At 47.6% G+C, this 144,179-nt stretch overlaps 4 protein-coding genes and 1 long non-coding RNA gene across 11 annotated transcripts in view; 2 read left to right on the forward strand and 3 right to left on the reverse strand.

Moving 5' to 3' along the window:
• Positions 1–1,450: 1,450 nt before the first annotated feature.
• On the reverse strand, positions 1,451–22,148 carry LOC149335284 (uncharacterized). Of its 2 annotated transcripts, none has more exons than XM_089551950.1 (8): positions 21,841–22,136; positions 17,576–17,800; positions 13,662–13,804; positions 9,872–9,977; positions 8,887–9,041; positions 6,270–6,365; positions 4,921–4,975; positions 1,451–1,862 (listed from the first exon to the last, which is right to left on the reverse strand). In XM_089551950.1, exons 1-8 carry the CDS (start codon positions 21,887–21,889, stop codon positions 1,759–1,761), a joined length of 933 nt encoding a protein of 310 aa, XP_089408076.1. In that variant the 5' UTR covers positions 21,890–22,136; the 3' UTR covers positions 1,451–1,758. The 2 variants fall into 2 exon arrangements, with proteins under 2 accessions (XP_089408076.1, XP_089408077.1); XM_089551951.1 differs by lacking the exon at positions 1,451–1,862 and adding an exon at positions 4,245–4,345 and having other exon boundaries at positions 21,841–22,148.
• Positions 22,149–38,969: 16,821 nt separating this feature from the next.
• Positions 38,970–62,074, forward strand: LOC149335285 (uncharacterized). Of its 4 annotated transcripts, none has more exons than XM_089551952.1 (8): positions 38,970–39,180; positions 44,618–44,833; positions 46,900–47,045; positions 50,688–50,793; positions 53,277–53,434; positions 56,629–56,686; positions 57,883–57,921; positions 60,366–62,074. In XM_089551952.1, the coding sequence occupies exons 1-8, from the start codon at positions 39,129–39,131 to the stop codon at positions 61,082–61,084; spliced, it is 1,494 nt and encodes a 497-aa protein (XP_089408078.1). In that variant the 5' UTR covers positions 38,970–39,128; the 3' UTR covers positions 61,085–62,074. The 4 variants fall into 4 exon arrangements, with proteins under 4 accessions (XP_089408078.1, XP_089408081.1, XP_089408079.1 ...); XM_089551955.1 differs by having other exon boundaries at positions 57,883–57,932; positions 60,366–60,567; XM_089551953.1 differs by lacking the exon at positions 57,883–57,921.
• Positions 62,075–72,767: 10,693 nt separating this feature from the next.
• On the reverse strand, positions 72,768–75,739 carry LOC149335286 (uncharacterized). The gene has a single exon (XM_089553782.1). The coding sequence runs from the start codon at positions 75,358–75,360 to the stop codon at positions 73,150–73,152; it is 2,211 nt and encodes a 736-aa protein (XP_089409908.1). The 5' UTR covers positions 75,361–75,739; the 3' UTR covers positions 72,768–73,149.
• A 25,301-nt stretch (positions 75,740–101,040) lies between these two features.
• Positions 101,041–144,179, forward strand: part of LOC149335287 (uncharacterized) — a 52,628-nt gene continuing 9,489 nt past the window's right edge. Inside the window, exons 1-2 of the long non-coding RNA XR_016284032.1 lie at positions 101,041–101,255; positions 124,380–124,642. This is a non-coding gene — a long non-coding RNA (uncharacterized LOC149335287). The remainder of the gene's footprint in view (positions 101,256–124,379; positions 124,643–144,179) is intronic.
• Positions 127,801–144,179, reverse strand: part of LOC149335288 (uncharacterized) — an 18,708-nt gene continuing 2,329 nt past the window's right edge. For 2 of the 3 annotated variants that reach the window (XM_089551956.1, XM_089551957.1), the window contains exons 3-8: positions 143,954–144,054; positions 141,352–141,457; positions 140,609–140,763; positions 137,849–137,900; positions 136,088–136,132; positions 127,801–129,023 (exon numbers count right to left, since the gene is read on the reverse strand). In XM_089551956.1, coding sequence (XP_089408082.1) covers positions 128,869–129,023; positions 136,088–136,132; positions 137,849–137,900; positions 140,609–140,763; positions 141,352–141,457; positions 143,954–144,054 — 614 coding nt within the window. In that variant the 3' untranslated portion in view covers positions 127,801–128,868. Of the gene's footprint in view, positions 129,024–136,087; positions 136,133–136,736; positions 137,901–140,608; positions 140,764–141,351; positions 141,458–143,953; positions 144,055–144,179 lie in introns of those variants that run through there. The other variant, XM_089551958.1, reaches the window with a different exon arrangement.

Below are 144,179 nucleotides of genomic sequence, written 5' to 3' on the forward strand. Positions count from 1 at the left end.
CTACATACGGTAGCAATACTTCCGTCTGCAGTCTCTCCTGAAACCTTAATTTTGAGCGCCTAGAAATCTACGGGAACGTTTCCTTCCCAACGACGCAACAACCATACCTTCTTTCCTTCCTTTGTGCCTAAATACGAGCTTCTGCTTTAAGAACGATAATATCCAGCGTCCAGGAGAAAAATAGGGCACGTTGAGCTTTTCAGGGTGATTATGCTACATAGCATTCGTTTTCGGTTTATTATGAGCCGGTAGTCATGATTATGTGCCGGACAAATATTAAACTTAAATATTCCACCGGCAAAGGTAACACTAAATATAGAGGTTCTAGTTGATCGGCGAAACAACGACACTAAATAAGCATGTGTTTGTGTGTTCAAAGAGCACAGGAAACAGCAAAGAAAAGCGTAGTTCATGGAATGTTGGAAGAGCACACTGACCACTCGCTGCAGAAGCAGTCTTGCGCAGTTCATAACCAAGGTAAAACTTTTGGAGTCCCTTAATTTTGCTAAGGGCGGAATTTATAAAATAGTCAGTAAAACAATCGTTAAGCAGAAGGAAAGAGTACACTGAAAAAAGGACAACATTAGGAAGGAAGGAGGTGCGATTAACTGTCTCAATACGGATGACCAATAGAAGAGCGTCGCAAGGAAAGGATGTAGGAAGACAAGCAGGGGAAACGAACTTGAGCTCTGGAACGCGGAGTAGAATTTCCCCATATGTCCCGCCCTGCAGACGGCCCTGCCTGTATTACTGAAAACAAACCGGGCTGAGTAGCTCGATGTGCTTCTTTGTGTGACGCCGCAATCAAGTCACAAAGGTCAGTGGCTGAACTTCGAACTACACTGAATGACAACGTTCAGGAAACACATTCGTGAAACATCAATCAAAGACAATCTTTGTTCACGAACCACGAACTGGACGTACGATGACACACAGGTCTCTGGGAGCAAGAAGTGTTCAGCACTCGGAGCACCGTGCACGGCCCGTCTACATGCATGATCGACCTACACTGTTAAGGCGAAAGCCTTTTTGGCTCATGCTCGCGGTGTCCGTCCGTGCGCTGGAATCGGGCCAGCTGTGACCTCTCCTCCTCGCAGCGGCGCAACCTCTTCCCCTCCTTAACAACCGGCGCACCGGTGGGGGCGCAGCTGTACATAGCAACTATGACGTCACACAGTAGCGGTAGAACGGGCTCGCGCGCGTCGGCGGTGGCAGCTGCACCGCCGCTCCTTCGCCAGACGTCTCGTTGCAGTCGAGTGAGTGAGACGCATGGCTCTGAAGCGGCCCAGTGATTCCGCGCCAAACGGTTCGGGGAAGCAGCAGTGGCTTGACCACAAGGCTTTAGCCCAGCACACTTTAGAATTTCCAAAGTGTCTTCGGTATATTTTTTTACCGAAAGTGCGATAGTTACTGCGCCTTCCCTTTGATCGTAATCTCCTCTTCACCGGGCGCGTGATCATTGTTACCTTTATTTCAGGGTCACCAGAAGATATAATCAGAACTAAAATAAACAATGGCCAACATTATGCTTGATTTATGGTGAAGCAGAACTCTGCATGTTTGAGTAATTTGCGTCTAAGTGACAAGAGCCGGCAGGAGAACCTATAGCTCAAAACCTTTTTTGAAACACATAAACCTAAAAAAAATCCAGGGTTGTCGTTTAGGAACAATCAGTGGGGTCAGTAATCTCGCATATGAGCACCGCTGGAGTCTGGCGTAAAGTGCTCCGTCGGCTTGTCATCGTTGCTGCTTGGTGGTTCAGCCGCCGAGGCTGGAGATGATCCTACTGCGGCGGCGAGTCCACCAAGACACCCCGATGATGACGGCCAGGATTCCCAGGGTAGCTCCAATGCCTGCGAGAACTGCGATGGAAACCGAGTGAGTTAAGCCCCACCTCGATGGACACTTCCGAGGCGTACACGCGAAGCGCCTACGCGCACGGGCGTACGCTGGAGCCTGTCTGCGCATGCGCAAGGCGCGACGCGCGAGCAGGCGCGAGCGGGGCGCAGATATGTGTGCATGTCAGATATCGGCGCCTGCGCACGGGCGCTCGCGCGCGCGTCGGAAGCGGGGTCCGGTTTACAACAATGGGAGGACCGCGGGAGTCTCTTTTCCAGCGTTGTCCTGTGTACTTCTCCTTGTGAATGCGTCCTTTTCGCTGGTTTTCTACGTACGTCTCTGTGACTCTTTTATTCATGGCTTGAGCCTCTTTCGGGTTCCCCGAACTTTTCTTCGCGGTTTAATTGGTCCTTTCAGCGCCCCCCAACCCCTTTTCTTCACGGCTTGACATTTTTTCAGTCGGCTCGCGAGGGGGAGCGAGCCAGCACCAGGGACATGGAGGGACATGCCACTTTCCGACGTCCGTCGCGGCGCGTGCTGGGCGCGCAGGCGCTCCGCCCGTACGCCTCGGAAGTGTCCATCGAGGTGGGGCTATATGCACAACACAATAAGTAAGACTGTTATGCACCGCTTCTAGGACAAGCACATATTCTCTCAGCGAGTTCGAGATACTTCATCTCCGAACACAAGATAAAATGGGCAGGCAATGATAGAATAGGTTTGGGGTTGTCCACGAAACTCGTTCGTATAGGCACCGTTTTCGGAGATGGAAGATACTCTGCCGCATTCTTGAGCAACCATAAAGGTACGAAAAATCCCACACCCTGGCAAGCGTACGCGGACGTTGTGTTGTCACATCTAAATGTTCCTACATGAAATTATCACCTGTCATCAGGCCATACTAGAGGAAAAGGGCGACAATCACATCTCCCAACCTGTCTAATCCAGACTTCAGAGTGCTGAACATGGTGGTACGTAATACGTTACCGCTTTCCGTGATAGTACAGTGACAAAAAAGCGGCCTTGGTTGTGCGCAGTTAGTTTGGTCGCCGACGGCGCATGCGCAGTGGAATCCCTACATGCATTATATCTGCCAGGCTTTAAAGTTACAAACTAAATCAAACCTTCTATGCGAGACCATCTTACATAACTGCCACAACTCTACCGATTTCATAACAACCCTGTGGCGTAAATAAGGGGTGGTGACGTATCGATGAAAAAAAAATGTTTTGACGTTGTAGTTCGATTCAGAAACTGGTTGATCAAATTTTTATGCTGAAGGCATTGTACTGATAATGCACAGCTGACTTAAAGTCATTCACCGCTTCACAAAAGTGCCATGCACAAAAAGCTCACCACACAAAGCATGTGCAATAATTGTCTTAACTAGGAGGAGCAGCTGCCGTCTCAGCCTACCGCAGGAAGAAAACCTTTCCCCATTTCATTAAAGGAGTAGCCGGCATATAGCTCTTACCATCATCACTCCACATGGTGCTGCCTGTGGCAAAAATTCTGTTCACTCGGTATTGACTGCATCACCTTTTGCCGGTTTCTATTATTCGAACATATTTCTAGTTGGGCATGTTACACACCACTGCAGACCTAATAAAATTATCTAAAACCGAAAGGGCGTAAGTCATTTGTTAAGTTTTGCCGTTAATGCACCGCAATTCTTTTCATTTGAGAAGAAATAGCAAGCATTTGATTTTGTTTGCGTGCCGTATCCATTCCAAAGAGCTCTACCGGACGTTATTCACTCAGAATTTCTCTTTACGAACTCGTTTCAAACATATCAAAACTCTTAAGCAATCCTTGGTGAACCGTTTGAATAGGTTAGCAGCCAAATGTTCGTTACATCCAAGGTTTGCACACTAAATTTCATTACATCCGAGGTGCTACACTTAGGGTTGGCTATATCCGGGTTCAGCACATTAATTTCATTACACCTGAGGTCCAGACACGAAAGTTCGTTGTATCCGAGGTGGCATGGTTAGGTTCGTTATATCCGACATAACAGACAAAAGTTCGGTGTATCCGAAGTTAACACACGTAAGGTCTTTATATCCAAGGTGGCATAGTAAGGCTCGTTGCATCCGAGGTAATACACTAAGTTCTTATAGGCAGTATACTAATGTTCTTTAGTGACCAGTGGGCAAGCTGTCGCCTACCTGCCTTGGCAGGTGGTCCGCCTGCAACTGGCTGCTAACAGACGGCGGTAGCCATTTCCGCTCGCACAGACCTTCTAATGTTGCCGCATTTATCGAATACAATTAACGCTTCGTTCTCCAAATATTCACGGCTATTTGACTGGCAGGAAATTGTTGGTAATCCGAACGCTTGGGATTATAGAATGTTTAGACCCCGCAGACAATTTCCATGCCCCTCAGCGGCCCTCCACTCACGCAGCGAGCAACTGTGCACTAGTAACCATGACAACCGCTCACGTGGCAGCGTTGAGCGTGCAGATATTTCGGTCCAGCTTGTGCCTTGTACATGCGCGGCTTCACTGCAATTTAACGCGCCATATTTCACTGCTTGTCGTTTGATCTTTTGAGACAGTTTAGCGGAAACCCAGCACTCGTCACAGACGTAAATTGATTTTTTTTATTTTCTAGGGCGTCCTGCAGGGCATTTGTGATCACTGGAGGGCGCAAGCAATTACGTCTCAGCATAGCAACCCCTTTTACCATTTCCAATTATGTTCACTCTATTTCGAACTTCTCGTAATTCGAGCAAACTTTTAGTGCCCTTTATTTCGAGGTACAGAAATCTGACTTAATTACAGTGAGCTAGCTAAGGTATCCGTGGATTTTTTGTTCAGCTGAGAAGAAATGGGGTCGTATTGATAAACTGAGCAACTTCTCTCCAGCTCTTCTGGATGCACACTATTTATGCTGATATCTATTTTAGAGTGCTATGGCCAATATCTTCTACAATGTCGTTAAACGATCAATGCATCCTGTCTGAAACGTAACTGTCCATGCATAAGTCATCCTGTGAGTTTCCTTTCAATGGGTAGAGATGAGGTCGTGACATACACAGAGGCCACCGTGTCTGTATAAAGCACATAAGATCACTGACCTTTAACAGCAATCGACAACTTCGTGGCAGCATCTTCCGGTTTCTGTTGCTCCTCCTGAAAAAAAAAATGAATAGACTGGTAATCATGTCACAAAACTATTATATCGCATTACCTACGAAGTAACGCAGCTCCCAAAGTTCTTTATGAAGGTTCACACCAATCGGATACAAAAATGTTCTGACTGAAATTCTCCAAAGAGGAAAGAATGGTGAAAAATGGCGGTATTGAAGATTGAAGTGGGAATTGTTAGTATTAAGCTGTGTTGCGATTAAAAAAGATTCAGTCACACGAAATGACTTTTCTGGTGCTTGTGAGCGACCAAGGAGAGTGTAAAGAAACAAGCAACGCTAAACATCAACAATATTTTTGCTTGCTTGAACAAGCGAGACATGAAACACATTTTTACTCGCTGCAAACAGAATACTACATCGTGCTGGGCTAGTTGGTAGGACATTGTTGAAACTAGGTTTAGCGCAAAAGATGGACACAGAGTAAGGAAACGTTCCATGTGTGTCGTGTCACTACTTTGTGTCCGTCTTTTGCGGTAAACCTAGTTTGAACAGAATAAAACATGTTATCGCCAACTTGAAATGCATTTGATGGCGGCCGATGGGTGTGCTAGTTTTTTATCTCTTCCTTTGTTACATAACATCTGGAAAAAAAGCATTTCGAGTCTGCGCATGAACAGCCATGGAAAGTATATATTGTTGGGCACGTGCCTAGCCGCGCTGGCACGGTGTAGTCACAAGATAAACGAAGTCACACTAGTAAAATGTTCATTATGCCTGCAGCTCTATTAAGCACCCATTAATAAAACAACCATATCACAGGAAGGTACAGTCAGATCAAGTGCCGTGCAAGTCGAGCTATTTAATTAATACCTCGAAAAAAATAATCCTGTCGTTGTCGTTACAACTGTACGCACACGCATTTGAAAGCAGGTGTCTCAACATTCTTGGGATGTCCTAACAGGTGGTCCCTTCTACCGTGTTACTCAGAAATAAAATGAAGTTTACTGAAGTTCACTCCTCCTTAGAAGGCACAATAAGCAACTCTTCACAGTCTGTGGCACGAACGGAAATGTAGCTTTAGCATGCTGCCTTTGTAGCCGGTATGCTGCACACAAGATAAAGTTCCAGCCGAGGCCTCTGCACTCCGAGTGTGTACCAAAGGATGGAGAACCAAAATCTCAAAATGGTGGTACAGCTATGGATAACAGGGACGGAATCAGGCTGATAATTCGTTGACTTGTGGGCGATAGATATGGTTCTTCCCTTCCCATGCCGGCCAGAGAGAATTTTTCTGTCGGCGATGTACCATTACACATCAGCCACTTCGATCAACTTACATCCATTTTCTTGGGATACTCGTGGTCGCTTACTTTGGTGTCGCCGGCAAGGCCCGAACGCTTGTCATCCTCCGCTTTTTTGCACGAAGACGGCACCTGAAAAGGGGGATCAGCCCGCGTCGATGTGATCTACCTTGCACAGTTGCTCTGCATGCGACAGTACACCTCTGGCAAAAGAGCTCCCATTACATCTTCACATTTGCGATTCCGGAAAGATGTTCAGAAGCATATCTGCGGCATCACTAAAAAACATTTACGGAATAAACGTATCCCTTCGTATCTTTTAAAGAGTTTCACGTTAAAAACCAATTGTAAAATGAGACACGAGAGAAGCCGTTCAGCAATGGTGTGAGGAGCTCGTGGGCCTTAATAAACCTCTGCAGGCTTCGCAGAGAGAGAGCTTCAAAAATAGAGAACTTATTTCAAGAAAGGCTATTTCTACAAAGTACAAGCATTTTTATGCTCATGAACATCTCGAAGTAGGCTTCCTACACTGTATAGAGATTGAATACATAAAAAACAGATCTCATAGTTTCAAATATTGGTTGCAGTGTGAGCGCACGATTGTCAAAAGTCGATTTCTAACCTTCCAAAACTATTCAGAAGTCGCGTCAATTCAATTTGAACGACATCTGCAAATTAATTACGGCTGCAGTATTCATCTGCCCCTTATATGATACGACAGACCATTCAGGGACGAGTGTCTCTTCGGCCTACACTATCCTTCAAAGGTATCCTCGGGCCGAAAGCGAAAAGCGATCCAACACTTTCTCCGTTTCAGTGTCAGCCAGATCAGACGAGTTCATCAAATGACGCCCTCTTCAAGTTCTCTTTCTTACGGTTTCCAATTCGCCAGCCGTAACTGCTTCTCCGTACGGGCGATAACAGGCAGGAAGGTCTGTATACTGAGCTACCTCGGGAGAAATCAGGGAACCAATACCAATGCATTATATCTGGCATGCTTCAAGGGTATTTCTAGGGAAAAAAAAATTTTTAAGGAACGGAAAGTACGCAGTAACTGTCATAATCGCAGTGGTCACCCCAACCACGTCACATCGCACAGCGCACGTGCTCCTTTTGCATTTCGCGTCCATCGAAACCCAACTGCCGCCTCGTTATGAATTCTAAGCCAAGCGAACTTCCTTCATGTAATAGCTAGGGCCCGGAAATTTAGGCACTAAAGAACCCCGAAAGAGGCAGGCATCTAGGCTCTAAAAAATGCCGAAATAGGCGCTGTAAAGCAGAAATAGGCGCTTTGAATAATACTCTTTATTCATAAGTACAAGATTCGCCAGTCAATCACGGAGCGTACACAGTCCTCAACTGAAGCAATAAAGCGCATTCTCAGGTTTTCAAACTTGAAGCGCCTTCGGTTTTCGCTAAGCATAGCTTTGTACTTTGTAAGGCTTTTTCGACGTCAGATGAGGTTAGTGGCGCGAACCTAAAACATGAGTTGATAAGGTGATGTGGCCGTATCGTCTCCGCGTAGAAATTCTCTGATTTGGGAAATTATTTCTAGGCATCTATTTTTTCTACCAATTGTTGCATTTTCGTAGAAGCAGTAGCGCCCTTTACTTCCAGTCCCCGAAGTGCTGCTGGTACTTCTGCCACTACCTTCAATGATTCATCTATTCAGTGCCCAGCCTTTTCCAACTTTGTGATCCTTTCCGTTAGTGTTGAGTAGTTTGCACTAATGTATGTCAGGCCTCTTTCCAAACTCGCCTCTTGGTACACTTCGAGAAAAACATTTCGTTGCACTACGTTCACGCTACACTTCGAGAAAAACGTTCGGCGAGACCCGCGCCTTTTGTGAGTGCATAGGCGCGCTCCTTTCATCATACTTAGACAGATGTCTCAAAATTGAAAAACGGCACCGAGGACCGAAATGCCGGATTTAGGCATTTATAGGCAAAAACTACGGTTAAATAGTAAGTATTTCCTACAAAATGGCAAAAAGGCAGGCAAGTGCAAAAATCCCGCGTTTAGGCATTTATAGGCATGTTTAGGCAAATGCCTGAAGTTCCGGGCCCTAGTAATAGCACATTTGTCCGCGTGGTTCCAAATTTATACCTTCTTCGTTGTTTCTTTTTGCCTCGTGTTTTTGAAAAGAAGTCGCCGTTGTAATTTCTGACAAGATGTGCTCAGGCAACCAGTTTGCACAATGCAGGTAAGAAAAAACTTTGAGATCACCGCGGCGACCCGCACTAAAGCCACGCGAAAGCAAAACGTCCGTATACTATATCGATGTCCGTGACTATTCTGACTTCCATTTACTATATCGACTTCCATGGCTATTTTGACGTCTGAGAGTAATTTTCCCGTTTTGTCGAGTTTAATTAATTACCTATTTACGTCTTATCAACCAGATTTTTCCCACGGCAACATTTTATCACACACTATCTGTCACAATCACTTTCACACATTTATCTTCAGAGGATGACGTAATCGTGCGGACAAAATTTGCAGACACGTTTTTTGGACACTTTTTGCTGACGCGGCATAGCCACATAATGCTTTCGCATTAATAATACTTTACTATAGTCATGATGCAATGACTCCTGTTCCTAGCAGTAGCTGCTACCTCTAATTCTTGCGTGTGAACCCGCCTTGATCTTACCTTGAGGAGAGTATGGTTGAAGACTATGGCAGCATCACTGAAAGAATATACAATTTTCTGGTCTCCGCACTGGACTACGGCCATCGAGGGCAGGAACGGACAACGAGCTTTCCTTGGAGGGTGCTCTTGGCAGTAGTGCGAGATGTCGCTGCGCCCTGTGTGGAGGAGGCATCAGAGGAACCCATTTGCCAGCAGTGCGCCGCACAGGAAAAAGAAACGCTTCGAATAATAAAATTGGCCGTTCTTTTCAACCACGAAATTGTCATAATGCAATAAAAAGAAAAATAGATTCAAAGAAGAATGCCCAAGGAGACCGAAAGTGATAACTGATAAGGAATAACGCGTCAAGAAAGATCAAAACGCTGAGGTAGCGTATGAGTATCGAGCGTTAGCAATATCAAACGAATATTGCGTCATGAGCCATCTTCGGTATATCCGGTACAAATTTTTCGTTATATCTGAATATCTACTTTTTTGGTGTCAACGTATACAGCGCGAGAAGACAAATCGTTTGACGCTACTGCGAATGTCCTACGTCAATTATTTGGCCGTAATGGACGTTGGAAGTTTCACGAAGTCAAAGTTTGGGGAACCAAAGGTGGTCGGTGCGAATCCCTATTTTATACTACGCTTCGATTCGACTAGTAACTAACCTTATGTTGCGTAATGCGCTCAACCGTTTGGTACCACTCCGAACATTCTACGCCAGTTAGGTGGTCCACAATCTGTGTACCAACGGTACCACCCACTGGTCCCACTTGAATGACCTGGTGTTTCATACTAAAGGGACCTTGAGTAATGCTAGTATTAGAGCTATCGCTCCACAAATAACGAATGTCGTATCTTGGCGCAGAGCAAATAACAGCCCGCTAAGAAGGTGTGGATCTGGTTGGACAACTATAGGTTCAAAAACAGCTCATTTTGAATTCCGCAACAGAACCGAAAGCACAGAAGCATCATATATTCAATCAAGGTCTCCACTCACTCCTCCACGTCACGGTATTCTTGCACCACACATGCTTGTCCAGAATGATGACGGTGACAACATTGTCCCATTCTTCTGTATCCTCGGATATCTTGTTGGTTAGCGTCTAAGGAGAGAAAAGACATGGTGTAAGCGAGAGCGGTGTACACTCTGCCCACCTCTGAAATATTAAAGACATTTAAGAATAGGGGAATCAATCTTAGGAGCCCCCTATCCCTGCTGCGTGAGGCGGCGACTTTACAGCGTATACTGGCAGAGCATAAGAACAGGATGTGCGAGTATGTCAGTGGCTCGCACATCCTCTTCTATTCTAACATACTCCATTGAAAAACACTTCCACCATACCACCAAGCAAAGCAAACTCCAAACGAGTTGGACCGTTCCCGCCTTACGTACGGCTGCATTCAGCTATTGCCAACTATTCTAGATCTCACCAGCACGCCCAGTACAAGCTGCGATTGCGGCTTATCCGATGGTCCCACGTCTGCGATGGCAAAGTAGCTGCACGGCCCACCCCGAGGATTGGGAGGAATAGACTTGTACTTAGTTCTGAAGATCTCATACGCCCCTCCCCCCTCCTTCCGTGTGGAGCCCTCACAGCAATTAGCAGTCGAGCACCATAACCACTGAGTCACAGCGGCGGCTTGCCAATAGGGATTGACGAAGGAATTAATGAGCGCGCCACCTCCTCTCTCAGCCGCACGGAAGGCGAAGCGACCACGGCAGACACAGGAGCGCTCGTGCTGTACAGTGGTGAGCAGCCTTGTCTAGAGCGCTCGGGCGGTGCACTTCCTTGCAAACAAATCCAGATTTTGTGGCAGCCTCTAGGGTCCAGCTGCAACGCTTGCACGGAAGTAGCGCCAGATAGCCTCGTAAACAAAGCAGGCACGAAAACTTTGCCCTGTAATGAGGGGCTGCTCTCTAATTTCGGTTTTTGTTACCAAGTGCGCACTGCTCAAGCGCTCTAGACAAGGCTGCTCACCACTGTACATGTGCCCCTCTACTGAAGCCCACCGTGGGTGCACAGCGCCAGCGTAAAAGCCCTTCGCTCTAAAACGTGCCGACGCCGAGCCTAGCGCCGTGGCTTCTCAAGTGAAACGAATGCTAGTTTTTCCATTCTAGAAACATACTGGATACAATTCCGTCGCTCGCCGCGCTTTTTTTTCGTAACTGGTAAATAGGCACCTTCAGCATACCGTGCACCGCGTTACCGTTACCGGCACCAAAGTACCGGCAGCCCGCACACCGCCGGTGAGCACGCGCTGATTGGCCCCGATGCTGCCGGCGCGCGCACAGCTTCCGGGTACATGGCGCATCTAGCGCCATCAAGGCGATTTGCGCATGCGCATTCGCTGCTCGCGGGATCCCGGTACTCGGTTATGTGTCATTAACAAGCCGCTCTGGTCCCTGATTTACTTCATTGAACACAAAACATTTCTCACGTGTTCTTACGGTAAACGAAGTGTTAAAGCGGTTTAACACTTCGCGACTGCTGCTGCGCATTTCCTTACATCTAGTAATTCCTACATGGACACGCAGAGAACAGCCATGAGACGTTTTAGAATGCTAGGAGGCGTCTTACTACCGCATGCCCTACGCTATGGCGATGAAGGTTTCACGATGCGCAACAGGCCCGGCCTGAGTGCACGGTGTGGTTTTTTTTTATTATAGGGGAAGAGCAACGCGTTGAAATGTGATCACGGATGAGCACGCGTCCCACCCGAAGGCGACAAAGGTAGCTTGAGGCACGTGTGACGAGTTGCCATGTGATCGGTTACGGTAAAAACAATCCCAAAGATAAAAAAAATGGCTGAGGCTTAACTTGGTTAAGCCTGGAGAATGCGAAGCATCATCGTGTCGCGTAATTTGGAGGCGCACAACCACAGCGACGGCGCGCGGTGGGCCCCCGTTTCTCCACTGTCGTGACGTCATCGTGTCACGTGGTGTGACGTCATGTATCACGTGATTTGGAGGCGCACAACCACAGCGACGGCGCGAGGTGGGCCCCCGTTTCTCCGCTGTCGTGACGTCATCGGGCCACGTGGTGTGACGTCATGTATCACGTGATTTGGAGGCGCACAACCACAGCGACGGCGCGAGGTGGGCCCCCGTTTCTCCACTGCCGTGACGTCATCGTGTCACGTGGTGTGGCATCATCGTGTCACGTGATTTGGAGGCGCATAACCACGGTGAAGGGCTGAAGTGGTAGCTAAAGTAGTATGCTTCGCATAAAAAAAGAGTCATGAAAGGCGGCGCTCTGAAATGGTAGCCGATTACCTGACATAAGCACTAGCTGGTTCATAAACACAATGATGTCGCCATGCATGAACGTACGACCATTGTGTTAACGTTTTAGCAGCATTAAAATTGGTGATTCAGAGTGTTATAAAGTGCCGGCACGAAACTTGAGGATCTTGTAGCATACCCCGTCTGTGGGGTGCGTTCCGAATGCGTTCGTTAGAGGCTCTGCACGCTGCACGATAGTGTCTCTAGATCTCTGGCCCCCCGCATGGGTGCAGTATTGAGATTGGCGATTTTATGACATTACAAGGCCTCTTTACTGTGCACTAATTGCTACCTCACACTACCGGCTCTGCCCCGGCGTGCCTTCATGTGCGACTGACGAGGGACAAAAAAACGCGCCGAACCTCAGCGAGGAAACCAGGGTACACAGTAGGAAGTTGTGCTCCCTTGTGCATTTATACACTCCATTATTTGGATTTTGTTTGTGTCTATGCGCCTTCGCCAATACCGCGTTTTTTGTGATCAAGGAATGAGCGTCTGGCGCATGTCTTGATATCACCTGGTCGTTGATTTCGGCGAGGAATACCTCCCAGCCATCGACGGAAGGATTTTTTGACAACCCTATTTCCTGCTGAGTAGAGGCTGTGGTGATTTGTGCTTGACTGATTGGGTATGGGATTGAAGGAGAAGAGTGAAAAATATATCCCAGTGTGCGAAACTCACTTCTGGCGACGATACAATGACGTCGCTTCCATGGCCAAGTAAGTTATGCACGTAGGACAAGAGAACTTAGTAGCAAAGGTGATAGACCCTACCGCAACGGCGTCCGTCCTTGCGACTTCGTTCGCGTTTCTTTATATTGGGCATTGTGTTGAAGCAAGTTCATCGACGACCTAAGGCACGAGTGCTGCTCTGTAGGTATCCGACACAAATGCGTTATTCCTATTGTTTTTGGTTTAGATAAAATGTTTCGGGTCTTATTTTTTAGTGGGTTATTCATTTTGCCTCCTGCAGGTTTCTCTAGAGGAGAAGCCACCTCCCGGGCCGGAGGGTGTTCGGAAGGTGCACCGGTACGCCAGGGGCGCTGTAAGGTGGACGCTTCCAATAGACACACAAACCATGATTTTTTCGCCAGACAAGGACTATACTCCTAGTGAGTAAAATAGTTTTACCTAAGTTAGGGAGGAAGAAACCAATGCGCACCGCAACAAACACACCATTGAGCTACAATTATGCTTCCAGGCGAATGAGGTGTTCGTCTGTTTAACCCAATATCCCGAGATCTAATCTCAGTCGCGGTTTCTGCATTTATGCGATGGTGAAAAGCAATATGTATGACGTCAGCGCGCATTAAAGAACCGCTGTTAGTTGAAAACTGGGGCCCTCCACGCGACCTCCCTGACTACCCCCGTGCAGCTTTGGGACGACAAACTCCGCTCCCCTTTCACAAACTAACCCTGCTGCTAGTCCTTCTAGGGGCTGATTTAAATTGCCGAGATAATAAGGGCCTCTTCAAAAGGCAAGGAAAGGGAGAGGGCGCACAAACCTTGTCGCTGCCATTGAAGAAGATTAGCGAATGTGGGTCAAACACGGGGTGCCCGTTCGATTCGCCGGTCACACCTGGGATACACGGGTCATTATTTGTCCACTCTGTAATCTTCTTGATGAACTTGCACTGGTGAGTCTCACCTGCGATAAGATGTTAAGAGTAAATAGGTGCTTGGGCTGCATAATGGAAGGGAACAGGCGTAGTACTTGCTATGTGCGCATGTGTGCCATTGTTATGCATGGTCTTTCTTTTTCATGAAAGTTATTCACCGCCACCACCCATATAGACGTGACGCAGGACAAAAGAGAGAAAATAGAAGATCCCGACACTAGATCTCTTCGTAAACTTGATAAAATATTTCTAGTAGTTTCTTAATGAACGCTGCGACATTCGTTACCTATAGTGTAAATATTTTATATAAAAAAATCTTAGTACTCTAGACTCTAAGCTTTTGGCAAAGTGCGCCAAACCAAATCGCGGTCCTGGCAATGTTTCAGCTCGAGCTGGTCGACTGGGGCATAATCACACCGCTTAAGTATTTATCGGCTTTACAAAAGCTTTCAGGCCGTCATAGAAATTACACGCCATCTCAATTTTCGCTTGCCCTATTTTAGCCGACGGAAGCTTCTCGACGACAAACATTTAGATAGACGACATATCGGTGGAGAAACTTCTAAAGAATGCTTGAACACTTTTTTTGGCATAAAATGAAACATAAAAACATTCGTATCTAATTTTCTTACTGGAAGCGAAGAAGTAACATCACTCAGCCCAAGAGAGCATGCATCTACTCATTCCCAGGCCCTCACGGCCATCATAAACCCAGTTCACTTCGACTACTCGACCTTGCCTATTATACAGACCCTACATAACACAGATCGTCCCATGTACGTACAGGGTCGGTCAAAAGTTCCTAGGCCACAGGTCAGATTTTGAACAGTATAGTCAGGAAGTTACGATATCCCCGAAGCTAAAAAAATATCTGTACGGGATTAAAAGTATCGTTCTAACCTCTGAGAACTTTGATAGTTATATCAGCATCCTAAGTGTCAGGATATGCCGATGAAAAGCAAACCCTGTGACCTGGGAACTTTTGACCAACCCTGTACATCTGCTGTGTATTAAAGGTGCACTGAAGAGGATTCTGAACTTGTCTTTTTGCCGCGGGAACTCGATCTACACGTTCCTAGCATTCTTAGAAACAGTGACTTATTGCCCTGTGTGGCCGATTTCCCCAATTAAATCGATTTAACGTCCGGCTCCCGCCCTTTTTTTTGAATTCTGCCTCGTACGATGGGTGGAGTCGACCAACGCGTGAAGTTCCTTTCAGCCAGCTCCGTGGAGGCTTTGCTTTCACTTTATTTTGTTTTTTAGGTTTCCATGAATAAGTTGTTTCATTCGAAGATAATATAGCCGCAAAATAAGCCCGCAGAAATAAAAATACGCGCGGACTATTTGCTACTACGGACTACTACGTATTACTCCGCCGATGGCAGAGCGGCAAGCCGCCACGGGACTGGGTGAAACGCACTCCACGCGTTGGTCGTCTCCGCCCACCGTACGAGGCAGAATTCAAAAAAGAAGGGCGGGAGCCGGACGTTAACTCGGTTTATTTAGGGAAATTGGCCACACAGGGCAATAAGTCGCAGTTTCTAAGAATGCTAGGAACGTGTAGATAGAGTTCCCCCGGCAAAAAGACAAGTTCAGATTCCTCTTCAGTGCACCTTTAAGCACCCTGACATTTCCCCCAACCCACAACCGAAGTAACATGCTGCCCACTTTCAATGAGCATGCCTAATCCCATGCCCACAAGTATGCATGCCCTCGTGAACATTTTAGTGCGATAGCATCCGCAGAAGTAGCGGCGTGCCTCATGAAATGCGCTGAATGGTCGAGAGAGGTCCGGTGATCTTGTGACGTCATCACAACCTGCCGACCAAGGCAGGTGGCAACCGGCCCACCCTAGCAGGTGGAAATTAACGATTCGTAGGCAGGGGTCGCTTGACCTGGTGACGTCATCACCGCCAGCATCCGGAAGAAAGAAGAAAGACAAGAAAGACAAGCAAGAAAGAGAAGGAAGAAAGAAAAATGGCAGTAAAATCCGGTTAAAAATAGTTCTTGGTTTTGGCTAGCAAAGAATGCACTCATCCGATCCAACCTCATCTGCTCATTCATTTTCCGTGGTCGAAGTGAAGCAGCTGAGTGATGATGAGTGTCTCAAGAGCAACTCCCAAACGCAAAAAAAAGGGACACAGAAACACCGAAGAGAAACAATAGGGATCTCTAATCATATCGCATTCCAAAGGTATATTCAGTGTGCCCAGAGTTTTTCATAGGCCTCAGGTTAGCGCCGAAGATCACTCAGAATGACCAATCGCTGCATATGCAGCGATATCCACAGAATACTCAGGTCCCATAGTCACTGCTAAGGAGTTACCAACGAGTGTTGCACTCATTTCACAGCACTACCAACCCCATTTAACTGTTACTCGCATAGCTAAGGCACTGGAGATTTTATTGCGAAAGCAATACTATTTGCACTTTCAGCCCGTCGCGTAGCGAGGCCGGTAGCTACCATATTAGCATATTGTATTGTATAGAGGCTTATCGCATTGTAAAGAAAGCTGAAAATTGTATCAGCACTCCTTCCCTGACCTTATCACGCAAGGAAATTGCTTACCTTGATGCCTGTTCACGCTAAACACACTTGTGATAAAGCTGATTCATTGCTTGGTTTATAATTTGTTTCCGCCCTCTCTGTATATGTATGTATGTGTTTTTTCCCGAGTAAAGAACTAGTTGATGTCAAGCGTTTGTCCTGCGTGCTTCTTCTTGTCCCTGTCTTTTTATTGCGCTTTGCTAAGTTCAACATGTATTACCAACTCGCCCAACTTTCTGCATTGCTTGTATTGTATTGTATTGTATCACCACAAGTCTAACCACAAGCACCACCACCAGCTACACTACCAGCTGAACCATGGCGTAGCTACGTATATTAAGGCGGAAGCCTTTAATGCCTCATCGTTGTAAGCAGCAGTTGTCAAATGTCACGCTTTTCAATTGGTCGAAACGGTCGTGACGTCACAGTGCTCGAATTTCAAACGGGGCTAATTGTACTTTGGCTACTAACCATGCAACCAATTAAAGGGATCGTATAGTGATGCTCCAAGTAAGTGGGACTGAGTTTAGTTAATTGCTTTCTTAACCAATTAGCCTAATTACCCTTTCTAGTCAGACCAGATAAATAAATAAAACCGAGTAGGAAATTGGCCGAGCTCTGGAATCGAATCCCGGTCTCCGGAGTGGGAGACGAGCACGCTACCACTCCGCCATGCCAGCTCTTTTTTTTTATTAATTGGCTCCGCCATGCCAGCTCGATGGTTTGGAATGAACAAAGGCGCGTCTAGTGAATACGGTGTCTGCGTCCACTACCATCTTCCTCCCTTCCCGTTACGGCGAGGTTTAGGTGTCTACCGAGATATGAGAGACATATAGATTTCCTTTCCTCAAAAACCAATTTACCGACGAGCAAGGCGTAGAACCGAACGGGCGATGGCGTTTTATGGACTCCCTGGCAGCGTTGCAAGACGCTGTCGCGTTCCGCTTTTAGAGGCGAAGCTTAACATCTTAACCACACATCAGTGACACAAGCAGCAACACTGCGCTTAAGGCTTTCGCCTCACCGCACTTCAGGTCAACAAAGTGCCCCCCTGAATTTTGCTTTCGCAATTACCGGGCTTAACCAAGCTAAGCTACAGCCATTTTTATTTTTAGGGGTTTCGCACCACCTTCGAAAGACGTTTTCACGTTTTGGCCTGCACGATATAGGTGTACGGTTGTTAGGCAGAAAGCTTGAATTCTCTATTGACATCAAAACCTCAGTCTCATGTTTTTGCTCGCGCACAGCTCACCGTCGATCTCGTAGAGCACGTTGTTATCGATGTCGTACACCCTGGTCCAGTTGGTGTTCTCCGTATGACCAGAGACATAGAGGCGGTTGCGTGGGGGGTCCTCCTCACTCATGTAGGCAATTGTGGAGAAGATGACAGCATTGTGAAACTGTGCCCTGCATTCCATGTTGAACTTGAAGATGCGCGGCAACTGCGGCGCCTTCGGATGATGCTGCTGGTACGGGGCTGCGAAAAGGAAAACAAACTCAACTGATACACCATGTGTGGCGCCAAGTACACATTGTGATAAAGTGCACGCGAGCAGTTTATTTCACAAGACCACGTTCATGTAATCGTAGTTGTTTGGTGCTGCAGGTTTTCCACCTAAAAAAGAACAGTGAAAAAACAAATACCGGTGAGAAAACAAAAAGAAAGAAGGCTATGACTGCAGAAAAAGAAAGATGTCGACGGTCAGTTGGCAGACAATGACAATTCTAGCTACAGGCAGAGGCGATAGGGAGAAGGGGGGGGGGGCAAAAAATGCACTTATGATGACTACAGTGTCAGCCGAAGAGATTTTCACATATAAAAATAAGGCGGGCAGGATAACAATGCAAACAAGCACACCTTACCGAGAGGCTGCGTTCAGCGGAACTTTGACGGTTTCTCTGGACATTGTGAACATCGGCTTTATTAGAACTACTGCACCTTATTTGTGTTTAAGCATTTCCTAGAGACCAAAGTATGTCAATGACACTTCAGAGATTCGGGGAATATTTTTTATTCGCGCCAGAGAACGAGACTGCACCGTACAAAAATGAGCGAGCACGGTTGTCTGTTTCCCATAGTCTCGTGTTCCCGTGAGTTTAAGAAGTGCAAGTTATGATATGTATGAATACTTAAGATAACGTTTATATAGTCTAGTGTGGCCTTTTCCCTCCTCTATTAAGCCTTTAGCAGAGCAGAATAAATAATAAATAATAATAAATAATAAAAACTTTATTCACACCAAAGAAACAATACAAGACGCGGACGCGCCAAAGCCTCAATTGGGCTTGTAGGGCGCCGTCCGGCAGCAGCAACAACCTCTGTTACCAAATCAATTCTTTGTTTTGTGTACATTAAAAAAAGAAAGATGTCTGCATCGTCATGATGGCATTTATGCCCATAAAATGTATGTCCACTGGGTGAAGATAAAAATGGCTAAGTTCAGAGAGGACTACAAATAACGGTATCAGAGCAACTAGTGCCTCCATCATTTCCAAGCCCTGATGTGCAAAAAAGAATAAAAATAAAAAACTGAAACTACGTCGTCATATGAACGATGGCACAAACTCGGTCGTTCGACAGGTTGTTAAAGTACTGGATATATTAAAACTACTGCTAAAGTGCGTAATTAGGTAAGAAAAGACATCAACAGTACGTCAGCGAACTAAATTTCTACAGACAGATGGCGCAGCTATCTCTGTGTCTGCCGGGGCCAGGGAGGGCGAGCGGGAGAACTGTGCACGGCCGGACTATCCTGGTGGTTTCTACGCAAGCGGCGCTGACCGCCACCGCTGCCGCCTCGCTATCAGAAATTGTTATCAAGTGGAGTTTGACGACGTCAGAAGAATAAGCCAAATATAGCGATGATCGGGAGCACTTGTGAACGTCTTGTGTGGGCCGCAAACAGACGCGATCAGATAACACTGCGTTAGAGATTGTGGAACTATCGGTAGGTATACGCTCAGAAACACTATCGCATGTGTTTGTGAGCATATATCAACCTACTTTTACCAGCATAGTGAAGGATCAAACGACGTGCAAAAACCAAGCCTAGTTACAGGAATGGAAAAGGCACAGTTTGCTTTCCAGGCAGCGTAATACCAATGTTACATTGGCAGGTTCAATTGTCGTTCGGTCTAGCGCCAGTTTCGTTTTCCGACTTAAACCGGATAGAGTGGCAATCGGCTGCAGCTATACAGCACGTCGCGCGTAGCTCAGTTCACCATAGGAATCACTTTGACACACCATGTCGTGGTGATTTATAAATAATAAAGTGTTTCTTTTTTGGTAATCGTGTGCTTTATTGATTCTATTCATTTTATCATAGTGTTTCAATCTCTGCGCAACTTTTGTGCGTTTGGTTTACTGCATCTGAACACCACACAGAGCCAAGACAATCCAGCAGAGAAACCGCAGCGCTGGCCTATTGGCATGAGCGTTCGCCTCGCACGAGGAAGGAGCGGGGTTCGACGCCAGTGACGCCGGGTACCCGGCGGTGATACAATGAGGATACAGCCCAAGAACGAATCTACAAATTCCCCTAGAGTAATTTCACCAGCCAATGACGTCGACCGATTCTTCCCCTAGACCGATACTCTGAGACCTACTAGTGTAAAAGATCGGGGGTAGCAGACGAACGGAGAATAACCAGGCTTAAACAGATAAACTACGACGCAACGAAAATCGGTGGACGCCATTGGATGGAGTTCCTTCTTTGAGGGGCATCTACAGCTTCGTTATTGAGTTGTATCTGACTATAGCCAGGACAACAACCTCTCACTTGATTTGAGAACATATGGCACTGGGCAATGCCGCCGACTCGGTGGATGCAACCGTTTCACTGACCGCGATATTGTCAGTCGACCGGTTCAACTGTGGCCACCGACCTCAGTCGAACTTGAACTGCCGCTAAGATGTCAACGGCAGTTGGCCCCGCCGTTTAACACCGCTAACTGCGGTTCATTTCCACTGACGGTCAACTAAACTGCGTTGAAAATGGCTGTGCAACAGGTTTTTAAGGATACCTCACAGGATGAGGACAAAACACGAAGTGGTAACCGCACAAGTATCGCACACACATAAAATCCAATCGAATTTTTCGCTGGCAGGAGACATCTGTTTCTGCAAAAATATCTCTCTTTGAACTGGCATCTCTATTTACTGCCATAGAATACTGTATCATGTCCAAAAGTCTGGTACAAAAATTTCGAAGATTGGAAATTTATCAGATACTGTTACTGAAATACTGGAGGTAATTGTCTATTCTTATGATATGCTGCAAAATCATTCTTTTAAAGTGTTTCCATCGATCGCATCGAACAGTTGAGACTGCCATAGAAAACCAATAAGGAACGCTTTTGACGATCGCGAAAACGTTAATAGCAAAAAAAAATGCAAGACTGCCGTAGGGTGATCTGCGGATATATTGACTGTTATAGTGAAATCTTACATTATATGAAAAAAAAATGTATTCATAAATAATTTCGTGCACAAAAATGCTTTACGCCGCCGCGGTGGCTCAGTGGCTATGGTGCTTGGCTGCTGACCCGAAAGACGCGGGTTCGATCCCGGCTGCGGCGGTTGAATTTCTTTGGAGGAGAAATTCGAGGCCCGTGTACTGTGCGATGTCAGTGCACGTTAAAGAACCCCAGGTGGTCGAAATTTCCGGAGCCCTCCACTACGGCGTCTCTCATAGCCTCAGTCGCTTTGGGACGTTAAACCCCATAAACCAAACCAAACCAAACCAAAAATGCTTTTCCCCAGAATTGTTCGTCATGACACGCTATTTAGAAAAAAAGAAATGGCTATTTAAATACACATTTAAGAGTGACACCTCCATTACAGTATCTTTGTCGAACAGGAAGAGATTGGAAGGCCCTACACAATTATCGTGCGCGCAGGCGTCGCCTCGGCAATTTTCACTTTCAAGTTGGCAGTTATCATTCGCGATGCAGGCGTTGCACTTTGTGTCACATTATCTTCCTTCTCGTTACTTCCTCTTTGCGCAGATGCAAGTCACATATCACCTTGAATAATAGAACCCTACAGATTTTCTTCACGCCACAGTCCCTATTACTGAAGCACTGCACTTTGTTTACGATTTATTTTTGTTTTCCTGAGCAAGTTGTGAAAACTCTATCTTCGAACTATGTTCGAACTATGTTCGAAGATGTCTTTCTTCGAACTATGAACTTTGAGAATGTTTGCCTCACCTACTGAGTAGCTACAGCTGCCACCACCTTCCTCGGGCTAGCCCAATACACAAAAGCAAACAAGTGAAATAGGTACGTAAAATAAGAGGGCCTTCATAGCACCAATTGCTTAGGTGATGTTGCCTCAAGTTTAGAAACATTCGCCTGACTCGACTGCGTGGGCTTGTTAATCGACAGTAGGTAAATTACAGTGAAGTTACTCGTACAGTGGAAAAAACGTGATGTATTAAGTTCTCAGAGAACAGTTGAGGTGCTCATTAAACAGGCTCGCGGAGCACTAAGACAGGCAACAACCATAAGAGGTACCTGCTAAAAGAAGCAGCAGGAAAAGTCGTAGACGAAAATCTTGCGCCATCTTGTCTTCGCTCGTAGTTGTAGTGCCGGCGGTAAAAAATCCGAGCTGTGGCCTCCACTTCACTAAACTAGCACTAAGGTTGCATAAATGCTGCTAGTGTGCAATGAAGTCCAGGTAAGTACAGTAAGGCGGCACTAAGTAATCGCAACTAGATGTGCCGCCTCCTATGAGGCATAGCGCTTTCAATCCGCCATGAAAACCGAGCGCCCCCTAAAGAATAGTAACTAATAATACTAAGTACTACCACTCTACCTAAGCTAGCTTTATATGTGCAAAGTTTTTCTACATCGCTGCTCGTAAAAAATTAAGATATGGTAGTGCTGGCGGTTTTGTTTTTCACACGCATGGCTGGAGGACATCAGGTGTAACATATCTTCGCTACGCTAACAGATAGCGCCACAGGTACTGATGTGTGCTGCTTGGAGGCAAAGTGCGGCTTTTTTCAAATAAAGATATAGACAGTTGGCACGGCGAAATATTCCTGGTACTGCACACAAACCAGCAGGTACGCAGAGGCTAACACATGTCCTGCTGTAATCTGTGCAACCGACGTCCAGAAAAGCGCCAACCGGAGTGAGGACGGATGCACTAAAACGTGTGTCTGAAGAAATGCGAATTTTCTTGAACTTTTTAAATAATATTTTCGCTGTACATGCAAGACTGCAGAACGAATCCGCTCCGATAAAATTCACAAATCCTGGGCAACGGCAATGAGACGATTCCATAAACTCAAAGCTCTCGCGCATTCTACGATCTGCTGTGAACAGTGCACAGTTGGGCTGGTCTGCGGATCACCATTTCTTGTATTTTGCGGCTTCTGTGACTAGTTGTTTCAGTTCAAAGATTGTGGACGTGGCAGCCGATGGTCTCCAGTTTCCGGCAAAGCAATGAATGCGAAGTTTATTTTTTTTTTTTAGATTGCTGTATCCCTGCAAAAATGAACAGATAATTGTATATCCTGCAATATAAACAACCTTACCCCAAGAATTGTTATAAACATGACATTTCTATGCAGCTGCAGCCGTACGCTGCATGATGCAGCACTTTTCGCAGCGGCCGCACCAGGACAAATTTTGTCTTTTTCGGCCAGGATTTTACAGAGATACCTCTCAAAAGCCGGACTCTTGTTTATGCCATGGGGCAAAGATCTTGGCCAGCTTTTTTACGCCCGTTTGGAGCTTCTGAACTGCCAATTTGTTCCTGAAGACAAGAAATAAGAGTTAGCTGTGAAGAAGCTAATAAATATGGAAATCTGGAGAACAGCAAAAACAGCAGAATAGGCCATGCGGATGTCCAACAGCCCATAGTTGGTTTCGGTGTGCTAGGGCCCTGCCTCGCATAAACGTTTGACCTTGAGTGAAAAAATACGGCGTGTCCTAGCCGTCTGAAACCAAATGAGGGTTGTTTAGAGTCGCCTGACCTAGTCTGCAGTATTTTTTTCGTTCTTCAAGGTTGACTAAATTAGTCAAGCTTAATTAACTAACTTTTTAATCATTTACTTGAGGAACAAAGTGTCAATGGGAAAGTTGTAGATCGCTTTGAGAAACATCTCACTGAGACATTCGCAGTAAAGTAATATTTACGTAAAGTAGTTTTTTTACCGGCCTTTAACCATAGCCCACACAATAAGGAATAGCTTCCACATGACAACTGTGCCACTTCAACGTCCCAAGACGCGCCTTAAGGAATAAAATTCGTTTTTTCTGAAGTCCTCTCCTCGATGAGACTTTGGGTGCACATTGGGGCAGAGAAGTGAGCGAGCAGCTGGTCACGTGAGAACTTTCTTTAAAGGTCAATAAATGACGCTGTGTAAATCGTAACTTGACGGAAACAGCACTACTAGCGGTTTTTCGAGGTGATCTAAAACTTTTGGATTGACACTTTCTTCCTGAAGTCAATAATTAAAAACTTAGCTAATTAAGCTCAACTAATTAATTAACTTTGAAGAGCGAAAAAAATACTCAAGACTAGGCCACGCAACTATGAACAACCGTCAGTTGGTTTCACTGGACTGGGACACTTCGCCTTTTTAAAAGTTTGGTTACATTTAACTGGGACACCCGGAATATATATATATATATATATATATATATATATATATATATATATATATATATATATATATATATATATATTGAAGAGGGGTTTATTGGCAAGTTCGAAGGACTGGCAGCGAAACGGTGGCACAGGCTGTTCGAGTAGCGGCGGCACCAGAACAGAATCAAGAGCGAGCTCGAGCTCTCCACGCGCACGGCCGCCGGAATCGGAGGACGCACAAATCGCTTCGTCGTCGTTGGTGCTGGCGCTCTGCCTTCTTCATTGCAACTGCCCCGGCGAAAACAGGGAGCCATCCTGGCGACTCAGGGCGAGCAGATGACGACAGGGTCGTAGTACGGTTTTAGCCGGCTCACGTGAACAATTTCGCGGCCGCGACGGCGGGTGGTCCGAGGAAGGCGTGACCGGTTCGACTATGTAGTTCACAGGTGAAGTGCGCTGCACGACACGGTAGGGACCGAGGTACTTAGCCGCAAACTTGGATGCAGCCGGCACAGACAGCCAGACGAGCGAGTCAGTTGGAAAGTCATGGGTGGGCTTGCCTTGGTCAGTCTCAGATTTGCGGAGGCTTTGAGTGGCGGATGTCAACGAGCGAGCCAGCTGGCGGCACTGCTCGGCATGACGGGCAGCGTCGGAGAAAAAGGTGCATTCAGAACTGTCAGGGTTGTAAGGAAGGATAGTATCCATAAGACAGGAAGGTTCACGGCCGTATAAAAGAAAGTAAGGAGAAAATCCGGTGGTGGCCTGGGAAGCAGTATTGTATGCATAAGTTACGAATGGTAGGACTTGATCCCAATTAGTGGCGTCAGAGGAAATATACATGGCGAGCATGTCACCAAGAGTCCGGTTGAATCTTTCAGTGAGGCCGCTCGTTTGGGGATGATAGGCGGTGGTCGTGCGATGAACGGTGTGGCACGCAGCCAGAACCTCGTGAACGACTTCGGATAAGAAAACGCGGCCGCGATCGCTGAGTAGTTCCCGAGGGGCCCCGTGGCGTAGGACGAAGTGATGAAGGAAAAAGGATGCGACGTCGCGAGCAGTAGCCGAGGGCAGGGCGGCCGTCTCCGCGTATCTTGTGAGGTGGTCCACGGCTACGATAATCCAGCGATTCCCGGCAGGCGTGCACGGGAGCGGACCATACAGGTCGATGCCCACGCGATCGAAGGGACGAGCTGGGCAAGGCAATGGCTGCAACGGGCCGGCGGAAAGACGGGGAGGTGACTTCCGCTGCTGACAGGCGGTGCACGAGCGTATATAGCGGCGGACAAAAGTGTACATTCCGCGCCAGTAGTATCGCTGACGCAGACGCTCGTAGGTTTTCAGCAATCCAGCATGTGCACATTGTGTGTCGGCATGGTGATGCATACAAACATCAGAGCGAAGGATCGGTGGTGAAGTCAGAAGACGACGGAGCGTATTGAAAGCATCGTCGCAGGTTGAGTTCCAAGCAGATAGCTTGGTGGGACCATTCAAAAGCTTTGTAAGCGGCGCAATGAGAGGCGAAGTTGCGCACAAAACGGCGGAAATACGAGCACAGGCCTACGAAGCTTCGCAGCTCTTTAACAGAAGTCGGCTTGGGAAAGTGCGTGACAGCACGTAGCTTCTCTGGATCGGGCAGGACGCCATCCTTGGAGACAACGTGGCCGAGTATGGTCAGCTGGCGGGCGCCAAATCGGCATTTCTTTAGGTTCAGTTGGAGACCGGCGCCGGTGAGACAGGTCAGTACCCTGTGCAACCGCGTGAGATGAGTCGGAAAATCGGGCGAAAAAACGACAACATCGTCTAGGTAGCATAGGCAAATATTCCACTTTAGTCCACGCAAGATATTGTCCATCAATCTCTCAAACGTAGCGGGAGCGTTGCAGAGTCCGAATGGCATGACGGTAAACTCATAAAGGCCGTCAGGTGTGACGAAACCGGTTTTAGGGCGGTCAGACTCAGCCATGGGCACTTGGCAATAGCCGGATCGGAGATCCAAGGAAGAGAAGAACTCGGCTCCTTGCAAACAGTCGAGGGCGTCGTCAATACGTGGTAGCGGGTAGACGTCCTTGCGCGTAATTTTGTTCAGGCGGCGGTAGTCAACGCAAAATCGAATCGAACCATCCTTCTTTTTGACCAGCACGACGGGAGACGACCACGGACTAGAAGAGGGCTGAATAACGCCGCGCTGCAGCATGTCGTCAACCTGCTCAGCGATGACGCGGCGCTCCGGAGGCGACACACGATAGGGCCGCTGGCGTAGAGGGGCATGGGTTCCGGTGTCGATGTGGTGGACGATAGTGGTCGCGCGGCCCAGGGAAGTTGTCTGGTGGTCGAATGATGAGCGGAACTTGTTAAGCAGGGCGAGGAGCTGCTCGCGGTGAGGTGGGTCGAGGTCGCTGGCAACTGAGCGGTGAAAAATCGCCGAGGACAGCGGGTCGCAGGTAGCGTTAGGCAGCGTGAGGGCGGCGATTGGTGTACTTTCGGAAAGAGCATCATCGTCGAAGGGTGCGATCAGGTCAACGGGTTCAACATGTCCAAGGCACTCTCCACGGAGCAACCTGAACCCAGAGGGTGAGGGATTCGAGACGACGATCTCGGCGGCGCCGTGGCGCATGTCGACGACGGCAAACGGAAGAGGAAGGTGTCGGCGAGAAGCAAAGATAGGCGAAGGGGCGAAGAGTACAGGCTCGCAGGAACCAGAAATTGAGGAAAGGGAAACGAGCACGGCACTGCCGGGGAGAACATCGGTGTCGGCGGCGACAACGCATTTGGCACCAGAGCAAGGCGGCTCTTCGTCGACGGGCGCATCGCAGAGCATGGAAAAGGAGACGTGAGCACGGGCACAGTATATGACGGCATGGAGCTGCGGAGCTCCACGTTGGTAGTGTACTAGGCGAAGCCGCACCTCCACCAAATGAAGAGGGGTTTATTGGCAAGTTCGAAGGACTGGCAGCGAAACGGTGGCACAGGCTGTTCGAGTAGCGGCGGCACCAGAACAGAACCAAGAGCGAGCTCGAGCTCTCCACGCGCGCGGCCGCCGGAATCGGAGGACGCACAAATCGCTTCGTCGTCGTTGGTGCTGGCGCTCTGCCTTCTTCATTGCAATATATATATATATATATATATATATATATATATATATATATATATATATATATATATATATATATATATATATATATATATATATATATATATATATATATATATATATATATATATACAGGGAATGCCGCCATAATGTGCGTGAATCTTATAGCGATCTCTACTTGCAAGTTGCAAGGCCAGGATCCTCTTCTTCTATCTCAAAAAGAAAATTGTACCGTTTGAAGTCAGCGCCAGTCCTGTCCACTTCTTCGTTTGTCCTAGACTTTTCGCGCCGCATTCTTTAAGCATGATCACTGACCAACAAGCCCAAACAGCCACTTTAGTTCACCAGAGTCTCGCCTCCTTGTCCCAGAGAGCCGCTATGTATCCATGGGTTTGGCCCTCGTCTCTACCTCCTCCGGTGTGCTATTACAGTGGAATTCGTGGCCATATTGCCGGTGTTTGTCGTCGGCGTCAGTGAGACGAGCGTGACCGGTATGGCGAACTTCCGCCCCGACAAGTACTGGTAACGAGAGGAGACAGAAGTAACGAGAGTATTAGAGAAAACGGAAAGGCGCGAAGACGCTGAAATTCAGATGACTACAGATAACTCGGCTTTTAAACACTGCGTTTAAAAAAATCTTTGATGGAGGATATTCGTGTAGTGGCGTCCTTTAACATCCAGGCATACTGGAAGTTTATGAAGCAGTCTTCAGGACCCCTTTAAGAAAAGAAAAAAGTTCCCTTCGTATTTGCTTATGGTTGGTTTATGGTTTGTGGGGGTTTAACGACCCAAAGTGACTCAGGCTATGAGGGACGCCGTAGTGAAGGGCTAGGGATGTTTCAACCACCTTGGGTTCTTAGACGCGCACTGGCATCGCACAGTACACGGGCCTCTAGAATTTCGCCTCCATCGTAATTCAGCCGCTGCGGCCGGGATGGAACCCGCGTCTCTTGTGTCAGTAGCCGAGCGTCATAACGAATGAGTCACCGCGGAGGATGTATGTGGTAAGGCATTATTTATGAATTTATGTACATAACAAAAATCCAGTCAAAGTTGTACACGAAATACCTCACTTTTTAAGAATTTCTTGACGCTCGCTTATTTTGCATCAAGCCACAAAGTTTGTGACGAAAACCCAGAATCACCATCATCATCAACTTTTGAGAAACGCTCAGTAAAAGAAATTTTCCGCCAAAAATCTTACGCAATAGTGCTACTCCCCGAGCACCAAAATGAGCAAAATTTTCATATGTTTCTGGTACTGTCACCCGTCACGTCTGGCACATTTTATTTGGAACGACCCATCGGCGGTAGGTCGCTTCTACTCCTTACAAGATGCGGGATGCCGGTATCGCTCTTCGAGCGCCCCTTCCACTGCGCAACATCTAGAATGTAACCCTCTTGGTTATGAGACAGTAATTTGTCAGTCTAGCATAGCCTCTTGCGACGGTGATGCGTCTCTGCAGTGCCCTGTAAAACAGTGCATTTAGAACAGTCCCACTTTGGTAGGCGTGAATTTCTGTTTTTTTTTTTTCAAGTTTATTTAGGGCGTGATCCGACTCCATGTCTAATGATCATGCTTGAGATTCTTTTTTAGCCACCGGATTCGGCCTTATCACTGCGTATGCTTGTCAGCAGCGTTATTGTTCGCATGCTCGTGTAGCGCGATAAGAATGATTTAAAATGCAGCTCCTACAGCGTGGTTGTGCTTGCAGCTATTTCTCGTTATCCCGAAGTACCGAGTGCTCTGTGAAGGAATCGCCTGTGGCTGACAGCGACAGTCTGCCTGAGCCCGACAGCGACGAAGCTATCTGCTATGCTGGCTTTTTCTTCTTATTGTGAAAGAAGTTAATGAAAAACAATTAACTGGAGCTTACTTATCTCTGGTGTATACATACTGTGAGCAAGAGCTATTGTACAAGCGGGGAAGATTGTAAACCTATTTAAAAGCACAACAATCATTCAGAAAACAGTTGCTGTCAAGTAAACATATTTGTATGTATGAAATGTTTTTTTTTCTTGATCATATTTAAATTCTCGAATGAACTGCCCTTCTGCAAAAGTCCTGAAACAAAAGCTTATCTGCCTTTGTAATTTTTTTTAAGCCACTTGCCTTCATGGCTGTTGGGCGAGATTCAGTGGTCGCAACCACCAACCTCTTTCTTCGTGCCCACATTTCTTCTCTCAGAATTCTTCCTTTTGAACTTTTGTTTTCTTTCACGTTCGCATAATTCGTCATCTAGCGTCAAACGGGCTGTCTCCAGTCATGGCTGGGAAGTAAACACTAGCTGTTCGTGAGTGTGACAAGGCACGTGCACGCTAATCATGCTGCTACACAATATTCCGCCTTATCTACTACAAAGCATGATATGAAACGGATAGCTTACTGGTGGAAAGGATACCACACGCGTGCAGCACTTATCCTAAGAGTGAATGTGGTATTTGCTGATAAGCATCGTTTTGACAGTACCTGGCGGCAGATTTACCGTCTCCAAGGGGTACAGAGCGAGTGTTTAAAACCGTACCTGCCGCAGAACGCAGAGTTTTACTCCATTACAAGACTTCTCCGTAATTACGTGCTACGGTACACTATTCTGCCGATTAATTAACGTTCACAGGTACCGTAATTTTAAGGGATCTTTACTGCATTGTATCATCATGAGCCTTGCTAAGCCAATACAAGACAAAGGCCTCTCCCATATCTCCCCAATTACCCAATTAATGACCAAAAATTTATTTTGCAATCCAAGGAAGTAAAAATATTAATACAATTTGAGTACACACAAACAGGTAAAAGAAAAATTTTTCTTTATCAATTGGGGAGTAATGAATTGCTGCTCCTGGGTAACATCGGGCGTTTGAGCCACTACTGAGCACAGCTTGAATAACACCATCTGTCGGGCTAGTTGGTTGCGATCCATATGTATCAGCTCTTTTACCTTCTTCTCCTTCTTCTTCCTGTGTGGTGTTCGCGCTGCTGATACATATGGATGAGCACAGCTGCCGGGTGGAGCGGCAGGTCGCTTTTCTATGCAGTATCCATAGCGGAAAAGCCTCTGTGCTGCCAGATCCCGGTGGTCTTTATTTTCCTTTCTTCGTGTCCCTGGTATTTAGAGTAGTGCCCGAGAGAACTAGTGACGAACCGCTTGGTGCCCTGTTATCCTCGTCCTCCTCGTCCTCTGGAGCATTGTTGTTCTGAAGATTCGCAACGAATTAAAGTAGGCAACGGTCAGCACAAGCGTTACCTCGCCTTGGGCCATATTCTAGTCGTCCTAGTCGCTGTCGATGTCAGTGTCAAATTTCCTCATCCGACCAAAAAGTCATCTTCTGGACCTCCTCGTCTGTCGGTGGCCTCAGTGATCTTGAACTCTCCAACTAACTATAAAGAAGCATACTCTCACCGTATGTAAACACAAAAAATGGTAAAGCGAATGCAGTTCTGCACCATGTAAGTAGAGGGTCAGTTCTCAGAGCTCACCTGTTTTGACATACTCGTTCTTACAGAGTACCCATAAGTGCCCGATGTTGGTCCTGGGCGATATTGTTTGCGCGCCTTGCGCAATGAAAATACACTTTTTCTCATTTCTATTGCACGCGACTGTAGCCTGTCTCAAAAATGAAGGGTTGTATGCAGTCATTGGTTAAAAAATTGTGCCCAGTTTTCGTTAGTAAACAAAATATTTCACCTTGCGTAGCTACGGTGCGTCCATCCTCGGAGGCCAAAAAGTGGCCCGCTGCCGAGCAAGAATAGATTAGTACGACCTTCTCTTTCTTCAGTTGTTCAGACACGGGCTTCTCCATGTTTGCATACATGGCGCTAACTGAAAGCGCACGATGCACCTCAGAAAAAAAAAATTGACTTGTTGCCGTTGACTAACATTTGGCAATAAAGGCACAACCCTGCCCTGTGCCAGCTGCGGTCGTTGGTGTAATCATATAAGACGTTGTGGCCAAGTACTACACCTGAGTGTCTAAATCCTGCAGTGGTGAGAAAGTGCATGCATTTATTTATTTAGTTGTTTATTTTTTATTTTTTATTGATACTGTTGACCCTCGCTTGAGGGTCGTTACAGGGAGGGTATACAATGGAATGTATAACATCAAGTTGGGCGCCCCCGACACAAAATATCGACAGAACGTTCGAACTTGTGCACGTCGGATTGCTCGACAACTTCAACAGGCAAAGCATTCCAAATTTCGATCACATCAGGAAAAAAAGAGTAATGAAAAACATCAACACGTGAGTCGTAAAGCTTGAATGATCGAGTGTGGTTTGTTCCCGCGCTCCGTCTTCCCGGAGGCTGAACATATCTATCTGCTTTTATCTTAAAGTGCCCTTGAATTATTTGAAAGAAAAGCTTTAGTCTTGATTTTTTCCTTCGATTTTCAAGTGACTCGAGCCCACATGAGTTTAGCATTTCCGTCACTGAGTCCCTTCTTCTGCATCTTGACGAAATAAACGAGCGGCCATTCTTCGAATTCGTTCCAGTTTATCTTTTATAACTTTTTGGTGCGGTCCAGACAACACAAACGTACTCCAAGGATGGGCTGATGAATGTTTTGTAAGCTATCAATTTGACATCCTTCGTTGCTTGTTCCAATTTCTTCCTCAGAAAGTTAAGTTTTTGGGAAGCTGTCGAGCACACATTATTAATATGTTTATGCCACTGCAGATTATGTGTAATTGTGACGCTTAAATACTTGAAGGTATGAACATTTTTTAGATTATTTTTTCCAACATTATATGAAAATAACTGCACAATCTTATTAGTTATATGCATAAAAGTTTATTTTGTGTAATTAATTTCCATGCCCCATTTTTCGCACCAAAGATGCAAGGAATGAAGGGCACAGTTTATTCTAATCTGGTCGGCAACTTGTGTTATTCGAGAATAAATTAAACAGTCGTCTGCAAAAACCTTCAGTTCTACGGGAGACTCGGTAACCTCGTTAATATCATTAATATAAATTAGGAACAGTAATCGAGCTAAAAGCGACCCTTGAGGAACGCCAGAAAACACTTCTAATGTAGAAGAGAAACATTCATCCACATGCCCAGGGACCCAGCGGAGGAAAACGATGAAAGGATGCAGTGCGGAGACCGCTCGTTCGACCTCCTGTTGGAGAGAAGGGGTCAGGGTGAGTTTCTGTATGTGGTGTATAGCGGCGTGTGAGTCCGAATAGACTGTGTACTCTTGGAGAGAGGGAAGGAGGGCAAATGACTGGAGGGCATGCGCAATGGCGAGGACCTCGAGGGACAATGCGTCTGGAGGGTGTAGATACGGCCCGCTGGTGTGGGTTTCAGGAGCAGGGAGGTGTGGATGGTACAGGGCGTAGCCGCAGGAACCTCTAGGAGCCACGAAGGCGGCATCCGTGTAGGCTACACCCTGGGTATCAAAGAGAGGGGAATGGTGCTGTGCGGCCGCATGACGACGTCCGGCGTGCAGGACGGGGGACATGTTGGTCGGGAGGGGAAGGATACGAAGATTGGGAGCGGGGGTGGGAATAGGAGAGGTAAACGGGGAGATTGGAATGGGCGAGATACCCGCTTGAGTCAATAACCACTGACCCTGACGGGTAAGAAAAAGCCGGGCAAGCTGCGAGTCACGATGGAGACTGAGAAGAGAACGAAGAGGATGGAAGAGGCCTGTGGCAAAGAGCTTAGCGGTAGAGGTAGTGATAGGGAGGTTGAGAGCTGCCTCGTAGATGCCCACAAGCGCAGTCTCGAGAGCGTTAAGTTGAGTCTGAGGGAAGGAAACGTAGGGTGCAAAGGACAAGACTTTGTTGAGGGCCAGCCCGTGGGCAACTCGGCACGCATGAGCGACGCTGAGCGTCGAGTGACCACGCGCCGCAGGAGGTGAGTTACCGAGTGGCAGGTGGTGACAGCGCGGTGGAGGGCTTGTACGTTTTTGGCCGCATGCAAAGGGAAGCCAAGAACTTTGCACTGTGTGACGACAGGAATGGGAGAGCCAGAATGGTGGAGAGAGACGAAGTGGTTGTGTGAGCGCTGGTAGGAGGAATGGTTGAGAAGGAGATGCTCGGATTTCTCAGGAGCGGGAGAGAGGCCAGCGGCGGTGAGAATGGAGTCGATGAGATCTAGGCCACGTTGCAGGGTGTCCTGTACGTGACCGGGAGAGCCAGACGAACACCAGAGAGTGATGTCATCGGAGTAAAATATATGATGCAGGTCGGGAATTTCAGCTAGGTCGGGAATTTCAGCTAGCTGGGAGGCGAGAGGGGCCACAGCGAGATTGAAAAGGGTAGGAGAGAGAACAGCACCTTGAAGAGTGCCACGGATGAGGTGGTATGGGTCAGACAAATGGGTGTCTACTCGAAAGCGAGCCACACGTTTAGAGAGGAATGAGCAGATATAAGAGTACATGCGGGAGCCACAGTAAAAAGAGGCGAGTTGAGAAAGGATGTGATCGTGGCAAACACCGTCGAAGGCCTTGCGAACATCGACGGTCACAAGTGCGTAAATTTTAGTGGGTATAGGTGACAGGAAGGTTTGCTGGAGAATGAGAAACATGTCCTGTGCACAGACGCGGCGTCGGAAGCCAATGAGAGAATGGGGGAAGAACTCCCGTGCCTCAAGAAAATTAGAGAGGCGAGTAAGAGCCATTCACTCAAGGGCCTTACCAACGCACGACGTCAGGGAGATTGGGCGGAGGTTAGAGAGAGAGGGAGGTTTGCCCGGCTTTGGAATCATAGAAATAAGGGAGGATATCCAGGAGCTCGGCAAGCAGCCGCTCTCCCAGGTCTCATTGTGGGGTTGAAGGAGGAATTCTTTGGCGCAGTCAGGAAGGTTACGAAGTGTGGTGTATGTAATGGCATCCTCACCGGGAGCCGAGCGTGTAGCATTAGCATCCAGAGCAGATTCGAGCTCCCGGAGACTTAAGGAGTGTTCCAGATCGGGGTTAGGTCCACCTGAGTACACCAGGTAGGAGGGTGCCAGAGGGGGCGGGAGGTAGAGAGAGGCGAGTTGATCAAAAACTTCGGAGGGAGTCCACTGAGTGAGGGCTTTAGCTATAGTGGGAGCAAGGGCAGGCTTAGTGCGAAGGAGGGATTTAAAGAGAGACCACGCGGATCGCGAGTGGAATGCAGAGTCAAGGCCATCACAAAGAGCACTCCAACGGGAGTGCTCGAAGGAGGCGCAGTGGGCGACGATCTCGGCCCGCAGAGCAGTGATCCGGGAGGAAAGTTGGGCATTGTGGGGTTGGGAGCGAAAGGAGGGTTGAAGACGTTTACAGCGACGCCATAAACGGAGAAGGTGAGGATCTGGGTCTGGGATTGGGTGACGAGAGCGAACGCGAAGTTCGAAGATATTCGGGCGTTTGGCTCTCAGATGCCTGGTGTGCCTTCGCAGCACTTCAGCATCGAAGCAGTTCCTTTCATAACTTGCGTAGCTGCTTCCAAACGTCTTTGATTACGTTGTTGGCATTGGTTTCTTCTCTGCAAGAAATACCAAGGCCGCCAACACGGCAGTGGCAGGCGTCACCCAACTCCATACTTGATCCGATGGCGCAGCGCTCTTTAGTGCCTGTTGCAAGAGATTAAGAAAAACATTGAGTTGATTTTAGTAAAGCAGAAACCAATAACATCATAAATATTTGAATAGAGAAGAAGCAATTCAACTGGTTCTTATTCTACAAGTAGCCACTGTTTTGTGAGGCAAAGGAAAAGAAATATCTGCAATCATCGTAAAAGCGTAACCTGACGGTGAGCGCCTCGGCTCTTACGTGGCCCAAAAGGCAGAATACTGGACCAATATAAGGGATTATTACGACCATGCGATATATTATAGAAGCGATAAATACCGTAAAGAATGGATAAGGAGGAATGTCGGATGACAAGGAACACGCAGGTGGCGGCTCTGCAGAGCACGATGCTCATTCCTGAACGCAATATATTGTTAGCGTGACGTGGACCTTATTGAGAGTGTTTTGACCTAATAATTTTGGCCGTCTACCCAAGCAATAACACTTAATCAACCACAAGCCCCGCGGTTGCATTACTGCGTTTTTTCCGTTCTCGACTGCACATGCTGCGCAATTATGTCACCGGCACGAATGCACGTTGCCTCGTGGCAATCAGAACGACTGCTCCCGTGGAAATTTTTCAGTACATCTAGGCAACCCAAAGGAAATTTGAGCGAATTCTACTTATAAAGCAGTCCATTAGAGGGCGGTCCCTACGCGATGCAGAGGCAGGCATCACAATAGTGTGCTTAGGCTCAAGACGCGGCACTACGCATATATGAAAGCCACTTGCAATGCAGAGATGAGGCTACGTTGCTAAGAAAGAACTGCGCATTCCTCTCTTGAAGTGAGCAATCAGTCCCCGCAGCAAACCTATTAGAGCTGCATGGGCTGCTCGTCGTAGCTGACTATTTTCCGCTCGTCGGCAGGAAGCCACCTGGAGCCGCAGTCGGGGGAAGAAACGGGCCACGAAGTCGTTTCACAAGCAATGCCAGGACTCCTTTAGTTACAATTTCCCTGTATCTACAACTATTCTGTCTGCGGCTCCCCAACGAACTCACGACTTTGCCATTACCTGTCCACTCTACGCTGCAAGAGCCGTTTACGAATGACGACGCCACTGGATTGCAGTTGTGTCCCAGCTGTCGCTGGAAAAAAAAAAATTCAGGGGGCACTTTGGCTATACTTTCGCTCTCTAAAGTGCTGCAAGGCGAAAGAAAGCCTTTCCTGGCACACTGTTTGGCATTGACTGCAAGACTCTATGAGGTATGTGATGTGGTCACCTACGGACGCCTTGCGCCCCCTGTCGGAGCGGTTACAACTATTTTTGATTAGTTGCCCTCTGCTCCAAAAGGGGGCGCCAGGCATCCGTGGGTGAGCTTATTACTTTGAACCCCGCACTCTGACGTCATAATCATTTCGACCAACCGAAAAGCGTGACCCCTCTGCTGACAACCTTCTGTCGACAAAGGTGAGGCATTAAAGGCTTTCGCCTTAAAAGAGCTCACTGGGACGCGTTACATTGCTGCTGCATTTCGCCTAACATTGTCGTGACCGGGAGGACTCTTTTTCCACTCCGAGGGGGATTTTTTTCACCGACAAAGGTCCGGATTTCTTTCCACCACTACATGGCACATTACGAATCCGACTCTGTTGCGCGGTAAACAGGCAAGTATGTGTACCTCTGTGCCTCACCTCAAACCGATGACTGAATTGGGATCAAAGTGCACGCGTCCGTCGACCCTGTGAAATGCCAGTGGCATGCAGGGATCGTGCTTCTCGGACTCGGGGATTTTCTTGGTCACCTTGGCTGGGCCGCCTTCGCCTACGATGAAGCGATAGGCGCATGCACGTCAGATTTGTTGGGAGCTTTGCAGAGCACAGCTCTGAACTTCTTCGCGCACATAAGAAGCAAAGCACTGCACAAAAAATGAAACTGAGTATAAAAACTGGCTCAGCGATTGCTTCCCGCTTCTCAGAAAATTATGCCTTAACCTTAACAATCTCCTCCTTAGTTTCTTATTTCCATTCCTCAGCTGGACTAGTGTAGTGTAGTGTAGTGTAGTGTAGATAGAGTGAGAGTGAGTGTGTGTGTGTGTGTGTGTGTGTGTGTGTGTGTGTGTGTGTGTGTGTGTGTGTGTGTGTGTGTGTGTGTGTGTGTGTGTGTGTGTGTGTGTGTGTGTGTGTGTGTGTGTGTGTGTGTGTGTGTGTGTGTGTGTGTGTGTGTGTGTGTGTGTGTGTGTGTGTGTGTGTGTGTGTGTGTGTGTGTGTGTGTGTGTGTGTGTGTGTGCGCGCGCGCGCGTGCGCGCGCGCTCCCGAGTTAGGCGCTTTTCTGCTTAAAAGTCGTTTCAAGCACCATAAAAGTCCTTTTCGGGGAAGTCCTTTTTCAAAGGTGTAAAACCTTGAATGAGGTAACGTCTGCAAATCCGGTCGGAGCTGATGTGTGCACCCTTTTTTGTTAAAAAGTGTTCCGAGCGATATGTATGCAACAGCATACGTTCCAAGATAATCAATTCCTCATCTTATATCTGGCACAAAAATTTATTTTAATGATGTATGATATGTTCGCGGAGCTTAAATGTCATACAAAACGTGCTGAACTGGAATTAGATGATTATATTAGCTTGTGATTTGAATGGAAATATGCATGTCTGTTTTCACTCCTAAGTATAGCAATGCTTCAATGCCTAACAAATTATACACTTCAAATGGGGTTCCTATTCCCAGGAGCCCGTACCTATATCGACGCCACTCCCATCCTGCTCGAACAAGCTTCCCTGAGTTGCTGAGCCTGAGTTGCTTTGGGACGTTAAACCCCCATAAACCACAAACCAAACTTAGACGATAATTTTTGAAACCAAAAATCCTGATTCACAGACAACGTTTTCATTTCCTGCTCTGCCAACAGAAGGGGTAAGTGCGAGGGAAAATGAGTCAATCTACCTCCGTTGCTTTCTTTAAAAGAAAGAGGGCGATGCCTCTTAATCTGCGTGAACCTGAAGGCCCAGAGGTTACCACAAGCTTTAGAGATCGAGTGTAGAGGATACATAGTTTTCGAAAGGGTACATTCGTTGCACCATTGTACCTGTTTCGACCTGCTCCTCGCGTTCGTACCCATACTCTGAACACAAAAGGAGAGCGAGTATTTATTTAGAATAAGATACCAGCGCTGTTGAGGGAGGCGATCATGGTGCCCTTGAGTAAATAGAAATTTTGTATTCACTGCTTTATTGGCTGCTCTAATTGTGTACATTGAGCAACTTCCCTCTGATACAGATGAAGTAGTACCCCCCCTCCCTTTCCTCTTCGAAAAAGAATGCGAAAATGCTGTCTGTGAACGAGAGTTTTCGTTTGGAAAATATGCGCCATATTGTAGAGGGCGCTCAATATGTTGTTGTTAGTGGCTATTTATTAGTAAAAATAACAATGGAAGGAAAAGACGTTACTAGCGGCGGCACCTGCAGTCGAAACCTGAAGCACCTGAGCTGCTCCTAGCGGGAACAAAAAGACAGAGAAAGGGAAAGACAGGGGGCCGCGATAGTAAGAAAGGATATGGGTAGGGCGGCAATATACACAATACAAATACAAGATATGGAAATACAGTTTAATATTCTGCATGTTGCCAATTGCGCAGCTCAACCTGGACCTAAAGATTCATTTTATTTGTGAGCTCACCTTTAACGCTGCCAGTAAAGTACCTTACTCGATAATGCCGTGAAAAGCTAGGACGGCTTTCGTACTCGTCGCTGGCTTCCATGTATTTCACGGGAGCGGCTCCATGGGAGCGGCTCCATTTACACAAGCAGTTGTTAGGAAGCTCACCTTTCCCACCATGAAGTAAGGAATATTTGAAGGAAAGGCCGTCACGTGACATTTTTTGAAGCCGGAAACGAGCTCGGCGCCATGTTGTCCGGGCGCACTCTTGTTGACTTGTCTCCGCGCGCGCGTTTCAAACCCAGCGAAGGAGCTGGCCCGCAAAGGGACTCCAGTGCGAGTGGCGCTGGGTTTATGGCCGCTGTTCATGTACGGGAGAGCTCGGAAATATTCGCGCGAGACATTCGGCTGATTCCAGTTATTGCTTCGGCCAATCAGACCGGCGCCATTCACAGTCCGGCCTTGCATGGTCATAATCAAGTAGCATTCGGCGAAGACGCTCCGACTAATGGCGTGCTCTTCTCAAAATATTCTGACATTGTGGAATTACTTCAGTTCGTTCATATTTCCCGCGCCACGTCGAGAAGCGGGTAGGTTTTGGTCGTGAGACGCTTGTAGAGAAAAACAAATCAGTTCATGAGACACCTTCCGTATAAGGATATTGACACGCGACGACAAAGATAGAAGAACAGAACGACCAGAAAGGAACTGCGGAAAGAAGGTGCGTGATAAACGTACGCTTACCTGATGCGTGTTGCGAGCAGGAAGTCGCTCGATAAGGCAGCTGCTCACCAGGGAAGATAACCCACTCGATGGAATCGTTCTGTGCGCCTCGCGCCTAGGAGCGGACGGCACAAACGGCTCTCGAACTACCCTATCGTCAGATCTCACAGGCAGTGAAGGCATGTGTTACTCACGCGCTGTTCTGTGGCCTCTGTTAACTTCTACGTGACGGCAGAAGTTCAGCGAAGCTTCCACAATGGTGGCTGGCATTCTCAGCCGTATTCTGCTGGTCGTGGCACTGGGATATGGTATGTTTTAACCATTACTCCGCGTCTCTCATAGCCTGAATCGCTTTGAGACGCGAACGGAATTATGTACTCTCCGCGTGAGAGGAAAGCCTCAGGGAGCTTGCCAATGTTTCGACAAGAGGACTTGCCTTCGTCTGGGCAAAGCGTTCATCATTGGGAGGTTTAAGTAGGGCCTTCTCAAAGCGTTCATCATTGGCGTGGTGATGAACGCTTTGCACAGACATAGACAGGTCCTTTTGTCGAAACGTTCGCAAGCACCCTGAGGCTTTCCCCTCCCTTGTTCACTTGGTGAGTGTCAAAAGACGATCTGCCTGCCCTAACATAGCCCAACTACACACCGTTGTCAGAAGCTCTAAAAAACTTGCTGTGCCAGTGATGCCTGATTTCCGTAAAGAAGGACAGAGCAGGAAAAAAGAAGAAAGGAGGGGAAAGAATAATCATTACTCCACGACTTAAGAAAATGGTCTTCAAATCAGCGTTAAAAATATAACCTGCAGTCTCATGATTGCCGCGTTAGCTGAATGCGTGCCGATTGTCATAAAGCGAGCCGATTCACCTTTGCCATGTGTTCCGTGCAATGAGCCTCGTATAACTTTTCTGACACTCGCGATTACAAAAAAAAAATTGCTTATATCTTTAGGGGGCCTTTGTGTTCACTGCATGAGTTGTTTTCAAATGCTCGCTGGCAGAACTGAATATAAATTTCTGACCTACAAAAAAAAAGTCAGAAGTCACCATTTACATGCGAAATCTCTGCTGAACTTGGATGACTCCAAGAAAGCACTGCATAAGTTCCTGTGACCTCTGTGAATGCTGTTCAAATCTGCTGCCTAAGATCCCGTAAGCAACATTTTTACCGCTCTAACAAACAGCAGTCCCCTATGCTTTGTTGGTTGCATTTACTTAGCTTTTTGTTTCGTGTACATATCCGAACGGTCCCCTAACATTTTTTACCGCTGTCTTCTTAACGCCCTTCCAATATATTAACACTGCCAGAGCAGTCGTTACCGTTATTTAAATTTAGCAGGCTGCATGTCAAGAAGACTTTTTAATGATCGCAATACATACTATGTTTCAAAGACCACGAACATCAGAAGGAAAGTTAAAGACTGTCAAGTAGTGTTAATACTTCAGATTTCTTCTAGCTGCGTAATGCAGCACAAACAGAACGGCTCAACAATGTTGTTTACGGACTGATATGGTACCAGCAACTTTGCGAGGCTGTAGGCCTTATCGCTTTGTACGCATATAGGTCCACGTCTCTGAACTTCGAAACGACGACCGCTCTCTTGTTTGCTAGGCTGTGTGGGAGGTTCTTTAGCGTGACACATCATGGAGTTCTGGGTTCTTGAGCCAACGGCGCCATGTCAGCTGAGTTTACACGTTCTCAGCACTGGATTAAGGGGGGGGGGGGGGGGGGGGGCTTCAGCCCAGGGCCTCACCTGCGGCAGTAGGAGAGGGGGGCCATTTATTCTAACCTGCTTAGTATAGGAACCACAGGCAACGGAACTTCGAGCGACATGCACGAAGCGAGAAAACCAGAACGAGGAGACGAGCTCCCACCTGATGTAACTTCGTTTAGCCGAATCAGTTGGGGAGAGCTTGTCGAGCTGCAAAAATACGAATCCCCCGCCCCCCGCCACCCCGGAGGGGCCCCTTTTGCTTACGAAGCGATGTGCGTTCGCTTACGGATTGGGGAAGGGTTGTCGTTGTTTCCCGTTAATCCCCCCGTCCAATGGCGTCCGAAGGTGTAATGTTGAAGGTGTAGGTGTTAGAGAATCCTGGCGTCGGCATGACATCTGCTTTTACAGAGAGGCGAGGCGGGATTCCCGCCTCGGCGCCAAGCATTCCGCTAGAGTTGCTTTCTTAATGCACTAAAAATGCAATACTTTTATAACCACAAATATATCTGCTAATACGCAATGTGGTGCTTGATGTGAAAAATACTTGTATTCAGCCGTTTGCATGGCAGGAAATGCAACCCTTTAGTGTCGCAGCAGGGTAGGCAAAACGAAACCAGAATGCGCAGCGGCGTTTGAAGGCGTCTGCGTGCGCGAGTATCATATGCAGACAGTTGAGGGAATAAACGTGCGCAGTAGAATGATTTTCTCAGCTACACCGGTGGATTGTTCGAGTTCAAATTTCGCACAGGTATGGTATTTGGTCGTCAGAAGTGTTTTATGCAACATCGGCTTTTTGCTTTAGCTTTACCCAGTTCAAAAGAAAGTCAGGCTGTGCTAGCTTCTTGGAAGACCCACAGTTTCTCTTCGTGTTCCCGCAGCCACTAGGAAAGCGAAACACTCGTTTATTGGTTTATGTTTAGGTTTATGGGCTTTAACGTCCCAAACCAAGTCCGGCTATGCGGGACACCTTAGTGGAAGGCTCTGGATAATTTCGACCACCTCGGGTTCTTTAAAGTGCACTGATATCGCGAAGTACACAGACCTCTAGTATTTCGCCTCCAGCGAAATGCGACCGCCGAGGCCAGGGAAGTTATTTTGTTCGTTCTTTTTTCTTGGGATTGGTTTCGTACAGCCAGGTGAAAAATTTTAATTTTCGTGGAAATAAGAGGCGCAGCAGCTGCCTTACTTCTAGGCGGTCAACTCAACCGCGTCTTGGGGGGAGAGAGGAAGGTGTGAATGAAAGGGGAGAAAGAGGTGCTGTAGTGGAGGGCTCCGGAATTATTTCTGCCACATGGGGATCTTCAACCAGCCCTGACATCGCACAGCACACATGCGCCTTTTTTCATTTCGCCTCCATGGAAACGCAGCCACCGTGCGGCTGGGTTTGAACCCCGCGGCTTAGCAGCCAAGCGCGCTAACCACTCAGCCAGGACTTAATTTCTGCTGTTCAAATGTGACCCACCAGGGCAGTGAAAAGTTCGTCGTATAATCAATATAATTTTAATAACTTTTAATATTACCCTCTCGGGGCACTGATTAATGAGTGTTTCTACTCCCTAGTCGCTGCCGGAGTACCCAGCTCAGCTGTAGGAAACAAGGAAGCTAGCTCAGCCTGCTTTTGCTGCGAAAGCAATACTACTTGCACTTTCCAGGGTGACCACCATCGTGCCGCGGCGGTGACCACCATTGACCTTCATTTGACCTTGATTGCATTAGTTGGATTAGATTGGATTGCATTAGATTGGATTGGACTGGACTGTATTTGATTCGATTTGATTGGATTTGATTGGATTTGATTCGTGTACTGTGCGATGTCAGTGCACGTTAAAGAACCCCAGGTGGTCGAAATTTCCGGAGCCCTCCACTACGGCGTCTCTCATAGCCTTAGTCGCTTTGGGACGTTAAACCCCATAAACCAACCAACCAACCATTAGAGTAGAGTAGATTACATTGGATTCGACTGCATTGGATTGGATTCGATTGGGGCGGATTGGATTGGATTGGGTGGGATTGGATTGGATTGTATAACCGATGCATCACCACAAGTCTAACCACAAGCACCACCACCAGTTACACTACCAGCTGTACCATGGCGTAGGTACGGATATTGCTTTCGCAATTAGCGGGCTTAACCAAGCTAAGCCACAGCGAATTTTTTTTCTTTGATGCGTTGGCATTAAAACAGTGCTGCAAACGAAAACCCGTCTGTCGGCTTGTGTACGGCGTCACTGAAAGAGGAGGGGAGGCGACGCGCGCTGCAATGCAGTCCCGCAAGTTGTCGGTCGGCCCACGTGGCTCTTCCGTGGCGTTCGGCGCTCGGCCACGGACGGAACGTGTCGCACATCCAAGAGTCGCGTTGTGTTTTGCGAGCTGTAAAATTAGTGCTAATGCGTTACTTTTGCATGAATCCCATTGATCGCACTTCGCTTTTTAAATATGTTGGAATTAAAATGAAAAATTGGATATATTCCAGTAGTGTAGCAGGGGGCGGAGGGTCAGTTAAGGGAAAGGGAGAAGGGCCTACATGCGCATTAGCCCAGGGCCCACGTTTTTCTTAATCCGGCCCTGCACACTCTCATGTATACGGACGTTATATCTTTACGGCTGGTGGTGGTGGTGAAAACATTTATTTCGAATGAACTGGAGGTATGTTTGGATCAGCCCGTAAGGGACCGATCCTTACAAACACTAGGTGGAGGTCCCTAGTATGGGACCCCAGTGGCGGTTGCCGCCGCCCGGGCGCGCCCGACTAAGGCTTGTTGGGCCTGTAAGTCGTGGCAGCCGAGCAGGGTCGCCTCCCAGTCCTCCCGGGTTGGGTTGGGGATGGGGGGAATAGCGGGGTTGGAGGGGCAGGCCCACACCATGTGATAGGTGTCAGAAGACACTGCACTACAGTGTGGGCAGCTGCCGCTAAAGGAGGGGTCAAAATGTTTTAGCGCTGCCGGGCACAGCAAAGTATTGGTGAGAAGGCGGAGAAGGAGCCGCTCATCCGCCTTCTTCAGGCCTTTACATGGGCTAGGGTAAAGGCGATGACAATTTTGATAATATGTTGTAATATCTTTGAATGTATAGACCGGATTAAAATCGGGTTCCTGATCGGATGGGGAGGAGAAAACAGCCCGGTGAGAGAACGGCTGGCAACCGGTGGAAAACTTCGTCGGCGAAATTCACTCCTTGATGTCAATCTTGCTTGGTATGAAAGCACTTCGTCCTGTCCTTTATGTTTTTCTACGTGTTCGTCTTGTGGTGTTGCAACACAACAGAGAGCTTTAGTATAGCGTTAGTGTGATAGCGAACCTAAGGAAAATTACGTTAGCATGCCGTAAGCAACTTATTCCCACAGACACTTTTGTAGTACAGCGTTCAGAAGACGTTAAATGCGATTTGCTTGACATGAAGGCAAAAGGTCCTTCCAAAATGATGGATATTTCCGCTTACTTGCCGAAATTACGAAGAAAAATAAATAAAGTGAAATAAGGAACGTAAACAGTGGCGCCACTTAGTCAAGGCAATGCTAAGAGCAAACCGTTCGAGCAAGATTATTTTCTATCACACAAAGGACGGCTTCACAAAGGACGCCGAAAGGGATGACGAGACACGGACGCTGACTAACAACTGAAGGTTTATATCTCCGACACTTCGGTAAGTATACCGAAAGCATCAAAACAGCAATGCCAATACATGAGTGATAAACATCGGAAGCAGGAAATGGGCAGGGAATCATGATCGCCGAGCTGTCGAAAGGAAACGAAATTTCTTACCCAGAAGAGCAGAGGAGCAGAAGAGCAATAAACCTTCACTGTTTAGTCAGCGCCTGTGTCTCGTCTTCCCATTCTGCGTCCTTCATGACGTTCACGCTGTTTTCATTGTGATGGACAACTAACTAGCTCGTGATATGTTCTAATTATTAACGTAATGTTGAATCACTACAGCGTTCAAGGCTTGTATAACCGTGTTGAGGCCTACTCGATAGCTCCCCGTGCACTGAATTTGCCTCCCTGCTAAGGTCGTTCGTTCCTTCTTTCAATGTCCAGGCATGACACAGCAGACTGCGCCGTCCCTGCCGCCAGATTTCCAGATTGATGTGAAGTGCAGAACATGGAATGATGACAGCCCGAGGCAATGTCGGCTGGCTTATACCCGCAAGGACCCCGACCTGGGAAACCGCCTGTACCAGTCCTGCTCGTTAAAGGGTGTCAAAAACATCAAGCTTTATGACTTTGACAATGACCTGCTTTTGGCCAACAACGGTGAGCGGTAGCGCCGGATCTCATAAAGACACCTTGTAGTCTATGTGTTAACTAAACGCAAGTAATAGTTTGGAAGTGATTTTGTTCGGCAAACGGCGTTGAAATGTAACGGTCTTTCCGGCGAGCGATCTCTCTGATGGTTTTCCGTTGCGCTTTATTAAAAAGAAAAAAAAAACGCCATGAGTGGCGTCATAACGATCGCTAAAATGCTTGCATGTGCATATGTGTAGTGTTGAACTTTTGACGTTTACTACATTTTCAGTAAAGTGTCAGGCTCTTACCAAGATGAGGAAGTGAGTTTATTTTGTGTTAAAAGGTGTGCGCTGTTCTCTGTTCACTATCTGTGTTCGCTGCAGTACGCCTATATGATGAATGTGGTAACTCTTGTCCATGGCAGAACCTGCTGAAATCAAATCAGTGATAATGATCTGGCCGTGATTTCTCAAATAAGATGTGGCTTAGAATATAAGTTCACCATTTCTTTTGTTTTATTAGTTCCTAATAGTTCAAAGTTGCTAACCTCGTCCACTTTGAGATTATTTGGTTTGGTTTTGTGGGGTTTAACGTCCCAAAGCGACTAAGGCTATGAGAGACGCCGTAGTGAAGGGCTCCGGAAATTTCGACCACCTGGGGTTCTTTAACGTGCACTGACATCGCACAGCACACGGGCCTCTAGAATTTCTCCTCCAAAGAAATTCCAGCCGCCGCGGCCGGGATCGAACCCGCGTCTTTTGGGCCAGCAGCCGAGCACCATAGCCACTGAGCCACCGCGGCGGCCTTTGAGATTGTGAAGAGGCAGTTCGCCCCGTACCTGAAAACAAAGAGGCGGAAGAATGATATATATTGCTGGTGTTTCCTGAAGAGTTCGGAATTTAGGGCAAAAGAAAATATATATCAAACTGTTATCAAGCTAACAGGAATGAAGCGAGCGATGAAGAGAAAATTCATACTGCATTCTTATGAGATTGAGAGAATGTCGCGCTTAATTGAAGACGAAATGCTGCTTGGCTGTATTCTACCTGCTAGTGAAAACAAATTCATATGGGCAGAACTTGCAATGCACAGCAATGGCACACAGCGATACGTCACAGGCTCATTACAGACTCCGTGACACGTTAAGGAAGTTCTCTTAGCGTGGCTGGCGTGAAGAAAAAAAATAATTTGAGGTCACTGGGAGAGCTTTGTCATGACTCGACTAGGCTCATGATAACGCTATTGATGAGTAATATCCTCACCATGTTGCCCTAGTTAGCGCCTGCAGTGATCATATTGCACATTTGTTTCCAATTATCTCAAGTGTGCTTACCTTATTTATTGCGTGAAAATCATGTGCTGCGACTTAACTCCGTCGTAAATCCGTGACTTTATTGTTCTATATTATCTCTTTCTTGTTAATTTCTGATTATAACTCAATTATGTAATGCCCCACCACCCAGGGGTCTTTAAGGGTCAATAAATGATGATGATGATGATGATGATGATGATAAAATTTAACCCTTAGCTGGGCTAGACTGAATTTCCCGAATATATCTCAACGGAATTTCGCCTCACGTTCTGGCACATAAGATTGAAGCACTGAGTGAGATTTACTTTTGGAGTGAAAGTGGTTCTGGAGGTTTCAAGTGAGGAGAATTTATGTGTGTGCAGTCATCAGCAGTGAATGTACAGATACCTCCAATATTAAAGGGAACAGAAAGTTTCGCACGCGAGAACAAATTCTCTTATTACTTCTGAACTGAAATTGAAAATATTCGCGGGGCATTATTCGTCCAGCGGAAAGCTATTTAAAATGAAGGAAAAAGCGTGCTCCTAACTTATGATTATTGAGTAATCATTGGATGAACTTGGATTTGTTCTCTTCCACATTGGAGCTACCTCGACCTGATGCGACGCGTGTACAGAATAACTGTAGATGTATTTTCCTCAGCTTCTGTAAGGGCTTGTTTATTATATTTCCCGTCGAACCATACGATTAAAATCATTCTCCACTGGTATTCCGCAGATTTCCGTAGTTTTTTTCAACACCAGACGTAGTACGGACGTGGTACCCTTTTGGTGACATGCAGGAGGGAGTAAACCATGGAGTAGAACCAAGGGGATTCCTGAATCCGAGAAGTACGACTCGTGTTTCCCGGTGAAATTCCGCAATGAAGGGAACAGAAAAACTTTCGATGTCCCCGATTCACTCTTCCACTTTGATGGAGACGGAAAGGTAAGGCACGCAGGCACAGGAACTTAATTACGTGCCACAATAGCTACTTGAGCGCGCCGGGACGGTAACGGAAGTGAATCAGTGGGTTCATGTATGTTCATATCTGTTTCCTTAGTATTTATAACACGCTCAAAAATATTAGTGCTTGATATGAGATCTGACTGAATCTATATTCAGCAAGCGAATTCCTTGTTCCTAACGCGTTGACTGCAAGCGAAGTCGGCGATGACTCCCCACTGCTTGTGGAGAACAGCACTGAGGGGCCACAGTGATATGAGTTGCACCCTTTTTAACAAGCCCTGTTGTGTGCAGGGCGAGTTGGCAAAAGAAGAGGGGGACAGAAGGTAACAGTGAATATTTCTCCACAAAGTGCTTATGGCGCACTTGCGTCGAAGAGCACCAAACCGCAAACAGTGGTCGGGGCCCCCTATCGTCGTTTCGACCGCCTCCTTCTCGTAGTTCTGAACGTATTCAATAGCAGCCGGAGGGGAATACGTCATGGTGAGAGGAGGTTTTTCGCACGCTCTACGACTGTATGCTGCAAAGTTGCATCTGCTGCACAGAAAAGAGAGATAAAGAGATAATACCTGATGATTTGGCTCAAAACGGCTGGCAAACAATTGTTCTCAGCGCTTCGCGACGCGACTCGGCAAAGAATCGGCAGCTTCTCCAGTCGACAGATTGCTCCATTCCGCAGGACTGTTAACACGTCTAGATAGGAGATTGCATCAAGCATCTCGCTTAGCATGTCAAAACGGGAGATCGGCGGTACGCCGATGGGCCCCCGGAATAAAAAAGAAGTCTTAGGCGATCCTCGGTGGATAGTTTTAATGCGTTAGCAGCGGAACGTTCGTTAAATCCGATGTTTTACACGCTAAAGTTCGTTATATTCGAGGTAGTACACTTAGGTTTCGTTAAATCCAAGGTCAACACACCAAGTTCGTTACACGCGAAGACAATACACGAAAGATCGTTATCCGAGGTCGTACATTTCGGTTCGTTATATCCGAGGTCAACACACCAAGTTCGTTACACGCAAGGACAATACACAAAAGTTCTTTATATCCGAGGTGGCACGTTGGTTATATCCGGGGTTAAAGCACTAAAGTTGTTATATTCGAGGTGGCGTAATAAGATTCGATATTGTGGGATTTTAACTGGGGACATAAATACGCTCTCCCCGTTTAACCGCGGCTGACATAGTTCAAAACAGCGCGGATCCCACCCTGTGGTCGCGTACGCTACCGAGCGCACGCCGACCACGGTTGGCCTTGTTCTGAGGGAACAAAGGAACGGCACTCTGGCTGACACAAGCAAGGCATTTATTGCTACAGCAGCAATAACGCCAGCTAGCAACAAAATACGCTGAGGAATCGAGGACGTCCGACTCACCAGCAAGGTTACGAGCGAACGTTCGCCCATGCGAAGGCAGGGGGAAATTCCGAGGCCGGACGGGACGAGCTGACGGGAACAGCAATACTTTGATTTGAGCTAGTTGGTTGTAGCTTGACATGTTTACGCAAAAGGCGTACTGGCGCTAAAAAACGAAGACAACACACACAACAGGACAGGACTGGCGCCAGTCCTGTCCTGTTGTGTGTGTTGTCTTCGTTTTTTAGCGCCAGTACGCCTTTTGCGTAAACATGACGGGAACATGTTTCCCACCACGAGGCTTCGCGCCAGCCGGCGAAGAGCGGAGCCACGCGCCGAACGTCAGCGCGCTTTCCAGGCCCGTTCCCAGCCGAAGAGACCCGTCTCCACCACGCCCGCGCGCAGCAAACACGCCATCCGTGGCGCTCTTGTCGCTGCGATGCCAGCGCCCTCCTTGTTAGTTAAAGTAACACGACTAAGGAGGGTGCACTGCGGCCAAGCGAACCACCGGGGATGAGTTGAGGGTGCACTGCGGGGAAGCGAACCACAGGGGACGAGTAAAGCGCGTCCCCACAATATATACGAGGTAGTATACTAAGTTCGTTACATCCGAGGTGGCCATGCGTCTCGCGTGACGGCGGTCGCCATTTCCGCTTTCACAAAGTCTTCAATGCGGACGCAATAATATATATGAAGGAAGGGAAAAAGACTGCCGAACAAATTTTCGTGACATTACATCTCACTTAGGGAAGCATTGGCTCGACGCCTAGAAAAAGAAAAAATAAGCAAGGCTATGTTCGGTGAGCGAACACAAGATTTCCAATTTTCTTTTTCAGAAATGCAATTGCACCATGCCAGCACACGTATTGCCTTAGTGCGCATGCATGTAGTTATTCAATATTGCCGTTTTCTGTGAAGTACGTAGTCATAGTGAGTTTAACCAGTAACGTACATGATATAATGAACTTCTTGTGCTGTAATCTGTTTGGGATATGGACACGAGATATGGTGAAAGACTATCGATGTGCAAAGTTATCTGAATATGTTCTGGGAGCTTTTACCCCAACAACACTATGTAGATTTTATAGATTCAGTTGTGTGCTTTAGGTACGAGTTGGACGTCAGTAGCCTACTTCAAAAGAAAGTACAAAGCAGGAGTGCTAAAGCGTAGTTTCACACAGCTGGGTTCAAAGAGGAAAAAGAGAAATAATTTGTTTCCGCCTTGCACTGCTGAGCGCAGTAAGTGCAGTGACACGGGCAGTCAAAAATGAGTATTTATTGTTAGATTCACAGCTTTTCTTTGTGGGGACGCCTTCGTCCCCTGCGTTCGTTTTCCCTAAACTCACTAGTTCCCTGTGGTTGGCTTCCCCGCAACGCACTCCCTTTAGTGGGGTCACTTTTAACTAACAGGGGAGGGCGCTCGCGTCGCAGCGACAGCAACGCCACGGATGGCGTGTTTTGCCGCTCGCGCGCGGGGGAAGGCTCGCTCTCTTCTGCTCGGGACCGGGAAGCGTGTTGGCCGTTCACGCGCTTAGCTCCGCTCTTCGCCGCGGGCGTCCTCGTGTGGAAACATGTTCCCCTCAGCTCGTCCCGTCCGGCCTCTGAGATATTCCCTCTGCCCTACCGTGGGCGAACATTCGCTTGTAACCGTGCTGGTGAGTCGGACATCCTCGATTCCTCAGTGTATTTTGTTGCTGGCTGGCGTTATTGTTGTTATAGCAACAAATGCCTTGTTTGTGTCAGCAAGTGTGTCGTTCCTTTGTTCCCGCAGAGCAAGACCCGCCGTGGTCGGCGTGCGCTCGGTAGCGCTCGCGACCACGGGGTGGGGTCCGCGCGGTTTTGAACTGAGTCAGCCGCGCTTAAGCGGGGAGAACGTGTTTATCTCCCCCTATTTTAAACCCCGCATCTTCTTCCACTGCTTTGTCCTATGATAATTACAGGACATCGCACGGTAACACTCAACAATACACCATTTGCAGAGGACCTCTTGCAGATTTTTGTCTGCTCTGTAGTCACGGGACGAACAATGTCGATCGGTAATTGTTCGGATGTTACTTACACCGAATTTTGATGTTTTCCTTCATCTTTGATGGAGCTAAGAGGACTCGACTCACGGTGAAGATGAAGTGACCTATGGTGAAACAAAACACGCCTTTACACTCATTTTGGTTCGCATGGGGAGCAGCATTACTAAAGCCCCCAAAATGTGTGCATGGTTTGGTGGGTGGCGCATAAGCGCCTTTTTGAACACCTCGCTTCTGTACTCAACAGGAGCCATCGCAAACCTCACTTCCGGAAGGTAGTGAGTGGGAGGTTAAAGCCACTGTCACTGTCCAGGGAGAGACCCACGAGTGCATCAACCATTTCACCTATACTCGTGAGTAGCTATTCCTCGGTCCAAACCCTGCGGGCAACATTTCAATTTTGTGAAAACTCTCTCTGGCTTTATTTGAAGATTAGCAATGCATGAACTATGTGAGACGTATGCTGTATCTACCTGGTAAAATAATACTCCTAATGTCTGCTGCTCGTCCCGAGCTTACTGATTTTACGTTGTTTGGACTGCAGTGGTGCATGAAGGGGTTTAAATATTGTATGGCTGCTAACATGAGGAGCTCTCACTACTATGCGAATGGTTTAGACTTTATGGTGTTTAACTTACCAAAGCGACTCACGCCATGGTGGGCGCCGTAGTGGAGGGTTCCGGACAATTTCGGCTACTAGAGTTCTTTAAAGTTCGCTGTAATCGCGCAGTACACGGGCCTCTAGCGTTTCGCCTCCATCGAAATGCAACCATCGCTGTCAGCATCGAACCCGCTTGTTTCGGGTCAGCAGCCGAGTGCCGTAACCAGCTGAGCCATCGCGGCGGCTTATTAAGCGAAAGACCTCTCGTCGGCGAGAGTTATTTTTCTGACGACCGCCAACACTGGTAATACTATGCTGAAAAACCATTTTTTACCTCAGAAAACCTACTTTTGAGAATTACCTATCTTTGAGAAGTTTTCCCTGAAACACATGTTAAGTGCAGTGCAAACTATTCAGCGTGGAGATTGCCTCCATTCTTCTAACTATAAGAGGCAAAGGAGATGTGAGCCAACATAGCAACAGTGGATACGTGCCTTCAGTAGGCATTATATACTTTCTCAATATGTTCAAAACGCAACACTTCAGTTGTTATCTACTTATTGCTTACAGATACGCAGCACGCCAACATTTTCCGACTTGTTGCGTTCACATTTCATTTTATCGTTTATCGCCGGGTTTAGCAAGCGGTTCAGCAGCTGATAACAGCGAACAGTTGGATCATGTCGCGCACATGCATCGACCTCTTGAATACATGGGCTCAATGAGCATCTCTCCCTCTAGTCGGTATAATAGCGCTTTGGGTGGAGAACGGTGCGACCCCACTGACTTTCGTGAATATCTCGAGGCGCAGCGGGCTGTGTGTGCTGCCCATGTGGCACTGTTCAGCGCACCGCAAACCCGAATTCCACGAGCTTTGGCGAAGATGTACATACCTGTCGGCATCAAAGCTTCATCGCTCCGAAGCCGAAGTGGGGTTCGCTTGTGGTTCGTTATATCCGGTTCTAGAAAAGTTTTGCTTCGTAAAAACGAGGTTTAAAACGCACGAGTTTCTGCGAGAACATCTAAGGGGAATAGGAACTGATTTGTTATATACATTGTTATGTTTTAAACCTTTTTGCTATAGCGAAGTTTGACTGTGCCCATGTGACTGCAGGAACCGGGAAGGATGTCTGGTTAACTACGCTTGATTTAGTCGGATTCATTTGTATTGATTTGCTATACACGTTCGGTACGCTTATTATTATTCGGTGTTCAAGAGAACGACTCGTGAGAAGTACCATCCTTTTCTGATTAACAGACTGTCGTCATTGCACACACTTTTGAGCATTTTAACGAAGAAAGAAGCCTTGGAAGCCGGAGTGTCAGGGTTCGATCCCAACCGCGGCGGCAGCGTATCGAGGGAGGCGAAACGCCGAAGGCGCCGGTGTGCTGTGCGATGTCAGTGCACGTTAAAGATCCCCAGGTGGTCGAATTATTCCGGAGCCCTCCACTACGGCACCTCTTCCTTTCTCTCCTTTCACTCCCACCTTCCTCCCTTCCCTTACGGCGCGGTTCAGGTGTCCGCCGAGATATGTAAGACAGATACTGCGCCATTTCCTTTCCGAAAACCCGATTTAGAAGCCCTGCAAAAACTGCAAACCCTGTCTCGCTCACTTTAACACAGCATCAATAAATTATACGACAGGCTGATAGAAAGTTTGTCTGAAACCTACGCACAAAAATCTGTGCAACAATTATGTGTACATGGAATATTAATCGTGCAACACAAATGCAGGACCCGTTCGTTATGTTGCCTGGTGTGAATTAACCCTTAAATGCGAATGCTGCTTATATACAATCGAAGCCGGACATATCGAACCCGACTACTTCGAAATATCGTTTATATCGAACAGTCAGGACATCCCCTGGAAAATGGCACATAAGTACAGCACTACTGCATTTATTGAACTCACGTACCGCGAAACATACAAGATATCGAACGGCTCCGCGCCCCTGAAAGCAGGGCTGCTCCTAACGGCTGTCTTCGATCGCTTTTCGCGCGTGGTGATGGATCGGCTGCGCGGCATTGGGCTCCTACTGGCAGTTCTAGCGTCGTGAAACAGGTGACGAGTTGAAGCCAGTGTGTATTTGAAGGGGGCCTTCAGTCTTTTTGCAATATTCTATTTGCAATATTGAGTCGATTGTTTGTGCTGCTTGGATGCGGCCTATCTCAAAACCACACTGCTGCAGAGTCCAGCTGGCGCGGAGTTGTACAGGTTAAACACGAACATGCAGGAAAGACCAACGTGTCTCCATACTGCGAGGAGGGTTCTTCAGCCCGGGTCGACTGCCCACTCGTTCCTCACTTTGCTACTTTGATCTGCGGAGCGGGCCGGATCATGCGATACTGGTTCGACGGATACATGCAAGACTATGACCGCAGTGTGTTCCAGGTAAGTGCGAAAGGCTGGACCAAGAAAAGCAGAGTTAAGTGAGGCTTGAGAACAGAAAAAAGAATGTCTCTGAAGCCGTGCCACATGAATATATGGACTGCTACCAATAAAAAATCCTAGTACGGAAATTGTGGGCATTTTAAACAATGCCTGTGGCAAATAAGTAGAAAGCAAGAAATAAAGGGAATTTTAAATATACTTCACGAGGGTACAAGTGCGGCGTTGTGGTAATGCCTTCTTATAGATTATTAAGCTTGAACCTAACGTTATACGTAATAATAACTACCACTGTTGCTCCTGTGCTATTTGAGCCATGTTGGTGTGTTCGACTTCTCTTAACGCTGAGACATATTTTAAAGGCAAAAAAATAGTTTGAGACGGAAACAATCCGCTTTAGTCCGATTTCCGAATATATAATTTAAAGTGCAATCGACGGACGCTGAAATCCTGAAGTTCACGTGTTGCTAAATTAGTTCGGTTATCATTGGATGGAGCTCAAGGAACAACCAGAGAAATTCACGTTTTGGTTCAGCGCGAAAGCATAACTAGTCCCATTGCGATAAAAGCCAGCGGCGTGTGTGTGTGTGGGCACTCGCAGATGATGCAGAAAACCCCAGCGATGGCAAGAAAAACAGGGGCACGTCACCAAGCGGCCGTATGACGTGCAAAGCATGCCGAGCACCGCCACTTCAGACAATCTTACACACGTCTTTCGTCTATACTATATAGCCGCCACTGGCCGACTTCTTTGTGGCGCCGTTTTCGTGACATTCGTACCAAACTTTTGGTGCAATCGTTTGTCGTACAGCGCCGAGGGTGGTGTCATACGATTTCTCGTTACATATAGCTTGCATGTGCTAGTCAAGTTGGAGGCTGGCTTGCGACAGGGATTCGCACCGAGGTTATATGCACATTCAATTTTTATGTCTCCCAGACTTTCGCATCATAATTGTGATATAACCGTTCGTCGTATAGCGTTCCGGGTGGCGTTATACGCGCGCGAGAGAGAGTGTATGTGTGTTTGTGTGCGCGCTCGAGCGTTCCCGGTGGTGGTGTGTTCGTCGTCCGAACGTTTGATGTCTAATGCACAACTAATGCGCAAACGCATAAACTCAGAGAAAACAACTTTAATACATGTAAAAACATCATGCATAAACCATGCACCCAGGGAGAGTAATGCCTTCGCATTCCCTCACGTGAGCACGGTGCCGAATTCTTTGTTGTTGTTTTTTTGTGAACAATATATAGGCATCCCCGAACTGTGAGCCTCAGCGGAGAATCGGTCGACGAGCACTGAATGTCGAGAAATATTTTTATTCGTGGGTGAATTTGGTCTGCTTGACTTTTGTGGTGGAACAGTTAGGAGGAGTTGTCACGTTTAACAGTACGGGCATTACTGCGAATAACTGAAGATAAATTTAGCCGAGAAGGTCGAAACGTTTTGTCAAAGTTCATAACGCACGGCCGTGAACAGCTGGATAAGACCACACCTTCTGAAACAACAACGAAAATATGACTAGATAGTTTGTCCGTAGGGATTGGCAGACTGACAGCTCTATCTAGATTCGGTGAATTCTGGTGCATGGCCGTTTTTAGTTTGTGGAGTCATCTGGTCTGGTTAATTTCGATAAGGAACGAGGCTGTTCGAGGTTCTGGACTATTAAACAGATGCCGAGCTCCCTTCACCTTGCCACCTTCAATAGCAGACATAGCTAGAGTAAGCAACAAATCTTTTAAGGAGAGGACGGAGTAGTCAGACTCGAGTTGCCGCCACTGCCGTGTTTGTGCTCTTTGTGCTACTTTTCACTATGATTATGAATTGTATTTCATGGCGAAGGTAAGGGAGGACGGGGGGGGGGGGGGGGGGGGATTACGCATGGCTACTCCTTCAACTCGCCTTACCGGCAAGGAAGAAATAGCTAAGGTAGTAGAATAAAAAGAGCTTTTCTCATCAATACCGGTTTTGCCCTCCTGTCCATTTTTCGTGTTTCTGCATGCTGCTAGCCTTCTACCATGGTGGAAATTTTGTTATCCTTGCTTAGAGTAGCATATCAAAATTGTCTCGCTGATGCTCGAAGAATGCAGGAAAATACGCTCGCAATCTGCCAGATCGTAACTCATAAACTGTTGTCATAGCTGTCTACGATGACCACGTTTAGTTGACAGTGAAAGTGATCTTGGACTCTAGACATGAAAAATTTAGTCCGGGTGCACTGAACCAAAGAAGGCCTGAAGCTTGTTTGGGAAATAACTTCTTCGCCTTATTAACAGTGATCATTCGCATAAAATACACTAATCAGTTAAAGAAACGAAACGTGTAATTCTCCAAAGCGTCAGGTAAAATAATTTTACGGGCGACTTAAAACTTAACTTCACCACTATGCAATATCTGAGGGCATTCAGCGTGATTTAGATTGATGAATCACCTCCCTCGGAGCTCATGCAACAGTCCAGTTATCTCAATAAATTTGTTTCGCTATTATTTATCGGAATATTAATTCGGCGTTAAGAGAGGGAAGCGTTTTCAGGAAGACCTAAATGGATAACATGCCACAGCGAATCACCTCGACGTGCTCACGTTACTATTGTCTTAACACCAGCTTTGCCAAGACTTAGCAGGGGACTCAAATGCCGAGTGCTGACGTCACGTGACGCTGCAGTGCTTCAGAAAGATGTGAGATTGCTATATTACCGGCCGTGTGATCGTGAACTGCTCACCTTCGGGTGTCAATGCATTGCAGCTGACGTGGGGTTACCTTTGCAGGATGTGCTCCAAGATTTCTGCTAGTAACCCCAGACTACGTCACCGACCACTAGCCCGATAGCGTTACGTCACCGCCACTAATGACCAGTAGCTCAATAGTGTTCGGCATTTTTATCTTGCCCTTTAGCCATCCCATCTGCTTCACAATCCGCGAGAGCTCATGTTTGTCTGTAAATGCTTGTAGAAAATTACTATTACAATTATACAAATTACATTGGATTCGATCTGAATGAGAGACGAGATACATTCACGTATCTCGGGCCGTCATAATGTTGTATCAAGGTTCGGTGGCTCGAAGAAATGGGGCAGCATTTTCAGTAATGAAATCAATTGGGCTCAAGGTTTAGCAATTATGGCTTACTGCCCAGTATGCAGTCCACGCGAGTCGTTCATACTCGCTCGAGAAAAGCAATAAACTTTTTTTTTTCAGTATGATCAAAAGCAAGTGCACCTCGAAGACGGCACCACTGAGATTCCTTTCTGCTCACGTGAGTGTTTCTGGAGTCAGTACAAACGTCTACGTCCCTGCATTCCGAAAAACCACGCCCGCCTCTGCTTTAACTGCGCATACTGTTTTTGATCGATTCACGCAACACGAGCCTGACTTTCTTGTGCCTTTCCTCTTAAATTACATTGAAAATAATAGCCTCGCTTTAAGACCAATCCACCTATTGCATGCCTAAGTCTCGCATAGACTGGGGGGCTCGATTCTCTTGCAGCCAATTTGCTTGTTGCTTGTACGGCAGTCGAGGGTCAAGCTGCTTGCATGCGGCTTTTACCTCGGCTTCTTCCACATGGGAGAATGGGAAATGAATGAATGAATGAATGAATGAATGAATGAATGAATGAATGAATGAATGAATGAATGAATGAATGAATGAATGAATGAATGAATGAATGAATGAATGAATGAATGAATGAATTACACTAAGGTATTTGTTTGGACTAGTCGGTACATTGTTACAACTGAAGGCACAGCGCACGAAAGACAGGACTCAGGTAGGGACAAACACAGCGCTGACTTGCGACTAAAAGGCTTTATTGCTCGCACGCAATAAATAGACGAAAAAGGAGCACAATCAACAGATACAGCAGCATCAGTGAAGATTGTCAAAAACACACAACAAACAAAAACACACAATCGCACCCTACACTAGCGTACTTAACTGCTAAGATGGTCAATTTCTTTACGCAGAAAGACGATTACGCAGATTACGCAGATTACGTAAATTACGTAGATTACGCAGATTGCGCAGAAAGAAGAGCACCGGTGCTCTTCTTTCTGCGTAATCTCTCTCATGCTTGCATTGGCAGTTCCTGCATTGGGCACCTGTGTGGGAAAAAGAATCATTTTTTTTCTTGTGTTCTCATGCTCCAATAGACGCTTGTTGACACACCTGCCAGTTTGGCCATTGTACACGGCACCGCATGAGAAGGGAACCTGATATACCACCCCCACGTCGCAGGGTACCGACAGGTTTGCATTATGTTACCTCACGAGTGCACAAGTGCTTGTAACCTTACACTGTTTATCGCTTCTTCCATGCCATGCCGTTCACGTGGGAGGGCTTTTCAACACCCTTTCGCAGCTGCTTATGCTGCTGTTAATGCCACCGTCACATGCGGCGGTAGCGATTTCTCATTACTCTCAATGCTTCATTATCGTCGTCCTTCTCTTTTACAGCGCGCACTTGTGATGTGCAAGCCAAAGGCCTACCACCAGGTGAGATTACTGTACGTGCACGGGGTTTGTGGAAAATGTGAATGCATGTTTCCTTACAGGGGCGTCTCTTGTGCGGAGGCATTTGACGTGTTGCGCCAACACGCCAACACGCACGCCAACACGCACGCCAACACGCACGCCAACACTCACGCCAACACTCACGCCAACACTCACGCCAACACTCACGCCTGCAGGAACGCACACAAAAGCACTTCAAACTGTTTAGAGCGCTCACAGACTCCTGACCCACCTAGGATATGACGGAGAGAAACACTAAGTAATGGTTGTGTATTTTTTTGTTTGGAATTATAGATCAGCAAACACGTATCAACGCATGAATTTCGCCTGAGCCCAGCAAATATTTTACAGATAATAACAAAATAATAAATTTTACAAATAATAAAGATGAAGCAACGGTTGCTCGCACATAGCAGTTTTTTTTTGTACGTCTCATGTGAGTTCAACCTTGTCTCAACACCGCTGTGACGTCACAGCCACCGTTAGCCTGCAGAAACCGAAACAGACACGACATCAGAGAATTGAGCGCGCGTTGAAAGTTTCGTGTTGAGAGCCATGCAAATTAATATCTCACATGACCTTACAAAATAAAAAGAAAACGCAACTCATTCGTGCAGGCAATGACCGATAATTTAGTTTGTCATGCAACAGCTTAAACTCCCTCGATTTTGTTCCCATAATATTACTCGTGGAAAAAGTAAATTAACTATCAATTAAAGGAGTAACATAATACTTTTCAGTGGGGTAATGGCGTAGCACTCTCGTTTGAAACATTTTGAGCACTTATCATAGTGTTTGCCAAGTAGAGCATGTGAAAGTTCACAAGGTACAGCAGCTGCCTGGCCTCTAGGTGGACATCGGAACAGCGCCGCCGCGAAAGAAAGAAAGAAAGAAAGAAAGAAAGAAAGAAAGAAAGAAAGAAAGAAAGAAAGAAAGAAAGAAAGAAAGAAAGAAAGAAAGAAAGAAAGAAAGAAAGAAAGAAAGAAAGAAAGAAAGAAAGAAAGAAAGAAAGAAAGAAAGAAAGAAAGAAAGAAAGAAAGAAAGAAAGAAAGAAAGAAAGAAAGAAAATGTCATAGTGGAAGGCTCTGCATAGAACGTAGGGTTTTTTGCGTTTCTTATGCAACGAAGCGTGGTATCACCCGCGTCCTCCGGGTCAGCAAATGACCGAGCGATAGAGAGAGAGAGTGCTGTAGAGTCAGGTTTTAAATTTTTCTTGAAGTGTACGAAAATTGAGAGTCAGCAACAAATTTTGTTCGCAGCATTGCAGCTTGTGGCGCACGAATAGAGACGTTTGGACAGGCTTTCTACTGTCACACCTGACAAAAACACGCCAGAACATTCTTATTCACTCCCATATGTTCGAATTCTGCAAAAAAAAAATTATGTGATGACAGCTCCCCCCATAAAATTTGATAAAGTTATAAAGAATACTCAACCTTCTACTTTGTAAACGTCGCTTTGGGACGTTAAACCCCAATAAACCAATAAACCAAACTTTGTAAACGTATACTTTAGGCTTATTCCTATCTATATAGTAGACATTCCCGATGAATTTTAAAAAAAAATTAGGTTCGTTCGCTATGTTTGTTTTTGTCCTTCTAGGTCTGGTAACAACAAATCTATTAATTCTAAATTCTCCTCCTATGAAATGCTTGCCAGAATAAAACAGCAGGTCGCAAAATTTGCGTCCAAAAGGCTATGAATAAAAGAAGAACGATTGAATTCTTTGTTGCGGTAATATTTTTAACGTTGTAGATGCCGATCATGCCCACCGCTCGGTTGGTAGGTGAACAGCCTGCCACAAAACAGGCTGCGGGGATATAATCACACAACGGATAATTGCGGGGAGTGCCCGCTATAAGTGCTGGAGCTCTTAAAACCCGACCGTGTTGTCCGCGCCACCGCACTGTTCGAAAGAGGACACTCCTAACATCCATCCATCGTACTAGGCAGTGTGCCCCTCACAAACTACCCGATTCAAAGAAGATGACAGTAAGATCTATTTATCTATCTACACTACCAGCCAGAGCTGGGGTATAGGCAGAAAACTGGAGAGCGGAGGAGTACACTGAGAGAGCCTTGCGGAAATGGGCTTCATTTGCCATTTTCAGCTAACACCGGCACTGATAATTCATGAGGAATTAGTTGAACTGGAAGAGAACTGGAAATGAACTGAAGTTCGTTTGGAAAATACACATGGCCCCAAAGAGTTGCTTTGTATGCGGGTTTATGGACTCTGAAACTAGTCAATAGGGTACGAATAGCGAATCTACTTGGCTGCTGTCGTACTGCGATAGGTGGCGCAAGATCCTGTGCCGCAGCTTCTCATGAAAGAAAAAAACAAGCCCCAAGGCTCGAGTAAGATGCCAGTGACTCACTGGACTCCTTCTTTAGCTGTTTTGTTAAGAGAGCTTCATTTTTTCCAGGCACCGTGGCAACGCTATGCATTGCGATGCTGCTCCTGGGCACTGCCATTGGAATATTCGTGAGTGAGCTGCTGCGCAGAAGGACAAGGACACCAGTGGACAGCGACGCAGGAGAAGTTGGAGCGGTAACAACGGACAATCAGCTGAATGAAGAGCTCTGTCATCGGCGGGAATCGCTTGAGAGAGAGAACAGTCATACGACAGAAGATAGCCTCAAGCTCACAGCTGACCCCGAATCGATTCGGGGCGATGGCGACAAGTTAGCTGCTGATATTCTGACCAGAGAGAACTCACAGTGCGGAGAGTCCTTGGTGCTGACAGTAATTAATAGTTGCAAAGCCTTGCTTGAAGAATTGGACCAGAAAGAGGGGTCAACAATAATTAAAAACTGTAAATTAACTCCGGATTTGTTGAAAATTTTAAGTGATGTATATCGTCTCACGCTTCACAAACTACATGGCACTGAGTATACGGGATCTACGGAAGACATCTCTTTGTCGACGAGGTTAGATGAACGCGGATCTGCAAGAACTGCCCCTAGCGTCCACAGTGAAGAGCACGCGAAAAACGTGAGCCTAGATCTTGCGTCGCTGACCATGAATTCACTTGAACAACACCAGAGTGTAGCCCGTGGAACTGGAACGAGTGCAAATGCCCGGTCAGAGGACACTGAAGAAGAACCTTTACTGGGTGACCGTAGTGTCAAAGATATTCGCTAAGAGGGACTGTAGATGATGCCCCTCTGTAGAGTAGAAAATAATGCCCCCCCCCCCCCCCCCTACTCTTACTAACGAATGGCCTGCCAGTTGGAGTTACATGTCTGGTTATGCCCCGACATGATAAGATACCTGATCACAGAAGTTTTCATGGTATGCAGCAAAACAATCCTATTTTTCTCCCTGCTAAAGAGTCTGTATGAAGCGGCAATATGTCTGCCGAGTATGAGGTGATTGTCCTGTAGGGAGGTGAATACAGTAGGTGTCGGAAGTTTATTTATGGCGGTGGAGTTTAAGTTAATGTGTGGCATTCTAAACCATTACCAGACATGTCAGCACTTACTGGTGGGTTATTCTTGAACAAATCAGTCATGTAATTTTGGTAGCGTGAAATATGTTTCCTCTAAAATGCTCTTAGAAATAGTAAATTCATTGAAATATTATATCCAAGCTGTTTAGGCGAAGCATAGTTTATTGACTTTTGTCTTTAGCGTTTAAAAAAATATTTATACATCTTTATTTGCTGATTAGCTGCAATTTTTTTGTTTTTTTTATTTCAAAATGTACAAGGACAATGACGCGTCTATTTACGCAATTGTAAGCACTTTGATGTTGATTCCTTTCATGCTATTTTTTTCTGAAGATCGTGAATTACTGATCATGCTGACATTTATGTATATGTGGCCTGTAGACGCTGGATTTGTAATCATGTACCTAAATTCCATCGGGACCGTAAGCACATAATATATTTTAAATCTGCATGAACATTTCAGCTACAATTGCAGCGAAGGCAGGATGCACCCCTTGCTTTTTTGCTTTTGTTGTTTATGTGTAACCTAGATTTCTTTGAAAAGTGTATTAGACTTGTGCATCGTTGCTTCAGTTGTTCCCTGCCGAGTTAAGTTAAACGGGAAGCACACTGTTAAGCACTTTGTTGTTGTCGTTGCATATAATGTTCCGGATGTGGTGAATAAAGTTTACATTGGTGGTGAATGCTCTGCTATATCTTTCTGCTCGCAAACAGCATGAAAGGCTACATCGTCAACAAAACCGGACGCTGCGTTTACATGTTCACCATAGCATTTTGCATTAGTAGGAAGCTATCCACGAACTTAATCATATACGTCCTTTGTATCTGGGATCATTTAGTTGCTGCGTTCTCACGTTTTTCATCGAAGGTACGTTTGTGATCTACCTGGGCTTGTCGCCTTGTTGCTAGTCTTAATCAACTGGATGGCAGTGCCGTTCGGGCAGTGATGTGCAAAAGATATTACGTGACCTGAAAAAGATACTGCTTCAAGAAAAGATATCATTTCATTATTTCCAAGATATCTTTGGGGGTCCCCAGGCGAAAAAGCTGTCGAGAAACAGCTTGAGAGTGCCTGGGGCCCGTACAAGACGTTAGTGTACTGAGTGTCATAGTGTAAATAGCAGGTCACACACAAAAACTAGTCACAGTTTAGAACAGGTGTCGGGCAATTTATATTTCACCTGCAAAAATTGTCCCAAATTGCCGTGTTTTGTCCTTTCGCAGAAGTTTTCTGTTTTTTTTTTTAACAATGCCAGGATCGAAAGCGAAATGAACAAAAGATGACAAGTAGAGCTGATAAAAAATATTAACAGAGAATAATTATTAATGAAGTCAATTTTTTTGGAGAAATCGAACATGCATAGAAAAAATTTAAAGGCCTTCATCACATGCGCAAAAGTACTTCGCGAATTTGTTTTCGGGTCGCAGTGGTCAAGTCAATACCTTGTTGTGCAAGTTTATTTAGTACAAGAGGTAGTTTGTTTTTTAAGGACTGCAACATGTAGGCAGTGCGTCTGTTAGGCACTAACCAATTAACGTCATTACGTGTACGGAAATCATCAGTATACATCGTTAGGATCGATATGAAATTAAGAAATTGCTGAAACATATTATTCGAGAACAGAAATGAATGAATAAGATGGAATTCATAATGAATTTTAACGCTTACTATTCGGTATCGGAAAACAATTATTTAGAAAGATAGCGGTAAAGTACATTGACGGTGCAACGCAATGATTTTTTTTTTTTTGTAGAATTAATATAATGTTTCCCATGGTAATGGTTCTCCACTCCGGGGCATAATAGTTCGTATGCGACGAGAATAAAGCGCGGTAGACTTGTAATTTAAAATGACGGAAAGTTTGGGATATTTTGTTTGCTTCGATGATATCTGCTCACGATCTTGCCGCAGTCGCTACTTTGTTCCGATCACGTCTAAAGAACATATTTAATTTTTTTATTTACAAAATACTGCGGACACTGAGTCCAAGCAGGGTGGGCGAACAAGTCAATAAAACCACAAAACATGCAACACTTAAAAAAAACAATATAGTAATAATTGGTTAAACCTCATGGGGCAATGGTTTAATTAGCTGATTCCAATCTGTTATTGTGCGTGGAAAGAACGAAAACTTGAGTATGTTCTATAGAATATAGGGGTTAGAGAACTGGGATGGTGTTGTCGAGTTTGGTTGGTGCCGGCGTTAAGTATGATGAGGGATCCAAACCAAGTTTGTTATGTAATAAGAGAGAAATAAAATCCAGCCTAAGCTTTCTTCCACAATGTTCAAGTAGTTCAATTTTATTAATCTCCATTAAAGTGGTCGGGGAGGCAGTCCTTGCATATTTCTTAAAAATAAACCTGACAGTTCTTCTCTGTATTCTTTCCAGATTTTTTACGTTAGATTCAGTATACGGGTCCCACACAGTGCCTACATATTCGGTTTGGTTTGGTTTATTGGAGTTTAACGTCCCAAAGCAACTGAGGCTATGAGAGACGCCGTAGTGAAGGGCTCCGGAAATTTCGACCACCTGGGGTTCTTTAACGTGCACTGACATCGCACAGTACACGGGCCTCTAGAATTTCGCCTCCATAGAAATTCAACCGCCGCGGCCGGGATCGAACCCGCGTCTTTCGGGTCAGCGGCCGCGCGCCGTAACCACTGAGCCACCAGTTTAGGCCTAATTATTGAAGAATAATAAAGTAGCTTAATGTTAGAAGGGTTTTTTTTTTAGTTTATGTCTTAAGCAGCACAATTTTCGAAATGCAGCAAAGGAAATATTGTTTATGGGCAAGTTTCACGATATATTGCTGCTAATGGTTACTCCTAGGTATTTGTAGTTGGATACTTGTTGAAGCGGGAGAGAGCCTAATTTATATGTGTAGCTATGACGTATGGTATGATGTATGACTACTAATGCGCCTCGGCGGACGAACAGAAGGTAAGGCCACTCCAAGAGCAATAAACGAACAGAGCTTAAAAATAAACATAACAGACTCGCGGCATTACCTGCCCTTACACAGGTACTACACACACCAGGTAGGCACACACACGCTTCACCTCTCTGCGAACGTTCAAAGCGAACTTTCTTGTGTACGGAGGTGGAACGTGCCTTTACACCATGAAGGTGGTCGCATGCTTTCAGGAAAGCGATTGTGCAGGTACTACTGAGCGGCTGTACAATTTAGAACACACGAAATTTTGCCAGACCACATTGCATCAGTGCCTCAAACGATGGCCAAGAACTCCGCTATTTAGTAAGAGCCATTCTTGAATGGCTCTTACTTTGCTTTTCATGCTTTTCATGCTTTTCGTGCTTTTCATGCTTTGTCTTGTGCGTTCACAGCCTTGTGCTTCCGTTGTAGAGGACACAGATAAGCAGTGCCCTTCTTCTGGTGCTTCCCCCTGTGTTTCCTCGCTCATTTCTTTTTTTTTTTTTCGGTCAATGTGCTACGTTTAGGGCGCGGCATATTTCTGTTGCTATCCTGAGGGACCGGCCTGATTGGTCCATTCCGGAGTGAGAGTCGTCCTATTGGAGGAGAGCGTGCGGGGAAGAGCACCAGGAAGGGGGAAAGTGAGAGAGAGATTACCAGCTCCACTCTGTCATCGGTCACGTGGCCTTGGCCGAAAGAACTGACAGAGTTCCGCCCGATCCTCAAGTTTCCCTTCCAGTTCTTATCGCCTGTTCATCGCAACTTTTGCCGTAAACTGAACTGTTGTGTAAGGTCTGTCAAGTATCAGGAGCTGAAAGAAAATTTCTAACAGGTATAACTAGTATACAGGATGGAAAGGAAATACTTTGGTTTGGATCCATACGGTGTGAGAGAAACAGCGACAAAAAAAAATAATACGCTTGAGTTTTCCCCGTCTCGTTTCTCACTTCTGTGTTTGCATATCTCATACCTCGCTGGGAGCAGACAATATGCCACAGTGTGTTCCTTCTCAGTTTGTAGTACTGGAAAGATAGAGTTGACACAGCCAATGAGGTTCAGCTGTATGCTTGCGTGGTGTTTGTGCAATAACCCTACCGGACAGTTGCCTTATGGGTGAGGGGCGCTGCCAGAAAAGCACCATAAATGAAGACCGAAAGGTCTATTCGAGAGGCTCTGCCTCTAACCTTCACTACCGCCGTAAGACAGGTTTTGCTTCATGATGGTGCCAAGAAGTGCGAGCACTTTCCTTGCCTTCATCTGTCTACTGCAGACCGTAGCGGGTGAGTATTTTCAGTGGTCGAACCATGCGAGGTCCTCCTTGAATCTGAAGTTTATTGCTTTCATTGCTGCGGTTGAAGTTTTTTTGTACGCTAGTCATCTGCCACGAGATCAGAGTTGTGTAGGGTTCCATCGTTCCCTTGTGGAGTAGCAGGCCAGGGCTATGTTACCACCGGCCGACCTCTCCACCTTTTCCTCATTAAAATTCCTTTCTCTCCTCTCATCGTTACCTTCAAGGTGTCGCCAGTGATGCATGCATTCGTGGGCTTGTTCGTTTCTCACTCAGTTCGGTTCATTCTTAACGTTTGAACCTACGTAGAGGTGATCTTTATGCACAGAATTGTAGGGAGAGGTCAGTAGGTATAACAAACTAGCAAAGGACGAAAAGTTTGCGGAGAAATGCACCGATGATCATAAGATGTGATGACAAAAATCTGTTTTAGCAGTATTGGTGGTACATTTCGATATTATAATGGTTGCGTGCTCACTGCGCAGTCCGGTCGCTTTTTCGTTACGCTGATGTGTGGTCTACTGGTTTCTGGAAGGAGAAGATGGATAGGTGGAGGCCTAGTAGGTGGGAGAGGCGTTTTACCGATGGGTGCCCGGATGTGCAGCCGACGGAGGATCCTTCGTCCAGAGGATGGTGGATATACTGCTAACGCAGTAAAAAGCCGAAATCAGAATATTATTTTAAAAGCACACAGTTACCAACACAATACAAGTGCATGACTTTGAATTCTCCAGATTAAGCTTTAGGACGAAGGCACATAGGGGTGTGGTTCAGGGGCGTAGCCAGAAATGGGGCTTGTGGGGCTTTAGAGTCAGAGCCTCTCGAATAGACCTTTCGATCTTCATTTATAATGCTTTTCTCACAGCGCGCCTCACCGATAAGGCAACTGTCCTGCACGGTTTCAAATACACGGAACAGAATTGCACAAACACCGTGCAAAGCATATAGCCGAACCTCATTGCCTGTGTCACCGCTGACCAAAACAACCACCGGCGCCAGAAGTCATTCTGGATTTTGTCACCTACAATGTCTTTTTCAGACTAGAAAAGACATTTAGACGCGAACATTGCTAACTCGGGTTGGATTTTCTAACTCGCTCCTCTCAGTGCGCTATGTCGGATGATGTGTACAAGGCGAGGCTGGAACGATCTGCTGCGGCCAAGCGACGGCGCCGCGCCGAAGAAGCAGACGAAGAACGGGAAGAACGGCTAGCTAAACAACGTGCGTATGCAGCAGCCTGGCGAGCACGCCGGTCAACATCGCTTGATGCTCGTGCATCGACAAGTGCAGGGCCAAGTTTAATGAGTGGTGCTTATCTTTCCTCATATCTTTCAACTCTCTTCGATCTGCACGTGGCAGCGGTGGTGGCTCGGCTGGAGCCAGTAGCCAGGCCCGTGCACTTTCCTTTTCATCCTTCTCAGTCGCAACCAACCAACCGTCGGCGCAGATCGGCGGTGTACGAAGTGTACGACCTCGGATATAACGAACTTTAGGGTGTAAAACCTCGGATATAACAAACTTTTGGCTGCTAACGCATTCAAACAATCCACCGAGGATCACCTAGGAGTTTGTTTTTTTTTTACTTCGAGGGCACACCGGCGTACGACCGATCTTCCGTTTTGACAAGCTAAGCGAGATCCTATTGATGTAGTCCCCTATCTAGGCGTGCTAACAATCCTAGGGAATGGAGTAGTGTGACGACTGGAGAAGCTGCCGATTATTTGCTGAGGCGCGTCGCGAAGCGCTGAGAACAATTGTTTGCCAGCCGTTTTGAGACGAATCATCAGGTATTATCTCTTTATCTCTTGTTTTCCGTGCAGCAGACGCAACTTTGTAGCATATCATCGTAGAACGCGCGAAAACCCTTCTCTCGCTATGACGTATTCCCCTCTGGGTGCTAATGAATTCGTTCAGAACTACGAGAAGGAGGCGGTCGAAACGACGATATGGGGCCTCGACCACTATCTGCGCCGCGGCTTCGTGCTCTTCGAAGCAAGTGCGTCGTAAGCACACTGTGGAGAAATAATCACTGTTACCTTCAGTCCCCGTCTTCTTTTCCCAAGTCACGCTGCACACTACAGGGCTTATTAAAAAGGTTGCAACCCACATCACTATCCCCCCTCAGTGCTGTGACTCCACAAGTAGTGAGGAGTGATCGCCGACTTGGTTTGCATTCAAGGCGCAAGGAACAGGGAATTCGCTTGCTGAATATGGATTCAACCAGATCTCGTACCAAGCACTAATATTTTTGAGCGCTTTATGAATACTAAAGAAACAGACATGAACATACATGACCCCAATGATTCACTTCCGTTACAGTTCCGGCCCGCTCGCGTAGCTATTGTGGCACGTAATTAAGTTCCTGTGCCTGTGTGCCTTAGCTTTCCGTCTCCATCCAAGTGGAAGAGTGAATCGGGGACATCGAAGGTCTTTCTGTCCCCTTCATTGCGAAACTTCACTGGAAAGCATGAGTCGTACTTTTCGGATTCAGTAATCCCCTTGGTTCTACTCCATGGTTTACTCCCTCCTGCATGTCACCAAAAGGGTACCACGTCCGTGCTACGTCTCATGTTTAAAAACTACGGAACTCTGTGATATATTGGCGGGGAATGATTTCTCTCGTGTTTTTCAGCGGAAAATATAATAAACAAGCACTTACAGAAGCTGAGGAAAATACATCTACAGTTATTCTGTACAGGCGTCGCATCAAGTAGAGGTAGCTCCAATGTGGAAGAGAACAAATCCACGTTAATCCAATGATTACTCAATAATCATAAGTGAAGAGAACGCTTTTTCCTTCTTTCAAAATAGCTTTCCTTCGGACGAATAATGCCCCTTCAACATTTTCAATTTCAGTTCATAAGTAATAACAGAATTTGTTCTCGCGTGCGAAACTTTCTGTTCCCTTTAATATTGGGGGTATCTGTACATTCACTGGTGATGACTGCACACACACAAATTCTCCTGGCCTGAAACATGCAGAACCACTTTCACTGCAAAAGTAAATCTCGTTCAGTGCTCCAAGCTTATGTGTCAGAAGAGGCGAAATTCCGTTGTGGAATATATTCGGGAAACTCAGCCTAGCCTAGCTAAGGGTTAAATTTTGTAGAGTTATAATTCGAAATTAACAAGAAATGGATAATATAAAACAATACAGTAACAGATTTACGATGGAGTTAAGTTGCAGCCCCTAATTTTTCACATAATAAATAAGATAAGCATATTTGACATAATTTGAAACAAATGTGTAATATGATCACTGCAGGCGCTAACTAGGGCAATATGGTGAGGATATTACTCATCAATACCGCTATCATGGGCCTTGGTGAGTCACGACAAAGTTCTGCCAGTGACCTCAAATTATTTTGTTTTACCTCCACGCCCAGCCACGCTATTCAAGAGAACTTCCTTAACGTGAATGTGAGCCTCTGACGTATCACTGGGTACCAGTGCTGTGCATTGAATGTTCTGTTCATATGCATTCGTTTCCACTAGCAGCTAAAATACAGCTGAGCAGCATTTCGTCTTCAATTAAAGGGCAACTGCAGCACTTTTTTGAGAATTTCGCGATATTGAAGGATTCAAATCTATATAGGCTGTACGTAAAGCATGCCAAGTGCTTTTGCACTAGCATTTAGAATAGTGACGTAGTCGACGACTGAATTTTGCGCTTCTCTTCTATGCACGGGAGACGTGCAGGAAAATTCAGCGTGACGTCAAGGAAGGTATGATTTCAAAATTACCGCTGTCGTCTGCCACGCCATGCCCTGACTCGTTAGACACCGCCAAACAGCTCTCGGCAGGGTTCGCCTTCGATGGCGTTGGTTTTTTTCCTTCAAAGCAGGCGTTTGTGCGTTGGAAATGTACCGATACCTTCGATGACGTCACCATGCGCCCCCCACTTGGCGTTGTGCGCTGCGGAGAAGCTTGAAGGGTGTCCGGATTTTAACCGGCGATTACTTCACTATTTCAAGTGCTAGGACGAAAAGACTTCGCATGCTTTACCTGCAAGTTTCACACATTCGACCTTCTTAAGCTCGTTGATTTCTAAAACATATGCAGTTTCCCTTTAAGCGCGACATTATTTCAATCTCATAAGAATACAGTATGAATTTTCGCTTCATCGCTCGCTTCATTCCTGTTAGCTTGACAACAGTTAGATATCTATTCTCTTCCTTTTGCCCTAGATTCCGAACTCTTCAGGAAGGACCAGCAGGATATATCTCTCTTCCTCTTCTTTGTTTTCAGGTGTGTGGCGAACTACCTCTTCACAATCTCAAAGTGGACGAGATTAGAAACTTCTTATTATTTGGAACTGATAAAAATAAGTAATGGTGAACTTGTATTCGAAGCCACATCTTATCTGAGAAATCGCGGCCGATGTATACTGCATTCTGACAGCACCACTAGAAGCGCTGATGGAGGAAATTGCGGACGTTTGCAGCGAGATAACCGCTTGTACAGCAAACCTGCTCAAAAGGTACTGGCGCTGCATTGTTGCAAAGAGCGACACTTTTTTTTTAGGGGGGGGGGGGGGGGGGGGAATCGCTGCGAAAGAATTTCTAAAAACCTTGTTCATATAGACACCTGTGCAAAGCTGCCTTACGACGTGAAAGGGCCACGTACAAGAAAATTTAAAAAATTTCCCCTCAAGAGAACTGCCAGCATACGACATAACATCGTTGTTCCTCATTTTCAAATTATTCCTTCGTGAGAAGCGTCGCAGTTCCGAGTCATTTTCCAGCTTGTTAATATGCGTCGCTGCTCGAAAGCCGTTTCAGATGCTGCCGGGTGTGCGACACCAATAAAAAAATGTGACCGAGAAAAGTGCCCTCTGCTTATTGTGCCCAAGCGATGTTTTTTTTTTTTTTTTGGTCAGTTTCATTGCGCCAGCTCTCATAGCGATGAACTGAAGTGCATAAATTTCAATGGCTCACCTCTGTAATGAAAGGGTATTTCATGCTTGTTGACACTAGTGTATCGTGGAATATAGAAATGGGCGCGAAAGTGGATAACAAATGTGAAAATCTCCGACCGTGTAGCCGCGGAGGTGTAAACGATCTCCTCGTGTTTGTCATTGATGAAATTATGACTATAAATGTCAGCGACATCTTTAATGTCGGCCATTAACGAGCCTTTCCCTTGCTTATCACGAAAAATGCCTTACAAGTGAAGGTCTCCCGAGGTTCCTTTTCTCTTATTATCATTTGCTAAGCGTGCGAAAAAAGCGCAAAAGTTAAACGCGCAATATTTTTGGCTTTCCCCGTTTCGCTCTATTGGAATTCTCTCGTCCGATTTTCTTCGACTCATGCACTCTAAACACAAGCACGAAGTAAGCTGTCCTCCAGATCGCTCACTTTAACAAAAGGAAGGGCACTAGAAGACTCCCTTTTTACCCCTTTGGGTTTAGAGTGTGACACCGGCGGCAGGCGCCGTCTCCCATGTCAACTCTGCCTCCGCAAGAGGCGCACAAGATGTTGGCTGATGCGAGAAGCGAAAGCGAGGTGGCAGGTGCCATGCAAACAAAAAAGAAAATAATAAACGTGGTAAAATAAAGTGTCACGAACCTGCAAAGAAAATGAGATGACAGGTTTAGTGTTAAAAATTCAAAACCACTTCGAACTACGCGAAAAACAACAAAAGAGGGCGGGAGAAGCGCGGCAGGGAGGAAAGAAAGAACGAGGGGGGAGAGAGGAATAGGATAGGCAGTGAGGCACTGGGCTACACGGAAAAACACGCGTCACGCCCTCCCACCTGGGTTTGTAGGCCCTCCAGAATATGACCATAGCCTCGCAGAGTTGTGAAAGCAGAAGATCGAGATAGAGAAAAAAGTTGGAGGCTTATCAAGGTTAAGCCCCAGTGGATGCGATGCAGCCTTCGTTTTGCATTCTTATTATTAACGTCCTTAGCGTTTGGAGGCATCTTGACCGCATACACGCCCGGCGCAAAGACGCTGACGCGGTTGCGGGCACAGAGACTGACGCGACCAACGTTGGACGCGACGGCGGGCGCGCGCCGCTTTATCCCTGGCGTGACGTCACGTATCACGTGATGCAGCGATGGTGGCGCCGCCCCCGCGTCGCGCGCGACGGCGCGAACCGAAGCGTGGAGGCCTCCGCCGGGCGCGATATGAGGCCCCATCTGCAGCCGGTGTGACGTCATCACGTGACGTCACATCATGTGATCTCACCGCCGGGCGTCGCGCGAAGCCCCGAAACCTACGTTAATATGCTTCGCATAAAAATATATACATTAGTTACAGTCAGGCATTGTGCTACTCTTCGTTGAAACTATTTAATAAGGGCGTATGCTCGTGAATTACTGAGAAGGCGCTGCAAATTGTTCGTGCCGTAATGCGTGGACAGCGTGCAATGGATTTTACAAGCAATGTGGGACGTTACAGCTCAGTTAATAAGATAATGTCTGTTGTAAAATAAGTTTTCAACAACAACAACAATATAATGAGTTACGGAATCAGAACCGTTCACAAGGACATTTATTGTTAGGCCGGAGCCCAAAACGATGAAAATGAAAAGGGAAACGACCGCGGCCTGTTATGAACTGAACCATGTGTCTTGGCGAAGGGAAGAAGATAGAATGCGAGTGACGTCAGAGACCCAGCGGTAAAGATCAATGCTACGGAATGTCACTGCGCAAACCATCGCCTATGGACAGAAGCTGGAAAGACGGTCCGGACACAATGGCGGGAAAACTGAGTAACGTGAAAGTCTGAGATGTGCAGCTGAGGGCGTTGCAGTCTCCACAAGTTCATTACCAACAACACTCCGGTGACCCGGGATGTGAAGCCGAATTATATAGAGTTCTGCGGTTTCCAGTTAAAGTGATCGGCCGGGCAAGATATCTGTAGGATATAATGCGGCATAGTACCAGTAATATATGGGGATGTTCATGTTGGCGCTATTTAGCCGGTGCACTCCATCGCCCGGCGTGCTAAATAGCGAGAAGGGTGTTTTAAAGGCCTATATATAAAAAAATGGACCGATCCTCCCGTCTTCCGTTATCCTTTTGGAAAATGTTAGTAACTCATTAGGATGTGCAGTATTAGATGAGAAGGAATTTCGTCGAAGCGGCTGGATTTTCAACCCTTTAGCAAATTTATTAAGTGGCGTAGGCGTTATGCGTCACTTTTTATTTCTATACGAAAACTGGGAAACAGGTAAAGCACAACGCAGAATGCGGTTTATTGACGGACAACACGTCTCACACCAGTTATGCAAAAGCAGTTATTTGCTCATATCTATAAATGCAGAGCTACAAGAGTAATGTGCCAAAAGTAGCAAGCAAAATGCAAAGCAAAAGCAAAGCAAAAAAGTAGCAAAATTTATTCAGTTCATTACAAAGCGACAAATCACAAATACACTACAATCAGCAAAAGGGAAACAAGAACATGACTTCTTCGTAAGGAGTTGCTGTACATTTATATACATAACCATATGAGTTGTCTCACAAAGTTCTTTATTAACTTGAATAAACTATACTAATGACTGCAGTGTAGTGCAAAATTGACCTAATTTCTAGCACGTACTTTCGGTGCCTACCACGTCCCTTACTCGCAGATACCGCCGCAAGATCCGCCAGCAGTCGTAGGGTATTGTATCCAGGCGCGGACGGCCATCACCGCTTTCCTGGCAAACAACCCTCTCCCTGACCACACCGGTGACGCTCATGAAAAAGTCCAAGTCGTCCAAGTCGGCGAGCCTGCTATTGATCGCCTCCTGAGCTTCTTTTTCGTTCACTGAACCCACTTCCTGGACCTTGCTGACGAGCATGTGGTCCGACCAGAGCAGCTCGAGAGCCTCTGCTCCTCTTTTTTCCACCGCGCGGCCGGTAACGCACTGCGCGGCGTGGACCAGGAGAGTGCAGTTGCGCGCTACTACTTCCTGGATCAAGTCCCAGTCTTCGGCTGAGCCTCTCGGCCGATAAGCCTTCACCGAAAGGATTCTGCGGTTGCCCTCGATGTGCTTGGCGAGTGCCGAAAAGAACGCTGGCGAGGGATGGATGCAGGTCAAGTGGTAGGTGAGCGCCCTGATCCTCTTGCTTGAGCAGACGATGTCCGCGAGGATCCGGGCAGTGGGCCTACTCTCGCACCAGCGCTCCACATCGAGCGTCGTGATGCTGGTGTTGTTCGAGAGTGCCTCGAGCAAGACTAGTGCCTCGTTGCGGAGTGCCGGGAAGTTCAGCGTAACATCGCTCAGCAGCTGTGTCTTCCGCAGGTAATGAGCGAGTAAGTGGGCTGACACGGCGTCAATAGCACCTTTTCCGTCCACCGACAGGGATGTCAAAGAGTTGAACGTAGGCAGCTGCTCTAAACATCTATAAACTTCACCAGTGCCCGCTATGTCGTCAACCACCACGCGAATGTCTCCAATACGCAGCCCCGTCGAGGCACACTCCAGGCTCATCTCGTCCATATGAAGTGTGTCGATCTTCACCCGGCTGCCGGTGTCGGTCTCGCAGATAAGGTGGCACAGCTCGCGCAAGCAACACTTGCTGGCCTCCTGGATGTTCACCTCTGCCATAAAACCACTCGCCGCCAGCGCCTCGAAGAACGCCCTTTGTTCCTCCTTGACAAATGCAGTCGCAGACATCGTAAGCTTCCGCAGTGATGACGCCTCGCGCAGCATGTACACAAAGGGCTGGATGCGCCAGTGAACGCCCTTGTACGAGTCGTCTCCCGTGCTCGGCACACTCGTCGGGTACGTGAAGAAGTGCAAGCACGAGTGAAGTGTCAGCCGCTGCACTGTCCTGCTGCGGGAAAGAGACATTGCTAATGCCCAGGCCTCACTAGTGGTGATGCTAAACTGGGATAGTTCTAAGCTGACCAGCGCCGTCAAGCCTCCCGTTGCTGCTGCAATCGCAGCCACACCCAAGGTGTGCTTCCGGCGTGATCCGACCAGGCGCAACGACTGGAGTGAGATGTTTTCTTCGAGTGCCTGCGAGAAAAGGTTGCTTTCGTCCGCTTTCAGGCAGTGCAGGTCAATGCTGAGCTCGGTGATGGTTGCATTCGTTGCAAGCGCTTGCGCGATGTCCGACATGCCCGGTGACTTGCCGACGAATCTCTCAACCGCAAGCCGACCCAACTTGGCGTTTCTCGCTACAACATTGCGGAGAAGGGCCATGTTCTCGGAATTGTCGTCTACGTGCAGGGTGTGACAGACGAACTCTTCGAGGTGGTGCAGGTTGCACATCGCAGCCAGCAGCCGCTCCTGCTCGCTGGAATTTGGATGTTCTACGCCCAACTTGAGACTCTTCAGGCGCCGGGACTCGCGCAGGCCGTCGCAGAGAAGTTCAAGGCACGCTGGACGCTGCAACACGCCCCATTCGTCCACTCGAAGGGCGGTCACGCAGGAGTGCGAGATGAGTAGCCAGTGCAAGAGAAGGATGGCGCGCTGGAGGCGGCATGCGCGGTCCCGCACGTCACCGGGAACGGTACAACAGAGGACCTCCAGCTCGCCAGGGGCGTCCCGTTCCCTCAGCTGAATGCTGATCGCGGCCAGGACACGGTTCCATTGTTTGAGCTGCCGAGGCAGCTCACAGGCGTGACGGCTACCTCGAGCGCATGGCGCGCTGATGTCGGCTCCGCTGCTCCGCAGTATGATCTTGGTCTCTCGCAGCCGGGCGTATGCTTCGTTCGCCGAGCTGAACAGCATCAGGCCACGGAGCTTCGGGCACAGCTGGTTCACGAATTTCGCGTGCATCCACAGACCCAAGTCCTTTGGAGCCATAGCCTGCAGCAAGGAAACATGTTTGTGTTGGCATGGAACTTCCTGAAACGCAATGCTTTACCTCATTTTCGATTTTATTGCTGTAGCATTAGAAGCACCACAGGGCCGAAATGCGTCGCCGGTCATAAAAGTCGCCAATTGGCTGGAGAGAAGTGATGTCCCAGACCGGCGCATTCACATTGGGTACAGTGAGATGACGTCACTAGACCCTAGTATTCCCATTTGCCTTACAGATAGGGACGTCGTCAGACCAGAAGTGACGTGACTTCCGGTAACGGCATTAGCAGCTTCTAATACTATCGCTTTGCCAACAGATAATGAAATTAGGAGTCCCGGTGATCTTTAATGGGACAGATTGTACTTCACATCATGCGGTTTAGCGTCCTACGTTAGTCACTGTCACAACTATCGCCCGTCAACCGGCTTCCTGGTGCAAGCCGACACACGTGCGTGGTGCACGTGTGTCGGTGCGTCAGTCCTCCAAAGGAACTCAAGGGGTTGATGGGTTAAAACAAATATTTACTCGCATGCAGGGAAACACAAAAACAGGTAAAAACGAACAGAGGAGTAGCCGAAAAACTATACAAAACACGAAACGCGACAAGTAGGAGACAGACAATACAAAAAACACACAAATCCAACTACAGAGAACAAGAAGGCGTACAGGGCATGAAAGGAAGTAATATACAAAAAAGTTAGAGCTAGAAAAAGGAGAATGTCTGACGGAAAATTCACAAACGGGGGCCGCGGCGATGACTCTGGTTCGGGTGGTTGTGGATGCGACGATGGCTCGACGGCGGCGGGCCTTGCGAGGTGGAACGCGTGCCTCGGCGCGGTAAATCAGCCCTCCACGCCCGCACACCACCCAACCTGGGGACCGCAGCTTCGCAGGGGGGCGCTGCGGACGCCACTGAAAAGCGCCCTCTCCGGCCGACTCCGCACTTTTGTCCGGCAAACCGGTCTCCCTCCCATTGAGTAGCTGCGCGAGCAGCGCGCTTTCTCCTGAAAAAAAGCCAGTTCTGCACGTACTTTGCACGTGTTGGCCAGCCTGCAAATCTCTTTGTGCAGTCGCGAGCTTTTTCCCTCGTGCTTGAACGCTGGCGAGCTTCAGAGGATTAGCAAAATGTACAGGGGCGCTAGAAAAAAATGCGGACAGCACGGCGCCCACGCGCTGCGCAGTCGGAAGTTATCTTCAATGCGTTTTTATCTCGGTAGTAAAAAAAAGACGCTAGAGTGGTACATTATTGTATCACGGATGTCTCTAGCGTATTTGTGTTGCGAGCCAAGTATAAGCGTGACGAAAATAAATTCCAACAGCGGAGCGCCTAGGCACTGCGCTGTCCGCATTTCTTTCTGTCGCGGCAGTACGCTCTGAGATGTAGGTTAAAAGAAATAGTGGACAGTGGATTTTTTTTTTCGCTGCGCAAACTTGAAAAATGAACTGCTAGTGGATCAGGCCCACTACGTGAAGCAGATTGTTGACGAAAAAGCCGGTGCCGTAAAGGCGAAATGTGTATCGCAAGTAAATGACGAGGTCATTTAAGACATGGAATTCGAGGTAAATACCTTTTTTTTTTTTTGGCGCGGCCAGTTAGGTGCATGCAGGTTTGTTGGCCAAATAATAAGGATTTTGTTACGTGTTTCGCTGAATAACAATGGAAATATTTTTTTATTTTAACTTAAAATAAAGTGGCCTTAAGGCGACACGCGAGGCTTAGGAGAAAACGAATACACTCACTAAATGCGCCTACCAGCTTCTTGCTATATACGGCAAAGAGAAAAAATGCTCTAGTTTGGTCAATCGCTACAACGGAGATAAGGGGTTGGTATATTTATTTTAATGCCGATTACAGCGCACGCGCATCCCCAAAACAATTTATTTGCAGAGCCATCGCTCATATGCAAACGCTTAGTCATGTGCAAGCAAACATTTTGATTATTTTTGTTTTTAGAAATTTTTTACATGTAAAGCAACTTCTAAAATTGAGCCAGGCGTCACAAGTCGGAACATTGAGGCGATCACTGACCTTGCCTCACACGCGTCTGCATAATGCCGCTAACTGCTGTCAGTCTCCAAAATAAAAAATGGCAAAAGAAATGAGTTTCGTTAGCGCGAGCTTTACTAAACACTGCATGCTTAGTGAATTACAGCAAAAACTGCTCAGAAATAATATTACGCGTGCAACATGCCAAATGTGTTTAGCAACAGGAAAAAGCTTACTTCATCCTGCCCATAGCAGCTATCGAGGCCTGCCGTTTCTCGTTCTCATCCATTTCATACCCAACAATTCCGGACGAAAACATTTTTTAATAGGAAAAAGTGTATGAACGCATTTTTTTTCATACTTGCATTTTTCTTCGTATTAACGTTTTTCCTATCGTCAACTGCTCGATACGAGCGATGAAAAGTATTTAAGATTTTGCTGCATATAGAAAGGATGGACCATTACCTTCAATATTTCCGTTACTGTACGTTACAATTTTCCAATATTAAATTTTCCCCCCCAAGAATGTAGGACATCTCCAGGAAATCTCTAGAATTCGAGGGGAACGAACCTGTACCCCAAGATTATTCGGCGATTCTAAATTATTACAATGGCTGCAGAAAGCGGTATCCACCACCGGACAACTCCCTTAGCAGAGAGGACTCTGTCGCGTGGAGGCAGCTACAGACGGGCTCCTACCCGAACCTACACGTACTCAACAAAATATATCCAACACAATACAATGACAAATGCCCTTGGTGCCAAGAACCCCCCACGCTGTACCACATAACGTGGGCATGCTAGAGAGGATAAGCGTGGTACCAGTGATAACAAACCCGAGTGCGGAGCAATGGGAGGGAGTGCTCTCCAGCGATCGCCGGGTCGACCAAGAAGGTCTGATTCGGCGAGCAAAACTGGCAGTAGCATCCAGCGGAGCCCTGGACTAAGGGCAACCGACCTTTGAGCAAGATGGACGAAGCCATCTCAAAACCGCTGAATACAACCTAATCTAGAGCTAATAAAGTTTTCACTCACTCACTCTAGAATTCCACGGGCAGTCCTTGGCCGTCGATGTTCAGAGAACTATTGTGACAGCCCCAGACACAACAAGTTTCTCCACTCTTAGAAAGTCGCGGAATTCACAGCGAGCGGCAACAACACTTTTGTGCGCCCGCGAGCAGGACGGCACGTGCTCACAATGAAAGAGAGAGTGCCAGCTGCGCGAGCAGCACGCGCGTACCAGTCGACAGGCTGCTGGCTCAATGCGCTCCGCCGGCGACGTGCCCGGACAGGAACGCCAAAATGACCGGCAGGGGAGAAGTGGCGCTGGTGCAGTGGGAGCAAACTTCAGGTACCTGGACGGGCCGGCAGATAGCATACTTCTTCCCTTTCCCTCATCATCGGGGCGCTTTTGTCAACGCGGTGACGACGGGGCAGAGGGGACGCATTAACCCGCGAAGTTCCCTCGGAGCGCCGCGCGGGAGAGCAGGAGGGAGCGCAAAAGGTTAATGCCTTCCGTGACAGGCGTCGCCGAGTCGGCTATGCCTGCATTCTCCACTTTCAAGAAAACAGCGCCCCCGTACCACCGTTCTAGAACTTTCCACTCCTCCTGGAATTCCAGTGTCGGCTTCATTCGCCGATGGCCGAGCCCCGAGAGAATTCCTGACGAGACACGTTCCACTGGTCTGTGACAGTCACAAAAGTCGCTGCATGGTCGAGAGAGCGGTGACGTCACAAGGTAACGTGAACATTTTGCGCGAACATTCAAAAATAAAAAAATGCGGTAGTACTCAATCGGGAAAGGGCGAAACAAGCAGATTGGAACATGTCCTCCGCGGCCATCGCGTCACTGTGCAGCTACTCTTCGTTGAGTTTAGACGTGCTTCGAACAGTTCCAGTGGGCACGGATCAACAACTATATACTGTAAGTTGCTCTACAGACGAAGGGGAGCGCAGACTCGCTCCGAAGTACCTCTACAGCAGCGGTTCTAGCAATGTCGCATTCTACTAATAAGATGACGTAATGAAGCGATTCAATAATCTTTTTGTGATCTCATTAACCGAAGAATAACAGATTAGTGGTTTTTGAGGAGAGAAAATGGCGCTATAATTGTCTCGCTGCTCGGTGCACAGCTCAACCGCGCCATTAGGGAAACGAGGGATATGGGAGTGCAATAAGAACAAAAAAAAAAGAGGTGCCGTAGTGGAGGGCTCCGGAATAATTCTGACCACTGACATCGCACAGCACACGGGCGCCTTTTGCGTTTCGCCTGCACCGAAACGCGGCCGGCGTGGTCGGGTTCTAACCGCTACACTGCAGATTTTGCCAGTTAATGGCGAATATATGCAGGAACATATAAAATTTTCCTTTCTTACGCCGCTTCTTCTGCTGTGTACTTGTAAGGTTAGGCGTAATTTCAAAATCTGTAACGAAGTACACTAAGCGGGGGCACTGAGCTTTCAAGGACACGGATAACGACCATACAGAGGACACGGATAACGACAGCTGCGGACTGAATTTGTGGCTACGCGCTTACCTAGAAGAAGTATGGCCAAAAATAATCTTGAAATGTGCTTTACTTAACACAAAGTTAAACCTGTTTCACATGGAAGCGAAAATGCTAGCGAATACTGCCTCCGCGGTGAAAAAACTTGTTTTGAGTCGTCGCTGCGATGAGAGGCGAGGTTTCAACCAGATGAAGATTTTCGCTGCGACGCGCCATCGCTCAGTCGCTTGCATGTGAACGAGCCTTTACACGTTACACTTAAAGGGTCAGTCTACTGAATTTTATCGACCATATTTTCTTTGCGGCAACCGATAGCTCTTTACTCAAATTACCGTTTAACCAGCTGTGGTGCCAAGGAGTGCGGTAGAACATTTTAAAATAGAATTTATTAATGTGGGAACACATCTGTATGAGATGGTAGTCTCATCTGGCAACCATCTGGATTTCCGCCGCGCGGCGACAAACATGGCGGCGCCCGTCGAAGCCGGACCTCTCGCTTCGGACTGAATTCTCGTTGTTGCTGCCTTTTTCAGTGCGTTCACTGGCCATAAATGGGGCGCCTGTCTTTCGCTTCGTCTCATCTCGCCTATAAGAAAACATATAAGAGATAAATTTGCTTTATTTTAATAACTGACGATTCAAGTGACGATTCTGCCGCTTTTAGGCTTAAGTGGAGAGTCGGTTTGTTTACAGCAATGGTTCCCGTCCTGACGACCAGATGGCGCCACTATAGGCTGAGTTTATTTTTGCGTCTCTGCTAGCATACGCTGAACTAAAATTGGGAATGTGCCTGCGTTTTGCGTACGTGTAACTATAAATATTCATGTGATTTACAGAAAAAGCGAGCGGCACGCCTTCTACAGTTTACTAGACCAAAACGTGCGTTTCTCTGACATTGGGGCATACAAATGTTACGTAGTATATTCACTTATGCTTCTACAAAAAAAGACTACCACTTTCTTGAACAAAATGAACGTTTGGGGTCGCCACCATGCTTTTTTACGCGACTTTTAACGCCGAAATAAAATATAAATTCCTGCCTAAACCGGGCGCAGACCCCTCGTTATTGATGTTATAGGGTGCCAACTACCAGAATATGCCATTATTTATACACTCATCTCGGTGAGTAGACTGACCCTTTAACAGGAGGAAAATAATGTTTCTGAGCCAGAGGAAAAGGCTGCGGTACAGCTCTGCAGTATGAATACCGTCGATATTTATACGACAGGAAGGATGTGTGATACGAAGAGGTCTGACTCAGGAGCGGCACATAGGCGGGTGAATCTCGATCAATTTTTGTAGCAGATCGCACTATCCCGTGACAGTTTAAAGTTGTCTCGAAATCGGCAATAACGAAGAGTAGTAAGTTTTTTAATGCAGTTGTGATTGGTGACAACCGCTTTTCTGCTCTTTTCCCGAACTCCGTAATCGGGAACTACGGCGTAATAGTAATTTGCTCGTATACGGGAAGGATAAATATCAAGACACAAACTGAACACCTTAAGCGTGAAGACCTTCAACTTATGTGTAATAACAACTTATGCACAAATAACGTAACCAAATGAAGCACTCCTGCTCTCGTAGTGTCTGAGTATATGCCATGCTTTTCCTTGCACCGCTGCGGCAATAGATACGTTCAGCCTTTGTCCAAAATATGCAGATCCGTAGATTTACTCATGAGTCCTCCTCTGTGGTTCGTTTCGCATGCTCAGAGATGATATATACAATAAAGGTTGGACTTTTCGGTTTAAATAGAAAAAAAATCGATAGAAGTAAGCCGAATTTAGTTTTCGAAATTCGGTTTTAACCGAAAAAGGTGAGTATTCTTGGCGTGCAAGGCATAGCTAGCTGGCTCCTCAGTGCTAGTTACACTCAGTAAAAATTAATTAACTAAGTAGGGAAGCCAGGGACGAGATATACGGTGGTATTGTTGGGGAAAGCCGCGCAGTTGTGCAATTTGAGGCATTTTCCCGCTTGTTTACACACCTCTGGAGACCGGGAAGCACCACTAACTCGTTGTCTGCTGTCTAAGTACTTCAATGCATATTGTAACCGCGCGAACGACAAGGGACGAAGAAATAGACTCCTTTGTCGCTCGTCGTTCGCGCGGTTAGAATATAGGCTGAAGTACGAACCACCAACTAGCCCGCCTTTCCCTGTTATATTTGCACTGTTCGTTCACTATATCATCACCCGCTTAGTCGGCTAAGTAGGTTTAGTAACTGCATGTAGGACAATGACACGAAACCGTAGGTGGTCGTCATGAAAACTATTATGTTCGGGCTACCGCGACGATTGAGCCGCAGCTCCATCTCTGCCATCAACGCCCAGACCAAGTGATGCCCCGCCCTCTCGCTCAACACAGCGCGACAACCCAAAGGAAACTTGCAAACCTAGTTTTTTAAAGTAAACTTCGACTTGCGTTCTTGCCTGCTGGCCGTCTCATTAAACTGCGTTACTTTATTAATGAAAGCAATTACAACCGCCCCGGTGGATCGGTGGTTATGCATGGTACTCGGCTGCTGACCCGAACGACGCGGGGTCAATCCCGGCCGCGCCAGTTGCCTTCGATGGAGGCCAAATGCTAGAGGCCCACGTACTGTGCGATGTCAGTGCACGTTAAAAAACCCCAGTTGGTAGAAGTTATCTGGGGCCCTCCACTACGGCGTGATTCATAGACACAGTAGCTTTGATGCGTTAAAAACCATAGAACCACGAAAAGAAAGCAATTCCTTGTGCAACTACACCTCCAAGTGCAAAATAGTTTATTTACGGTTTGGTTTATGTGGTTTAACGTCTCAAAGCAAGAAATGGCCTGGCTTAGATTGTGGTTAAGCCTACGATTCGAAGCATACCGCCGGCGGAAGCTGCGCGTCCGCAAGCGAGCGCACGAGTTGAGCCCCAGCTTTCACAGCTGTTGTGACGTCAGCGCCCCTAGCGGAAGGAGCGGGAGTTAGGCCGCCGGCGGAGGCTGCGCGTCCGCAAGCGAGCGCACGAGTTGAGCCCCAGCTTTCACAGCTGTTGTGACGTCATATCACGTGGTGCGCCGATGTAGGTCAAGTGGTAGCTACGCGGCCGCGCTTGGCGCAGCAAGGAAGAGCTCGGTTGTGCGGCTAGTATGCTTCGCATAATATCAGGCTGTGAGGGACATCGTAGTGAAGGGCTCCGGTAATTTCCACCACCTGGGGTTCTTTAACACACACTGACATCGCACAGTACACGGGCTTCTACAATTTCGCCTCCATCAAAATTCGGTCGCCGCGGCCGGGATCGAAACCGCGTCTTTCGGGTCGGCAGCCGAGCGCCACAACCACTGAGCCTCCGCGGAGGCACAAAAGTAGTGGTAAAATGTGTTAATTACTGGCAAACGAACTGTTGACGCCGAAAAGTGCCGGCGTAGACTAAGTGATTTTTGACCAACGAGAATTGCCGCATTAAATCGCCGGAAAAATCAGTAATTAATTTATCCAAAAAAAATATTCGTCGAAAAGAAACGGAACTTGCATTCTGAAACAAACACCGAAAAAAGCCCCCCAAATTTTCGAAAAATAAAAACCGAAAAGGCCAACCCCTATAAATATACCCTCCCAGAGTTGAAAGGGACTCGCGTCCTGAACCCTCCCAAGCTTGCGACTGCCCAATGTGTTGACAGCCCCGCTACACGACTAGGAAGCAAATCCTCTTTCCCGCTATATTTGTGAGAAAGGCTGTACGCTGAAATGTAGTCTATGTGTTTCGCGTTTGAAAGTTTTTAGGAAGGTTGTTCGATGCCTTACCGTCAATGGTGTCTACGATTCCCCTGGACGAACAGTGCCTCTTGAAGGAGTCGGAGGTAGAGACCGATGGATGCAGACTGCAGCGCTGCACAGCTCGTCGTCGTTAGACGCCAGGACTTCCACTGATGTCCCCTTTTATATCCTCAGGAGGGAAATGAGGACGGCTGCTAGACGGGTACCCCGATGCGTAAGCATGCCCCCAATTTCCGTCGCTGACTAACGTATTTATCAGGTTAAACGTTATCAGTGGGCGCTGAATTCAAAGCGAGCTGATTCCAAATGACCCAGATTTTGCGCGCTCGAACATCTCAGATTTCTTTTTTTTAAATTCCAAGCTTATCGTGTCGTTACGATAAGCGCCGTATTAGTTTGATTGTGGTGAAAACGGGGGCAGTGCACAGGATAATAGCGCCCCTCCGTCCGGTTATTGTCCTTCCCCTGTGCACTAGCCCCCCACTATTCCCTTAAGCCCTAACCGATAGCGCCACCCTATTCAAAAAGTCCCTACTGAGGTGCGACTCACTCACGCCCGCAATAGACAAGATAAAAGTGCGGGGATAGAAGGGCTGCAGCTGGCACAGGGCAGGATTAAATGGAGATACGGCAGATACCTTTGTCCTGCAGTGACGCACTTAGGCTGGTGCTGATAAGCAAAGGCACATGCATTCTGCAGTAGTCTCTTCCAGCAGTTGTGCTGCTGAAGGAGATGGCGCCAGTACACCAAACCGCAAGTGGAGACCCGCCGCGATAGTTCAGTGGTTACGGTGTTTCGGTTCTAAGCCCGAGGGTGCGGAATAAAATTCTGGCCTCGGCGGTCACCTTTCAAAGTAGGCGAAACGCAAAAGATGCCCGTTGTTACGTCTCGCCTTCGTCGTGGGGAAGACAACGACATGGCAGCAGCGAAACGCCGACAAACCCCGAGACGCGCGTTGGGTGAGCGCCTGTATTGCCACGGAAGCCGCGTCCGTCTGCCCGGTTGAGCGAGCGTTTCCCCTACACCGAGTGTGAACGCGCGTTCGTAATGCGCGGGAACGCCGCTCATGGACATTCCGGCGTCTGCGCTACGGTGATGGCATCGTTCCCTCCTCTCCCAGAGCGTGACGGCGGTGTGATCTCTCGGGAGTGAGTGAGTGCGTGTGTGTCTGTGATTGGTGCCAGTGAGAACTTCCTTCCCCTGCACGCGGCCCCCATCTAGGGACGTGAGTGCGTGTGTGTCTGTGATTGGTGCCAGTGAGAACTTCCTTCCCCTGCAGGCCCGGCCCCCATCTAGAACCCTAGGGAAGGGAACTCTTAAAAACCCCGGCAGCGGCACGGCCGAGGAGCTCTTTGTCTTTTTCCAGCAGCCTCGTCTCAGACGTCCCTCATTCTCTCTCCGGCACACGACCATGCTACCTCGTCTTTAACAAACTGGTGGCAGCGGTGGGATGCTGCTACCTCGTATCTAACACCGTCTATTGTGCGATGAAATGACCGAGAAAAACATTGGTGACCTCCTTCCGTGACGGAGCTTCCGTGGGGGTCTCTAGCGAATCCGCCCAGTTGTTGCCCTGCTGCAGAATCCAGCGCCCTGCCAGGCTCGCATCCTGCGTTCCTGACAACACCGTGGAGCCCTCCACTACGGCGTCCCTCACAGCAAGGGTCCGGTGGCATGTGATCGTTGGAAGTATTCTGAGAAGTTCTTGTTAATCATTTAGTTTAATCTATAGTCAGATACAAGTCAAGAATAAAAAGAGGCTTTTCCCCGCCAAATGACCCCTTCCAGCCAATGGCGTTGGCCGGTTCTCATGAACGTGACAATGCAAGGAGTGGCGTGGCGAAGCAGGGAGAGGACTATTCCTGTCATCTGCCACTCCCTGCATTGTTACAATATAGTGTGCAGCAGATCATGTTCAGGAAGCGAGATTCGGTCACGAACCGGTTCGCAAGGGCATGCCAGTACCATGGCCACTCAAGTACAGCCAACACCCTCAGGAGAACTCTGGAGAACCTAAGACATTCTTGCTGTTCCTCCCTATCCCCCCCCCCCCCCCCTCCACGAGCTATGTCACGCAAAATAGGCCCACATAGAAGTTACCTGCAGCACGTTTCGAAGCTACGAGCGGTGCACGGGTGTTGGAAATGAGGCCAGGAAGGTATACGATGGTTAACCCCACCTATTCGGAGAAGTCGGAGTGGGGGACGCGGCGACGACACGTGACACTCCTTTGATAGCCTCGGGGCAAGCAAAGTAGTGGCATGTCGCGACATCTTTCCGAACGCGCTTTTTTTCTGTACGTTGCCGCATGCAAGCAGAGTCACGCCTTGAGGTGCGCTTGCGGTTGTGTGTCCGTCGAGATGATGTGCTACTGCCTTCACTGCAGGATGTGGATTACATTACCCTCCTGCCAGGATATGCCTAACACGTCCTGTGTGCCCATTTGCTGGAGCAATTAGAAATCGTGGTCCAAAAACCACGTTTCCAGGTTTCCGCGGGATGAAGGACAGAACGTCCGGATCAGGGCTATACCACGTGCGAACTTCGTTGTGTCACCGCACTCCAGGGTAAGACGCCAGAAATTTCTTCAAATAATAGACACCCTTCTGATAGGATAGACTTCAGCGCTGCATTATAGAAAAGTGTCTTTAAACCAGAAAGCATGTTAGAATTGTAAGTAGCGAATGCAGTACTTCAAGAGATAGCTCCCTTGCCAAGCTACAGCTGCTATTTAAGCAAAATTGCACTTCCCTCTAAGATTGCGAATTTCACTTTATTGAGGCCAACATCGTGCGAGAGGCCTCCCACATTGACGAGCTTACAGGGCACAGCACCACTGCGCTGCTTTCTCACAAGTGCAATCCCATCAAAGTTTCCAAAATGCCAATCCGATCTTTTTAACCCAAGCAACACAAGGGATGACCCAGTGGCGCTCCCCCCACCCTCCCTCCCTCCCTCCCTCCCCCCCACAAAAGAAAGCCTTTCCACATCTTCCCGAACGTCCGTTTTCATAGGGCGAGATGTTGTACGTCAAACAACTGGAAAGCTTTTTCCTCTGTGGTGCGTCAAATAGTCCCCTACTTTGTACGTTCACCGTGTTAGCGGTTGTCTTATTTCACACACTTCTACGTTCTACAGGTTGGTAGTTACAGGAGTAGGGTTTGTAGTGATCGTCGAGGTATCGTGGTCCTGCTGGTTTGTGGCTATTGCCGCTAAATACATGCCCCGTAATGTGCCTGCTCTTTATTATTGCATTTTAACTGAAGAAAAAGTATGGATTGATCAACGGAAGCTTATTGCTGCTAGGCGGTCCCAGCCGCGATTCCTTCAGCTCCACCGTAGGTGTTAACGACTGTGGGTTGGTTTTCGTGACATCACGGGAGTAGTACTCAGGCCTTCTCAAAATCTCTAGAGGGTGTTGGTACACACGCATTCGAACCCGGAATCTTAACCCGACGCGAACCAACGCTGTCGTGGCCGGGTCGAAAAATCGTTTTTCTTGCGTCACTTAAGAGCATTTTTGAATATTAGTGCCCTCTGCAAGAATACATGCACTGAGCCACAAAACGCGCTTATTTACCCTGCTGTTTTAATATAGCTGGTTTCATCGTGTGCATATCGCACTGGTTGTTCCGCGCTACACTTAGCCTCTGTGGTATACATTCTAGCAATAGTGATAGCGCGACGCTGGTTGTCACGTCATTGCAGTCTCGCGGACCATGATTCCGTGCGGCGTTCTCACGACGCTCGAGCCAATACATAGCTTGCACCGACGTCACATCCGGTGGCCGTCGGCTGCTAGTCGGCCATGCTGCCGAACCACCGCCAGACCGCCTCTAGCTTACCGCTGCCTATGTTGGCTCGCATCGTGTTGGTTCTTGTCCATTCGTAGATTCAGTATGGTTTTGTGTGCTACCCTTGGCTGCTCCAACCGTAGCGACAGGTCCAGGTGAAACAAGAAGCCGATTAACACGAACTTCGTCTGCATTCGTCAGATAATCGCAGGCATGCAAGTGCGAGCGCTCCATGACTCAGTACGAATCTGCGCGAGCTGTGGCTGGCTCGCATTAAGCGCGACAATTTGGACCCTGATAACTCAAATTTACTTGTGTGCGGAGCGCACTTTGTGACAGGTAAGTGGCTTGTGTCGTCAACTAAATGTTTGCGAAAACGTGGAAAGCAATGGTTACACCTTGAAGTGAATGTTGCTGCTTTGATTGACCCCATCCGATTTGTCTGACAACACAAACCCAGACTGGGTCCCGCGTCGCTGCATCCTAACTACAGCACTAGGCAAGCCGGTTCGGATCGCCACAACCGCAGCGAGCAATGACGGCAGAGAAAGCGGCGTGCCGAGGCCGAGCTTTTTGTCTCGTAGGCGCATCGCAGACAGGCTTCTCACCTACCTACTGTGGAAATCGTTGTGTGCCTCCATTGATTAGAAGGCTTTCATTTCTTCCAATTTCACAAAGCTGGAAAGAGTACACAATATCCTCCTGGGTCACTTCAGAGAACACATCAACGCCCATAGCCGCGTCGACTCCCGGTCGCAGCGTGTATGGACATATATCGTCGCAAATTTTCACTTTGTGTGCGTAGCGTACGCGCGCCGATCGAATAAGTTCAGAGCAGTAGCCTGCACTGAATGGTTCATTCATCTGCGGAGTAGGCATCGCGCCCTAAAGATGAGAAAATAATCCAAAGCGTCCGAGGAGTGGTCAGGCGTCGCAGGGCGGACGGACGGAGACGGCCGAATGGTTCGGCAGCATGGCCGCAAGCGCTTGATGGAGGCGGAAGTGACGTCACGTGCAAGCTATGTATATATTGCTGCGCACTTTTCAATAAACCCACTTCGTTCGTCGTCCACGTCTGGCATCAGTTATCATCTGGCGGCGAGGCACTTCGGAAGAAACGTTCTCCGCTAAGAGGACCAGCCAGGGCACCCGGCACGTCCTTCGAGCGCTTGACCATCGACTGAGCTGTACATATTCAAGGAGCAAGACAGCGAACGAAAGCGTCGACTGAAGTCCAGTGGGAACGCTGACGGAGGGAAGACAGACGCAGCGTGTGATGAGTACTGCCAAAATGTCTCCTTACGGAAAGATAGCGGAGTTTGATGCCAAAGCTCAGAAGTTCGAATCATACGTGGAGCGTTTTGAACTTTTTGTTGGCGCGAACGAAATCGCTGAAGGAAAAAAAACTAAACGAACAGCGCGAAAACAGACGGAGACAAGAGAAGAAACACAGACGACAGGACGGGCACTGTCGTTTGTGTTTCTTCTATTGTCTCCGTCTGTTTTCGCGCTGGTCATTTCCAATCACGTCCCACCAACTCGCCCAATCAGCAATTTTGATTGAAAAAAATTATTCTTGACTGTTATTGGCGCGAAAGCTTATGAGATGTTGAAGTCTGTGTGTTCCGAAAACAACCGCTGAGCAAACCTATGCTGAGCTAAAGCGACTGCTTCAAACCCATTAATATCCGAAAAGCTCTGTGATTGCCAAACGGTGCAAGTTCAATCGAAGCGTGCAACTATAGCATGAAAGTGTGGAAGAATTTATTGGTGAACTGAAACACTTGGCTAGAAAGTGCGACTTAGGCACATTCTTGCAAGATACGTTACGGGACAGGTTAGTTGCAGGCTTGCGGAATGAGGAAAGCCAGCGCGCATTGTTCGCTGCCGAGAATTTAACGTTTGAGGGGGCGTGCAAAACTGCGTTGGACCGAGAGTTAGCAGCAAAGGACGCCGCTGTAATGCAAGCGAGAGAAGCAAACTTATCGTTGCATTCCTTGCATGCTAAGAGCAAGAGCGCAAGGAAAGAAAGATTATGGAAGTCGAATCCTGACGAAGTGCCAGTGAAAGTGTTTTGTGAAAGATGTAGCAGGAAGCACGAATCACAGCAGTGCTGGTACAAAAATTTTAAGTGTCGTAAGTGTTTAAAAGACGGTCACTAGCAGAAAATGTTCCCATACGCAAGGCGCCTGAATACAGTGGATGGTACTGAGGACGAGGAAGAACAGATAGACTTGTACCATTTTAGAAACGTGACTCGATCAAGTTACGAAGTGAATGTTGAAGCGGAAGGCAAGCCATTGGAAATGCAGATTAGCGCGGCTGTTTCAACTGTTCCAGAAAGTGTGTACAAGTGTGTGTAGTCTTTCTGCACGTGAAGTGTGTAGCCATTAGCATGTCACTGCGCACCTACACGGGGGAGCAGTTGTCTTTGAAAGGCCAGTGTGACTTATCACTCGTGTACGGCAATCAGCGCATGTATCTGCCCGTTTTCGTAACGCGCGATAACGGGAGGCGGCAACCAGCACTGTTAGGTCGAAACTGGTTTGAACGCCTTCAGTTCGAGTGGCGGCAGATAAGCCAGTTTTCGGGCGGAAGCCGCGTTGAAGCACTGCGTGAAAAATTTCCTTCGGTTTTCTCGAACACGCTGGGTGCAGTACGCAATTTTGAGGCGAAGATGCTGAAACAGAATGCTGTTCCCGTTTTCAGTCGCGCACGGTCGGTTCCCTTCGCGCTACGTGAACGGGTAGAAAAGTAGAACTCGACCAAATGGCAGAAACCAGGGTGTCGAACCGGCATTTTTTCGGGTTCGGTTCGGGTTCACGCCTTTCGGGTTCAGTTCCGGGTTCGGCTCCAGAGGGCCATTCCGTTCCGGTTCGAACCGGTTCGGACCGTCTCGAACCGGTTCAAACGGGTTCAAACAGGTTCAGGACAAAAAAAAATTAGAACGCAGATGGGTTTCAGTCAGCTTTGCTATGCGTTTTCTTTTTTCTTGCACATCGCTATACAAAACGAAAAAATGGAAAGATTTGTTTATGAGAACATAAAACTGGGCCAATTGGCAAGGGTTCCCAAGCAGCAGCACGTGTAATTGGCCCAATATTGCAAATGGATGGTTTCACTCGAGTCCCTTGTAGGAACGACCTTTGCCAATACATTTCCAACATCGGGCCAATTAGCTGTGCTGCTGGGGTTCATGCTTAAGCAGCCCAGTAAACAGGACAAAAGGAAGTCTGTAGACGACACAGACGCTGACTAACAACTGGTTATTACATTCTCGAAAAAGTATATGAAGGCGCAGGACACAGGGAACAACCCCCCAAAAAAACAGAAGAACAAAGGTTAAAACTATAAAACCATACTGCGCATGCACATCATACTGGAGTCATGACATCTTTTTCAACGAAATTCGAAGACTATATTCCATAGTAGATGGCACTCCCCTATCTCTTGGACCGCACACAGTTGCCAAGAAAGCCTAAATCCTTATCTACGGAATTTGAAGGATGGTGAAGCAACACGCTCATCTGCTTCCTTCCTGATCACAAAGGCCTCCACCATCTCCCTGCAAATTGGATCAGGGTGATCAAACAGGAGACCTGTCTTTCAAAGTGGGGAAGTAATGAGCATTTGTTCTAACATCACAGATGGTTGAAATGTCGTATAACTTGGCTTTGTGTTGCAGCGAGTGCAACGATTGCTTCCCCCAGTAGATAAGACAAGTGTCCCGTTTAATAACCCTGTTTGCATTTGTAGGGAGTTGGTCGAGGCCAATGGGATCAGGAAAGAAGCAGATGAGTGTGTTGCTTCACCATCTATCAATTGGTAGAGAGAGGATGTGGTAGATGGTCCTTTGCGATCACAAAATGAACAAGGGAGGGGGAAACCTCAGGATGCTTGAGCCAACGTTTCGACAGGGGGACTTGTCTTCGTCTGGGCAAAGCGTTCATCATTGGCAGGGATTAAATAGGGCCTTCGCTCCGAGGAGGAAGGCCCCGGGGGTGGGGAAGGAAAGTGGTGTGAGAGGGGATGCGTGTCAGGAAGGGGAGGGAGGTGAATCTTGATTCTATCAATTTGTCAGGTAAGGAGTCAGGCTTTCTTGGCAACTGTGTGAGGTCCAGGAGATAGGGGAGTGCCGTCTACTACGGAAGATACTCTTCGGATTTCGTTGAAAAAGACGTCACGACTCGACTGTGATGTGCATGCTCAGTGTGGTTTTTAAGTTTTAACCTTTGTTCTGTTTTTTGGGTTGTTCCCTGTGTCCTGCGCCTTTATATACTTTTCCCAGAATAAAATAACCAGTTGTTAGTTAGCGCTCGTGTTGTCTCCCGTCTTCCTTTTGTCGTGTTTACTGCGTTACTTGAGCATGAAAAAATTGTTTAATGATGTTCTCACTTTACCCATTTTATTTATTGTCCGCAGCAAAACGACGAATTTACGCCAAGGGCCGCAAAATCAAATGAACTCGCAATTCATCAAAATCGGCTATGTATATACGCTATAATCCACCTTATGAGGTGTAAGACGAAAATCCGAAGGATTTTGCATCTACAAGACCCTCCTGCTTGAGCTGTTTGGGGACCCCGTAGCGCGAGTAATAGGTCTCCCTTGAAGCTTTAGTCAGTTGGGACTTTCTCGTACGCAGTGTACTTACGGGGCGCCAAAATTGCTGGTTTTTGTATTTTTGGAATCAGCAGCCGAGCTCCCCAGCCATTGAGCCATTTTTTTTCTTTATTGCCCTACAGGCCCATCGTGGGGGGTTTTATTTAGAACTTGCTGTCTAAGGCAATGAGCGCCTACAAAAGTAAATGTTGTACTACCCACTCAGGTTGCTCAGTGGTTAGGGCGCTCGGTTACTTATTCGGTGTACCCGGGTTCGAACTCGGCCCCGGCGGCCACGTTTCGATGGAGGCGGAATGCAAAAGGCACCGTGTGCTGCGCGATGTCAGTGCACGTTAAAGGGCAACTGCGCCACTTTTTGAGAATTTCGCGATACTCAAGGATTCAAATCTATACAAGCTGCAGGTAAAGCATGCCAAGGGTTTTTGCAATACCATTTAAAATGGTAACGTAATCGACGATTAAATTTTTCACTTCTCAAGGCAACGAAGGAGTGCATGGAAGATTTGTGTGACGTCATGGAATGTATGATTTCAATTTACCGCTGTCGTAAGCCACGCCCTGTCGTGCCTCATTGAACGCTGCCAAACAACATTCGGCGGGCTTTACCTTCGGTGGCGTTGGCTTTTTTCCTTCAAAGCAGGCGTTTATGCGTCGGAAAAGTACTGATACCTTCGATGACATCATCATGCGTCCCCCACTTAGTGTTGTGCGCTGCGGAGAAGCTTGAAGGCCATCGCAATTTTAATTGGTGATTACATCACTGTTTCAAATTCTAGGCCCAAAGGACTTCGCATACTTTACCTGGAAGTTTCACACATTCGACCCTTTTAAGCTCGTCGATTTCTAAAACCTATGCAGTTGCCCTTTAAGGAACGCCAGCTGGTAGAAATTATTCCGGAGCCCACCCCTACTGCGCCTGTTTCTCTTTTTTCTTTCACTCCCACCTTCCTCCCTCTCTTATGGTGCGGTTCAGGTGTTCATCAAGAAGTGAGGCAGACTGCGCCATTTCCTTTCCACAAAAACCACCATCACTACACTGTTGGGTCCTCGCGCTAATATTTCGTCCATTTGCGCGAAATGACGCAAAGAAAAGGAAGGCATTCTCAATCGGTACTAAAATGACTACACACACCCAGTTTTAATGCGTGTTTTCTCCTTTCAAATGACGCCATGGTATTCGCTTATTGCCACTGAATAATTTAGAAAATAATTTTCTCCCATACTGTTTCGGTTTCATCAGCCGAATGTTGGCTGCGACGTGAGTTAAACATTAGGTCACGTGAGGCACGGGAAAACTAATACAAACGCTGAAACGTTGTTTTGACTCACTGTAGCACTTAAATCAGCCGACTTCAAGACGTATAATTACAACGAACGACGTATCAGCAGTTATATTGCCGTTCTATAGCACCTCACGCGACCTAATTTCCACTACACGTCACAGACATCGTTATGTTGGTGAAACCGAAACAGGGTCAGGAAGAAATTCAAATATAAATTATTTATTACGTGTCGGTGAATACCATGCGGTGCTCCATGTATACCAACGTCTAAAGCCCGGGATACATGCGACGTTTTTTTCGACGGCATTCGCGCGGCAGGAAGCGTCGCGGCGACGCGACTCCCGGCTGGAGATACACGGAGCGTAGAAGCGGCGGCGCGCCGCCGCGTACCCTTCGACGCGAAAAAAAATGTGATCAACAAGTGGCGAATACCACTGAGCAAGGAGGTCTGTGAGAGCAGCGACGCTGACAAATCTGCGAATATCATGGAAGTGTTCACTTCGACGCCATTTTACGAATCTTAGCACGCGTGCATAAGTATCTATAAAGATTTGGATGCTCGAATGCATGCCGTCGCGTACCTTTGTACGCCCGCTCAGCCGCGTACACCAGCGGCTGCGGTTTTCTTGAACACATTCGCTTCAGGAAGGAAACGCAGGCATTCCGGTCCAAGATTCGGCCATGTTCTCCAAAAAAAAAGCGACATTACATGTCTGATAAAGCGGCTATTTCCACTACAATAACATTTCCGTGCCAAAATCACAGCGTAGCTCGTCGGCCATGGCGGCCATGTTGGCGGCAGCCGGCAGATGCAACGATGTGCTGCAGTTGCTTTCGCAATCCGCTAGGCTTAACCAAGCTAAGCCTCTGCCAATTTTTCTCAATGCCGGGCGTCGAGTGCGCGCCGTAAGGCGATAATCGCCGACTTGCCGCGGTAAAAACGCTCCATGTATCCCGGCCTTAACGCATCGTTTGAAAGAAGAAAGCACGCAAGCAAAAGCTTAGTGTCTATAGTACCTGATTGAGTTAGAGCAGTCCTAACATTCTGATTAAAGATTTACGCAAATATGTAAAAGGGGAGGAGTAATAACTGAAGATTTCACATAAACCTGACGTACAAGTGTTTAGAATTGGCGGTAGTACAATACAGAAGCGTCAATTAGGCTTCTTCCTATGCACCAGACCGCCTGTAAGTTTGCTGTCGCATGTACTGGGTACCATTTTCGCACTTCCCAGCGCAGACAGCTACGGGTGGGTAAATCTATGCGATAGATCATCTCATTTTGTCGGAAAACAAGACGCATGCCGGGATGAAAAAAAAGTGGGGCCGAACCGGGTCCCGAACCGGTTCGGAACGGCTCCTTTGAATCGTTCCGGTTCGGGTTCAGTTCCAAGATGGCGAAAAAAATATGGGTTCGGTTCGGTTCCGGTTCCGGGCGAAAATTCGGGTTCGGTTCCGGTTCGACACCCTGGCAGAAACAGGCATGCTTCGGCAAGTTTCACACAGTGACTGGGCAACGCCAGTTGTAGTGGTCCAGACGAAAGATGGTAGCCTGCGGCTATGCGGAGATTATAAGGTTACGGTGAACCCAGTGTTGAAGACCGAACACTATCCGTTACCAAGACCAGAGGACTTGTATTCAACGCAAGCAGGTGGAAAGATTTTTTGTGTACTCGACCTGTCTGCTGCCTACCAGCAAGTGCCGCTCGCTCCAGAAGCCAGACCACTTTTGACTATTAACACTAGTTTGGGGCTTTTCGAATTTAAACGCCTTCCGTAAGGGGTGGTTAGCGCCCGTCATTTTTCAAGCCCTGGATGAAGTGTTGAAGGGCATCCCGAGAGTTGGATGCTGCATTGATGACGTCATTGTTGCAAGCTCGGACTTGGACGACTGCCAAAAGACACTTAAACGTGTCTTGCAGCGATTGCGTGCCTACAACACCACATTGAATGTCGATAAGTGCCGTTTTTTCCAAGGCTCGGTGGCTTATTTGGGTCACAAAGTGACGGCGGTCGGCATCTACCGTACTGACGCCAAAGTAAAGGCAATTCTGGAAGCGCCGGAGCCAAGTTCAGTTTCCGAACTGAAGGCGTACCTGGGAATGTTGAATTTTTATTCAGTTTTTGGATAACGCGGCCACAGCAGCACAGCCACTTTACCAGCTGCAGATTTAACGCTGACAGCCACTTTAACGCTGACAGCTGACACTTTAACGCTGACAGAAAAGAAGTAACCGCAATGTGAGCGCGAGGCCTTGGCTTTGGTTTCTGGGTTGAAGAAATTCCATCGGTACTTATACGGCAGGGAATTTAAACTTTATACTGACCATCAGCCATTGCTAGGCATCCTTGGCCGCAGTGCGCATGCAGCGTTGGGCAATGCTGCTTGCTGCTTACAATTACCGGCTTAAGTATCGCAGAGGCGAGAGCCTGGAAGTAGCAGACGCGCTCTCCAGATTACCGGAAGCTGAGAAGGCAACTGATGTAGCAGAAGAATGCCTAGCTGTGTTCGAGAGCCAGCAGTTATATGCTGCGGATGTTGCTGAGGCCACAAAGCGGAGCCTGTCTTTGAGTCGTGTGTGTGAATACACACTTAATGGTTGGCCAAACCAATACCCTGAGGAAATGAAGGCGTATCACGTGCGCCGTTATGAGCTGTCACTTGAGCAGGGATGCCTAACATATATGTTAGGCATCTACGGATGGAGCGGCACGGACGGAGCTACGGACGGAGCTCTACGGATGGAGCGGCACGGGTTGGGCAGATAGTTGGACCGCTTGACAGATTTTGCTCTTTCTGACTTGCATCTCGATAGCTTGATCCATACCAGGCCACCACACAAAGCTTCTGGCCAGCATTTTGATGCGGGTGATACCTGGATGTTCGTCATGACGCAAATCAAGTGTTCCCTCAACTGATCCGGTATTACCACTCGAGTGGTAATACCGGATCAGTTGAGGGAACACTTGATTTGCGTCATGACGAACATCCAGGTATCACCCGCATCAAAATGCTGGCCAGAAGCTTTGTGTGGTGGCCTGGTATGGATCAAGCTATCGAGATGCAAGTCAGAAAGAGCAAAATCTGTCAAGCGGTCCAACTATCTGCCCAACCCGAGCCGCTCCATCCGTAGAGCTACCCGTCCAGGTGCTGGGGGCGAGTGCATTGATTTTGCTTGCAAAACTCCTAATGTGTTCCTTGTTCTGGTGGATTATTTCTCTAAATGGGTGGAAGTTTGGCCGATGTCATCAACATCTGGCACGAAGACAATTTATTAGTTTATTGGTTATGCTTATTTCAAGCATTTAGTCGGCAATTATGTCACGGGGGAATACACTTAAGCTTGCTCCTTTAAGTAAATTTATCTGTTGTTGTTTTTTTTTAAGTTTTAGAACACCAGAGAGAAATGATAGTCGTATTGCATCTTTCAGAGAGCAATGGCCACCCTAAACGTTTCAGAATATCAGATTACCATTCCTGTTTGAGCTCTCCTATATCTGTATTCTTTTCTCTGTTTATAATCACATTTATATAGGAGAGGCCTTTGCCCAGCAGTGGGCGCAGTCGGGCTGATAATGATAATTATTATTTATATTACATGTTTCTTTCATTCCGCAGGCTCGACTACCGCAGGCTCGACTACCACAGGCTCGGCCGCCGCAGGCTCGACTACCGCAGGCAGCGTGTGCGGTTCACCGGGTACACTGAAATCGCAAGCAGCGAACCAGTGTGCCGTGCGCAACGACAGTGACTATGCCACGGTTCTTACCGCGAACCTGAGGAGACACGAAAGGGTCCACACAGGAGCACGGCCATTCCAGTGCAGCCATTGCAGCCGGCGCTTCGCGAGGAAGGACACCCTGAAAGAGCACACTCGCATCCACACGGGCGAGAAGCCCTACCGCTGCACTCACTGCGACAAGAGTTTTAGAATTAGGAAGACCCTTATAGAACACGTTCGCACCCATACGGGCGAGAAACCGTATCCGTGCAAGTACTGCGGCAAGAACTTCTCTGTGCGCTGCAACCTGAATGCGCATCTTCGAGTCCACACAGGCGACAGACCGTACCAATACCACATTTGTCTCGCGACATTCGCCGTTAAGACGAGCTTAAATCGTCACGTACAAAATCACGACAGTGAGAAACCCCTGAAGTCACAATATTCTCACGCTAACCATCAACTGAGTGCAAGCCAAAAGTCACCTGCAGAAAAGGCAGAATTTGCACTGCCAAACTTTTGTGATATGTCTGTGAGCGGCCGTTCCCCGTTCTATGGACCCGGATTATCTTTCGTGATATGGTGCGATATTTTCAAAAATATGCAACAGATGGCCAAAAATTTTGATATGGAACGTTTCTGTTCTTCGCATCTAAACAGCAGACAGTACTATGCAAGAAGCACGTAAGCAATTGACTGCTAATTTTCTTGTGTACTAAGGTTAGGTTTGCTCGATTTTTTTCCTGTTGTCCAGTTGTAAACATCTCATACGTATAGTATATTCGATTTGCGTTTTCGCTTGCACGCTAGATACTCAAACTGCACGTGAGTGTGCACCGAGATGAAATGGTCGTTCATGGCGTATATGTGGTTGAAACGACTCAGAAAAGCGCGGAAAAATTTGTCTGACGCACCTGTTTTGTTACAAATGCCTGCTGCGCAGTCAAAGTTTTAAACGTCTTTTGACACGTTAATGCCTCACTTGCTGAAATTCTTGTTATTCCCTTCGAAACACATTGTTCCTGGACTTGTAAAGAAGGGAGGAGAAAGCGCACCAGCCATATCATTTTCGCTCAAGCTGTACAAGCGAGCTGTGGAGCTCGCTCAGAAAAGTCACGTTCAGAGAAGCATTTTATAAAGCGCATATTTCTGGATATCTGCCAAAATGAGGTTTCCTAACCCGAAAGCATGCACACACTTGTTTCCCATGGCCCAGTTATAATACACTGATCGTCCGTGAGACCACGAGCTCGCGCGTTTCCGCTAACCGTTATTAAATAGAACGTTGATTCTTACCAGAACGTTCGCTCGAAGGAAAGCTTTTTTAAAATTTGATCAAATGAACAACATTAGCATTAAATGGAATTTCGGCGAAAGGTATCACTTAAGTTACTTCGAGTGGTTGTGGGGGCGTGCCCTCGCTGGTCCTCTGTGGTTCGCTTCCCCGCGATGCACCCTCCCCAGCATTGCTAACAAGGAGGACGCCAGTGTCGTAGCGCCACGGATGACATGATTGCTGCGCGCCCTTGCGGGGGAGACTGCCGTCTACGGCACGGGAATTCGACGCACCCGGACTGTTCGGCGCGAGGCTCCGCTCTTCGCCGATGGGGCGAAGCCTCGTGGGGAGGAACGTTCTCGCGCATCTCGTCCCGTCCGGCCGCGGAGTATCTCCTACCCTACCGTGGGCGAACGTTCGCTCGTAACCGTGCTGGTGAGTCGGACGTCCTCGATTCCTCAGTATACTTTGTTGCTAGCTGGCGTTATTGTTATTGAAGCAATTTTTTTTTTTTTCAGTGTTCTATATAGCATGAGCGAGTGCCGCCGGCTCAAAGTCTCAAGAAGCCTCAGAATCTGTGGCACTTTTTTTTCAATATCTGGTATCGTAAAACACACGATACACTAAAACTGTATTTTCGCCGCCGCGGTGGCTCAGTGGTTAAGGTGCTCGTCAACCGACACGGAGAACACTGGTTCGAATCCGACCGCGGCGGCCGCGTTTCGACGGAGGCGAAACGCAAAAGGCGCCCGTGTGCTGTGCGATGTCAGTGCACGTTAGAGAACCCCAGGTGGTCGAAATTATTCTTTCCTCTTCTTTACCTTTCTTCTCTCAGTCCTTCTTTCCCTTACGGCGTGGTTCACGTTTCCACCGAGATATGCGAGACAGATACTGCGCCACTTCCTTCCCCCTGCCCCCCCCCCCAAAAAAAAAAAAACAATTTACGGTTTATTGGGTTTAATGTCCCAAAGCGACTCAGGCTATGAGGGACGCCGCAGTGAAGGGCTCCGGAAATTTCGACCACCGGGGGTTCTTTAGCGTACACTAAAATCGGACAGTACACGGGCCTCTAGAATTTCGCCTCCATAGAAATTCCATCGTCGCGGCCGGGATTGAACCCGCGTCTTTTGGGTCAGTAGTCGAGCGCCACAACCACTGAGCCACCGCGGCGGCCGATTTACAATTTACCGTGCCGATACTCCGATAGTCTCTTTTTTGACATATACCTAATATCTATACACAAAATGTATCGAAAAATAGCATCGCAGAGACGCGTATCTTTCAATCTTCCCATCGTGACTCATACAGCATAGTATCAGGCGACTGGCCCTATCGTGAACGGCGCACCTCCATCATCCACGGCGGGTACGACGCGGCGATTGGAAACGGGCCACCTCAAGCGCTGCAACACATATCGCCAGAGTGCTCGACGGAAGCAAGATAAAAGGACCGCCCATAGCTGCAATCGCGATATGCTGCTCTCGACACAGGACGGCAGCCGCCAGATGGTGCCGTCGCTGCCGCCCCGTGTATCATATTGAGAAGTGTGTCGTTCGCCGGCGGAGAGCGGTCGTTTCAGCGATGAAAGCTCAGGGCGGCACGAGAGGGCGCTACATGTGAGAGGAGTGCTGTGAGCGCAGAGCAGACAGCTTGGCGAGCCGCCTGCATCGCCGCTATTTCTGTGGAACTTGTCATCGCGGTGCAATAATTGGCGTGGTTATTGAAGGTGGTAACGTGTAAATTTTGCCACTTTAACTATCATTAGCTGCGCTTAATACATTAGACCTTGCCAGTTGACGCATAATGGTCTTAGTTCTCTAGAACCGTGGCTTGTGATCGCGAAAGAAGTGGGCGCAAGAATAAAAATACGGCCAGCGTAGTAAGGCCGGTGAGCTGCCTTGATATAGCATGCAATTTTATGCACGTAACGTGGGAATTTTATTACTAGTGTGAATGTATAGCGTCGTTATCACCAGTCGTTATAAGCGTGTAAATGGGTCTGCGCAATCCGTATACTTTACAAGCTGACAGAGCTATGCAAAGGTCATTTGAAGAAGAGAAGTAAACCGAGGTTGTTGGACTTCATTTCAAAGTGTGCAATTATAAACACAAACATCAGTACAGAAAGATCCTAACTCGGCGCATCGCAAACTGAACAAAATATTAAAGCTGGAGTATTACAAAGACGCACGAAAAACACGCAGTTATCAAGCGTAAACATAAACAAAGTGCAGTCCGAGCACTTGTAACTTATAACTGGGGCGTTGTAGGGACGGCCTTTATTGCCAGAGAACTCTCTCACGATGCCGAATGAAATAGTCGATCTCCTCTTTGACGTAGCGCAAATGAGCTTCATGTCGATCGTCTGCAATTGGAGCACCAAGTAAGTATCACGCTTCTTTTCAGCGCGTCCCGTCTTTTTCGTCCCTATACGCTGTTTTCTTCATTTTACATTGCGCGATGCTAAGGCAACGAAACAACACGGTTCGGCACAGGCAGCAAACGAGGTCAAGAGTTACACGACCCGTCTACACTGCCTACTCACTCCGCACCGCGAGCGTTGCGGCAGAGCTACTAGTGTTTCTCCCTGCGGGAGCGCGTACGGAACAAACTCCTATTGCTGCCAGCGCCCTCTACGCTTTTCATCGCTCCGACGACAACCTCGCCCTCCATTGCTCGGCGCCGCGGACGACAGACTTCCCCGTATTCTAGCACAATTTAATACAGCTCTCAGCACTGGCAAGCCACGCGCTCGTACACAAGGGCCTGCAGATAAGGCTACGCTGCGCAGATCGCAACTACGGTGGTTACTCCTAGCGCTACAAAAATCGTGTCTTTTAAGCCGTATTTTTTTTGCCTGCGGTCGTCCTAACGTGCTTTTGAAAAATTCAGCTGGATAAAAGCCGATACGAGCGCCTGGCTTGCCTGCTCCATCCCTCTCCAAGTAACAACATGTAAGTCTAGACTTGGTGAGTTAATTCGTTCATAATGGACATGCTTCCCATCCTATGAGTTTAATAGAAAGCATGCACGCCGCTGATACTGGGCGTTTGCCTGACCGTTCATGACACGGAAGACGGAGGAGCTGCCTAGAGGCGCGCGGGCCCTCGACCTCTGCCTCGTGAAAGACGCTTACCTGTGCCTAGCTCTGAGATATGTTGCTTAGCAGCTGCGAGCATCGCGTTCGAATTAAGGAAAACTGTCATTGGCTTGCCTTATAACCTCACCATAACGTACACACACAAAAAATTGGCAACGGTTTTATCAAAGGAACTCCCACAAAGCAGGTAACGAAACTTTCATATCGCTTTGTTGTCGACGCTACTCCCCTCCTCTGTTCTGACCACATCCCAGTAACTGATAAGGAAAATGGCGCATACCGACCGCCTGTTTGCATGCTGCAAAGGGCTTTCGGACGTCTCCGACTCTGCTATCTGTGGCGATATCTGCCGGTGAGACGCCCAGAATTGTTTTTCTAGCTCCAGGCCGCCCACTGACGTCATCGATGTAACGGACGCGCGGGTTGCATGCTACGGCGAGCAGCGGTTTTTTAAACTTATTTCTAAATCTTAGGGACCACGCAAACCTTTCAAATTTGACTCGAGTACCCTCAAAGACCACCTCTACAGATCTGCTACACCAGAATAGGTCTATGTGAATCATTTCTGGTTCACTTAAAAGCGGAGAACGCCTTAGTAATCCTGGATTTGCCAATGACATGTCGCTCTCAATACGAAAAATTTATCAGGGAGAGCATTGAGCCGAAAAGGGTAGGGGAATGAGGGGCTCGTTATGACACACATATGAAGGAAGCCAACAGCAACGGAAATCAACAAAAGCAAAGCGGATATTTCTTTAACTTATAGTGTTGATAAATGAGAAATTAGTGGTTTGGTTTGGTTTATGAGGTTTAACGTCCCAAAGCGACTCAGGCCATGAGAGACGGCGTAGTGAAGGGCTCCGGAAATTTCGACCACCTGGGGTTCTTGACATCGCACAGTACACGGGCCTCTAGAATTTCTCCTCCAAAAAAATTCAACCGCCGCGGCCGGGATCGAACCCGCGTCTTCCGGGTCAGCAGCCGAACACCATAACCACTGAGCCACCGCGGCGGCTAATGAGAAATTAGTAGTGTAATGAGTTTATGCCGGAAATATAATTGATTCAGAAGTAAAAGGAAACATCGCAGGACGGGTTTCGAGTTTGCAGTGTGACTGAGCGTTAGCTGTGGTGTGACAATTTTTCACAGACACGCTCCGCCTTTTTTTTTTCCTGCAGATTTGTCATAGAACAGGAAGTGATTATGAACTTGCCCAGGACTAGTGATACTCTGAAGTAAACTTCCATAGAAATATTGCTTACAGAAGCGGCAGTTAACCTGTACGTTTGGTTATACACGCTGGTTAAAGCATACGAACTTGAATTTGAACCCACGTGTGAACACAGCAACACGAAGCACCTGTGTAGGCTGCGATGTTCGAAACTGGGTTTGCCCACAAAATGGCGCAGCGAGCTCTGCAGAGCCTCTTCCAAGCGCACACCCCTAAAGCTGGAACCGCATGGCGCGTTTTTGGGCGCGATTGCCGCGCGGATGGTGGGACGCGCGCGTTATTCTGACGCGTGCCCAGCATAATCCAACATGAAATCGCGCCGCCGCGTGGTTCTACGCTTGTAGAAAAAAACGCCTCGCGCTGCGCGTTCACTGACGTCACGGCCAGCGTCCACCAATCAGCGTGCAGGCAGGTGTCATTTTGGTTTTTCGGTTTGCCAACAGATGGCTCTGCTCTCCGCGCATCTCACCGCGCATCATTTCGCAGCGCGTGTGGCGTGTTGCTCCTTGGATACCTTGGATACGGCGCGAAGTTCGAAAGCAATGGGGGAAGCTCGCGAGCAACGTGTGAAGGTCGTCAAGTCCAGGCGCCGTGCTGGCATCTGCGACAAGCTCACCATCATCTGCTGATCAACCCCGAAGCCTGGATTTTCGTCGCAAAGTGTACGTAGGCCTAAGCGCCTCCATCGTCATTTCACGGAGGGAAGGCAACGTGCAAGGAAGTAACCCTCTCCCCCCCCCCGCCCCCTCACCGAGCGGCTCTCCCGTCCGACCAGTCTCTCCCTCGCCCGGTTCTCCCCTGCAGAAATTCCTGGAACGTCATGGCGAAGGGAGTGAAGAGGCGACAACAAACGGACGAGGACCAGGTGCAGTGTGACAAGTGTGGGAGGTGGGCCTACCTGGAGGAGACTGGGTTTCAAGACCTGAAAACGGCTACGGCGAGCCCCTTCGTTTGCAAACAATGCATCATGATGGAGGGGTTGCACAAAGAGGTACTGGATGCGAACGCAGAGATGGAGGCGCTGAAGCGTGTCATCTTGCAGATGAGGGAGCAACTCCAACAGCAGGACCAACTCCTAGTACCTCCAGGCAAACCTCCACACGGGGACGATGCCTCCGGCTCACTGCACATCGAAAACTCCTCAGAATCACCCACGACAGATAGTGAGGTTCAAGAGGAGCCAGAGGTGCGAAGGAAACCGCAAGGCGAGCTCAACACACTTACACCGACCACAGAAAGGCCTGGGTTTGCTGATGCTAGCGTCCAAACGAATGGCATAGTGGCGGGCAATGAGCACGCCCAGGCCTCGCCCAGCGGGGGCACCTCATATCGAGCAGAGAGAGCCGGCAAACCGGCGAAGAAGGATAAAAGAGCCCAGAAATCCGGCCAGCGGGGCGACAGCGAGAGACATCTCCGGAGAGAGGACGCCGACTCGGTTCGGGAACCCAACGAGAGGCATGTTCTACCCGACTCCCCACGAGAAGTGTGGGTCGTTGGTGATGGAAATGCACCACGAATAGCCAGGGCACTACGACGGCAACTGGGAAAGGGTATGAGGGTGGAATGCGTCTATGGCCGCCATGCGACTGTAGCCGATGTGCACCTGAGGCTCACTCAACTCCACAGTGAGCCCGGACACAACCTGCAGCTGCTAATCTTGCACGCAGGTGTGGCGGATGTGATTCAAGGTGCCCAGCCGGAAGCGGTCGTCAAATCAATGAGGCAGCTTTTCGCCCCCTATGCCCAGAAGATGGCAATATGTTCCGTCCCCGAAGTGAGAACACGGGGAAAAGAGCCACGGGCGAAGGCAATGCTCCTCAACACACAGCTGAGGAAGCTGTGCGCCTCGGGGAATGCAGTGTTCGTCGACTTCTCCAAGCTCTTGGAGGGCGACGAACAGATGGCGCAGGATGGCGTACACTACCTGGCTGCCACAGCTCGCCAAGCGGCGAAAGAAGTGGCACTCGCGGCTCGACCTTTTTTAGGGTGGAGGCGGGAGCCTCGGAGCGGACGACCCAACCGACTGCATCCGAAAACACCGGCCGCAGAGACCCCCCGTGGACAAGCGGAACTGGCCGGAAGGAAACCGAACGCAGCCGACGCGGTCGGGGAAGCGAAACCAGCCCCAGCAGAGCAAGAAGCGTGGGCGAGCTCCGGAACAAGGACAGGCCTCATACAGGCGCCTTCACCATGGGCTCAACCGATGTACTGGGAGCAGCTGCGCCCCGGGCCGCAGCTGCCGCCGGCGGCGGCCCCATGGCACCTGGGCACGATGCGGAGCAACGTGATGACACCACACGGTGGCCCAGCCCCTCTCCAGGCGACGCCACACTTCCCGCGATTGGCTCAACCGGGGGGAGCGCCCGGAGACCTTTGCCAGATGGTTGGCGACCTCGTCCGACACCACATCTTGCAACAGTTGCCGCGGCAGGCGCAGAAAGGGGCGAGCAGCAGCGTCGCCGCCCAGCACCTCGGTGCAAGAAGCAAAGAAGCTTCAGAGTCGGTTTTCTGAACCTTCACGGCGCTCGACGAGAACAAAAGTGGGCGGAACTGTACAGCGCGCTTCGCACAGAGGAAATATCCGTATACGCGGTGGCCGAAACCCACCTCCGCGACCTCGAGGAGCCTCCCATCGACCCGAGCTGGTGTTGGGCGGGCAAGAACAGATTGGGTGAAAGCCGGAAAGGTGGAGGTGTGGGAGTGATGTGGCGCCGTGAGTTGGAGTGGCAGGCGCAAGAGTGCAGTGATCGTGTGGGGCATGACGATGGATGCAGTGACCACTTATGGGTGGTAGGTGATCTCCTCGGGGTCCCCACAGCGCTATGCGTGGTATATTTTTCCGTCCGCAGCAGTCGTCCCGACAATAACCATGGTTTAGTGGAGTGCGTGTGCAGAGACGCCCGCCTGGTTGCAATTGACAGGGAGGTGATCATCCTTGGGGACTTCAACGGCCACCTCTCCGAGCTTGACGGATACACTGACGCTAACGGTGACCTCCTCATCCGGCTGGCGGAACAGCTCCAGCTCAACATCGCCAATTTGGACCCGAGATGCGACGGCCAGTATACGTGGTGCGCCAGAAACAGTGCAACATGTATTGACTATGCGCTGCTATCCCCTCGTTTACTGAGCCTTCTGCAGCACCTCGACATTGATGAAGAGGGCCTGGTTAGCATGGGCAGCGACCATAATCGCCTGCGTCTGGACTTCAGCCGTAAACAACGTCGGAAGACTCGACCGCGACGGTCGAAAGCTCTCTACCTGCCGGTAAGACAGATGGAGGTCGTCGCCAAGGAGTTTGAAGAGAGCCAGAGGCGGATCGGAGCCGCTACATACGACGACTACATGGAAGCCCTGCGTTCGATAATGCGCTCACACATGGTCCACAAGGGACATGGGCAAGCCTACAAGAAGCCATGGTGGGACAGGCAGGTGGCAGAGGCATGGCAAGCGCGCAGGGACGCGAACCGCGCCCACCGCAGGGCGGTGAAAGATAAGGACCCTGAGGCAGCAGCAGCGACATGGGACAGGTACCTGCAGCGCAAACATGAAATGCAGTCATTGGTGCAGGCAAAGCTGGCGGCCGCAAATATCAAGCAAATGCAAGAACTGCGGGCAGAGGGCAAGTCGGCAGCTCAGAGATTCTGGCGGTATGTCAACTCACTGGACAGGAAAAAGGAGGGGCCAATAGAAATGGTGGATAGTGCTACAGGACTGCCCATCACCGACCTGCAACAGCACGTCACTGACTACTTGTCAGCCCTGTATCGGCCACCAGCCCACACGCCTGAGCACAAGCTTGAGAAGACATCGTCCTCAGCTCCACCCCAGGACCAACCGGACATCACATGGGAGGTCGCACTGCCAGGCATGAATCGGGCACTGGGCCGCATCAGCGCTTGCACAGCCACGGGACCCGATGGAATACCAGCTCGCCTACTAAAGCTACTCGGGCCAAACTCGAGGGAACAGCTTGCCGATTTGTTTACCACCATTATCAACGGCGGAGACATACCGGAGGACTGGCACAATGGCAGGGTGGTGCTCCTGCTGAAGCACGGCGGCAATGCTGCCCATATCGGCGACTACCGGGCACTCACGGTCACCAGCGTGGTGTACCGAGTTTTCATGCAAGTGTTGAAAGCCTGGATCAGCGGATGGGCTGAATCAGTGCACGTCTTAACGGAGCTGCAGAATGGGTTTCGTCCGGGCAGGAGGCTAGAAGACAACCTCTTCGTACTCAATAGCTGTATAGACATCGCCAGGAAGGAGGGCAGGAGTCTCATCTGCTGCTTTCTGGATGTCGAAAAGGCATATGACAACGTTCCGCACGAAGCTCTCTTCCACCGCCTTGGTACTCTGGGGGTGGCACCTCCACTCCTCGATACGATAAAGAGGTTGTACCGGGAAAATGCAGTCACTGCCTTATTTGGCGATGTGCAATCGGAGCGGGTCTGCGTGCGCAAAGGGCTTCGGCAGGGATGCCCATTGTCTCCCCTCCTCTACCTGCTGTATGTGTGCGGACTAGAAAAGGCACTTCTGCAGACAAACCTGGGATTCGGCCTTAAGTACAGCACCAGAGGAATTGACAACTCCAGCCAACTGCCGGGTCTTGCCTTTGCTGATGACATAGTAATTATGGGAGAAACACCACAGGAGGTGCAGAAAATGCTAGACGTTTGTGCCGTGGAGCTGCGAAGCCTTGGACTCAAGTTCAACCAACGAAAATGCATGGTTGTTCAGCTGGCGGGCGAGGCGACTGATCGGCTGTTGCTGACGTTGAACGAAGAGCCCTTGACAGTCGACACATCGTACAAATACCTGGGCATAAATTTGTGCGCTGAGACTGACATGTTCAGGCTGCACGAGGCCAAGGTCCGTCAGTCTGCACTCCGAGCGCAATGCATCCTCAGACGTCGGTGCCTGTGGGGGTGCCATCAGTACACTATGGTCCGCGACCTCTGGAAGCTCGCGCACGTACCAGGACTCACGTTCGCCAACGCGGTGGTCTGCCTCCCATCAGCCACCAGGAATTGGCTAGAGCGCAGACAAACAGAGGTCGGCCGCACTGCAGTCGGTTGTCATGGACGGGTGGCCAATGCAGCCATCCAAGGCGACCTTGGATGGTCTAGTTTTGAGGCAAGGGAGGCATGCAGCAAGCTAGAGTACCGCGGTCGACTCCAGTTCATGAGCCGCGACCGATGGGCTAGGCGGGTCTTTGAATACCTCGCTGCGACATGCCTACGCACTACATGGGTGAAGCGCCTCCACTGGATAGAAGGCAAGTATGGCCTTTTCCAGACACCCATAAATGCCGAATCAGCAACGGCGTGGAAACAGGAGGCAAGGAGACGGGTCCAAGAACTGGAGAATAAGCAGTGGCTGCAGGCGCTCGCGGAAAAACCGACACTGGCTGTGTACCGCGAGTGCAAGAACAGCATCGGACCCGAAAAGATCTTTGACAACGGCCTGGGTAGCACACTGCTGTTTGAGGCCCGGGCCGGAGCGCTGCGGACACTGGTGTACCGCCGCCGCTTCGATGCAACATCAGAAGCACAGGCAGCACTATGCCGAGCGTGTGGCGATGCGGAGGAGACCATCGAACACCTGGTGACGTCGTGCCAGAGACTCCATCCGATGCCGACAGAGGGCACCACATTCCCTCAGGCGCTCGGCTTTCACGATCCTGCGGTGGACGACGAGGGAGACAACTCTAAGCACAAGAGCGAGGGTGTGCTGCGAACCAAGCGTCGACTGACTCTTTGGTGGCGCACTGTGTCTAACCGCGCGAAACCGCAGAGTCGGATGTGAACGCGGTCGATGAGCGAACTCCTTGCTTTGAACTTTGCGTTTTCTTTTTCTTCTCCTTTCTTGTGCGCTTTCATCTCGTTTTTTTTTTGTTTTTTGTTTTTTGGTCTGGGTGCTCACTTCAGTGGTGCCCGCCCGTTACAAAGGGTACGGCCTCAAGTATCTATCTATCTATCTATCTCGGCGGCACCTTTTTGGGGGAACTTTGCTCTTTCCCATGCTCTTTCCTCTGAGGAGCTGGCTGTACTGTTGAGCACGTCCAAAGAGCCACGTGCATTCACGCATCGTGTTCGTTCGCGCGTAGTGTTCGGCCAACATGTACAAGACAACCTTTAACGAGGTATAATTACATGAAGATTGTTTTTATTGTAGTGTCCTGTAAATTAAAGGGCATATTATGTATGCGGTAACAGAAAATTCACCTCGTTGGCAGTTGTGTGGTCTGGCAACCCGAAAAAACGCGGCGCGACAGCGCCGCTTCATTTTTCTCGTACGGGTGCTCGCGCGTCGGCGGTAACGCGGGCGTTTGCCGCGCGTCGCGTTTTTCGCTCGCGAAAAACGCTCCATGCGGTTCCAGCTTAAGAAAGCCGACTGGCGGCGTGGTGAACGCTTGTACCGATCCTTGTCCGGCAGGTGCGGACGCCCAGACACTCGTCTACGTGTCGCCTTCCACCCTCTCTACATCTTCCACTTTCTCTCTCTTCCTGTCCTGCCCAAAAAGTGGGCGGGATTTTTTTCTCTCCAATTTGCAACTTGTCACTTCCCACCATTTTCTCTCTCACACTACCCTTCTCCTTCACCTTTCTTAAAAGTGAAGAGGAAGATCCACGTGTCCATCACGGTCTATAGTCCGCGGACTACATATGATTAAAACCCGAAATTTTGCGTCCTGCGGACTACCTATGTGTGCGGACTATACATGATTTTATTTTAGAGCGCAGCTCTTTGGCGTCCGTTCCTGGGTTTCGCGTCGTCGTCGGCGTCGGCCTCGTAACCAGCTCCGCCCCCCTTTCATCCCCCCAACGCTATCGGCGTCAGCGGCATCAGTCAGTCGCTGCTATCTCTTCCCTCCTCCCTTTATCGTGTTGTCCGCTTGCTGCGCGCGCTTCTGCCCCCATCGTTTGCCGCTGGGTGTACACGCCGCCCCCCTCCCCCCTCTTCCTGCGAGTCTCCGGTTGTCAAAGCGCCGGCTCGAACTTAATTCCTTTCTTCACTCCTCCTCCAATGCAACCCCTGTGCGGTGGCAATCAGAGAGCCAGATCGGTGGCGGCGGATCTGTATATGTGCACCGCCCGAGCCGAAATTGCGAATAGGTGTGAAAAATAAAAAAAAAATTCTGTGATAGCGCATACATGTGTTGCTCGATTTCTTTGCCTCAATCTATCGAAAAGGTGAAACAGCTTATTTGCTGCGCTCAAATTTCGCATTAGGAAGTAACGTAATCGTCGGTAATTTTTTTCATGTCGTTTGTCAGAGCCGGAGAAGCCTACCGGTGTCTATGAAAGAAAAAAAAAACATGCCCCGAGTGGGCGCCAACGACATGTTACCGTGCTGAATAACACAGCGAAATCAGTTCTGATATGGAATCAACTTCGATATGCAAGCAAATGCTGTCGCGGTAGCAAGGAGTGGCTGCTTTCCAGTGCTTGAATTTGTGAGAACATGCGCAAAACTTTATTCGTTCATTCGTCGTACCTGTGTCTATTTTGTCCCCGTTTTTTCGTGCTGCTACGGTGTCAAGATGGATCAATACCAACTGGCCCAAACTTCGGTGCTTTTGCGACTATACACCGGATGCGGATAATAGCCCGGAAATCGCGGTTCTTTGTGACAATTTATCGAGCGTGGCTGGTGTTGTGACACATGCCCAGAGATTGCGTGATAAAAAAAAAAAGTTGCCGACGATTACGTTACTTCCTAATGCGAAATTTGAGCGCACTGGTGGGGCAAGTGAACCCAGGTTTCTCTTGACGAGCGACCTCTCGCGACCAGTCGTTAATTGAACTGCCATCTGCCACGGAGGACAGCGTATAACCAGGTGTTTCAGGGAAGCCTGCGCTAAATTTTAAATGCAGGGCTCTAGAGATAAAGAGCTTTTTGCAGCATAGCAATACAAGTGTTGGCGGACGTCAAAAAAAAAACGCGAATCACGCCAAATCACGCAGCAACTGTCTCACATATATCGGTGGACACCCAAACCGCACCGTACGCGAAGGGATAAAGGAGTGAGTGAAATTAGGAAGAGAGAAAGAGGTGCCGTAGTGGAGATCTCCGGAATAATTGCGACCACCTGGGGATATTTAACGTGCACTGGCATCGCACAGCACACGTGCGGCTCAGTAGACGAGCGCCTTAACCCCTCAGCCACCGCGGCAGGTCCAATACGATTTACAGCACCGTACCTTGGGGTATAGTTCACTATGCGCTTCCTGTCGCGGAGAGCCGCTTAGCTCTCCGCCTCTATGAACCAACGTACGAATAAATCGCTTGAATGTTTGTCTTTGCTTCTGCTGAAGGTTTTACTGAGTGTTTTATTATTATAATTATTATTATTATTAAGGCGAAAGCCTTTAATGCCTCATCGTTGTAAGCAGAAGTTGTCGACAGAAATGTCACGCTTTTCAGTTGGTCGACACGGTCGTGACGTCACAGTGCGCCAATTTCAAACGGGGCCAATTGTACTTTGGCTAGTAACCATGCAACCAATTAAAGGGATCGTATAGTGGTGCTCCAAGTAAGTGGGACTGAGTTTAGTTAATAGCTTAATTACCCAATTATCCTAATTAACCCTTATAGTCAGGCTTAATAAATAAATAAAACCGAGTAGGAAATCGTTCGAGTTCGGGAATCGAACCCCGGACTCCAGAGTGCGAGACGAGCATGCTAACCACTCCGCCATGCAAGCTACAAAGTTTGGAATGAAGAAAGGCGCATCTAGTGAATACGGTGTCTTCGTTCACTCCCACCTTCCTCCCTTCCCGTTACGGCGAGGTTTAGGTGTCCACCTAGATATGCAAGCCAGATAATTTCCTTTCCTCAAAAACAATCTACCGACGAGCAAGGCGTAGAACCGAACAGGCGATGGCGTTCTATGGACTCCCTGGCAGCGTTGCAAGACGCTGTCGCGAAGCCTAACATCTTAACAATGCTTCAGTGACACAAGCAGCAACACCGCGCTTAATAAGGCTTTCGCCTCACCGCACTTTAGGTCAACAAAGTGCACCCTGAATTTTATTATTATTATTATTGCCTAAAACGGAAAGGTTTGATGCTCTTGCGGTAGCGCAGGTAGTTGTGTACATGCATGAAGCTAGACAGCTATAGACACCGCTCTAAAAGGTTCACATGCACATCGTACGCATTTGTTTACAACCTGTTTACAGCGCTTCGGAAACTTAAAATATTTTCTACTGGTTTGTTAAACACAGAAAGGCGACAAAAATAAATATAGCAGGAGTACCATGCGTCAAGCAGCCTTCATGAGCTAGCGTGCAATCTTTTCGAAGGATTCCCCGATATGACTGTAATTACGCGCGCATGGCAACTCGTTCATACTACACGAAGTTCACAGTTATGGCAGCCTCACACATAAAATTGTGGTGCGCTCCATGCTCGATTTGCGGACACGAAAGTGCTCGAGGTCTCATTGTCGAAATTTCCAGAGCCTTTCACTACGGCGTCCCTCATAGCCTGAGTCGCTTTCGGACGTTAAACCCCATAAATCAATCAATCATTAAATCAATCGCTGCTGGTAAGTAATCAGCTTCACTGTGAGCGCTGGCCAGCGAGATCACTTGTAGTGACTATCTGCATGGACCGCGAGGAAAGGGCAATCACCATCCCAGCAGCCGTAACGTAAATGCTTTATCCTTAACTATGGTCCACGTAAACCGCGCTGTTCGGAGCGAAGTTCAATAGCACCAAGACGGCATGTTATACACGCACTGGCGGTAAACGTTGTCCGCTCGCAAGGCTGTGCCTGCCCGCCTTTGTTGCACTGTTCACCCACCATGGATGTGTACTGCATAATATGCAGTAGCGCTGTGTAGGAGCGTAAGTCGTCCTTCTTTTCCGTTCCGAATTCGGCCCCGAGCGCTCCTGTTACAAGTGGCCGCACACCTTAACTTATGAGCAACGAGGCTCGCTGCACAAGCAGACGTAATTGACAGCAACTGAAAGCACGCCGTCACAGTTTCGGCGGCGGAACAGCTTGTTCATGCAGCTAGGTTGTCCACTTACCCTCGCAGACTTTCCAAGATCGAAACCTTTCCTTCTAGGTTGGCTAGCGCTGGCGGACGTATTCGTGTCGTTCGCCCGTTCGGAAAGGGTGCATGACGAACGGGCGTACTACGTCCTCGTGCAGTCCGGTTCCGTGACGCTCGCAAACGATCTCATCCTGCACATTTAAGTCTCTGCCGTAATTCTTGCAATCCACAAAACAGCACACATTTCCTCTGCCTTTCCACATCTTCGTATAAAGAACATCTTCGGCAGCCACTTACGATATTTAAACTGCTGTGTCACTGCGTGCACACCGGCAACTTACGAGGCCCGTAATGGGGTAACGACGGCGTGTTCCGTAATAAAGCCCCTCAATGAAACAAAAGTAGCGAAAAGCTTTGAACTTTCCGACACTCCTCCTCTCCTGGCGCGCCGCCGGAGAATCGAGCCTCCCATTGGCCGAGGCGCCGTAGTCACGTGTTAGCGCGCGCTTTTTGCCTCCGCAGCAGACGCCGGCGCCATTGCCGGGGCTGTGAGTCGCGCTTCGTTTTCTTTCTGTGCAACAGTTTTGGCGGGAAGCGTTTTTTTTTTCATCTTTGACGGCGTCTACGTGTTGCGGCGATGCCGAGCTTTTGTTGCGCGTATGGATGCAACAACCGAGGAGGCAGTGGCAAAAGATTTTTTGTAATTCCTTCCGGAAAAAGCAACGCCGCTCGCCGAAAGGTTTGGCTGCACAGGATCGGCCGGGCAAACTTCGATAATGTTGTGGATTCGCGTCTTTGTGAGATAAGTGGTCGTTTTTCAGTTGTCAGTCGTGTTTTTTCGGATGATTTTGTGTGAAGCGCCAGCGGCTGCAGTCTTTCTTCGCACTAAATGCCGTTTGGCATGATTTTAAATAGACTCGCTCGCTAGCGGGTACGAAAGCCGTGCTGAAGTGCAGGTTTAATGTTGCTCGCATTGCGTGGCGTGTCGACTTGGTTTCAGTGGGGCTCGTTCGCATGTTGTTTGAGCCCCGCCGTTTACGTTGCTCGCTATGCAGGTCTAGGCTTGATGTTGCGCGCATTGCTTGCCGTATTTGTGTTGCTGCAGCTGGACTCCTGGGCTCACGAACTCGATACTAAAGGGGTGGTACTCGCTGTTTGAGCCTACTCTGCTCATGCTGCTCGCGGTGCAGGTTTAGCTTTCATGTTGAACGCATCGCTAGACGTATTTGTTTTGTTACAGTTGCACTCCTTCGCTCACCAACTCGACACCAAAGGTGCGGTACTTGCTGTTGAAGCTCCTGCTGCTCATGCTGCTTGCGATTAAGGTCTAGCTTTCATGTTGCGCGCATTGCTCAACGTATTTTTCAAGCAGGGTTCTAAACCGAAATCGGGCGTTACTGTGCCTAGGCACATTAACGCACCTGTCGCTTGAATACTCGATATCTGCGTAGATAATTCTTGAGAATGCAAGCAAGGACGTCTGTAAAACATAGTTTCAGCCATTTTGGGTTTAGGCCATCGTCGCTGCCGCGAATTCCTGCGAAAATCGCGCTGCGTGGAGCTATGTAACGTGGATAGGTGGTGTCAAAGGAATCACTAACGCGGGGACGCGCGCAATGATCTAGACCATTTCCAAAGTTGGACATTGGAAAAGCTCCTCATGGCTTTTAATGCGGAGTGGTGACGTGTTAACACTTGTGTACTCTTTTTTCAGTTATCAAAGGTCCCGCTCTATATTTTTTTTTCGTTCTTTGTATCTCCCACGCCACAACCTCAATGCGGCCGAATCGGAGGCAGAAAATGCAATAAAAATCATCGCTGCGCGCCAAAGCGCGAGCGACGAGAAAGCCACTCGTCGAGCGATGGTAGTCGCTCTAGTGCCGCGAACTCGCTCGCGCGCGCCACTTACAACGTGTGCTCCGCAGTCAAAGCGATCGAAGAACAAGAAGTTTCTAAAAAGCAATCCAACGTTGGTCTGGGCAGTTATTACAGTAACTGATTTTTCAATCTCTCATTTCATGATGTCATTTTGACCGAAGCCAAGTCACAAAACGCAACACAAAGTTCATTTGGGCGCGCGGTCTGCCGGGCGCCAAAAGGCGACGGTTGGGAGCGTCTGCTAGCTGCTCCCGGCCTAGGTGCCGCCACCGTCGGCGCCCGGGAGAAGCCGAGAGAAGGAGCGCCGACATAGGAGGAGGAGGGAGGAGATGTCGCTACTTTTAGTTTATTTAGGGGCTTTATTCCGTAAGCGCCTGTGGCGCCATCTGGTCTCGAACGAAGGAACTGTGCTCTGGTGCAATCTGAAAATATGGCGCGTTTTATCGCTGACATTTTTTGGTGTGCGCATGTTCACACAAAGCAACAGCTTCATACGTCTTTTGTTGTGGATGTAAGACATGATTCAGCGGCAACAACGAATCGATGCTGAAAAGAGTTGCCCTCACTTCGACGGACGCAGCCATGTTGCCCCAACGCAAGGCGGCTTGAGGTGAACGCTGTTTCGGAATCGTTCACCACTGACGTCAGGGCTGGGCAAGATACTTCAAAATAGTATCTTCGATACGATACTCGATACCTTTGAAAATTGTATCTCCGATACCGATACAAGATACAGAACCGAAATCGATTTTCGATACAGATACTCGATACTGTATCGTCGATGCTTCGATACATCACTAAAATATGAAATATAATGCTGGTTATATTACGACTATCGAAGTTTACATAACTGAAATCACTGTCTAATAATGCGGGTAATATAATTGGTGAACTTAGGAAATTAACGTGTGGTTTCTGTAACCTTTAGTGTATTTCTATAGAGCACTTTTCCTGGAAGGACTTATAAACGAATCCGACCGCATGGATCTGTTGAAGGTCCACTGTCTGCGCAGTTGGCCTTGTTAGAACTTAAATTTCGACTAAAGCCATATATGTTGAAGCGATCGCTTCCGTAAGCAGCCTAGCGAAAAAATTTAACCCAAAGTTCCTCATACAAACCAATCTGTGAGCACTTGGCTATATTGTCACGTTGTAGTGATGGCAGTCCAGCGGTCAGGAAGACACCAACCAGTCTTGGAAACGAAGCTCTTTATTTGGGCTGACTTGCGCCCACAAAAGAACTGCCCAAGCAACCACCGATATCCTTCGGACGGCCGACAGAGATCTGTTTCGGATGTTCTGTACGTCCGCTGAACATCCGCAAACAGCCGGTAGACGTCCGTCGGCCGTCCGAAAGGTGGCCAAAGGTATACGGTTCGCCGGCCGACGGACGTCCAGTTGAGTACGTCCATTGGCGGATCTTTCTCGAATATTCGCATATATGGTGCATGCGTGCTTTTTTCACTCCGCGCGATGCAATAAAACAAAAAAACAGTTTGATGCATAGCAGGCATATTTTATTGTGGTTGATGATACATCAGCAGAGCAATGGGTTATATTCGGAAAATTTCTTAAATGTGACTCTTCAAATGTGGTAAGCTTGGGACACACATCCGTAATCTTCCCACCCACAGTATTTCTGAAATAAAAAGAACGCGGCAAACATCAGTCATGTAAAACAAATGGCACAATGCAGCAGTCCAAGTAAAAACATTGGAACAAATTAATAGAAGTGTTTAATGCTGCAAGTATAACAGACAATGCACTTTACCAAACACCTCAATAAGTATAAGACAATAACAGCTCTCACTTTCCACACCATATTTGACAATGTATATGTTCTTTATTTATTCTCATGGGCCTTAGCGCACTAACCTGCGCAGCACTGTACGCGACTGTGCACAGAAAGCCGCAAAGCTTCCGTTGCGAACCACTGCGAACTACACGTGCTTGCTATGGTCTGCCTTTCGCGCGTTGTCACTCTTTATATAGGCACAGAGAACCTAGCGATGCCTTAAATATTAACAAGATGCGAAAATACTCCGTCCCGCAACTTTGAAGAGGAGTGGGAATTAGCCGCGCGAGTCGAGGGCTCCCGAAAGTGTGAGAACAGCACACACTTGTGGAAGCCATCTCCTCGCGCTTACTGCTCCCACTGTCCTGTGAACGAATGTTATATGAGCATGCATGCTGCATTGTCCTAGAAGCAAGTTCCAAGAAGTGTACTGGATACATACCTTCGTAGGCAATCACATGTGCACTAAGCCTTCTTTAAACCAAGGTCGACGCAGTACGGGATTCCGGCGTTCCAGAAGAGCTTCAGGAGCTTCCCGTATCTTTCGAATTGCTTAAGTTACATACTGCTTTCGTCCACAGACCGAACAAAGCCACACATTATAATAACAGAGCTATAACGCTCTGCGCGACAACACTACGCGACAAATCAACAACAGCGCTACGGAGCCGTACTGATGGATTGGATTGGACTGACCGCGAACTGACATCTATGATGATGGTGATAGCAGAATGCGCGGGAGTTTTGATACTTACGGGTGGTTTCAATGGCAAGTTTAGCTAGCAAAACGGTGGACATGTCGCACAACTCCACTAATTTGGAGGTTTTATAAATATAAAACTAGTTATTGAGTTCTTGCAAAATTCTGCAACACCTGCTTTTCCTCTTAGATAAATTTAGCTCGTTGGCGGCTCTTGCACTGCAGGTAGGAGTGGAATCGCATAAATTTACAAACATCTTCGCGTCAAACCCTCCAACTGATGCAAATAAAACAGTATACATACACGAAATACGCGAATTTTCTGTAAAATAAAAAACGTCCATACTCATGGCCTGGGAAAATACTCGGCCTTACATCCTTCGGACGTACACCTCGTCTCTCATGCGGATATACAAAAGTGGACACTGTCCGTACGTCCAGCGGATGTACGAATACGGATATCCGAAATCGGATTGTGTTCGTACGTCCGATGGACATCCGATCTCGGCAAAGGACGTTCGGATCTAGCTCGTACGTCCGACGGATATCTGTGGTTGCTTGGGTGAATCACTCGGCGGCGGCGTAAGCAACAAACGTGCTCGTCGGTCGTCGAACTACGAATGCCCGCTGCTCGCGGCATCGCTCAATTTAAAGGCGGCAAGGAAACTTCCAGATGACAGGACAAGATCATCTACAGTAATCTAGAAAAACCTAGATGCAGCCTTTCATGGCTGCGATCAATCGAGATTAGTCTGGTCGCTTCTCGCGTCACGAACAAAAGTGATAACAACCCTTTCCTGCAGCCTTGAGCGCGAACGAACAAACAATACAATGATACGTGGCATTATGAATAAACCTGAAAACTTTTTTTTTTCGGTTCGATACTATAGAGTACTTACCCGATGGCCTGTGCCATTGATCAAACTAAATGATGCAAGCTCCGTGCGCTTAGGAACCGAACAGTTAGTTTGCCAGTACTGCGATAACAAACTTCTGAAGCTGAAAACTATTCTTGAAAAGCTAGAATGAAAACAACAAGTGAAATGGCTGAACGTTTTTATTAAGCAAAAAGTATTCGTTACGTTTACTTGAAGGTCTTAAGTAACAACATTTGCTCGAACTGCCAGTCCGAAAGAGCCCCGCGATGTGGGCGCGCTATAAGGGAGGCAAATGAAAAAAGCCTCTCTACAGGAGCAGACGAGCACGTCGCAGTATTATACTTGACGAAGGCGCCTCTTATCAGGGGATAAGAATGAAGCATAGCCACATCAACTCGAGGATCTTGTAAATAACTGAGAAACTGGAGCTTCACTAACGCCTCCTGAGAGCTATGGCTGGTTATACCGCCTGTCTCTTGAAATGTTGTTGTTTTGGTTGTTTTTTTTAACCTTCTTTGTACACTTCGAAACTTTGCAGCTCCAGGGGATGTACACGCTGAAATGAAACGATACCTCTTATTACTTGCTTGCTCGCAAAGGGGCATCTATCTGCCTCTAGACAGAAAGCAGATATGAGATAATGGTGGTTGGTCAGCAGGGGCGTATAAGATATTGGAGCAGTACCCCAAAACTCACAGTTGTGCCTTATCCAACAGACACCGTCGTATTATGCCCTGGGCGTCCTTGCTTAGTTAATCTGGAACTTTGATCCCGCGCCAAGCTTATTTACGTGATACAGTCTAGCCCGGTTATAACGAAGTCGGCGGGAATCGGAAATCACTTCGCTATATCCGCTATTTCGTTATATGTGGACTACGAAAAAAAAATGCAAACATCGGCATACCGATTTATTGCCGCTGAAAGAAGTCGTCCAGCGTCCCCTGAACACGTTTCGCGAGTGCGGACTTCAGGATTGCGGCTTCCATACCATCCAACTGCGAACCAAAGATCTGGTCGAACTCCGCGATAACGCGATAACGATAAAAATGAGCCACGCTTCCAACATGCACAATGCTGCCGCGCTTTCTCCCTGCCTTGCGCACCGCGGCACCGACATAAAACAAAGCGCGCGCTGCCACACCTCCTGCAGACTGCAGTCCAGCCGTGGCGCCGACTGCCTGGGAGAAATAGAGAACCGAGATTGGCCAAGACGGCCGCTCTCTGCGACGTCATCGAAAAAAAAAATCGTCTCTGTTCTTTTTTACATTTTTCCCCTGCGCGGCGTGCTCTACCGCTCTACGCCGTGACGCCGTTCAAGGCAACGTTAATGAAACTAAACGTTGGTTCAAGGACGGCGCAACACGAGGCCGGCGTGCCATGCGATGCAGTGAAGCAACCTTTCGCTCCGCAGGAGAGCAGACGACGCCACGAAAGGACGCCGTCAGCCGAATTTTGCTCTTATTTTCGCGGAAAAAATCGCCTCAAGGACGCAAAAAAGTGTTGATTGGCAGATTATTTTTCGGTTGGTATAAAATCTCTTCGTTATATCCGCTGACGCGCTGTTATTTACTTCGTTAAAACCGGACCCAAAATGTATTGAAGATGCAAAAATGGGAATGGGAAATTGAAATCCCTTCGTTATAACCGCTATTTCACTATAAGTGGCTTCGTTATAAACGGGCTAGACTGTAGTTAGTTTTGACTAGAGTGCGACTGGTACTTAACTGCCAGAAAGTTGTAACTGCATGAAAAGAATAGCGACCTCATCAGGCTAAAACAAAATTTCAAACAACGTAATTCGACGTAATTTTATCCTTTCTTTCTTCGCTTAGCCGAAATGTCCAGCGCCTAGTTTCATCCCGTAAGTGACAGTTAAAATCTCAAACATTAAGGCGTTAAAAACAGTAAACCTATGAAAGTTTACGTACAGTCTTTGCCAAAAGTAACCCGGCACAGGTGGTTTGTTTCTTAGCCGCGTAGCGAAGCACTCATGGCAGCCCTTAAGCCCTGATTGTGTGTAAAGTATGATGAGCCCTTTCCCTCGTGTTCAGACACCTTTCGGTCTTTCAGGGGTGCCTTGAAGGCTCCGCTATGCGGTTGAGAAGCAAAAGCCTGTTGCTCGGTAACTTTTGTCAAAGACTGTACCTTAAGGTGTTAAGGTGAAGCTTGAAATTCGAAGTCGAGGAGTAGGCACCACTGATTGTTGTTTTACAAAATAAGCACATGGCCTTGACTTTGTCCTCATCAGACGACGTGACAGTGAAATATTTTCCATCCAAGATGGCACACCGAAGTTCGTCAGCCATAGCTGCTGCTTATCCGCGCGTAGGCAAGGGCTGCTGGCGTACACCGCAGACTAGGAACACGTGCGAGCAGTCGCACTGAAATGGGACGGCGGACAGTCGGACGGCGCAGAAACGCCGATCCAGATATGGTAGCTTGGGAGTTGGCTAAAAAGCAGCGAAGGTGCTGCCGCCCGTCTTGTACTACCGCCTGAGCGAGGGCTTTTACAGCTTTTTTTTTTTTTATCGAGTATCGTAAGATACACGATACACCAAAAATGTATTTTCGATACCGATACTCCGATACTCTAGTTTTCAGCACGCGATACCTAATACCGATACACAAAATGTATCGAAAGATAGTATCGAAGATACATGTATCTTCGATACTGCCCATGACTGACTGACGTAAACCCATGGCGCAGTTCTTTCCTTCCTCCATGATGGCGCATGACGCGTGCTTTCGGTTCTGCGCATGCGCATTACGACGGCCTACATTTCGGGTCCCCAAGCCTAAAGGCCCCTATACGAGAACTCTACTCCCTAACGAGAAAGCATCCATGTTTCTATCAGTGGGTTAGTGCTAAAACCACGTCATGTGGGTGCGATAGCAGTTGTACGGCGATAAAGTAAGGAATTGAGAACTAATAAGGTCACTTGCATTTTCACAAGCAAAGCCACTGCGGAACACGCAGGTTTGACCGAAGGGGGCGCCGTTTTTCAACCTACATTTTTTTTACATCGAAAGGCAAATCGATGTAAGCGTTAATCATAACAGAATTCAACGAACACTTTTAAAGTAAAAAAACTAAGCATTTGTAAACACCTGAGAAATTTTTTACCTAGATGTGGTCAACCACAGCTTCAACGCCGAACTTCACGGAATAAAAAGTGGTATGTTTTCATCTAGATAAGCGGAGTAGAACGCGCGAAAGCACTTGAGACAACACCGCCTCAAAGGCAACCGCATGTAAGATTTTGTCAGCCGCTATCGCCAGCCGCGCATGGGGAAGGGGGGGTGTCGCGTGCTGACGGAGCGGTTGTGCAAGGCCTTCGCCGCTGGCGCTCCGTCAAAGGTTGAGGCTTCACACATACCTCGGATTTTTCAGCTTTGCTAGCCAAGTGGTGCCTTATTCGCACTATAATATGCGACCGTCGAGAACCGGAGAGTACTCCACGTAGCCATGACATGGAAGACGACGCGCCAGGCTGTCTCACCAGGTGCCAATGACCCTGGAGGCACCTCTGGTTTTCGTAGACTTGGCAACGGCCACGCTGGCCGATTTTCATTCTCTGACACTTCGCGCAACTTTCAGTCAAGCTTCTTTTATGAAATCAAGTTGTCTTCCAGCATCAAAGCACCACAAACTATACTTAAGCATTTATGTTGACAGCTTCCGGTTTTTTTCTTTCCGTGAAAAGGAAAACGAGGAGCCGCAACGATTTCCTCAAATGAGGTGTTTTCTACATCAGTAGGCCTACTGAAGTAAAACAGTGCTCATATTTTGTGTGTGTGTGTGTGTGGGGGGGGGGGGGGGGGGGGTATGCATTGTGCATGATATGTTGCTTACCGTCGTTATTGGTTTTTTTCTTCCCCTGCTGTAATTCCTACGGGCGCAGAAACTATAAGGAAATCACTGAAAGAAGTTTATTGGTATTGAATATTGTATATATTGAATATCAGGTATTGTATAATTATTCTCATTAAGCCGTTTTTCGAAAGAACTGAAGTGGACAGATAACGGTAAAATGACTTTTTCACGGTTAACTGTTTTTCACAGGAAACGTGCCCCCGTGGTCAGTTTTTAATGGTGTCTTAGAATAAACCAAATTACTAAATTTGGTTTAAAGTATGAAAAAATAATCAAGACGAAAGTTTCTAGTCTCCATCACGCGTCCTCCCGCTTCCGCGATATTGCGAGTGCGTCGAGATCGGAGTAGGAATTGGTTGCGTGTAGTTCCTCCTCCGAAGACGATACTGTTGTCCTGTGATTCAGGTTAGGTACACTCGAGGACAAATGTTTTCGGGATGTGGATTCTCGGGGAAAAAAATTATTGTGGAGTGGTTAGGCACAATAGGTCAATGAAAACCATTGAAATGCGAGGAGACATGCGTGTTCTATCTGGTAGAAGAATGCCATCTCTGTGGATAGCGAGGCAACGAAGAAATCAATTTTTTTCCCTAGAATCTGCATTCCAAACTCCTGTCCATGACTGTGCTTCGCAAGTACTCCCAGTCTGAAAAACTATCACTGTCATTGCCTGTAGCGGAGACGGCAAGCGCAGGTATAATGAAACAACGTACTCGCAGCTGAACACTTCGAAATAAACTGAGTGAATGAAGCGCAGAGAAATACCGCCACATGCGTGCCGGCAATAAGCGCCAATCAATATGTCATCCCTTATGCACCTCTATAAGAGCAAACAATGCGCGCGGAGAAACCGAAACTATGCGAGCGACGGATCGTGACCAACACAAAGCGCTGAAGAAGGCAAAAATGTTATTTTTTCCGTTGCTAGATGGAAGCACAATCAAAACGGTTTTTGTAAGTCTCAGTAGGAGATGCCTTCTCATTGTAAGCGTCTATTTTCAGTATGGCGTAAAATTTTGAACACAAAAACGCCGCCGTACATGTACGGCACTGACCATGAAAGACGCGCTTGCGTGGCCCTATATGTACGGCAGCAACCGCCAGAGCTGCAGTCACTTGGTATTTTAACATCTGACTCCTTTAGTTCGATCGAATTTTAGGAACTCATTCTGCTTTCTGAATTGGGATATTACGGAAGAATTGTCAGGGTTGAAGATGTATAGTAGGTATTTGTGAATACTGAAACAAACGGAAGTATGTTCAATCTGCCTTTGGCATATTATACTCAAGGAAGAGAAGCATTCTTGGTAGGTATATATCATTCTTGGTAGGATATCATTCAATTGTGCGAAGTGCTTTCTTTTCGGTCATAATTAGCTTTTCAGAAAGCAGCGAAGCACATTGAAAAGACGAACACCGAGGCGGAAAAGGGTCAAGGCGCAGGCGCTTTTCCTTATCCCTTATCCACGTCGGTGTCTGACTTGGTATAGCGGGTTTTACTACCAAATTAAACCATCAACCATCCAGCCCGTCTGAAAGTGACTGCCAAAAAACTGCGCGAAGACGACAGGACAAGAACAGGCAAGGACAAGAAAGACACACACACAAAGCGCAGATTTTGTGCCTCTCCTTGTCCCGTCGTCTTAGCGCCGTTTTTGTTTTTGCAATCACTACGAACTTACTAGCCCAACATCATGTCTTCCGTCCAAAAGTTTTCTTTAGATTTCGGTGATTACCAGAATTCGTAGTTCCCCAGACGAGCACGCAGTAAGAGATCCCCGAGTGAAGTGGTGCTTAAATTATTCATATCTTTAGTAATGTGAGTATAGTATGTTAGTCAGTCCAGAAAAACAATCAGCCATTCCATTCAAACAGGAAATAAGTTCAGAAAAAGTACATTCTATGACAGTGCCCTATTGAACCAAACACGAAGAAATTTATGGCTTGCGACTAATTCAGTTGTAGTAACAGCATAACGAATATTAGGTTATAGCGTTCTATAGCGTGAGTAGGTCTGCAAATGATGTAATGTGTTTCAGAAGGCTTCAGTGACACTCTGTTAGCCTGTAACCGGGAATAGTTTAGTGAAGTGTGCGTTTGGTACAACTTCTAGTATGCATAGAGCGCGCGGTCACTAAAGAAAACATTACTGTCATCAGCGTGCATAACTAAATGGGCGAACCCGTTATACTCGTGAACGTAATTGTCGCCCAAAGTCGAGTAGAAAATGTCGAAATGACATTCACCAGTCACAAAACCAGGAACTCCGGCGCATGAAGTTTCCATGTGATATCAGGATGACCTTATACGCAATTTTTAGCTCAACCTCGGAAAGCTGTTCACACAAAATGCTAAAGCATTTTAGCAACAAAACGATGCAGTACTGCTTGTAGTCACTTTCTAATGGGAAAAAACTTGCTAGGCCCAGTCTTTGCCTTGCGTGTCATGGCCAGCCTTGAATAACCCGGGCCGACCTTGGCAAACGAGTCAGGGCCGTGCTTGGAGCACGTAGAGCACGTAGAAGTAAGCCCCGTAGTGAATTAGTGCAATCAGCTTTTTAACTTTGCCTTTTGCACGGTCCCTGACAAAGTTTCTTTATGTTCCTGCAGGCTGTTTCTGTTTCTGCGAGAACATCTGCTGTGCGTCTCTTGGGCATTGACTACCTGGCGATCATCGGCGCGAGCATGAAGCTGTATAGACATGAAAGTGGTTTCATTAATGGCTACTGCACTTGGAATTTGGACACTGTGTGGTGAGGTGCCTGCACGATGACATTCTCCTACAGAAAGTTCACCACTGCGACGCTGCGGCTACAGGGCCTGGAAGCGATGAAGTGGCTGTGGGTGTAACCGACTATTTACTCCGGACACAGGTAAGTACTTATACGTACATACTGACATCTCCACGTTTTTTAAAGGCGAAAGCCTTTATAGGCTAATGACTCGCCGGCATGTGCGTCCGCAGTTGTGCCACCCTAGCTGTCACTCAAACTGATGATCGACGTCATTAACATGGCATAGTATGTCGTAGCACCAAATTAATTACTAAGAATGAATCAAAATAATAATAGAATTAATCAAAACTGATGACGTCATCGACATTGCGTAGGGTGTTGTAACATGAACGTAATTAAAATGAATAAAAATTGCAAAAATAACAATATAGTTAACAAACTGATGACGTAATCGATGGCGTAGTATGTCGTAATTGGAAATGTACTGCGCATGTGCGTGACGTCGCCTATGACTTCATCACTATAGTGTATATATGGAGAGAAGACCACCGCTCCGACTCCACCCTTGCAGCTGCCGGCGCATGCGCGTGACGTCACCAATGACGTCATCACCGCAGTTTATATATGAAGCGGCGGTCGGCGGAAATGGCTTTCACCTCATTGCACTTTAATAAGAGAAAAGTTCCCCCCAGAATTTTTTTTTTAAAACCGGTTCAACCTCTTAATACCACTTTTCATGTTGTTCAGTCGTCTGATTTTGAAGAACTCCCAGCGCCGTTTTGCACTGCGCTTTCCATCATTTTATTTTCTTAACAACTGAGGTCGAACTTAGCTTCCATAACGTGCCTGCTTGATAATGGGAACAGCTTACAATGTAAGCTGAAAACGAGGTGTTCAAAGTGAAACCAGCTTTTTGGCGATGTTCGCAACTTGAAAGCCAGCGACGCATCTAAAATCAAAGAGAAACGCCTATGCCACAGTTGCGGTAATTTATTTTATTTTATTTATTTCAATGATCTCCATGCCTCTACAGTACCAAAGTGGGGAGTAGGGATTATGCATGTATTAAGAAGTGTTTGGCTATAGCCGCTCCGAAGAATGTAAGATAAAAAATGCTGGCGATGGAGGCGGGCAGGTGGTTCCAGTCAGACGCTGTCTTCAGCAAAAAGGAATTGTGACACAGGTTGATGGCATAGCAGGGCACATGAACCATTGTGCGCATTATCGATGCGGGAAGAAGATGCTGAATTAAGATTGTGCTTAAGTTCGGGGTTAGTGAACTAAACTTTATTGAAAAGGTAGGGACAGTAGATCCTACTGCGCAGCGCCAAATCTGGTAGCCTAAGATGACATTTTTGGAAGAGATACTGGTAGTCGCTGAAATGAGCGGAGTGGTTTGAAATGGATTCAAGAAAAAAAAGTGAAAAATGACAAATGAGGATCCCAAGCCACAAAGAAGCACAGTCGCACAGTCAAGCCCACTTATAACAAACCTGATGGTCACGCAAAATACCTTCATTTTATACGATGTTTGTAGTAAGTGGGCTTTCCATATTACAGGCAAGAATGCTAAGTCCAACAAAACTGGCATTTGTTTCTTAAAACTGCGTTAGGTGCATCTGCTTCATCAAAACACTTTCTTCTCTCAGGCTCTTTCGGATACGGTTTCAACAGCTAAACCGCATGAACAACGGCTGTGATGAGAAAAACACTTTCACGTCACTTGAGGCGTGCAAAAACTGCAGTATGGTCGCTGTTTTCTTTGGCTGAACAGACATGAGCTCTTACACAGGCCTGCCCAACAATATAAACAAGTAGCGATGATATCGCAGTATTTGCATGTCTCACATGAACTCATATCGCCTGTGATGTCACAGCCGTCGTACCTGCTTCAAAAACCGAAACGATGGCAAAAAAATTCAGTTATAAAATATCCAGTGGGCATAGGTGAATTCCACGTTGTGACTCATGCATACCATTGTCAGGTGCATCACTGCAAAGAAAAAAACTTGCATCCAAAAATTTGGTGCTTCTAGTTTCAAACATAATCAGCACTGTTTACTTTTTAGAGACAAAGCTGTATGTACTCTTCGAACTACAACTCCCAAGGTCAAGTTTGGTGCGCGTTGACCATGGCGATGACCTTGAGCCGGCAGAGCGGTCATGGGGCAAGTGACGTCATACCACGTGACTCGCTGTGGAGAGGCGTCGCAGCTGCGCTCGCTCGGAGCCTGGCCGCTGCTGTACCAAGTGATTAGCGGGGGGTACAGCAGCTGCTTCGCTGCCGCCCAGTCGCTCAGTCTCGCCATGGATGGGGCGTGCGCCGGTCCGACTCCGGTGCCAAACCATGCGTAACCGTACTTGACAGAGCTTTCACTCATATCACTAGGTTTAATAAGCGCTACGCCTCTGCTAGTTTTTTTTCTTTAACAATGGAATTTTTCTGCCGCTTTATCAAAAGTATCGTGTTTTATCTGCTTTTACAAAACCAACTGGATATAAGATGTGTGTTTATCCTAAAAATATCATCAGTGTTCTTCACTGCAGATATATATGAAGAGGGTCGGTTGCCTCCTTGGTCTATGCGATATTTTTTATTTCAAGAGGTTCCTTGACACGTACTCACAGACAGAAGAATATGGACCATGCTTCTGCGGTCTAAGTTTTTTGACGCAATAAATAGCAATTAATATTGACTTCTGCCCTTGCACATAAAGGAAGCAAATATTTCTATTTCTGTTATGCAATGTGAAAGAGGAGATTGAACATGGAAGCGTGGCCCATATTCTGTCCACAAGTGTACGTGCAGGTGTATTAATGTATAACCGATCGCTAAATCACAGGGCCCAAACTCGCAATATTTTGTTCGAACAGCAATTTCAATTAGAACCAATTGTATTCCATTTGAGTCTTTTTGGAACAAGTTGGAAAAAGCATTTGTGTGACAGAAAGTCCATTTGTATAAGCATGCAGTGGGGATTACAATTCCATTTGGAACCACTGGGCACCATTTGAATGCATTTGTAACTAGTAGGAAAGTCGCACATGCACACTAGACCCAAGGTCGGACTGGGTAGACCTGGTTGCAAAGCGCGAGTGAAATTTACGTGGCAATATGCATGTTTACTACCGTTTTGCACATTATCCCAAAGCAAGAACACAACGAAAATTTTGGTGTCTCTACCCTTTTAAGAAAGGCAGTTTGCGAGGTGATATGAAATGCTGCATATTAAAAAACTTAAAAGGAACTAAAGACCCACTGCATAGTAAGACTACGGTATGAAAACATGACCAAGTATAACTTTAGTAATAACAATGTTTTATTGTGAGGTAACTGTACATGATGGTAACTTCAGTAATAACAATGTTTTATTGTGAGGTAACTGTACATGATGATAACTGGCCTGCCTAATGATTATTGCTTGTGCATGTGAATACGACTGTGCAGTACAGCATTGTTGCATAGTGCATAGACATGCACAAGATAAACATTACATTCAAAGCGCTTGGCATAAAAAATTCATGAGGCATGAATGAGAACCTTTGCAGTAGTGAAGCCACAATACTACAAACAAGGTTGAACACAACGACATGTATCCCTTGCACAATATTGTCTCAGTGAGCTGGGGTGAAAAAAAGAAAACAGCACTTCAAAAGGTTGAATGCTAGGCCTTGCCACGATAAAAGTTCCCACCCACTTACAGTGCACGAATACGGCACCCTTTTGTCTACGCCAGGGTACCCTTTCAGCAATGGCTAGTTGCATATCCATTACAAAATTGCAGTATTTCTAGGCAGCTGATTATGGCTGGTACAAATGAACATTTCATTAGTAGGGTAAGGTCTACTGTTCCGATAATATGTGCAGATTTAGAGTGGGCACAACATGGGAGGTCCGTCCATGGACGTCCCATGTTTTCCTCTAGTAATCATTGCACAGCATGGGCACAGCAACAACTAGTGCAAAAACGTCAACAGAAGAGTTACAGGGGCAGTGCACCAAGATTTTCGCAAAGGCTCTGGCTGTTATTCTTGATCTTATTCTCATTCTTGTGAGGGAACTCCACAGTGCTTGCGCAGGAAGAATTGCTTTCTGTGTACATGCATGGCAAAAGGAGATAAATTTTGCACTGCAAGTTCAGTGCAGCATGTTCACATCTTTCCTGGCCAAGTTTCCACTAAAAAGCTCTTTCTCCTCTGCTCTCTTCACTGCACATAATCACCATGGCAATGTCTGAATGACGCATCTGGGTACCGTGAGAATCCCTTCACTAGATCTGTTCCTTCCAGCTCTCCCAACGTCCACCTAGTGGTTGTGTGCCATGGTCCATCTGGGTTTCCAAGAGAACATAAACAGTTCAGTCCTATGCAGCGTTCGGGTCTAGTGCCACTATTTCTTTGGCCCTTTCATATTGTGCAAGGTGGCTTGGTGCTTTTCGTGTGAGTCTCCATCCACAGCGCCAGGCTAGCACTACAGCCAAGGCCAGCACCAAGATGAACGCTATGATGATGGCCACACCTGTTGAATTTGTCAAAGAAGAAACCAAAGCAGAGATTAAAATTTTCAATTCAATTCCTTTATTTTCAGAAACTTCTGATGGGTCACCTGGACTAAAAGGGCCCCAATACACAACAAAACAGGGCATACTATACAAGGTATTGTAAAGTAAATATAGAGTACAATAACTAAATACACAAATTCACAGCTCATATGTAGATATAATAAAATGTAGAAAACCTGGAAACAGGTAAATAACAATCACTAAATTCTAAAGGGACAAAAAATACTTCCACGGTTGGTTAAGGTTGGGACTGGTAAATTGCTCATATTTATTGAGTATTACAGAAAGGTTATGTTTCACAGACTGTAGTTTGTAATTGGTGCGGAAGCGTGGAATAAGCCACAGATCAGTGCTGCGTGTACAGGCAATACTTTGGTCATATTGTAAGGATGCGATCGACAAAATGAACTGTTTGAAAGTGGGTGATGATAAATAAAATGAGCGCAACATACAAAAACTGTCCATGTTTTGTATCGGGACTGTATTGAGGAAAATATTGTTCTCTAGAAGAGAAGCAGTCAATATTAGCTATAATGTGCACAATCTTTTTTTTTTCAACACATGGATCTTCTTAATGCTGCCTTTTGTTGTTGTTAACCACACCAAATTGCAATACAGTTGAATCCCGGTACAACGAACGCCGCTTCAACGAAATTTTCGCCACAACGAAGTAATTTGCATTCCCCGTGAAACCCCCATAGGACTTAATGTATTAAAATTTCCTCAAAAACGAAGTACTTTGCGAGCACGTGTTCGCTTCTACGAATTTTTTTTGCGAATTTTCGCTGGTGAGTGGCCCCTCCGTCTTGTCTTTCTTCAGAGGTTGAGTGCTGAAGAGCGACTTTCCCGTTCCCGCCGTTAATTTTTTTGCATCGCAGACTGTTGGGGGGCGGGGGTACGCGCACTCAATCGCACACCCTCCTCGCGCACACCCTCGTGTTTTTTTTTTTTTTCTCCAGATGCCCACGTGATTTTTGAAGTGACGTCACGCCCCGCTCATTGGCTCTTTGCTGGGCTTCTTCGATTGATGTAGCTCGCTGTCATGGTGCTCGCGGTTTCCTGTCAAGCACGAAAGCGCGTCATGATCACTTGCTAGCGGTGTTGACTGGTAAGCGTTCGCGGCCTCCAAGCGAAGAGGGGCTCCTCGAAAGCGCGTGTAAAATGCGCCAGCGCACGCCATCTGCTAGCGTCTTCGGCCGCGTCCTCCGTGGCCGCGTCGTCTGCTAGACACCGAGCGCGTTTCAGGCAGTCTGTGTGGACCGGTGGGCGGAGCCATCGGTGGGCGGAGCTTCGTGTCCTCTCGGAGAAAAAAAAAAAAAAGGAAAACGCGAGAGTGCAGGAAGAAGCCCACTCCGCTTCGCCATTTCTTCCTTTGTGTGTGCGCCGTTTAGCGTGGTCTCGTCGCGTCTCTGCTCTGCTGAATTCCTATGATGTCGCCGCCAGCGAAGAAGCGGAAATTTCTTTCGCTAGAAGAAAAAGCGCGTATTATCGCCGAAGCAGAAAGCGGGAAGAAGAAGTCGATTATTGCCGCAGATTTTGGCATCGCGCCGAGTTCGTTATCAACGATACTGAAGAGCAAAGAGAACATCGGCAAGGCACTTGCGTCGGGCACTTCAGCTCAACACAAGAAGGTGACGCAGCCAACTTACGAAGAGCTCGATAAGGCTGTCTACACCTGGTTTGTCGAAACGCGAGCCAAGAACATCCCGCTTAGCGGCAGCATTGTTCAGCAGAAGGCCTTCAATTATGCCTGTTTGCTAGGCCTGGATGACTTTAAAGGGCCCGTGCCCACCCCAGCACAGCAGACACTCTCTACCTCTCTTTGAGCGAGCCTCCTCTCCTTCCATTCCCTCCTCGAAATTCTTCTCTCCCGCTCCTCGTCGAGTAGGCTCGGCAAGGCAAAATCACCCCTTCCTTCTCCGGTGTAAGCCGGAGGCGTGGTGTCTGTGGAGTGCGTCACAGGGCGACGTCATGGCCCCGCCTTCAATAGAATTCTTTTCTTGGTTTTTGCATTTTCTCCGCACACTGAACGATCGAGAGGCGCGATCGGCTCGACCACCTAGACTTGTTAGCGAGCGCATCCTTTCATACATCTGTTTGTCATTCCCAGTTAACGAGCCACCTTTTCATTTTCTTTTAGGCCTCCCCACCGTTTCACGAGCGGAGGGGCGGAAGTCGGTTGTGTTCGAAACACACGGCGAAGCGCGGACCCGGCAACCGCCCGTTTGCTTTTCTCCATGCGTGTTTGTGTTCTGTGTGTTTGTGTCTTTTCTCCGCTCCAAAGCATATGTCATTCATTGGAGTCAAGGCGTACGCAAGATGCACGAAAGATAAGGGGTGTGTGTGCGGAGAAAGGCTCTGCTGCACTACTAATTAAAACCTTGTTTTGGGGGGCTCGCATAGAAGAAAAGAAACTGAGAAGGGAGCGCGCTCGCAGAGCGTCTCGTGACGTGATCACAACGGGGGGGGAGGGGGGGGGGGCGAACGAACTCCCTCAGTTTTACTATTTTTTTACTTTTTATGGCTAGGGTTCAAGGCTGTCGCCGCACGCTCCCTCCGCAGTTTTTTTTTTGTTCCTTCATGCGGGTTTGTAGGCATGAGCCAGAACAGAAGGCGCTGCGGAAAGCCTTGTGCAGACGACGCGACGCCAAGGCTACGCCCAACCTTCTCCCGTCAGACAGAACGATGCACCAATGGAGTGCCTTTAGCGAAAGTAGCCCCCATTGACGTCAGCAGGGTGCAGAGTAGTGGGCCGGGCCCGTTTTTGAAGGAAGGAAAGAACGAACGGGCTTTGATTTGAATTTTCGCAGCTTTTCGGGGCGCGCATGGCTCTAGTATTTTGCAGAGGTTATCTTCGATGCCTCATCTATGCAGTGGGCTTGTTTTTCAAAAATGTCCGGACCCTGGGCAGTGGCCCTTTAAGGCCAGCACAGGTTGGCTCAATCGCTTCAAAGCGAGGCACAACGTCGTCGGGAAAGTTTTGTGCGGGGAAGCAAGTTCCGCGGACACTGGCGGCGCCTCAGAATGGGTGGTGGACAACGTGGCCGATATCATGAGCAGCTACGTGCCGTCCGATATTTATAACGCGGACGAGACGGGCCTCTTCTACGAGATGCTGCCAGCGAGGACACTGGATTTTAAAGGGCAGCGTTGCCAGGGTGGCAAGCACAGCAAGAAAAGAGTGACAGTGCTGCTGTGCACGAATATGGATGGGTCGGACAGGCGTCCCCCGTTAGTTATTGGGAAAAGTGCTAAACCGCGCTGCTTCAAGGGAAACAGAAGCCTTCCCGTCAAGTACGTCGCTAACGGGCGGTCGTGGATGACCCGTGCCATATTTGCGGACTGGCTTACGGCACTTGACCGTGACATGAGCAGGCAGAACCGAAAGGTTTGTTTGCTCTTGGACAATTGTTCTGCCCACCGCATCGACGACGTCAAGTTGTCAAGCGTTGAGGTGAGATTCTTCCCGCCTAACTGCACTTCGATCATTCAGCCGCTGGATCAAGGCATTATCAGGAGCGTGAAGTGTGCTTATCGGGAGAGGCTGATTCAGCGTATTCTTTTGAATATCGAGACGGGCAGGAAGACGAAGGTGGACCTCTTCATGGCTCTTCAGATTGTAGCTGCTGCGTGGAACGTGACGCGGTCCACCTTGATCAACAACTGCTTCAAGCACGCCGGGTTTGTTGACCAGGAGGCGACCAGCACAGCTGCAGCCGCGGAGGATGACGCTCCATCATCGTCGACTCCGGGGATCAGTACGGCCTGGAAATCCCTCCAGGATGCAGGAAACATCCCTGGCGATATCGAGCTGGACGATTTCCTCAACGCTGATGCGGATGTGCTTGTTTACGAGGAGCTCAGTGATGAGGACATAATTAAAAGTGTTCGCGAGCCAGAAGAGCCGCCGTCCGAAGCTGAAGACGACTCCGCCCAGGATTCATCCGCCTTGGCAACCTCGTCGCAGGTGTTGGATGCCTTCGATCTTATCAGGAAGTTTCTGGGCTCTCACGACGACGACGTTGCGATGGCTCTCATAACAGAGTGTGAGAGTCGCGTGACACCGCTGCTGGCAGCAAAACGCAAGCAGACAAAGCTTACGGACTTCTGGAAATAATTTTTTTTTTTTCGCTTGACTCGTCGGCTGATCCCGGGCTCGCCCAACGCCGCCTCTCCTCCTCCCGTTCTCTCAAAGCTGCTTTGGCAGCTTTTTTTTTTCAACGGTCCCTCTCGGGGCCACCAATCGCGCTTCGGCAGAGCATGCAGGCACGAGGCTTCCCGCTGTGTCTCACTCGAGTTCCTCTCTCTACACCAAGTCGCCTATGCACAGACACATGGTGCAGTCGTTTCGCGCCACGCATTTTCACGTGCGCGGCGACGTAAGAACAGTCGTGTCACGTCATAAAAACAATTGTCTGTCTGTAATTTCTCGACAACGAAATTCCGCGACAGTGAAATTTTTCGTACGCCCCGCCGATTTCATTGTGGCGGGATTCAGCTGTAGTTAATATAAGAGAAGAACAGTGCCTGATATATTTCAAAACAGGGTAATCAAAATACCTCATCTTACGGTTCAACAGCGTGTTAACAGCTCCTCTCCCAGCACGTAGGAATGGCAGAAAAGTTTTTCACATAAGGCAAGCCAGATATTGAGGAATGCCCAAGAGATATGATGCAGGCACTACTAAGGAAGAAAGCCTGAACTGTTAGACTCAATTGAGCCATATGAAAAACAGTTGCTGGCTTCTTCTACACCGGCGTTCCTGGTTCATTTGAAAGTACAGACAGCAGCATAAGGCATGATGGTGCCAGCCAGCAGTGTACAACAGTGGCCAAGGAGCCTCATAAGAAAAATGTCTATTTTCACGTGAGCCCACATCTATAGTGTTATCAAATTTTCTGCTTTATCTGTGCCTGAAGCACTTTTGTACACTCTTTTTTTGGCAACGTTCATACTATGTGTTTCCTGTGCTCTTATTGTTAGCCATCCCAGATCTTCAAACATCCAATAAGACCGCCACACTGTCTGCAGCAATATAAGGTAACACTTCAGCAAGTCGTTCCCTCAGTGGCCAGATGAAGACAAAACTGAGATAGCCAGCAAATACCATAGACCTCACACATCATCATCCTATGTCCATACCAGGACAAAAACCTCTCCCATATCTCTCTAAATTTACCCCAACCTATGCCAGCCGCAGCCCCCATTCCCCCGCAAACTTCCTAATCTCACCTGCTCAATCTGACTCTCTGCCACCCCCTGCTGTGCTTGCCTTCTCTTGGAATCTAGTCTGCTACCCTTAACGACCATCGGTTATCTGGCCTTCGCATTACATGCCCTGCCCAAGCCCATTTCTTCCTCTTGTTTTCGACTAGGATGTCATTAACTCTCATTGATTCCATGATCCACTCTGCTCTCTTACAATCTCTTAACGCTACACATAACATTTTCCTTTCCATACCTCTCTGCATTGTATGACTGAAACAGCGCAAGGCCGAAGGCCAAAGAAGAGAGCAGAGAAAGAAGGAAACGGACAACTCTCTGCTCTCTTCTTTGGCTTTCGGCCTTGCGCTGTTTCATTCATACAATGCATAACCAACTCGCCCATCCGTTCGTACTCTCTGCATTGTCCTCCATTTCAGATGAACTCATTTTTGTTATCACCTCTCCCCCATTTCTATCTCAGAGGTGAGTACCGATAGGACACAGCTGTTAATATACTTTTCTTTTGAGGGATACTGGCAAACTGTCATTCATGATCTGAGAGTAGCTGCCAAATCGCTACAGCCCATTCTTATTCATCTATTTATTTTACTCTTGTGATCTGTATTTGTGGTCATTGCCTAAGCTAAGCAGACTTATTCCCTTACCTCTTCCAGCGCCTCGCTACGAGTCGTAAACTGCTATTCCCTTCCTTGACTGCTGAACATCATTTTCAGTTTTCTGCACATCAATTTTTAGATCCACTGTTCTCCTTTACCTGTCTAGGCCTTCCATCAGGCTTTGCAGTTCATCCCTTGAAATACTTAGCAAGGCAATACTACCAGCAAATTGGAGATTGATAAGGTATTCTCCATTTGCTCTTATCCCGAAATATTCCCAATCCAGTTCTTAGAATACCTCCTGAAAGCATGTGGTGAATAGCACTGGAGAGATCGTGTCTCCCTGCCTGATGCCCTTCTTGATTGAGGTTTTATTACTTTCTTTATGGAGGACATTGGTGACTGTGTAGCTGCTATGGATATTTTTCAGTACTTATAAATATGCCTCTTTTACACCTCAATTAAGTAATTCCTGCACGACTGCTGGGGTTTCCACCGAGTCAAATGCTTTCCGATAATTTATGAATGCTATATATGTAGCAGTTTCTTATACTCCGCACATCTCTGAAACAAGCCTAGAGGTAAAAGCGGTGACGCAGCACTTCATCTGCCGTGGGAATGCCGGGAAGATGTGGATTCATATTTCGCTTGGCTAGTATTGGGCTGAAAACATGGATTCAATCATAACAATACGACTTTTCTTGGGGCAAACCTCAAAGGAATACCTGCTAATTTCCGCACAAGCCCAATACCATACAAACACTAGCGTTAAATTCGTTAAAGTGAAGAAAGCTCTCATAAAAGGATTTAACCTATACAGAGTGGAGGGCATCGCAGATACAGAAACCACATCTTGGCATTTCCTCCATGGACGAAGCACTCTCTAAAATAACGCACAGACAGTGGCGTCGCACTTCCTCTAGGAATGTTTTGAGAATTCTGACCAAAATTCAACTTGCAGTGTGACAACACTGTACAGTTACACTAAACCATCAAGGACACACACGCAACCTCAAGCATGCACAACTTGCACAAGACTCGTATGAATGCATCTAGCACAGCGGCAAAGGACTCTCTCGCAGCATTACACCAATAGGCCAATCACAGCACCATGCTGCTCAGAACCTTGTTCTCTACAATCTGATGTTCTTCAGTTTGTCGCCTCTTTACTACTATATTGTGCGCAGAGTTAACTCACCAATGATGGTGATGATGCAGCTGCCAGATGTGTCACCAACGGGCTCTGCAAAAATATTGGGAAGATGAGAAGGGGCTCATTAGTATGCATATCGCATGTTGCAGACATAAACGCATGCCGTAGAATGCTTCTCCCAGCTAAATGGGCGCATTGTTCGAGCTCAAATTTCGCACAGAAATGGCATTTGGTTGGCAGAATTGTTTCATGCTGCATCTGTTTGGGTTACTTGCTTGAATCGATCAAAAAAAAAGTTGTATATTCGCGTCGTGTGCGGCGACGGCGAAGGAACTCAAGCTGTTTTGTCAGCGATCGCACCGGTGGCGCCATCTCGTTTGTTGGCCATGAAGATTCAGCAAAGGAGGAGGGTTCGGGAGTTTTGAAGACGCTCTTTCAGCTAGTGTTTTAATGGTCACAGAAAACTTAGTGTGGCCAATCTAAGTTTTCAACAAACTAAGTTTTCTGTGACCATTAAAAAAAAAACCCAGTTGAAAGAGCGTCTTCAAACCTCCCGAACCCCCTCCTTTGCTGAATTTTCACGGCCAACAAACGAGATGGTGCCATCAGTGTAATTGCTGAAAGAACAGCTTGGTTTATTTCGCCGTCGCCGCACACGATGCGAATATACGACTTTTTTTACCGATTCAGGCAAGTAACCCATACAGATGTAGCATGAAACAGTTCTGCCGACCAAATGCCATTTCTACATGAAATATGAGACAATGTGCCCATTTAGCTGGGGGGAGCATTCTATGGCGTGCATTTATCTGCACAACACGCAATATATGAAAATGAACAACAGTTCTTGAAACCGAGGAGACACAGGGGAACCTAACTATTCTTTTTATGATGGTGTTGATTTGATGATAACAAATTCAGCAATCATTTTATTTAGAAGATAACTGCAATAGAATCTAGAAGAAAAGGCAACCACATGGCGGTGCCGGAATCCCGAGGCCGCAGCTTTCGCATGTATGAGCAGTGCTCTCCCAAATGAGACAAGGTGGCGATAAGGTAGTTCAGAAAACTTAGCTGCATCTTGTGAGGGCACGATTTCCTGAGAGTGGATTCTAGGCAAAGTGATGCAATCCCCCTTTTTATTAGCTTTGAATGAGCGGAGCCATAAGGCAGAAGCCTTTTTTTTTGCACGTGGAACATACCGCCAACAAACCTGATCCCAGTGGATTTCATTCTTGTGGTCCAGATTTGCAACCACCACATGATCTAAGCAGATGTATTCTCTGAGAGCTTCCTATGCATCACTGCCTCTTATAAACTGCTGCGCTCTTCCGAGGCTATTAGACATTACCATAGTTTTCTGCATTATTAAGTTTTATAAAAACTACTCTGCTCTGCCTGTCTAAACTGATCATTGCAATTCATTCCCCGAGTTACTTAGCAATGCGATGTCATCAGCAAATCGCAGGTTACCAACTAAGGTATTCTGCAAAAACTTATATACCCAGCTTTTCCCAACAAAATTCTCAAGGCCACATAAATACCTTTAAAATTAAAAGGCAAGAAAGCAGCTCCCATAGCTTGACTGGTAAGATCACATGCAACATGCAGAAGTCATGGGTTCAGCTCCCATGGATGGCATGTGGTTTTGTTGTCTTCTACTTTCTTTGAGATTACCTCCTATCAGAACTGATTATTCAAATAATTTCCTTTTCTAATTAACATAAACACAAAACATAGATCCTCCTAAATATGTCCAATAACCAGAATCAAGCTCGACAATATGAATCTACTGAAAGCACATACTTTCCTTCTGAGTGGGCTCCGTAGAGATGTCCATGACTTCGTCTGGAGAAGGCTGAGTATGAAAAAGAAATTCAATAATGTTTTGACAGCAGTACTCTTCGTGAAAATTTTAAGCCTATTTATTTAGGCCCTAAAGCATGAGCTGCTGTTCATCACCTTAGCAGGGCAATGTCATCAACAAATAGCAGGTCACTAAGCTGTCATTGGTTAACTATTACAACTTATCTCTGTGCCAACTTTCTAAATATCCCTTGTAACCATGCCACGAGGGACGGTAGAGAAATTTTTTCCTTACCTGGACTCACAACTTGAATTCGCCAAATCGTCCTATGGACTAAACTTTTTCTGTACATCCCATAGATGTTTTCTAGCACAGTATTTAACTAGGATTCCTTCACCTCTGATCACGCTGTGCATGCATGACTGCCAATGTTTCAATAGCATGAAATGCTTTTATTGCATTAGCAGTACGGCTCTCATTTCGCAAAAACACTGCTGTCTCTTTGTTCAAAGCATCCACCCTCCAGGTGCTTCATGACCATAACACGACAGCATTAACAGCAGGCGTGTCAAGCTAAAGTTTTGTCACTTGCTGAGCACTACAATACTACCTGTACAATGCAATTTATGGTTGCATGATTCACGCAGATGCTGCCGTGCAAATGTGGTGAGCCGACCAAAAAGTGACAGCTTACATTCTAAAGATTGCGTTATTACTTTTATCGCAAGAGTTGTCAGAGACTTCATTCACTGAGTACGGCATCAGAATCTGAGTGCATTGAAGTCGAAAACTGACGAATTCGTTGGCTTCCCAATGAAAGTGGTGCCTGCGTTGATCTGGACTACAAAATCAGTGTGTGCACCGTGGTGCAAGCGCCCTTGAGAATGTGCCACTTGTGGTTGTTTAGACCCTTTGGACCTACCATAGTCCAGTTGGACCTACCAGTGAGTGCACTCGTGAATGCCGGGGTTTGGGTAAGGTTTTGCTAGTCATGAACACAGTCATGATTCACATATTTCCAAGTAGGGCCTGGTTTTTCCTTTATTAAAAGGCATTTTCTCCACTAGTTTACCTTTGAGCCTTTGAAACAGCAGCATCAAATGTGGCACTGAACACAACACATGCAGAGGTGGTGACATCAGGAGTGCGTTAACTCCGTAGTCACAAAGAACAGAGACCACTGTGCGCAAACTGTCTTCTGCTTTTCAACTAATGCCGCAATACTGTTTGCTTTGCTATCCTGAGCGTTTATGTACTTTTTATTTATTAAGCTTAAGGCTCCACTGAGTTGGCAAGCTTCTATATAACAGTAGAACCCCGCTATAGCAAACTCAGTTATAGTAAAAACTCTGATATTGTAAACGAAGCTGCAGTCCCATTTCGCCTTCCATACACGACTGTAAATTTTTTTTTCGGTTATAGTAAAGATTTTTTTCGAAGAAATGGCTATAGTAAAGAGCATCTGCCCATGGCGATATACTTCCCGCGGAATGATCATCATCCCGGCACATGCGAAGTATACGATAGCGAGGCAAGTGGAAACTGAATGCGCTCTTTGAGGTGGCTTCACCACCACACTAAAAAGTCTAAAGGAGAAGCTAACTTTTCGAAGACCTTGAGACCATGAGGCAAAGCGCGCGGCATGGACGAAAAAGTAAAGGTGGCTATGATCGTAGAAAGAAGGCGGCGCGGGTCGCTGGAAAACGAAAGCCAATAAAAGCGTAGTGAGGAGTAGAAAAGGGAAGAAAAGGGCGTGCGTTCGTAGCATGGCAGCGCGAAGCACGGAGAAGCAGCGGCAAGAAGCGGAAGCACGGCAGAACTGCATAGGCGATTTTGCCACGCTTGACTTCGTCGCAAGCGTTTCTTTGCTGTTTCTAAAATGACGCTGAAGCCATAGAAGACGACGCCATGATCATGCAATGCGTTGGTTTTCACATGAAAACAAACTCGCTCTATTTTTGAAGCCACTTTGTGTTCTGTATATGCGGTATTTCTATAAGACAAACGAAGTCAAAGACATGATAACATGCGATAATTGAATATAAATAATTATCACATAAAGGGACAATAAGAGCATGAAGTGACGTATGTCAGAGCGTTTCCTGTACAAATCAACTTTTTGTGCTTAGTAAATAGGCAGAGAGCATAGTCGGAACCATGCCATCTCCAACAACTGATATAGTAAAGACCCTGATATTGTGAAGATTTTGCTGTTCTGAGCTACTTTACTATGGAGGCATTCTACTATAGCAAATAGTGTACACGGTTACGACAGCACAGTAAGGTGTATGAAATTTCAGCATTTCATAGACGTAGGCTTGTACAAGGTGAACCAGACTCAGTGGGAACACTTGAGCGCATGGTTCCAGGGCTCGGCAAGATGGCACACTGTCAGGGTGTCTAGGACCTGCCGTGCTGTATATTCAAGGCACCTGCAACTCGCGCAGCACGAGTGGAGAAACCATGCACTCAAGCCTTCCAGCTTTATGGGGTTCACCTTGTGCATCATCTGGCACGTACATGCTATTTCAGTTATGCCACCATTCATTCGTTTAAAGCTTCAGTAAACTGCACTGGGATCAACAGATGAGAAAAAGAGACTGCATTAGAAGCTCAAAAAAAATGTACAAATAAATCTTGAGGTGAATCAGCGTTCATCGAAGGATTCTGCATTTTGATCCATAACTGATGACCTGTGCTGTAAAAAAGGGACCTTGTGTCATTGCTCTATTAAGCTCTGATTGTCTACTGACAGGTACCTCAAAGATAGCCCAGTCAACCTTGTCCGTGCAGTTGAACTTGTGGTTGCGGATGGTCTTCCCAGCACCACAGTCAGCAGCGACATCCAGGGGCATTAGGTGACAATAACCCTCAGAAGGTGCATCTCCAGCCCTGTGTGGCCGTTCATCTTCCCCTGCATAGTTGTGCAACCTGAATTTAAACAGCTGGTTTCTGTACCAGCAAGGCTGTGCTGGAACAATGTCTACATATACCTAACACTGTGCCAGCCCTAGCAGGTTGAAATGACAGCACACAGTTATCCGTCTTTGTGCAGCACAAATTTGTGAGCACAAGCGGAATGAGTTTGTGAAAGAGCAAAGCTCAAGGGCGTTTCAAGGGTTGCAAGATTTGACATGTGGCATACAGTCATCAATTATTTGAAATGTGCAAAAAAGGCACACTTGTTTGATCAGTGAGACTGTTGTTCACAATATGGCACTCAAATCACTTATCATTAATATGGTTAGGTTAGGTTTATTGGGGTTTAACGTCCCAAAGCGACTAAGGCTATGAGAGACGCCGTAGTGAAAGGCTCCGGAAATTTCGACCACCTGGGGTTCTTTAACGTGCACTGAAATCGTACAGTACACGGGCCTCTAGAATTTCTCCTCCAAAGAAATTCAGCCGCCGCGGCCGGGATTGAACCCACGTCTTTTGGGTCAGCAGCCGAGCACCATAACCGCTGAGCCACCGCGGCGGCACTTATCATTAATATACTTACAGGGATTAGCAACGCTGATTTTGCATTGGTGCGTCTCTCCCAAAACAGTGATGGTCCGATCAGCATGCCAGCCACTCCGTTCAGACAGTGAACCCTCCACCAGTCCCTGTGAAGCAGCAAACAGGCAAGGTGTAAATTTGAAATATGCAGCCAAAACATCATCTCCATCCTTAGAATCATCCACCATCATCATGTTTCTTACCAGTGTGGTAGGGTTGAGCATGCATACACTAGCCACCCTTTCCACATTATCATTGGTACTCTTGGTACCAAAGCTTCCATAGATGGCACCAGCAACACTATCGGCCGAACAAAGAGACTGGACAGCAAGCAGCATGCCAGGCGGCTGTCCTGCAGCCAAGCTATTGGTGGAGTTACAGTTACAGATGATCCGCCTCGACACATTTCTTTTCATTGGCAGGGACATCGTGCGAAGCCTCCCTAAAAATCAGTGCAGGAGGTGCAATCAGTATTAGTCGCATGCTACTCCTAGTGCTCGAAGTGGGGCGTTTCTTCTTTGGCACTTTTTAAGGGACTCCATTCACTGTCTCGTACTCGGGGCTAGTTCTGCTTACTCGGAGTCCAGGTTAAACCAGGTATAAAATAATAATGTCATACCAATGTTATGCAAGTTTTAGTAATGTTACAGTGGCTGCAGTGTGATGACAGCATTAAAAATTTATATACCACGTTCGAGTTACTATATCATTAACATTAGTTATGCACTAAGACTAAATATACACTGTTAATATTGTTCTAAATCATACTATAATGCCTCAATCGTGACTGTAAAATTACAGTACAGGTAAAAGTACAGTAAAATTACATTTCAAGCGCTCGAGAACACTTTTCACTATTCTCACACTGATGATATTTTGAGCTATATATTCCTGAATTGTGCCTGCCTTAGGTTACACACATATCCTCAGAATTTCATTGCAAAAATTTACTTATTGCTAATTCACCACTACTACTTATAGGACACTCTCACAGCTGGTGATATATAGTCCACTGTACTTTTTGTATTTTATTTTATTTCACCTAATGCAGCCTCACATGAGGCTGAGGTAGGACGGGCCAAAAGAAGCACAAGGTACAAACACATCAGTCCCAATCAGCAGCATATAAAACAACTTTAAAGTAAAAAAATGTGGTAGTGTATTGACGATTAGTGCATGTATTAGCAGTGCTGTGTTGTAGTGGTCTACGGTCGCCCTCGCTGCCCCTTGCTGTTTATTGAAACTACGGGTTCTTGCAATTTCAGAGTTTGGTCCTGCAGGCTTAACGTTCTGGCGAAAGTTATGGAGCCTGATTGTTTTGTGATTGTTTAAGAGAAGGCTTCTTGCCAAGGGCAGGGGCTCATGGTGACCACTGTGATGATGCGGCTACAAACGTGGAATGAGGGCACGATGCAGCCTGCTCTTAAAAAGGGCCATCTAAATTGTCACGAAACAATATATATTTAATACATGATCGGCACCTACAGCACAGTGACTAATGAAAGACAAAGAAAGGAAGGGCAGATGAACACAGTTATCCCAAACGCATATTTTGCTCATACACTGAGAGCCCTCCAGACTACTCTCACTAGGCATGCTTGATGCAAACAGTTAGAACAGCGGACTGAGCAATTCAAAGACACCGGTGGACACCCACTGGCTGCAACACCCCTTTGGCAACACAGGTATCACTACCCCCTTTGCTCCAGCACGGAATGAAAAAAGCAGAACAGGTAGAAGTGCACCAGTCTGGAGGACAGGACAAGCATGCCACATCAAATAGTACCCACTTGTCATTCTTATATATCACGCGGCTCCAGAGTACAAAGCCTCTACCTCTGGCCTGTCGATGCCTGTGATGGCTCACCCACTCGTTTCTACCTGCCGCTGCGGTGGCTCAGTGGTTACGGCACTCGGCTGCTGACCCGAAAGACACGGGTTCGATCCCGGCCGCGGCGGTTGAAATTCTTTGGGGGAGAAATTCTAAAGGTCCATGTACTGTGCGATGTCAGTGCACGTTAAAGAACCCCAGGTGGTCGAAATTTCCGGAGCCCTCCACTACGGCGTCTCTCATAGCCTTAGTCGCTTTGGGATGTTAAACCCCATAAACCATAAACCAAACTTCTACCAGTTCTTGAGCTTCAGCACATGCTGAGGCTTTGAGGGGTTTAAACGTAACTGCACTTGAAATTGCAGTTAAGCTGTTGTCCATGGACAAACCTTCTGACACGATATAAAACAGCCGCACATCGCCATAGCAGCAGCTATGACAACGCCACAGCATGCAGCCACATCTGAGGTTGAAAAAGCTTCGCAGGATGACACCACTGGTGCTGCTACCACCGGCTATGTTGTGGCATAGCAGTAGTGCGCCAGTGCTCTTTGGCCAGGTGAATCCTGTGTTCTCCATAATGACCGCTGCTGACAGTGATGACCAGGGCACCTTAACTGACGGCCAGGGCATCAACATCATTCATCGTAAGGTGCTGCTTCGCACCTGACATGCAGATGCCAGGTGCTTTCCCAGCGCTATAGCACAGCGCTGCAACATGCATACCATGCTGCAAGCCATCGCACAGGAGTCATGCGGGTGCACATCTCACCTTATTTCCATTCCCCTCCGTGCAAAATCCTAATGGAAAGAGTGGATTGACCTTCTTTGACTCGGGGATGCCCTTGGTGACCGTAAACTTCACGGCGTTTCCTGCGTGCCACCAGTAATGCAAAGCATTACTTTAAACGTCAGTATGACTCCAACAAACAGCTCGGGAATACATGAATTGCCCCTGCTCGACAGCACATGGCACTGCTACATGCTATGTGATAAAT

Source organism: Amblyomma mixtum, chromosome 7, assembly GCF_055824585.1.
Source record: "Amblyomma mixtum isolate Tamu chromosome 7, ASM5582458v1, whole genome shotgun sequence".
Classification (NCBI taxonomy): domain Eukaryota; kingdom Metazoa; phylum Arthropoda; class Arachnida; order Ixodida; family Ixodidae; genus Amblyomma; species Amblyomma mixtum.

Bases quoted from the DNA above. Each gene is read 5' to 3' on its own strand.
- LOC149335284 (XM_089551950.1), bottom strand. From the start codon at position 21,889: ATGGCGCAAGATTTTCGTCTACGACTTTTCCTGCTGCTTCTTTTAGCA. The intron at 17,801-21,840 runs GTACCTCTTATG...TCCTTTTCGCAG, and splicing joins CCTGCTGCTTCTTTTAGCAG to CCCCGTACCAGCAGCATCAT. The intron at 1,863-4,920 runs GTCAGTGATCTT...TTTCCATCGCAG, and splicing joins GTTGTCGATTGCTGTTAAAG to TTCTCGCAGGCATTGGAGCT.
- LOC149335285 (XM_089551952.1), top strand. From the start codon at position 39,129: ATGGTGGCTGGCATTCTCAGCCGTATTCTGCTGGTCGTGGCACTGGGA. The intron at 50,794-53,276 runs GTGAGTAGCTAT...ACGAACATGCAG, and splicing joins CAACCATTTCACCTATACTC to GAAAGACCAACGTGTCTCCA. The intron at 57,922-60,365 runs GTGAGATTACTG...CATTTTTTCCAG, and splicing joins AGCCAAAGGCCTACCACCAG to GCACCGTGGCAACGCTATGC.
- LOC149335286 (XM_089553782.1), bottom strand. From the start codon at position 75,360: ATGGCTCCAAAGGACTTGGGTCTGTGGATGCACGCGAAATTCGTGAAC.